The sequence below is a fragment of the Rhinopithecus bieti genome, unplaced genomic scaffold (genome assembly GCF_001698545.2).
Source record: "Rhinopithecus bieti isolate Rb0 unplaced genomic scaffold, ASM169854v2 scaffold_56474, whole genome shotgun sequence".
NCBI classification, from domain to species: domain Eukaryota; kingdom Metazoa; phylum Chordata; class Mammalia; order Primates; family Cercopithecidae; genus Rhinopithecus; species Rhinopithecus bieti.
The window spans coordinates 563740-675089 of NW_016822031.1; the positions used below are offsets into that span (position 1 = coordinate 563740).

A 111350-nucleotide genomic window follows, 5' to 3' on the forward strand; every position below is an offset into this window, starting at 1 on the left:
TGGCCTGACACCTGGCATTTTGAAGGAAATTTTAAATATTGGTTCTCCTTCATTATTATTTGTGTAGCATTTTGAAATATGTTATTACTTTATTTACTGCTCCTTTTTTCATCTTTGCTCATGATCTTTCTCCTTTTAGCCAGCAGTGCCTATTGCCTCAGAGAAGTTTAGTATCTTTATAGCTGGGATGCATGCAGAAGCTAAAAATCCATGTTCATTTCTAGACTTCCAAAATAGGCACTTGAAGTCCATCTCAGGAACAATAGTCCTGAAATCAGGGCTTTTGAATGTAACTACTTAGTCTTTGAGATAGAAAAGAATGTTCTAAATCCCAAAAGCTTCTTTTTAAATATCAGAGAACAAAGCTTGAAGGGCTGACCACATTGTTTTCACTATAAGTCATAGGCCAGAAAAGAGGAAGAATATATGGTACAAGTGCATGTCCTACAGTGAGGTGATTATAAGTTAAAACATACACATTTTGTATTCCAAGTAGTTTGCATATATGAACTCATTCATCCTTATAGCAATCTTTTGTACAGATAAGAAAACTGAAGCTCAGAGAGGTTAAGTGATTTACTCAAGATTATACAGCTTGTAATTGATGGTGCTGGTATTTGACCCCTTTGATTTATCTCCATTTTGTGCTCTTAAAAATTACACCACAGTGCTATAAAAGCTGGTCCTGAAGTTGGGAAGAGGTGCTTGGAGAGTGTTAGTAGGAATAAGATTGGTCTGCCTTCTGAGAGCCAAACACTTGGAGGGGGTAGATCAAGAAATTTCCAGACATGTTTAGCAATTGCAAAGCAAAGGAGGCTGGGTCAAGATGGCCTCACACTTATAAAATGTTCTATATGGTGCCAGTGTCTCTTTCTTGGTCATCATGATGTGATTACTTTGTTGTACTAAGGAAATGTTTCTGATTCTCACTGAGTCTGATTCCAGGGACAGAAACTAAGTGCACAAGCCGACTTCAGAGCAGGGGTCACTTTCTTCATTCGTTCAACTGCCCTCTCTGCTCTGGAATTCTATTTTATATACTTCTCACAAGTCTGACACCTCTGTTCAATGTGTCTTGTCATTCTTGGTTAATAAAATTGGTCTTATGCCAAGTCAAGCATTCTCTCAAAACCTAGTTGTCCCATCTCATCATGTCTTGCTTTCATCACTGAATAAAGTGCAGCCCTGTTTAACCAAAAAAATAGATGACTCCACAAAGGGTCTCTGGGCCCACCTGCACCCCCACCAAGCACACGTGCACGCACACATCCTGACACTGGTGAGTGCTCTGGCATGGAGTGTTTGTTCTGAAAGGGGCCTTGGAGTCGCATGCCCTCTGCTCCCCACGTTTCACATGCCCATGATGCCTGTGGGGCATCCTGAATGTCACTGAGGCATCCAGTGCTTCTGAAATTCAGAAATGGACAGAGGTGTGCTGAAATGCTCCTGCTCAGGGACCACTGACCAGGACATTTCTGGGGTCTGGACACTGAGAATGCAGAATGAGCTGCCTCAGGCTGGGGTCCAGGGCCCCTCGTGTCAGCACACAATGTTCACTGATCAAGGGACATAGAGAAGGCCAGGTCAGGTCCATACAGCCTGAAGTGTATAGAATTTTAGGAGCCCACTTTAAGAAAAAAGTATACAAAATGATCAATATCATTCTAAGAATGAAAGTGAATATTTATTTATTTATTTATTTTGAGATGGAGTCTCGCTCTGTTGCACAAGCTGGAGTGCAGTGGCACCATCTCAGCTCACTGCACCCATCACCTCCCAGGATCAAGCAATTCTCCTCCTGCCTCAGCCACCCGAGTAGCTGAGATTACAGGCATGTGCCACAATATCTGGCTAGTTTTTGTATTTTTAGTAAAGATAGGGTTTCACCATGTTGGCCAGACTGGCCTCGAACTCCTGGCATCAAGCACTTCTCCCACCTCAGCCTCTCCAAGTGCTGAGATTACAGGCCTGAGCCACTGTGCCTTGCCAAAAGTGAATTGTTTTTTAAATTGAGAAAAAAAAATGTAAGAAAGCTTACAAATACTACAAGTCTAACAAAATCTAGGTAACATTTTTATTAATTATTTGTTTATGCCTTAGTAAGACATTTTTCCTACATTTTGGACTGCATACTCTTTGATCACCTCGGCATAGGATAATTATTTTGTAATATTTTCTATAGAGAGGATAAAAAGGTAGATAATTCACATTTTCCTCAAGTATGCTAAACTTTTTTTATTATTGATAATTGGAAAGCATAAAACCCATGACTTCACGCATAGATATACCTCTGTCCTACAAACACAGAAATTCTGAGTTCCATTTTGCATGATTTCCATCAGAAAAAATATATGTATGCATGACATTTACAAGTATATATGCTACATTATTCAGTATATTCCTGGCCTGAGAAAACTTCTGTATATCCAGTTGTCAGTGAGAATTGAATCCTCTGTTACTATTTTACCCCTCAGATGACTGGAGGAAACTTCTATAGGCTTCTCCCAAGGCTTTTTCTCCTCCACTCCCAACACACTTCCGGTGCCAGGCATTCTAGGCAGTATATCCTGATACCACTCCAGCCCTGCACATTGTAAGTAGGTATAGCAAATGACAGGAATATTTCTGGAAGCCATTATTACCAAAGGTTGTCCAGCATATAACTTAACCATTTGTGGAAGTGACTCCAAACCATATAAATATATCACAGTAAATACAAACTGAGGGTATCCCCATGTCACCTTCCCCTTAAATGACCAACATTCCTACAGCCACTCGAAAGCCACTTTATACGGCGGACAGTTTTAGTGAAGGGGAAGTCAAGTGGTGGGCAACAGTGTCTCAATCAATTGCTGTTAAAGTGTTTTACTTTCATTAATGTGACAAAAACTATGACCATGTGAATCCATCATTAAGGCCCTTTCTAAGAGCCTGCAAATGAGAAGCTCTGTAGTTTGAGCTTCATTAACTACATAGCAAATTCAACCCTGGGCATGAGACACCTGAGGGAGTAGAAAGGGCAAGAGGACAGAGAGAGGACTAGGAGCCTCCCCCTGGCTTCTCCATCCAGGGTCTCGCTCTCATCCTGGGGAAGGGAAGGAAGCAGAAACACTGACTCACCCTGGAAAAGAAGAAGATTTAAACTGAAAATGACTGAGAAAACGTGGACGGGCAACTTCAACATTTTCCTCATTCTTGACCAGAATCGGAGGTCTTATGGGTAAGGTGAGTTCAGGTACAGAAAATAAAACTACATTTCTGGATTTCTAAGCAATAACTTTAAGTAACCACCCCACTACATATGAAAATAAAATGACTGAAACAGGAAAAGCTAAAGAATATAACCCTCTGTTTTAACAGAATTGTGAGTTAATATGAACACTTAAAAAAGGAACAGATAACAGCTTGGATAGCTTTAAATGACTTTCTGTGATAACTTCTAAATCCCCAAGTTTCTATGTAACTTTGACAAAGACATGGACCCAGAATGAACTGATCTTATCTTGGTTTCACTATGGCACTGACTAGTGATGGCAAGGTCTGGAAATAACACCTGGTGTCTGCAAGGAAGTTTACCCCTATGTTGACCCTTTTCTCTGGGTTTGCCGGAAGACAGACAGTTGCAGCAGGAACAAATTACTCCACCAAAAGATAATGTAAAACAGTAAATTTGGTTGATCACTGCTCTGGGCTAGATTGCGTCCCTGCAAAATTCATATGGTAAAGTCCTAACCCCCGGCATCTCAAAATGTGACTATATTTTGAGATGAGGTTTTAAAAGAGGCAAATAGTTTAAAATAAGGTCATGTGGGTGGGCCTTAGTCTAACATGACTGGTGTGAAGAGGAGATTAGGGATGCAGACAGGCACAGAGGGAAGACCAGGTGAAGGCACAAGGAGAAGACAGACCAAGGAGGAAGACCTAGAAAGAAACCAATCCTACTGTAACCTTGATCTCAGATTTCTAGCCTGTAGAAGTATAAGGAAACACATTTCTGTGTTTCACTACCCAGTCTGTACTACTTTGTTAGGGAAGTCTAGTAAACTAATACAACCCCTAACTGGGGTCTGGGTAAAATGGAAGATTCATTTTATGCCCGTAAATGACCATGATTTTATAAAAGTTTAAAAAATAATCTCTTGTTCATATCTACCAATTTTTTCTTCATATCAGACAATCCTTTCTGGGCATTAATAAGATCTTTTTTAAAAAAGGAAAATGTCCTAAATATTAACATGTCGCAATAGGACTCATACCCCTGTTGTTGTGTGTTGTAAGCACACACTGAGGATCCTGGGAACTGGTAACAACTTCTGCGCAAAAAATTATTCTTCCTCTGTGATGTTTCTTGGTTTCTCTTGTAAGGGGAATTTAATATTTTTGCTCTTGAATTAAATACCTGAGCCTATATTTGGGATGGGGTGTGGTTGGCTGAATGAGTAATGCCCTCCCACTAAAGATGCCCACATTGTAATCCCCAGAACCTGTGGATATGTTACCTAACGTGGTAAAGAGACTTTGCAGATGGGCTTAAATTAAGGATGTTGAGATGGGAGATTACCCTGGACCGTCATTATGATATTATCACAGGGGTCCTTGTAAGTGAAAGAAAGAGTCAGGAGAGTCTGAGTAGGAGATGTGATGATGGAAGCAGAACTCAAACAGAGAAAGGTATTTGAAGATGCAGATAAGGGGATGGAGTGGGCAGGAAGTGCTGTGGATGGAGTGGGCAGGAAGTGCTGTGGATGGAGTGGGCAGGAAGGGGCCACGGCCAATGAACACAGTTGGAAAAGGCAAGGAAATCAATTTTTCTCTTCGAGCCTCCAGAAGGAGCACAGCCTTGCCAACTCATTTTAGACTTCTGACTCCTGAACTGTGAGATAATAACTCTGTGTTGTTTTGAGCCACCAAATTTGTGAAAATTTGTTACAGTCATAGGAACTAACACTCAGTGTGTACTGCAGGCTGCCCGCAGCCCTGAGCCCTTTCTTGACCCTGAGAACATCAGGATAAGGAACAGGAAGTGTGTCAAGACCTTCAGTTCCACTCTCTACTGGAACATAAATTAAGTTGTGCCATTATCTGCCCAATAACTGGCCCCCTCGGGGAGAATCCTGAGCAAATCTCACAGCGCTTGAATCCATAGCACTTCTTGCCCACTCTGTCCCCTGCTCGGCGTGGGCCTAGTCGCCATGCACACAGACTCACATCTTGACACCCACTCCAGCAGCCTGCTGCCCAGAGCATGTCTCAGGCCTTAGCAATCTTACTTTTCAGTAGGAGAAACTATTCTGTAAGAACTGGAATTGAGAAGAGAGATATATAGTTTCAGAATCATATGCCTCTTGGTTGATAAAATAAAACTGGATTTTGATGAAGAGTAGCAGTGATAGAACACCTCAAAAGGATGTGAATTTCATGTCAGCAACATTGCCAGTCCAACTTCACTTTGCCTTTGATTTATGTGAAAGAAAAATTAACCTCAGTCAGCATTGCTCTGTTTAAGACTTCTGGGGTTTTCCTTAGAGCTGAATCAATAAAGAAAGGCCTAATGGCTTCAGAGCAAATTGATAGAAGTTTTATTTCAAGTCTGACAATTAAAGCAAAGCCATTATAAGTGGTTTATTTACCCTCAAGGAAAACTTAGATATAGACATGTGGTGAGTTCAGACTGTTCTTCAGGAATGAGAAAGGCTAAGATTCATTAAAATAGTAACCATAATGATAATGATAACTGCCATTCATCAGACATCAACTACAATGCCAGACACAGAAGTGCATTCCTTACAAGCATCATCTTGAGTCCTTGCAACAATTCCAAAAGGTAATTGATATTATCTTTACATATGAGAAACTTGAGATTAAATACTTTACTTAAAGTTGCACAGATAGAATATGTAAGGGTGTGTAATATTTACATGGCAGATAAAAGTCACTGTTTTATTCACATGAATAATTTATAATGTGCATTTTTCTAAAGACTACCTACTACTTCTGTTTTCTCTTACTTCTGCCACTTATATTTTCATCTTCAGATGTTACATGACTATGTGATGTTTCCCCAAAATCCCAAGAAGCAATGGTAGACATCTGTTGTTCTTGCCTATTTGGCATTCACACCCACTTCAGGTAATAAATAGCACCTCTGTGTACCCTCAATCCAGATGACTAAAGTGGGCCTACCCCATCTCCTGGCTCCAGAGCTGGGAATTTTAGTTAGGATTTTGGGTCTGGATTTTGACTGGGTCTAGCCAGTCAAAGAACTGTATTACCCTGGCACAAGGTGACTGTTTCCAAGATGATCCTATAACCTTGCAGGGTAAAATAATTGTTACCCAAACTTTTGATGGAATGCATAAGAAAAAGAATCTGTCTTTCCACTGGAGTTACGCAAATGATGAGGCAAAAGCGCCTACAGACAAAGAGATAACCTACCTGAATTTGTAATTAGCACAGAGAAAAGGAGCACCAAGTGATGAAAAGAGGCAGATTCCTGAAGATCTGTTTGAACCCCTGGATCCACCTGTGCCTAAAGTCACCTAGACTTCTTCATTTAATGTCCTAATAAATATCTATTTTTTCTTTATTTCAATATATTAATCAAAAAATTCTAACATGGAGTATACTTTCCCTTTGAAGATGAAGGAAGTGGGCCATGAGTCAAAGAACGTGTGTCCTCTAGAAGCTCAGAATGACTTTCAGCAGGCAGGAAGAAAATGAGAACCTCAGTCCTCCAACCACAAGGAACAGCCAACAACCTGAGAACCATATTCTCCCCTGGAGCCTCCAAAAAGAAACAGACTGCTGGCATCTTGATTTTAGTCTAATGAGACCCACACCAGGCTTCTGACCAGCAAAATATAAGATAACAAATTTGTGTTGTTTCAAGTCACTACATGTGTAGTGATTTGTTACAGAATAAATAAAAAATTAATATGGATTTTAATCACTATATTTGTCTTGGAGAGTCTGGAGACTCAGACAATACCACCCAGAGTTTTTTTGGAAAGATTATCTGGGCTTTGGGGAAGGAAACTTTGGTCCTGAACTTCAGGTTGATGATGTTAGCACACTCATACCAAAAGGGAGGCTAGGAGGAGAGGCTGCAGAAGTATAATATAGAGAAGGTAGGGGTCTTAGGCTATCAAAATATGGCAAACATGTGCCCATTTTGTGTTACTCAGCAATCACTGGCGAGGAATATGTTTGCTGTGTTACTCTTGGGCTTTGACAATTATGTTCGAAATTCCTAATGTGGTATTAGTAAAGAAAAAGCAGGACATTGGACCCTTAGAGGTCCAGAAAGCGTTCATTGGTAATGGAAATACTTCCCTCCGACACTGTTGGTACCAACAGCAGAAGTTCTGACGGCAAGTCAAAGTATTGATAGGGAGAGAGAGCACCAAGACTACTGAATGGAAGTAGCAGCAGCAGCAATAACAGTGACTGGGGTGGGGTGATCTAAGCTGAGTTGTAGCAGCCACTGAGAAAGAACATGGGGTCCCCAGGGCCCACTCAGTGAGAGAAGAAGAAAAGAGAGTGCTGGGATCCCAGTGAGAATTCTGGAGAAGGGACGGGGAAGGTCAAGGAAATAACTATTGCAATTATTGTAGAAATTCTAAGTGTTTCCAAGGGCCCCACAGTCTGGCAATATAAGGGTTACATGCACACTAGTTTATATCCACTGAGACTTCTCAGAATGTTCTAAATGAGCTTATGCCCCTTTCTTCAAGGATGTTGTTGCCCTCCGGATGATGCCTCAGAGGCCCTATCAAGGTCCCTCATTCAAGGCTCATGATAATGATTTTATACTACAATAGCCAAACACCAAGGTTTAAAACACACGACTCACTTGGCTGATTTGACACAATGCAGAGAAGGCCTAGGTACTTCTGGCAAGATATTCCTTCTACTTCTCCATTTACCTGGCTTCTGATGTCTTCTGAAGGGAATTAATCAGGGATTCTGAAGAGACTTAATCATAAATCTCTAAAGAAAGTACTTGAGAAAAAGAAATGGAGTTTATAAAGTGGAAATCTCCAGAAAGATATTCTTTTCTTCATTCAAGGAAAGTTACATTTATTACTAAAGCACCCAAGTCAGCTTTCTTTCTTAAGTAAATCACTGTTTCTTTTCTTTCTTTTTTTGTAATGAGCTAAGTTTATACTTTTAAAATAAAAGGTGATGTCTTTAGAAAGTTTGTATTTTTGAAATCCTAAGAATAATTGAATTATTGATTTAACTTTTTAAGAATACCAGAACCCTATTTAAAGGTACTTCTGGCCCTGGTATGTGATCAGAAGCCTGTCGGGGGATGGGGGCAAGAGGAGGGAGAGCTTTAGGACAAATACCTCATGCATGCGGGGCTTAAAACTTAGATGACGGGTTGATAGGTGCAGCAAACCACCATGGCACATGTATACCTATGTGACAAACCTGCACTTTCTGCATATGTATCCCAGACTTAAAGTAAAATAAATAAATAAAAAGAACTTACAAATGAAATGCTCCTGGTTTTTCCCTGTATCATCAGCTTTAGCGCTTATTTTATGTAATCGGTCTGTAAGCTCCATAAGGACAGTTTTATTCATTGCTGTTATCTTCTAGAATTGTCAAATGTGTGAAGGTGAAACAGATAAACATTAGTATCAAATATAGCAACTTGAACAGGGGTTGGCAAGAGGCTAAGTATATTGGATAAGCATATTGAATGGATGGCCCTTGTGTTAAGAAAATTTCCAAGAAAATAATTTAAAACCATCTTTCACCAAAGTGTTTAATAGGGGAAGCCTTTCCTATATCAACCTTCCTATCACTAATAATGACTATGAAGTTTCACTGGGTCCCTGGATGTGTTTTATGTACTTATAAACAGTAAAGCATTATCAAGAAAAAATAAAGACGCTTCTAGCTATTCATACTTTGATATTACATGTGTCAAGACAGAAACAACAGAGAAATTAATAATTGTGTTAGAAAAAAACAAGAATTCCTTGGGACCTAAACATACTGTATACTGAGGAATCATAAGGAATTCATAAGGATAAATACTATGGTTTTAAAAGTCATAGCTTATCTGTTTTATTCACACATTCTTTTTCTTATTCATACACAGCTACAACGCCTCTACCCATTAATGACTCAATTGAGCTGATTGCAGATAATCTATAAAATGGAAGCTAGTGGTCTCTTGATATACACAACTTGGAAGAAAGGATTCTAGTTCATATATCTTACAGCAGCCTGAGCTTGGGAAATTTTGAAGAAGACAACGAAAAGAGTTTTTTCTACAAAGCTATATTTAGTTTTATTTGGTTATCTTCCTTGCTACTTAATTGAAATGTGAACAGAAGATAATTCGATTCCTTATTTACCAATAGATGTCTACCAAACAGAAAACAATGACAGGTCCTTCCCAAGCCACAGGGTTCTCTGAGCTGAGAAGGGCAGTTAATTGCATTCGCATAAATTATCCAGTGGTAAATAGCAATGCACAACCTTTCTTTGATCCCTAAGATTAGTTGTTCTTTGTGATTCTGAGAAGTAGCAATCAATAAGGCTAATAACATACAGTAACCCAATATGGGTTTTTCTGCTCTTTGCTTTTCTTGACAAGTAAGGGCTAGAATTTAAAGTGACATTAAACAAATGTTGCTCATTAAACTCTTGCAGTAGAGACAGATAAGAAACAATTCTGCGGAGAAATTCTGTTGTGTGAATTGCTTTGATTCCTGGGTTTATAAGAAGTCCTTTTATATGATATCAGGAGATTGATTTTTAAAATATTTTAGGAGTCGTCATTTTCTTACCAGCCAGCCTTTCTTTCTACTTGTGAAGAGTTGCTAACAAAAACAATAAAACTACCACAGAACAATAAAAAAACAGGAATTTGGATTTCATGAAATCTCTAATTTCAGCTTTGGTTGCCTAATGGTGGAGAGAGTGTCTAAGATGACTCAGAGAATTCAAGAAGTGGAAAGGACATTGACATCATCTGCCCTGTGCTCTCCCCCCGACACCCCACAGGCCTACTCTCTGAGCAAAGAACTTGCCTTGTTTGCTCTTCACTGAACTTCATTACAAAAGACGAAGTCAAGGCCCAGAGAGTATGAGGTGACCATCATCACTCCACTGACTACTAAGACAACAGGACTTCTAGCTTCCAGTTCAATTTTCATTTCCTGCATCTACAGTCCCTGGAGGATGCGAAGGGTCAGATCAAGAATACAAATAATGATGTTGATATAATGTTAGGACTAGAAGGAATGTAGACATCTAGTCCAACTCCCATATTTTTGGGGTGAAAAATATGAGACTCAGAGAGACTGTGACTTGTCTGAGATCACATAACTTGTCAGAGGAAAAGCAGAACTCAGTGGTACTGTCCCCTGACCACCATCACCATCAGTGGTCAACAGGCTCTATGTAGTGTGACCTGAAAAAGTGAGGCCAGCTCCAGGGACCTCACTGTCTCTGTCACTTTCTTGTGTCTCATAGAGTTCTGTGTAGGTGACTTTCTGCAAATGGAGTAAGGCAAACTATTTCAAAGGTCCAAATAATGAAAATCTGCAAGACATTCCTAAATTCCTTAACTTAATAATGTCATACAATTGACCTTTGGAAAGAAACACAGTAACCCACCTGTCATGTCCCCCTGCCTATGGTACTTGAAGGAACAAAGCCATCTTCTGCCCTAACTTGGGGTTAAACCCCACAGTTACTTTGTAGATATCCCAACAGAAAATAGAAGTTATGATGTACCATTGGAGTACAACTCCAATAGGACACTTTTTAATTAAGATAGAAAACATGTCCCTGAGGAGAGGCAATTGTTTAATGGATCAAGAGAGGCAGACTGTTGCTTTTCGTTGTGAATTTTATTTAACATATAGTCTACATTTTCAATAGGAAGAACAGTGAAATACACATTACTAGACTCTCAAACTTGGCAGGGCATTTGGGAGCCTTGGTGAGAAAAATATTAAGTAGATTTAATAGGGATAGCTTTATAATTGGGTACTAAAGACTACCCTTGTCAGAGCCAAGCTCTTTAGGCTCCCTGCCACATTTACTTGATACCCCAGGATAAGTATATGTTTGCCACAATGCCTCTGGAAATTTTAATTCTTTCTTAATTCATTTACAAGCCCTGTTCTCTGCAAAGCAAATAATAATAACAATAACTGCTATTAAATGAGTTCCACCTATATGCTAGGCACTGGGCTGTGTGCTATTTCCAGTCTCACAAGAATAAGACCAGTCATAAGACCTACACAATAGGTCTTATGATGCACCCTTTATAGGTGATAAGTCTCAGAAGTCCAGAATTTGCCCAAAGTCACACAGGTAAGGTAAGGACAGAGATTACTTCTACTTGTGTCTCAGTTGATTCAGGATCTTTACAGATTTCTCCTCTCTTCTAATCCTATTTTGGCTTACAGTCCCCATCCTCTGGCTACATTACACCTAAATTGAAGGTTTGAAAATGACGTCCACCCTCAGAGAAATTGCTGTTGCTCTGGCCTTGGAGATAGCTTGCTTTCTTTTTATTGTTCAGGTTGAAATAACAAAGAGCTGGGGAAGTTGTGCGTTTCACTTAAGCTGCAGCCTACATTTTCAATAAGAAATACAGCAAAATCCACATTCCTAGACTCTCCAGCTCAGCAGGGCATATGGGGACCCTGATGAGATAAGCATTTGAGTGGGTTGAAGAAGATGTTTGAGCAAAGGAAAACTTAGAGATTGAAGCTTGACAATCCTTAATCAGAATAATATTCAAATCCAAAAAAAAAGTGGAGCAAAAATAAGTACTAACTTTGGGATAGAGTGGGAGAAGGAAACAATAAGATTAAAAAGGTTTTAGAAATACGAAGTAAGATAGAAGGAATGTAGGAGGTGATGAGGGTAATAGTGTGGTTGGCAGGGTGGAGTTTTGGTATAATTTTAAGTGTATACCTAATAAGATTTAAACATGAGCTGTCAGAGGAGTCATTTCTAGGTTAGAATAAGGTATATACAGAGACTCAGGATCAGAGATTTATTACTGTCTCTTAACTCCTTTTAAAATATTACATAATTATGTGGACTCCCTCTGCTATAGAAATTGACCTACCCTTCACAATAACATAGAAGTTAATCTTGTCCATGGTTATTCAACAATCTTGTAACATTGACACATTGCCCAAGAGAAATTAGGCCTTATGTTTTTAGTGAGATTAATCATTGAGTTGGTTCATATATTAAATCAGTGAAGAAATGGTATTTCTGAATCCAGTGCCTTTTCTCTCTGATTCTAGTGATGCATTAAACTGTTATCTTTACCCTTACAGGAGTGGGCCTATTGACTCTCAAAGGCAATTATAGATTGGAATGGACTAAAAGGTAAAGAGTACATGCATTGTAACCTATGAGTGAAAAACGTATAATGTGTTTCCTGGGTTTCAACTATTAAGCAACATATTAAAAAATATTGTTACTGTTCACTCTAACGTGTACAGGTTTCATTACTCTTGTAACCATAGATTTTTTTGTCTGTTGGTTTGTTTTGAGACAGGGTCTCATTTTGTCGCCCAGGCTGGAGTGCAGTGACACCACCACGGCTTACTGCAGCCTTGACCTCCCAGGCTCAAGGAATCCTTTCATCTCAGCCTCCTAAGTAGCTGGGACAACAGGCGTGTTCCACCACATCTGGCTATTTTTTTTAAACTTTTTTATTTCTTGTAGAGACAAGGTTTTACCATATTGCCCAGGCTGGTCTAGAAACCCTGGGCTCAAGCAATCCACCCGCCTCAGCCTCCCAAAGAGCTGGAATTACAGGTGTGAGCCACCGCATCCAGCCTGTAATTATAGTTTTTAAACTATGCATAGTTGTCAACAATGCTCTGAAATTGATATTTGCTATAGAGTGATAGATGATTAGATTAGATAGATAGATAGATAGATAGATAGATAGATAGATAGAAATGGATAGGCAGGCAAATACATGCATGCATTTGTGTAACTCTCTGTGATATGTGCATATTTTATTATTTTGATCAAATTTTGATTAACTAAGATATATCTAGATTTTAGAATTTTAAATACTCATCTCCAGGTTCATATCTGGCTATTTGTCATCTTTAGAAGTTTTTAGTATTAAAATCTCTTGCGAATTACAAAATTAGCCCATGTTGCAACAATCATGAAAAAAATATTCAAAAGAGAAAACAAATAAACACTCTTGCCCCTGTGTCCCTCCATGCCTACCTACCAACCATCCCTATCCTGAGACAACCTTTCCTGTCTTTTTACTTCTTTGCATAGTAATCAGCTCAGGTTTGGGAAAAGTCCATTTTTCTCAATGCCCTGATAATTTTAATGCTATTTTGTATCCATTTTTTGACAGAAACATGTTACCTCACAGGTCCCAAAGGTTTACATGTACTCTCATAAAGTTCTGAAATTGAACAGCAAAGAGGTCCCTTTACAGTCTAGGAAGCCCTATGAAGCTTCAATTTCTGTCACAAGAGCAATAGAATATAGGAGGAAATAGGTTCATCGGTTTTAAGTCTTCCTCCACTGACAATATAGAGGATGAGGAGACCAACTCTTCCCATGGTTAAAATCTGGAGAGGGTCCTGAAAGAGAAAAAATTTATAAATCCTTTGATCTCATGGATCTTAACCTCTGTGGGTTAATAATGTCATTCAACCAGTCTGGAATAAAACATGTATTTCTTAACACTGCGAAGTAAGTACTCTGCACTCATTTTTATATTAGCAGGGTTTTTTTTTTTAGATAAAAGTTGAAAAATACCGCTCCATGCCACATAGATTTTCCTTTCCTTCCTGTTATTGATTATTTAGTTGCTGGACAATACACATACAATCATTAAAAGTTCTACAGAAAATCAGTGTTATTTTACTCTTATCCCTTTGCATAATTTTCTCATTGTATTTTCCACAATGCCATTTCCAAGCTTTTTGCCCACTGTGAAGACTCTCCTTTAATAAGCCCTGAAGCATCTATTTGTACAGAGGCTTCTAAAAGTGCAGGTAAATATCTTTTAAAGAACTTTATGCTCTACATGAAATACCTGCAGGAAAGCCTAGAGATGACCACAGACAGTAAGATATTTGGCCAGATATTTAGAGAACGTACTTCACACAAGCAACAGTGACTGAGTTCAGTTGAGGATGCGAGGTAAATGTGACTGGATTCCTGTCATCAGGGGCTCACATCTATTGTTCTTGGCTTACGGAGAGTGCAACAATATAGCACTTGATATAAGTGGGGATTAAGGGTGAGTTGAGAAAGAATTAAGAAGACAAGAAGACGATTCATATTTAAGAAAGTAATATGAACAGGAGGTAACATGGCTGGGCATTATCGCATAAATTAGCAGTTGGAAAATATTTTCTATAGAGGGCAAGATAGAAAATATTTTAGCCTTTGCAGTCCCTGTCATAACTACTCAACTCTGGTGAGTTCTAATTAAACTTCACTGACAAAAACAGGTGGCAGCTGGAGTTGGCCTGAGGGCCATAGTCTATTGACCCCTGACATAAATTATCACAGTTTCAAATTAGATGTCTGTTTAGAGGGTGATGCCATTAATAAAGAAGAAAATGGAAAGTAAGATAGGTTTCCTGAGGAAAAAAAACAATGGGTTTGAAATTAATAAATGTTTTATTTAATATGAAAAAATATTTCCTGAGCTCTTCTAGGCATGAAATCCAGTGTCAAGGATAAGGAAGTAGACAAAATATGAGCTCCATTCTAACGGAACTTGCAATCTATCATACAATGTGGTAAGATTATAAGATTATATCATACTGCCATGGTTTTAAGGACATATTGTGTACTAGAGTAAGCAAGCCATGAACAGGGACTCAATGAAGCGCCTCCATTCAAATCGCTTTAGTCCACAAAGCCACTCATGATTCAGTGAGTTGGGGTGAGTAGGGCAGGTAGAAAAATATGGCAGTGAGTGCTGGCAAAGTGAGGATAGGAAGACTTGATGAGTTTTGAAGCATGCAGTTGGGAATGTGATGAGTAATCCAGGCAGATCAAGGCTAAATTGTTATCAGTGGTGAAAATCATACTTATCCCCTTCAGTGGAGTAGTGGAAGTTGGAACAGGGCATAAAACTTTAAATGCAACAATATCGTGGGGATATTGATGTTTTCGGTAAGCATATCATCTACTTTAAACAGGGTGTGTTCTGTGTTCCAAAATTTACCATTGTAGGAAGAGAAAAGGATGTGCCACCACGGTTTCCAGATATTAGTGTTGAATCAGAAGAGTTTCCCTACATGTCAATTTTGTGGTTTTGATGAAGGAAGGGAATATAACTATCCCATTCCTAGAGAAGTTGAAAGAAAAAGAGAAATGTCATTATAATTATCCAGTGCAATGATTTTAGTATTTGAAAAACATGTAGACTCAGAAAATATAATGAAAATAGAGATAATATTTCTCCCATGTTCACATATACGAACAAAATTGCATGTAAATCCAGAGAATCAAAATCTATTAAAACTATTAATTTCCTAGAAATTTGCATATGAGAGTTTGAGAAACTCCACCCACAGTATGTCAACTGGTTTTCATAGTTATCTCAGTTGATCTTCAGACAACAGACAACAGTTGACAGAGATACCATTATCACTGCTGTGGAAAGATGAAACCAAGGGCCACAGAGACTAAAGAATTTGCTGGAGATCACCAGACAACAGTGTATTAGAGCTGAATCTCTGAACACCCTGATCCATAGCATAATGGAACTCACACTTGCCTTCATGCTATAGCGGTCTACCTGCAATCTGTGAGAAAGATAATGGAATCATTCTTCTATAAAACAATTTGTATGACATTTTAACTGAAGCTTTCCCAAAAGAAAATACTTTCTTTGGTCTTAAATATTGAAAAAGTGTGGTAGCCTAAACAGCATGCTCCCTTTCCCCAAAAATATCTATATTCTAATCCTCAGAGCTTGTGAATATGTTATTTTCCATTGCAAAAGACACTTTGCAATGTGATTAAGTTAGTGATCTTGTGATGAGGTTATCTGGGATTATTCCAGTGAGCCTGAATAAAATCCCAAGGCTTCTTTATAAGAAGGACACAGGAAGGTCAGGCAGAAGAGAGGGTAATCTGATTATAGAAGCAGAGATTGGAGTGATGTAGTCACAAGCCAAGGAATACTAGCAGCCTCTAAAAGCTGGAAGAGACAAAGCACAGGTGCTTTCCTGGGGCCTCCTGAAGGAACCAGTCTTTCCAAACCCTCGATTTTAGTGCCATAGGCCTCTTTCCAGAACTGTAAGAGAATAAATTTGTGCTGTTTTTAGCCACTAAGCTTCTAACTATGGTAACTGGAAATTAATACAAAAAGTGAAACCAAACTAAGTCATATTATTTAATATAATCAAACGCCTTTTTTTTTTCTGAGCTCTGCAAGAGCAGGGAGTTTTGTATTCCAAGTACCTAGAAGACTGCCAGAAACAGAGTACATGCGCAATAAAAAATAAAATAAAGCACCCAATTCTTGGTAGTGACATGGCACTTCATTTTAAATTTGCCAAAGATGGCTGGGCGTGGTGGCTCATGCCTGTCATCCCAGCACTTTGGGAGGCCAAGGCGGGTGGGTCACCTGAGGTCAGGAGTTTGAGATCAGCCTGACCAACATGGAGAAACCCTGTGTCTACTAAAAATACAAAATTAGCCAAGCATGGTGGCACATGCCTGTAATTCCAGCTACTCAGGAGGCTGAGGCAGGAGAACTGCTTGAACCCGGGAGGCGGAGGTTGCAGTGAGCCGAGATCACACCGCTGCACTCCAGTCTGGGTAAAAGAGCAAAACTCTGGCTCCAAAAAAAAAAAAAAAAAAAAAAAATTCCCAAAAAAAGGAAATTTAAAATGCCGCTGGGGGACCATTTCCCACAGGGAGAAAAAAGAAATGTTTTAAAATATTGTTGGGAACCACAAAAATAACTGTCTTAGCCACAGGTCTGCACCAAAAGATGAAGAGGCAGGGAAAGCATTATGCAAATTTTAAGGTGAATTTATTAATTAATGAGCCAAATTCTTCCATACACAAGTACTTTCCTCATATGATCTTTTTTTACTTATAAAGGAGGTGATCCAACTTCAGTTCTAATAGATAACTATATTTTTCTTTTTCTGATTTGTTCTGATCATTCCTGCTATTCTTGTTGGAAGTGGTCAGGAAAAGAATCTCGTAGAGGCAGTTGTGGGCAGAGGCTGCAGCTGAGAACCCTCGCAACCTGGAAGTTGATGTCTGCACCTCTCCACATCACTAAAACAAAGTAGGATGACCATCCCTCTTCTCTTTAAAACAAAAACTTTCAAATTGATCTTCTGTGGCCACTTTGCTTCCCTAGGGTTGTCTAATCTAGGGGATATAGGATAAAGAATGAAAAAATAAAAAATAAACTCAAGGGTCAGCTTTATTAAACACTTCTTTTTAAACCGTAATTATTCCAAAGCTTTATTAGTGAGGGCCCCCACATTTTGGTGCCTTAGTATAATTAACTGTATTATGTGCTTATACAAAGTCCAATGTAAATATTCCTAGTTACGTGATCGGAGACCCAGGACTCCCCAGAGCCTTTAGGTCTTCTGTGGGATCCTGTGCATCTGGCAAGCAAACAGAAGAGAGAATCACACACAACATTTATATAAGTAAGTCTGAAAGTGATGCATTCCATTAGGCAGAAATATTTCATGTGTCTACATACCTAACTGCAAGGCATGCTGAGAAATACAGTATAGCTACCTAATTAGGAAGTAGAAAAAATAGCTTTGGAAATTCAAAGACTTTGCATAAGCTAGCCACTTCTGCCAACTCATTTCCTGTTATTCGTCTACTCATTTAGGTTGCTCCAGACACTCTGGCCTCTTTGCTGATCCTTAAGCATACCAAACCATGGTCCTGCCTCAGAGCTTTTGTACAGGCTGTTCCTAGTATCTGCAATGCTGTTCCTCATTAGACAGTCACATGGCTTGCCCCCAACTTCATTCAGGTCTCTGCTCAAAACCGCCTGTTTAGAGAGGATTTCCTTAACCTCTTATCCCTCAATTTAAAATAGCACCCTGTCACTTTCCAGGCCCTGACCCTGCTTTTTTTCTTTTATGACATTTATTATCTCTGACATTGTGGCATACATTTATTTGTATGTTCAGTTTTTATCTGTTTGCCACACTAGAGTTTAACTTCCAAAAGGTCAGAGATTTTTTATTGTTTCATTAATCATCATGTTTGCAGCACCTAGAACCTATTGCCCAGTACACAATAAAACACTCAGTAGGCATTTTATTTAATGAATTATGTTTCTTAACAAGCACTTCAAATATGTGCACATTGCAATGATTCTGTTTTCTGATGACCCAATCTTGAGCAGAGCCTGAATTACCCACTCTCTAAATTATCTCTGTTCATTTCACTTCCTCACCTCACTAACCCGTTTTTATCTTATATTTAAATCCTCATTTCAAGGATTCTCTCTTTTCCCAAAACTCTAGCTGCCCTGTACCCTATAGAGCCTCATGCATAACTCATGCTTGTTTGGAAATCTGCTACAAGACCAGGTTAAAGCTACATATTACTCAAATTTGTATCTTCATTGCCTAATATACTGTGCCTGGCATACTGTAGAATCTTATTAAATGTTTGCTAGTCAGAACTTTTCAATAATTTTTAAGGCTTCTTCTTGCTTCAGGAAATCAAGAAAAAAAAGTATGCAAAATTCCCTAAGCAGTTTCAGTGCAAATATAACAAAACATTATTTCCTCCATCATCTTCTGAATCACAAGAATACAAACAAAATTAATCCTTGAATCATGTGTAATTAAAATAATGGCTATTAGAGCTAGAATATTTGTTTTAAATAAGAAATGTGAGTGTGTGTTATAATTGTTAAGGGTTATATATGTACATCTTGGTACAATAAGTTTCCTTGAATAGTTGATGTACACAACTTATTTGTATTATTTTTATAGATTTTAGAACATAACCTTATTTTAAATGACTGCAGAGATTTTAGTATTTGTTTCTATTTGTTAGTTTTTAAACTCTGAATTATTTTATTATTGTATTTATGATCAGAGAAGACAGGCCTAATTACAACACTATTGCTATAGGGAAAAAGAACCCACTTCACACTGATATGCATTGTGATTCAACTTCTACAAACATGGGGATTTCCTATAGTAAATGGATAATTAGAGAGACAAGCCATTCCTTGAAATAACAAATTGAAATGATTTTCAATTAGATGATTAGAAAATTAAGTGTTTTGTTAACTAGACAAGGCTTTTTTGTATTTATCTTTCATGTGTATAAAAGATTTCCATAAAATCTGGTAGCATTTAGACAAATGTGTCAGAGACACCTTCAATCTATATAGAATAAAACATATTATTTTTGTATCTAGATTTATGGATCTATCTCTCTATCTATCTATCTATATATATATATATATATTCTGTGTAATAGGCAACAGAAAAAATAGGATATAGAGAACCATTTTTTTTTGAGGTTCCAAATTTCTTTGAGGTACCATTCTAGAAGATTTATTGGGTAAATCAGACTTCCCATCTTCTACAATCTAGAAGACACCACATTTGCAAAGAGCATAATTCAAGTCATACTAATTGAGTGGTCCAATTTCATTATAACCAGACAAACTTAACCAATCTGGGGCAAACTGAACACATTCATCAATCCATAAACATTATGCTTATGGCATGAGTTCATTCATTAACTCAGTCATTAGCTGATATAATGGTGGTGCTGAATGCCAAATCACTGTTTATTCTTGCTTTGTTCTCACATCCATTACAGAAAACAAAATCTAGAACTATATTTTAGTTTTAATTTATTTTGCTTTATTTTTCTCTTGTTATGTGATACCACATGTTTCCACCAGAAATATTTATAGTTCTGCATTGAAAAAATAATATCCAATTTAATATATGGCAGATTAGACTTGTCAAGAAGAAAGAACAAGAGGCCAACTGGTTGGTTCATGGGCTATTTTAAGTAGGGTTCCTTGGGGATGTAGTACCTGTGCGAGGTTAACACAGGCCAGGTGTTTAGTTGTGTGGTTTGCTAAAGTCAATTCTATCAGTTCACTCCAAGTGTGATCACACTCTGGGGAAATTATTTAGACTGGAAAAACCTGTAAGAGAAGAACATGAAAACCAGAGTATCCATTTATTTATATAAATTGACATTTTGGCAGGATAAGTGTCATTGATCAGGGTAATACAGCAGGGAAACTGAGTTAGAAATTAAAGGTTGCTCAGTGAGCTCAGCCTAAGTGTAATGGTAGTTAAGAATTCTTAAAAAGTATTCTGTCAGACTAAAATAGTTGTTCAAATATTTTTAAGCAGTTTTATTGAAATATAACTCACACACTATACAATTCACCTTTCTAATGTGTACAATTCAATGGTTTAGTTCATCCACAGGGTTGTGAAACCATTACCGTAATCTAATTTTAGAACATTTCATCTCCCCAACAAAAATCTCATACCCATTAGAAGTCAGTTCCCATTCCCTCTTTCCCTCAATCTTACTGCCCTAGGCAAACACCAATCTACTTTCTGTCCAATAGATCTGACCATTCTGGATATTTTATATTAATGGAATTCTGCAGTATGTGGTCTTTTGCGACTGGCTTTTTTTTTCTAACTTAGTGTAGTGATTTCAAGGTTCATCCATGCTATAGCATGTATTAATACTTTGTTTCTTTTAGTTCTGAACAAAATTCCATTTTATAAATATGCCACATTTTACTTATCCATTCATTCATCAGTTGGTAAATATTTGAGTTGGTTATTCTGTGTGGATATCAGTTATAATGTTGCTATGAACATTTATGTACAAGTTTTTGTATGGACATATGTTTTCATTTCTCGAGGGTATATACTCAGGATTGAATTGCTGGGTCATATGGTAACTGAAGTAGCTTCACCATTCTTCATGCCCATGAGTAATGTGTGGGTGCTCAGTTTCCCCATATCCTCACTGGCACTTGCTAGTTTCTGGTTTTTGATAATAGACATCTTAATGGGTATAAGGTGGTACTTTACACTTTATTATGGTTTTGATTTGCATTTCCCTGATGGCCAATGATGTTGAGCATTATTTTATGTGCTTATTGGCCATTTTTGTGTTTTCTTTACAGAAATGTCTGTTGTCTATTTTCAAACTGGAGCATATATTGATATCATTATTTCACTCTTTTGTTGACAAATTATATATATATACTGCATTTTATGTTTCCATTCATCAGTTGATGTCCTGAATAGAATGAAAAGGCGATGGAAAGACAAATGTGCTCTTGTCTTGAGCTGGGATATCCATCTTCTCCTCGCCTTGGACTTCGGCACTCCTGGTTCTTGGACCTTCGGGTTTGGATGGGAACAATGCCACCAGCTTTCCTGGGCCTCCAACTTACAGATGGCAGATCATGGGAGTGCCCAGCCTCCATATTCACGTGAGCCATCAACATCATACCTCTCTTTCATTATATCTCTTATCTCCTAGTGGTTCTGTTTTTCTGCAGAACCCTGAATAACAAAAGTACTATGAGGAAAGGGAATTTCAGGAGGAGATAGGGTGGAGCACAAATAACAAATTCATGTTGTTGTGAAACAATATATTAGTGTGTTATAAAAACTACTATTGCAGGAATGGAACATGTAAAATTAGGAGCTGCAAAAGGTGAGGCAGTAGGACAAGGAGCGATTCAAGTATCTATTATCCAATCAGTTGAACAAGTCTATGTTAAGAGTATTCCAGATGGAGACAATCTAAACACTCAACAATAGGGCATTGATTAAACGTACAATGGAATACTAAGTATAGACAAAAATTGATGCTGGAGAAGCCTTATTTAGTAACAAATAGAAAGGGGTGGAGAGAGAAGAAGGGGAGGAAGGAAAGAAAAAAGGGAATCAGAGGGGAAGGGAGGCAGGGAGAAAGTAAGGAGTGAGGGAGCGAGCGAAGGAGGGAGAAAGGAGGTAATAAACAGGAGCCTGAGTTATATGCTTACCATGATCTTCCAGAAATCTAGACACACTCAGGTAACATCAAAATGCACTTTAATGTGAGCCTTCAGTGTTTCTCCACTGATTTTCTGGGAAAGACACTGCTATGGGATGATCCTACAACCTGCCTTCCTTCTGCGTTACCAACACAAGCTCAGTTTTAATTGAGGTAGCAAGATGTCTAGCATAGGAAAAGCAAGGCAACACCATGGCTGCATGCTTGGTGCTTATTTCCACAGCCTACTTGAGTGATCTGGTGACCACCTTCTGGTCAATGGCTCGAGGGAAGGCAATGGGTTCTAGAAAATACATTTTCCTCCATGAAAGACAAATATATATAAATATATATATAAAAAATATATATATATAATATATATACACATATGTATACTGTTGTTTTCACTGAGATTCTATTTCTTCCAGCTTTGTGTGCAGTTTGTAAAGATACAATTTTTAGGAAGATGGCAGCCTTCTTATAGTCATTCAGTGACAAGTCTATTTTGAGTCCAGTATTGGGCAGAAGGCAGGGATATAAAAGAATTAGAAGTGATGGTCCCTGTGCCCAGAGAACCTGTAATACCAAGTGTCAAGATGTGCACACACAAATTAACTTGAAAAAATTACAAAGCAACTTACAGTATTGCTCAGTGCCAAATAACTCAGAACCAATGGCAGCCCTCCAGAATCCACTGTTGGTAACTCTGTCGTGCCAATTCTTCTTGCCAATCCAGTTAAACTGATGAAGTTTTTAGGAAAGATGTGACATTTAGAGAAGATTCTAGTCTCAAATTCTTATATTTTAAAAATTCATTGCTGCTGCTGTTTAAACATCACTAACACTTTCACTTGGAAAGGAAGCACATTGTCCAAAAAGCACTGGGCTGGACATTGGATTTTAGTCTTCGTAAAGTCACTGAATAGCTGTAGGACATTGTAAAGGTTCACTTAAATATCTGGGATTTTGGATCCCTAATTGGCAAACTGAGAGTAACAATTCAGTAACAAATATTACTGAGCATTTAATAAGTGTTGGACACTGTTTTAGGCAATAGAAATACAGCAATGAACTAAAGAGCCAAAGGTCTCTATCCCACTGAAGGTAGACGTATAATAAGCAAATGTATACCAATCAAGCTGTAGTACTAAGTTCAACAGAAAAACATAAAGCAGGGTAAGGAGGATAGAAAGTATGCCAGGTAAGTGTTGAGGGGAGCTGCTAATTTATATAGAACAGTCAAGAAAGTCTCTGATAAGAGGCTCGCATTTCCTTTCCCACATTGGGTGCGTGTGCGTGTGTGTGTGTGTGTGTGTGTGTGTGTATGCACTCCCACATGCACTGGTCTGCTTGTCTAGGGGGAGAGAAGATGAGGTTAAATGACTGAAAATACATAAAAAGCACTTTGTAAATTACTTGGCACTATGTGAACATAATGTATTATTACCATTGTTATCACTGTGGATTAAGTCTAAACTCCTTAGCTTGACATTTAAGATCCTTACAACACAACCTTCCAACCTACATTTCTAGTTTTGTCTCCATTCCCCTGGATAAACCTAACTTGCAAATGAAATGTTCACTTAATCTACCTCACTTGTCAATTAGCAACGTACCAGGTCAAGTCGCTTCTATTGTTTTTTCTGTTTAAATCCTTTATGATTTCATTTTTTATAAATTCTGTGTTCCCAATGAAATGACAAACTTCCATATATCAGTCTTTCTACAAATGCTTTGAGTACAAAAGGCATTCAATAGCATTTATTGATTTCGTTTGATGGACTGATTTAGTGTGTATCATCACTCTGAAAACTACGACCCTGTTTAGAATTTGGTGCTGTACTCAATTCTGCATGAGTTTTGAATCACCTTATTCATCATGGAACTGTGTACTGTTTGAGTTGCAGAATTTTTAAAACCTTTGTATTCCTAAAGAGGTCCTTTAATTGTATTCAGGATGTCCCTCAAGGATCATCTCAGAGTCAATCAGACCAAAAGCAGCTCTACATCTTATATGTCTTTTTCATGATCATAATCCTATGTATCCTTTTCATGATTTTTTCATGACTTTGGGGTATTTCTTGCCAATACTGATTTGTTATTGTTGTATCTTGGATAACTTTCCTGTGTATTTTTGAGGTGTAAAAACTTCCCAGCAGTCTGAGAAATGAAACAGCGGAGAAGGATGAATAAGGTCTAGTAGAAACTACAGTGTAAGTACTAAATGTGGTTTTGATAGGCAGAATAATGACCCTCCCTAGTGATATCTACACCCTGGGACCTATGAATATGTTACTGTACATAACAAAAGGACTTTGCAGATGTGATTAAGAACGTTGAAATGGGGAGATTACTCTGGGTTATCCAGGTGGACCCCATGTCATTACAAGGGTCCTTCCAGGAGGGGTGCAGGAGGATCAGAGTTAGAGGAGATGAGGCAAGAGAAGTAGAAGTTAGAGTTCTCCAACCAAGGAATGCAGGCAGCCTCTAGAAGCTGGAAAAGACAAGGAGGTAACAGGTGATCCCCTCAGTCTCCAGAAAGAGTGCACAGCCTCTGCGGGCCTTTGATTTCAACTCTAAAAGATCCATTTTCAGATGTCTGACTTCCAGAACTGTTAGCTAATGAATTTGTATTTTATTCAGTTAGTGGTACTTTGTTGGCAGCAACAGGAAATGAATACAGTAACATAGCAAAAACAGCCCTAGACAGAACTAGAGCTCGGTCACAATCTAGTACCTACAACACATATAATATATTCATTGTATAATCTCAGGAAAATCACCCTATCTCAGTTTCCTTTCCTGTAAAGTGAAATTATATCTGCCTTACAGTGTTGTATAAAGACAAATAAAATTATTCACATGAGCACTTCGTAAAGGGTTTCATCCTATACAAATGTTAGGACTAAAATTTTGGCTTAGTTTGCTTAATGAGGGGGAGAACTGGAATAAAGACATCTGTGCTTAGCATATTTATGATATGAATACGATGATGACATAGATATTATGCCACAACCACTCCTGTAATAAAGATGTCCTTTGAGAAGCAACCTAGTGTAGGGAAGATGACCCAGCTCCCTTCATCTTCAACCAAAATGAACATGGCTAGCCCGAGAACCCAGACGCAGCCTAAGAATCCTTCTTAACCCACCTTCAGGAAGCAGCTGTCAATTAACTACACCTGGCATAAAAGAAGAACCTTATTTAACATCCCTGATCTAGTGGCTTAGAAAGTTTGATCTTTTGGCCAGTAGCATGGGCATTACCTGGGCACTGCCTATCCTGAGCTGGGTGTGGCTCATGCCTGTAATTCCAGCACTTTGGGAGGCCGAGGCGGGGAGATCACCTGAGGTCAGGAGTTCCAGACCAGCCTGGCCAATGTGGAGAAACCCTGTCTCTACTAAAAATACAAAAAGTAGCCGGGCGTGATGGTGGGCGCCTGTAATCCCAGCTACTTGGGAGACTGAGGCAGGAGAATCGCTTGACCCCAGGAGGCAGATCTTGCAGTGAGCCGAGATCGCGCCACTGCACTCCAGCCTAGGAGACAGAGTGAGTCTCCGTCTCAAAAAAAAAAAAAAAAAAAAAAAAAAAAAAAAAAAAGAAAGAAACTAAAGAAGCGTTTCCTCAGTCCCTACCCTAGACCTATTGGATCACAATCAGCATTTTAACAAGACCCCCTAGGTGAGTGTTGTGTACTAGTTGAGAGGATATATTTTGGATTGGTTTGAATCCCAGCTGAGCAGGTTACTACTGTGTGACCTCAAGCAAAGTGTTTAGATCATCTAAGCCCGTTTCCTAGTCCACATAGTGAGGCACCTCAATGGGTTGTAGTAAGAACTAAAGAGGCTGAGGCTGTATGTAAGGCATTTTGCACAGAGCCTTCCAACAAATACCCAGTTAATAATGAAGTTCTTTTCATCATATCATTTCGCACCATCTACAGCTGCTAACCATACTACACATCCATTCAGAATTCTGGAGCTGCTCAACAGGGACGATTTCCAAAGCCCATAAAGCCCTCCAAGCCCATGGGGTAGGGGGAAAGGGGTGGGGACGGGAACACTCTCAGCAGTGCCTCTCGGAATACGCAGGATACTGTACATTTTGCAAAACATATTACTCATCGGATGATCTTGCTTTCAGATCTTCACTGCACGTGGCTTTATTGGAAACCTTCTGCTAGAGTCTAGACTCAGCCATGGAGTCTGGTGACCTGTGGGAGGGAGCAAGGGCCAGAATGCCTGTTAAATCGCTCTGGGCCCCCAGCCCTCTTCCTTAATCCCTTCTTAACTTTCCATCTGTCTCTGGTCTCCAGGGGTGCAGAACCGCAACCCACCAGCCCTTTCCCAGCTCTCCGGCCCGGCGCTCAGCAGCCCAGGCTGCAACACTTTCCCCCAGGACCGGGAAGGCGGGGGAGGGGGTTTGGAGGGGGCGGAGCTCGGCCTCCTGCTGCCGCCGCTGCTGCTGCTGCCGCCGCCGCCGCCGCCTGCAAAGCTGTCACCCCTCTCTCGGATGCTCAGGCTGGGCAGCGCTGGACAGATGGGTGCACCCCGGGCCTGACGGATGAACAGTCGGGCAAGTGAACTCTCACCTCCATACTGGCTCTGCGCCCGGCTGGGGCGGCGGCGGCGGCGTCTGCAGCCCCGCGGTGGGGGCAGCCCCCTCGGTCTCCGCCCGACTGCTACGCGCCTCCTCTGCTCTTGGCATAGTAATTTCAGTTCCTGAACGCACGGAGCTCGCTCCGGGACCGGGCTGAGAAGGACCTCAGCTCGCGGGCCCGCCGGAGCCATCGGTGTGGCGCCGAGAGACGGTGCTTGGGATATGCGACGGGGAGCCCCCGCCACAGCGCAGGCAGTGGCCCCGCCGCGCCGCGGAGCCGGGAAGACCAGGTAGGAGACCCGCGGCCGTGGGAGAAGACGCCCCCTGCGCACCTACGCCCGGCGGCCAGCGCCGGGTACCGGAGCCTGGTGGTGTGCTCTGTAGGGATGCGGAAGGGATTCGATCCCACATTTTGCCCAGGGATCCTTTGCCTGTTGCTCTTGTCTCCGTCCCATCCTGCGCTCTAGGAGGGGCAGTTGTTCTGGCAGGTGATGAATTTCTCTGCAAGGTCATTGCTCTCTTAGGCTCTGGCTTTGAAGGTAAATGGGAGAAGACGCCTGCTGATCGTGGGCAGGGGGATTTATAATCAATCCGGTCTGCACACTGCGAATATTCGAATATGGGGTGTGCGTGTGTGTGTGTGTGTGTGTGTGTGTGTGTGTGTGTAACATTTATCTCATTTTCCTATGCTTGTCCCCTTTAAGGTCAAAACACCATAGAAATATATATTAAATATGCATTTATGTATGTGTGTGTATACACATTCGTATGTATATAGGTTTTCTTGAGGTAGGCAAAAAGAAGAGGAAGGGCGGGCAGGGGTTGATAAAGGGAAATCGTTGTAGAGACCTGTTCACTAATAGAGGCGAACTTTGGAACCACATTAAATCAGGGTAGAGACTAGAGGCGATAAACAGTTCTTTCAAGATGGGCTTTAGAAGAGATCTAAAGGAGCCTGTCAGCCAACACACACAGAAGATCTTCATGCTCTCCAGGCAGATGGAGACGATGTAAGCAACATTTCAGACGCAACAATGGATAGTGAAAGAGGAAAAAAAGGAGAGGTACTTAATATGCCACTGGGAAGTGATTTTTGGGTGGTGGGAAGGCATCGAATCCAGACCAGGTTTCAAGGGCTTGCTGGAGGGGCGTTGGGAGAAATCACCGCTTGGGGTGTAGACAGTTCAAGGTTAAGATGATGTGAATGTCCACAAAGCAGCCGAGGAGGTGAGCAAAAGGCTTGGAGGGGGAGGGGAGAAACGGAGCTCTGAGCAGTCACTCAAGAAGCACCCACCTTTGAGTAAGGTGTCTTCTTCCTCTGGGTTAAAGCAGTACGTGGATATGCGCCATCTAAATATTTTCACAACACATTTGTTTAAAGATCCATTGGACTATGTTTTTATTTTGTTTTTGCAAGGTATCTGGGTCATGGTGGGACTGGAAGAAACTGAAGTGTTTACAACACCAGCAAGATTTGGGAGAGAGGGTTGATTAAGGCTTAGCTTCATGAAATATTTACACATCTCCTGCGTGGGCTTTTGTTTGCTCTTGTTGGTGCTGCTGCATATTTTACTTTGATAATGCTTTGAGTGTGCTTCTCCCGTATGTGCTTATTTTCCAGTTATAAACTATTCTTTCTTTTCCCATTGTGCTCACCATTGGCCTGCCCTGAGTAACAATTGTGGGAATAAAGGTACATGAGTCACAGCCCAAAGCAGAAAATCTCTGCTGCTATCTGCAAAAGACAGGAGTTTGCATTAGAGAATGTTCTTTTGAAATAGAAGCAGGAAGAACATTTTCGAGTTTTGTGTGTGTTTAACTTTTTAAGTTTTGTGTGTCTTTAATCAGGGGAATAGGTTATTGACTCAAAAGAGAAAAAAAATCCAGTAATTGCAATTGCAAGTCTGGATGTTATATGATTGAAATTTATTTTGGAAACAGCAGAGGAACTCATGGAGAGCTATGTACAGTGTATTGTGGTGTGGTGAGCCTTCACCTAATCACTAACTAGACTCCTACGAAAATGATTAGGACAAAATCACAAGTGCATCAGCTTCACATGGGAAGTAGAGGACTGAAGCGTTATATGAGTCAGATCAGTGTCAATTGGAGGGCAGGCTGGATTCCAGCAAGTTGTTTTGAAATTTGAGTGTTTTAATTGCCTCAAAAGAATTGCCCAATATGCTTAATTATTTGTTCCTGCAACATTTTCTTAATTATGCCTCAACATACTTAAAAGACTATATTTAGATCTAGCTATCCTTCACCGTTTGAATTTCCAGTGGCAAAATCTGCAGCCTGCAGGAAGCATGGAAATATTGGTCCTGGAATCACAAAATTATAAAATATTGGGCTCAGAGAAGCCACAGCTCATATTTGAGCTCTTTCATTGGCAGCTGCTCCTGCCATTTATGCACTCATTTATTCACTTTTTTGTGAATATAGGTTGATACATTCAACATATATTTAATCCTGGACTAAACATGGTCCTAGATTGTGGAACAGAAGAATAAACAAGACATAGTCTCAGCCTGCAAAACTTGGGAGGGACACTGCCAGTAACCGCTGGTGGAGTGCCGTGACGGGGTGCTGTGGAGGCCAGGGTAGAGGTGGAGAGAATAAGGAGAGTTTCCCATGGACCTGAAAGATGAGAGGACCTAGTCCAGTGAAGAGGAGAGGAAAGGACATTCTTGGCGTGGGAACCAAAATAAGCAGAGACCAAGGAAAATACGCAGCTCCAGGTGGTTGAAAAATAGTGTGAGTACGTAAAGATGGCAAGATGAGAATGGAAAGGGCAGCAGGATCCACCTACAAACTGAAGTCCAAAAGGCCTACCAACTCATCTGGTCAGTAAACCATTTTATCAGGGTGACTTAGGTGAATGCATTCATTTTAAGGATCTATGGTATTCAGATTACCCAAATTTATATTCTTCAAATATCTGAAAACTGTATTTACCTTAATTTACAATAGGCTGCTTAAACGGGGAAAAGTCTTAATTCTTTTTGGCTCAAATATTTCATCCACAAATGTCTACCACCTACTTTGCATATTGGAAAAATAAGAGAGAGAATGAGGGAGCAGAGGTTTGAATTTTATAGAAATGAGTTATAAAAACTCAAAGATTCTTACTTTTATGAGAATAGAGTTCAGGGGAAAAGAATTACAAATAATATATATTCTAAGTATTTACATGTCCTAGATGACTCCAAAAGGCAAACGTATGATAGTGTAAAAAACAGACTGAGCAAACAAGTAACTCAGAAACACACGCTAAAGAGACCCCAAAGGCCACATACATTTTTAAAAATTATTTTTTAAATGAGAGAAATAGTTACAGTAATCCCATGGTAATCGTTAAGTGCCCTTCAAGAATGGTGCTTTTCAAACCAACACACTGTGAAGTCAGTTTAGTGGGTCTGATCAGCATTTTATTTTGAAAATAAAAGAGTGAAACAGAAGAGTAAGTATTGTTCATGAAATTCCTTAAATATATATACATATATGTGAGTGTGTGTGCACACCTGCATAATGGACTGTGATGTAAAATTTATACCTCATTATACATTATGTTCCAAAAAGTCTGAAAGCTCCTGCTTTATGTGATACAAAGAAGAGATGCTCCCAGTTTGCGAGATGCCAAGAGCCGACCAAGAGATCTGACAGATCTGATAGACAAGCATTTTCCGCAATATTCTGAATAGCATAATTGCCTGATTGAGGAAGGCAAGACTTATGATTTACTGACTGCATGACAGTAAAGTCAAAGAGCAAGATCCTTGGGTACTGAATTAGTCTGGAAAGACTTTAAGGAGGAGGGGAACCTTGAGTTAGTTTATAAAAGACGGATGGATCTGGATGGGCAGTGAGGAAGGGGTGCTGATTTTGTGTCTATAGAAGGAGGAAGCAAAGAATGAGTGGAGTAATGGCAGTTATATCGAAGAATCATTAAGAAAAGAAAAAATAAGTATCAAGTTGGGGGAAGAGAATTGCAGTAGAATTTCTGATGGACTGAAATATTACGTGAGTTACTTTTTAAAAAAGTAAAATTCATTGTGTATATTTAAGGTATACAACATGTTATAAGAGATATACATTATGTGTGTGTGTATATATATAGTAAAATGGTGATGTGTCTGTAGTGGAACCAAATAACATATACATCATCTTTTATATCTACTACTTTGTATCCTTTGACCTGGATGTCCCCTTTTCCTCCCTGACCATTTTCACCCTGGTAATCACTGTTTTATTCTCTGTCTCTGTATATTTGATCTTTTTTGAGTTGTTAATTATTTTATGACTAAGATCTATTTTCCTAATACTGCTACTTTAAGAAAATCTAGCCAGAGTGGCCATAATATCATAAATCTGCCATTCCCTGCCATCTTTTTATTTATTTTGCAGTAATTTACTGGTTAGGCCTTGTTCAGTTGAATCTTGCTGTTGAACTATTGACATTACGCTATACACCACATTGTGGCGTGATTATTTCATTTCTCAGAATGCAACTACAATAGTTGGCACAGAAGGCTGAGGTGGTCATGTGAGGAACTGACAGGCTGTGAAGATGAACCAGATCGCTTGGTAGCCATGAGCTCCTGAAGGAAGGGCAGCATCTGCCATATTTTCTTTTCGTCAGTTGCTCTGTGACTTGTCCGTCTTCTTAGTTAGATATTTAAATATGTTTGTATGCATTTTTAGACATTTTATTCTTGTGTTTTGCTCTCCCCTAAAAGTTATTCTGAGGAAAACAGTTATTCTGAGGAAAAGTTAGAGAAGAAAACCTTTACTTGTGTTCCTGAACATTTTCTTGGTGGGCTTCATTCAGCTCTCACTGTCTTTTCTCTGGAATAGAACAATTTTGTGATATTGACACCCTTTTATATGAAGCTATACCTTTAAACAGAAGAACAGTGCCAGTTAAGTCAGAGATTTGTCTGCTTGAATTAGTTGGAGTGCAACCAAATATGGCACTTTGCTTTTAAAAAAAAAATTACTTGGACCTCTTTCTTGTCCATATCAGCGTGTTCAAATTAGTGATAAACTAACTTTTTTCACATAAGCATCAAGTCTGGAATAATAAAAACATTTAGAGTCTGCATTTGGATTGAAATTCTGAAATTACTGAATTTCAGGGAGAAAATGTATATACTCTTACAATTTAAGTCACGTACTGTCTTGAATGCCAGTGAGAAAAGTTTTCACAGCTTTTTAACTGGGCATATTGGAGTTGGCAACATAGTAACAGCTTTCTAATCGTTCATGTCGGTAATTAAATTATTGGCTTTATTTTGAAGCTAGCAGCATAATCTGGGACCCCAATTATTATTACCAGGCAGTTATAAATGATCTTAATCTGAATCTGAATCTGGAGGTGGGGCTTAGAAATCTGTATTTTTATAAAGGTCCCAAAAGGATTCCAGTACCCAGATTTGGAAACCACTGCCTTTATTTACAAAGAAATAAAATGATTACAGATAAGTCCCAAGGAAGTTAATAACTGTTTCTAGTCACTAATAGAGCTGAAGCTGAAAATCCAGAACTCCTCTTTCTAATTCCCCATTAATTCTTGGCTAAGGGGAAAATGACCAGGACCTGAAGACAACGTCCAAGAGTCCTCTCCATGGTGAGGGAGGAGAATCAGTTACTATGCACCCCTTCCTCCAAAATTGAGAGTCAATTCAGTAAGTCTGCCTAAATGACAATGCCATGATCTCATCTCTGTCCCAAGGGTCTAGTGTAGCAGAAATATCGTGGGGATCAGCTGGGTGATCTAAGACAAGACAATTTATTGGCCTTACACACCAGATTCCATTTAAAATTTTTAATTCTTGCATCCTAAATAGTGTGGATACCAAGCCACCTCTAAAAGATTGGTTTAGTCAGGATTCACAGCCTTGTGACCCTTACAGAAGCAAGAGAACCCTTAAAAAAATTCTGGAGGCTAGAGAGTAAAAACTCAGTGTCAGGCATCTCCGGGGACCTCAGCATTGTTGCTAATTAAGTAATGGACAGACGGAGATCTATCTCCAAAGCTCCTTTGACAATCACGTTTGCATCTGTTAATTTTCTGGAGGAAAAAAGAGTTACAGATAATTTTTTTAAAACTTGAATTGCAAATAGTCCATCCAAGTGGGAGATCTGGTTTATGAAGAATAATCAGATGCTTTATGTTAATAGATTCTTGATTGTTTTTCAGAAATCAGTTGTTAATGATTTCTAAATAGCGTAAAATTAAAATAACCATATTGTGTCTATGGGAGACTCCTCTCTTTCTTTATAATGTATAACTTTGGTTAAATGAAATGCCTGAGGGAGTAAAGTGTTTGTGTGAACTATATTTTCTGAGTAATCAGAGCATTTTTTGTTTCAATTCTTGTTGACAGTTTTTCTAAAATGTAACAGCCTGCAAATATTATCAAGATTTAAAATTTTGCATTGCCTCTGTGTCTTTATTCTGAATTATGACTGTATGGGACAGATATGCTGAATATAACATAGAAGTTTTCTTGTATTTCTTCCTTTTACTCTGTAATGTGAATGTGCTTTCTCAGCATACATTTTTTTTTTTAAATTGTTCAAAATGCAAAAGACATTTGACTCATTGTGAGTTCCACTTTCTTGGAGCTTGCTCTCTGCTTTTGCCATGACATCACTTTGAAATGCTCATTCCTTCACTCCAAATTAGTTTCTCAATCCACTCAAAGCATGGCTTACAGCTCCGTGATTGCAGCAAAACTTTCGTAATCCTTAAGACCTGTTTCTAATTTGTTTTATACGTAGCATGATTCTTAAATTTATACTTAGTCATATTGTTAATTAAGCATGCCTTTCTTTGAATTTTCTACAAGGTATTTCTTCTTGAAAATGCAGGTAAAATGAAGCAGCTAAAATTTTAATTGTTAATTAAAATTAAGAATTTTAAATTCCAGTAAAATTTTACTCGGGGCTAAAGTTAGTAAATGCATGTTTGTTTTCACCTGCATCCTTGGTTGAGTAAAAATTGCTTATGACAAGTGGGTATGGATGATTGTTCTTATTTTCATGTCGAACATGTTCTGAAAACAGTCAGAGAGCAGAAGTCTATCATTTTGTCAGGGTAAGGGGCTGAACTCTAATTAAGTGAGTGAAAATGCACTACAGTCTCCTTTCACATGAGGGATTGTCTACCCAAGTGGATTCTCAGAGTAGAAGAAAGCTTTGCTGTGAGCATCTGAGAGACCTGGTATACTTCACTTTACCTGTCTGGGCCTCAGATTTGGAGATGTACGTACCAAATCAGAATTGAAAATTGGCAGTCTGTGCGCCCAGCAGGAAAACTGTGACCTCCAGGTATTTATTTTTTAATTAAGCCAGTGTTTAAACATCAGATCTATTATATAAAAAGAAATGAAGCCCTCACCCACATTCTCTAGGCTGGAGCTGAACAGCAATATATATGCTACTTCATTATTTTGCTGTAGTCCCCACTTCTCAATGTCTCACTGACATTGAGCATTTATATAAGTCTCTTGTGCCTAACAGCTTCAATTCATTGTGTTACTACCTCAAACCTGTAGGTATTGAGTCTGTAAAGTCTGGACTACTTAGGTGTTCTCTAAGTACCATTGAGCTCCAAAATGCTATGACTATACTCGTGAAATTGATGTGTCTACAAAGCTGAAAGGTAATGGCACCAAATACAGTTAACCCCCGTGAACCATAGTGAGGGTCTCAAAATTCTACAATATCAAAATATGTAGAGTCTATGAAAGTTTAATAAATTAAAATTGAGTTAACGTAGTCTGTTAAAGAATAACAGAGTTTTTCATCTGTGTACTTGCTTGCTTTTTACTGTACCACAAGTGGTGAATAAAAAATATTAGCAGTTTTAACAATAATGTAATTTATTTTTTCTTTACCGTAAAGACCAGTGACTGAGATCTCACATTGGATTGCTTTATGTACTTTTAAATGCACCATATCTTTATCTTATGTATAATTTTTAACATATAGGCCAAACTTGCATAGCTTCCTGAAAGTCCAGAGTATATCTCAATCTTTCAAGTAATGCTGCATTTTATTTAGCAGGCCTGGCAGTTGAGATGAACTTTCAGGAGTAGTATCAACTCGTGTCCCAGCTTGTATTTCTGTATAGCCTAGAAATGTTCAGTTATTGATTGCAGTAGGCAGTGTTTGCAACCCCTCTCTGAGGCTAGGCAGATCACTGCACAGTCTGGCCACTTGTGCTATGTTAATATGGCTAAAAAATGAGATGACTGCATCAGGGTTGATTTATTCATGTTGCAAACAAAGACAAATGCCCTTTTGAGGCAACAAGATGGAAAACTCAGGCAGATCTCTTCCATAGGGAAAGCTGTCTTCATAGCGCTCTGAAATCTCTCATGCCTTCTCAACTTCTGCTGCCACTTTCCTTCCTCATGCACACTTCGCGGCATACCACCCCCACTTCGTGCCTCCTACTTTATTTCTAAAAACATCCCCTCATCTAATTATTAATCCTAAAGTGCTGGTGCTTCAGCAACTTCACTTAAAGACAGTGCCGAGAATAGTACCGATCGAAACTAACAGAGGACACAGTGCCACACTGACTCTACGCTTTCTTTGGAGAGAGTGGCATTTCCTTATAGAATGGTGACCGTGTTTAAGTATCAGGCATCCTGTCACCTAAAATGAATTGATAATATATAAAAGACCATAGGTGTTAAAAGTCTTTAGAGTTAAAGTTATTTTTCTGAAAGTGCCATTTAAAACACAAATTTAGTTCACTGAAATGTTTATGTTCTTTTATGAAGAAACTGTTCTGCTATTCCCCTGGTGGCTATTTTGATGTTTAGAACTACAATGATAGGTTTTTAAAAAATCCTCCCTGTGGGGTTTGTGGCTTTTGAGTGATGAAATCTGAGTCTCCGAGAGGGAGGGGAAACGATAATAACCTGAGCTGGACTGGATTGAGGGCATGTCAGCTCCTTTTACTTTGCAAATTGAATCAAAGCTTTCCTCCAACTGGAAATAGGAATTTATTTAGGAGGTGAGAGATAGAATGTGAAATGGGGTTGGCAGAAGGCCCTGGTTTAAGAAAGGTGAATTCTTTGGATCATTTAATATATATGTATCGAGCACTTTATGTGTGTGTGTGTGTGTGTGTGTGTGTGTGTATCCCTGTTCTGTGTGCTAGGGACTCAAAATTGAATAATACATAGTCTGAACTCTCAAATAATTCCCAGATGATGGGAATAAGCTTAGTAATAAATGTAGTCCAACAAAATTAGAATGAGCTGTTTTCCTGGTCATGATCTCAGAGAATTCCCCTGGTAGCCTAACAACCTGGGTCCCTCCTCTGTCCTAACCAAGAAGCCCTGTACCTCTTTCTTCCTTCCTGTATGCTGAGCAATTCAGCTTCATTTCCGTTCCTCTTCACAGCTTCACCACCTGCTTGCCACACCTGGGTTCCTTTCCTCCCTGCCAGGCTAACTTGAAAAGTATACGTCTTTCCCATACTCCACTTCCCTAATGTTGTAGAAAATAAAGTCACAGACATGTGCATTTTGACTTAATTCTGTTAAAACAACTAAGTAGCAGAGGGTAGCAGAAGTGACAAAATGGAACAGATATAAGATGTAGAATTCTTATTAAGAGTCTGCTGGTCTGTGTACTACAAGAAATTTCTTTCTCCTGAGGATACCAGAACCTCAGTGTAACTTCATTTCCATTTTTTTTCCTATTCAAGAAAATATCCACACATGCCAGTGAGATGAGTGAGAGTGACATTATTATAGAAATAACTTGATTTTTGAGGTTAATATAATTCATTAGAGAAAACGGCTCTAAATTATACTTTAATAATTTGCTGTCGTTGGTACTTTATCATTGCTCATAAACTCTTTGTGATACACGAGTGTATTTTAAGACTGTTTAAGGGCCACTGTTTTAGATAATTGCTTAGACTCTCAGGAAGCTCTTCCACCATTGGGGAATGATCTTGAGTCAGATCAGTATTGGAGAATGTACCCATTCCAATGGTACTGTAAATACCCAGCTGTTTACGTAGCTGCTCTGTGAAGTACCCCATGCCTTCTTGCTATCTTTTTATCCTGAGGAGGTGCTCACCACTCTCCATTGGTCTCCCTCTCCAGGGCTTCAACTTTGGAAGTTTAAGTGGCAATTCATGCCTCTGGAATGCCTAGTAAGTGATTCCATCTCTGTGTATTTTCCCCGACTGGGAGGAGAGCCTCCTTTGCTTTGGAGCACAGAGAATGGTGGTGTAGGGGAAATAAAATAAATGGAGCCTCCATTGTAGAATTAATGATGATGAGTGGAAAAGAATGAAACACCAGCTAAACACATGCAGGAAGAGGGTTTAAAATTCATTAAAGAAGGAACAAGAAACAAAACAAAACAAACAAAAAAACACTTGAGGCACTTTGCCATCTTGATTCTAGAGCATAAGAGAACCCTAACACGTGCATCCATATATATCCATCTACTTTCCAAAGGAAATGGGTGAGGGTTAGACTATAGATATGTAAAAATCCTTCAAAATTTTATTCTTCAGGCTTATCTGCCACTGGCGTCTTGCTAAAACTACTTCTCCTTTAAAGAAATCTCTGAGGTTTGTTATTACTATTAAATAATAGCACATTAATAATTCCCCATTCTAGAGATGAGGAAATAGATAACTTGCCCAAAGTCCCACAGATGGTAATGGAGCTGTGTGAATTCAGTTGTCCAACTTCAAAGGCCATGAGCCTCACCACTATGCTGCACCGCAGGACTCTGTTGGTGATGCAAATCACAGTGGGTCAAAATGTAAGGACTCAGTATGATTTTATGAACTTCTGTCTTCTATCTTGGATTTCATCTTGTATTGCTTAAAAAACAAATGTGAAACTTCTAAATCAGCAATAAGACATTAAAAAAAAAAAACAGGATGAGTTCAAGGACAGGTATTTTAGGTTAAAATTTTATAGAGCATCGCATAGGTGATAAAATTGGCAAACATAACTTTTTATCAAGATACCAGGTAACACATGTGTCCAGCAAACAACATTTCTTTGTTTCTCAAAAGAAAAACCAATTGCTTTTCTTATGACACATGTGCGTGCACACCCACACACATACATACACACACACACACACACAAACAAGAAAAAACAAACATGTGTCTTTGTTTAACTGCCTATGGACTTTGGACCTAGAAACTATTTATAGAACTAGTGTTTCCGTGATTGATGTTTTAATCATAGACATTCATTTACTTATGAAAGTTAAGCGATTCCTTATTATAGCTTACAGCTAAGTGTTCTCATTGCAAATGGAATGGAAAAAAAAAAAAAGGTAATCTACGCACAGGAGGCCCATTTGAGACAAATTCCTTCTTAAAACTATAGTTATAACGAATTAATGGTACTTGGTAGGAGGAGGACCTGTCTGTCCATTTGGAAGGTGAAAATCCAATAACTGAAAAAAGCCATGATTTCTGCCTTAGTTTTTTAGTTCCTTAATAAGCGATTGATTTTTTTTTTTCTAGTAAAAGAAAATGGACAGAAGTCACCTAGAGGCATTAGTCTTATAACTGGATCCTTTCAATCATTCTGGAATGTCTTTACCACCTCATGTCATTTCAGAATTCAAACCCTTTGTTTCCAGAGGTAACACAGTAGAGGGCACTGCTTTTCAAAGTGCAGATTTCCGGCAGCGACCTGTGAGAGGATCTCAGGTAGTATACAGACTTCCTTTTGATTTTAATACTTATGAATTTATTTAAATGTAGAAATATGTTCAGAACACATTTCAAAATATATTTTAAAAATTTTTGCTATGAAAAATAATATAACCAATACATCAAACCTGTAATTTCACATATATTATTTTTTAGGACAAGGCTAATGTTTTCAACCAGTGCACTAGTTAAAGTCAATTTAATGGAAAATTGAGTAAAAGAAAAAATGGTTTAGATAGGAAGCACATGAGGCTAAAATCATGAAATGGGTACACAAATGTCACAGTCCCTGAGAGTGGTACCTGAAGTCATCTCATTGCCCACGGCACCTCAGGTTCTCTCTAGAAATGAGAGGGCTGGTCCAGAAATCCCTAAGATCAATTCTAGCTCGGATGCCCCACCACTTGTTTTTTTTAAATCTTGCTTGTTTTCTTCTTCATTCATGGGTTTATTTTCTGAATTTTAGGCCCCTTCTGCCATTGTTGGAACCCAAACGGGCCCTTCTTATCTCCCCCTCTTCATCATCACCAAGCATGTATGCCTTCATTCATTTACGCATGTAGTCATTTAGCCCTATACCCTAGGGAGAGCTTATGGGCTAGGTAATGTGGGCATGCAAGAAAGCTACAGAGTTCTAGACCTCTGACTTCTGGGTAAAATGAGTATATTTGTCTATGTTTCACATTGAAGTTAAAGCCCTTGAATGAAAGGCCTGGACTTCTGCCATCATCTTGTCTTTGTAGTTCTTGGACAACTAAGAGATCTTCAATGGAAGGCCCCTTCATTGATAAAATGCATTATCAAGGCTCATGTTACAAATTTAAAATGTATGTTGAGGTACATATGAGTGCATAATGTGTGAGAATGGAAAAAAGGGGGTTCTACATTTCATAGCTAGAAATGTGTAATTTTTGGGTCATTTTGAATACAAAAGGAAAAAATTAGTACTTTCGTTATTTTGGAGTAGCTGTTAATACATCTTTGTTAGAAATCTTTATAAGTCTGAGTCATATGAGGAATTTTAACACTTGTCAGTTTTTTGGGCTTTTTGTAAACATCAGCTACATTGAGAGGGGAATCAAGTTTCAATAGTGCTTATTGCTTTTCATACAATTAAACTCCAAACACGTGGTTAAGGTACATAATTATTTTTCCTTGAGAATTTGTCCTTAAGAAACATTGTTAAGATGTTTTACAGCATTTGAGTGTGGTGAGTATAAATTGTCACAAACGTTTATGTGATGTCAATGGAACTGTTTTATGCTTGCCAGCAATTCATAAGATTTTGCTATAGAGGTGAAAAGGATATAGCAGTGGTTTCCTGCTGGAGTTTCTATATAATAGTGAGAAAAGCATCAGAGGATGTAGTTGGTTGTGGTTGTTTGCTCATACCCTGCTGCTCTTTTCTTTTTTGTAAAAAACAGGAAGCTGAAATGTGTTCTTTACTTAGTTCAATTGATGTTTAATAAGGACTTATCTGTGTGCCAGTATGGGAGGATGTAAAAATGAGAAGATGCATCTCTGCCTTTAAAGACCATAAAATCTTCAGAAATTATATAAAACATTAGGAATTTAAGTAAAAAGTTTGAAGTGCTTCATGGCAGTATTTGTTTATTCTCAATGCACATACATTATGATAAAAATTGATTAACTGAAATTGGTTTCAATTTTCTTTCTTAGAGGAGGTGGGTCTCATTTTGTTGGCAAGGCTGGTCTTAAACTCCTGGGTCAACTGATCCTCCCACCTTTGCCTCCCAAAGTGCTGAGATTACAAATGTGAGCCACCATGCCCAGCCTGTTATCAAAATGTTAATGTTTAGATTTCATCATGAGTGATATAACTTTCCAAGTGTCACATTAAAACATATTTCAAAGAAACAGCTAATTCACTCAGGTAGTTTTAACTCATTTTACACTGAAGTTCAAATTAATTGTTAGTTTTTCTGTATTCTCCGGTTATGGAGCAGACTCCGAATTCCTCAGCTTACCAGTTTCGAGAGGAATTGTGTGAAAGAGCATATTCCAAGTCCCTATTCCCAAAACAAGAGAGAATAAAATAACATACTTAGGCTCAGTACATTAGTACTATTTCATTTGACAGTATCATACATTTTAAAAAAAAGAAAGGCATGCACAAAAGAATATTTGTAACCCAGTACGTATTCTGAATAGAAATGATTTAATGGAATCCCTATCACTTAGAGAAGCAGAACCACTATGGTAATATGGAATAATGGATTTAGTTTCAGTTTTAGACCTTGCACAATTGTGGGAGCTTTGCAGTTGCTTTCACATCTGGTATGGAGCTAAAGTCATCATAGGTTAGCAGAGCTGGCAATTGGGAAGAAAAGCTGAATTTGAAGTAGAGCTGAGCAAGGGCAAACTAGAACCTGCAGGAGAAAATGAAACCCATAAAGATAAACTGGAACTTGTATTTGACTCATACTTCTCCATCCTCAATGACCCTGACTTGAACAGCCTGAAAGGGACTGGCACTCTTCACTGCAAAGCCATTCGTGCACCTGGCCCAGAAACCAAAAGAGGAGATCTGTGGGGAACCAAAGGTCCGGCAGCCTGGCTGCTGCCTGACATGGACAAGGTGAGCTGGGAGGTCAGTGAGCTGCACCTGTTGACTACACTGACCTTCAGGCAAGAATGCTGTTGTTTCACTTTTACCTTCCAAAGGTCACACAAATTTCCCTTGCAGCCAACTGGAATGAAGAACGATTTAGGAAAGGGAATTCTGGGAATGAGTTTCCATCAGATCTAGACAGTGATACAAAACCAACACAGAGGATGCTAGCCCATAAAAGGAGAAATGTTTGCAGTCAGGAAATCCCTTGCTTTTAGTTCTCCAAGAAACCTTCCAACTGAAGGATAACTAATCCATGCTGCTCATGAACTATGTTTAAGAAGTTTTCTTCTGTAGACTTCTATAGACTTATGCAAATTTTCTTCTATACACAACTAGAACTTGTTGGTTTACTTCCATTCAAAAACTGAAGTTTCAGAAGAAGTAGATATTAATGTAAAGAAATTCCAAGATTCGTGTCATTTACCACTGAACTCATCTCTCTAAAGTATGCATCATCCTGTGATATAAAAGTTAATGAGATTAACTCCCATGTGGCTGGTTGATGTAGTGACAAACTTATTTTCTGCCACAAGAGATTCTAATCTCCATTTTTAGATTTCTGTAGATGCTACAGAAAGTTTACATAATATAAGGTTACAGAAAAATGAAAGTTCAGTTAAGAAGTTGCCTCCCCCATGTTTCTTTTATTTATTGTTTTGTTTTGAGTCTCTTGCTTGTAAGGATGTATGAATTGGTGCTGTATGAAGTGGTGAGCTTACCAATGGTGGAAGCCAGATGCTATAGCCAGGATTCTTTCAATAAATGGGAGGTTGGCCTCTGTATCTTCTGAGAACCTTTCCATTTTCAAGATTCTTTGAGTCTTCATCAGTGACTCTCAACCTCTTTTTGGCCCCAACTCACTTGACAAATGGTAAGTACAGATCAGGTCCCCTCTGTAATTCCAATTCCTTCTCTCTCGCCTAAAAAACACATTGAAATATATGTGATCTAATTTGTGAAGTTAATTAATTAATAATTCTTAATTTCTTACTTAAGTATCAGTGAGAGCAATCTTGTCTTCTGTATAAGCACAAGAAATTTGTTACACAAATATTTCACAATCCCAAATATATTTTCCAATTTAGCCCTTGTTAAAGCAAGAAAACAGAAATCTGTTTTTTCAGACATATAAATGAAAATGGAAAATTCATGAAAAGGGAAGGAAGTAAACAGTTTTATTAAAATTCTTTTGGTGTTCCACAATTGACAAAATTAGCCAATGCTAGGTTAGCCTTTGGATGTATTAATTGTGTCACTGTATGTATTAAGCTAATCTGATCACACAGAAGCATTTATTTAAGTAGCATGTGTTATTTGCAAAACCCTGCACTTGGGATGGGGTGGCAGAGCTTCATGTATACAAAGATGACTTACCCACAAAGAAACCTTCAGTCTAGCGGGAGAGCTAATACAAATAACCAAATGAAGGGAGAGGAGGAAAAACTGAATGTGGGCTGAGTATCAAAGTAGAAATATTTTGGTTCTAAAAAGATGAAATGTTAAAATTCCATCCCACGCTATATACTAAGAATGGCAGAGAAAAAGCAAAAAAAGCCGGGCGTGATGGCTCATGCCTGTAATCCCAGCACTTTGGGAGGCTGAGACAGGCGGATTACCTGAGGTCAGGAGTTCGAGACCAGCCTGTAACAACATGGAGAAACCCCATCTCTACTAAAAATACAAAATTAGCTGGGCGTGGTGGCGCATGCCTGTAATCCCAGCTACTTGGAAGGCTGAGGCAGGAGAATCACTTGAACCTGGGAGGCAGAGGTTGAGGTGAGCCGAGATAGTGCCGCTGCACTCCAGCCTGGGCAACAGAGCGAAACTCTGTCTCAAATAAATAAATAAATAAACCATATACTAAAAAGAAAAAAAAAAGCCCTGACAGTACCAAGTGTTGGTAAGGATGTGAAGCAACTGGAATGCTACTATGTTACTAGTGAGAATACAAAATATGGTAGAGAAACCATGGAAGATATTTTGGCAGTTTCTTATAAAGTTAAACATTCACTTACTATATGACCACTCTTATTTAGCTAAGTGATGAGAAAACCTATGATAACATAAAAACCTCTTTATAGTGGCTTTATTCATAATCTCCAAAAATAGGAAATAACTCAAAAGTCCCTCAACTAGTAAATGAATAAACAAACAGTGGCACATTCATGCAGTGAAACAATGTCCAGAAATAAAAAGGAACAAAGTATTGATATGCACAATAACAGGGATGAATATCAAGTACATTATGCTAATTAAAGAAGCCAGACTGAAACAGCTAGGTGTTTTTATATTTATGTGACATTCTGGAGAAAACAAAACTATGCAGGTGGAGAAAGACGTCTGCATTAAAGGTGAGGAGAGTTTGACTACAAAGTATCATGAAGGGGAATTTTTTGGTGGGGGACAATGGAAATTATTCTGTCTTGATTGTGGTGGTGGTTACACAGAAGCGTTTGTCAAAACTCATAGACCTGTACACCAAAAAAGAGTAAATATAACCGAATGTAACTTGTGTTAATTATTAAAGAAAAAAAACCAGTCCCAAATCATGGTGAGGAATATAGCGAATTCCTAGTTCTGAGGTCAGAAAAGCAGGCATATGGAGGAGATGTTAATCCTGCTCTCTGTTTATTGACACAGAAAAGTGTACTCTCTGAACAGATTTGCACTCTGATATCCAGAAATCTTGGGTTAGTTTCTGTCTCAAACGTCTCTTTAAATGGATGGAGGCAAGTATCATGGGACCCTGGATGTCAGCTGACAGTTCTGTTGCCTAAAATAATGTTATGTTCACCATCTGGTGAGCGTGTGTGGGAGTAGTGTGTGCTCACTGTGTCCTCTGCTGTTTGTGTGTGAATGGAGCATGCGGCAGGCTCTCCCCAACCTCATACTCATAGAAGCTGAGAGAAATTATTTATTCCAATATTTGTTTATTGAGGTCTTGTTAAATGAGAAGTCCTGTACTACATGCTGTGAGGGATAAATAGGGAGATCCATAGAGTCGCTATCAAAAATGGAGCTTATAACACAGTATGAGAGATAAGACACATGCCTCAATAACTGTAATCCAATCAGATTATGGTAAATCCTATAATCGAGGTTTCCTCAGTGTTCTATGGCTGTTGAGAAGAGAAAGTCCTCACTTCCGGCCGAGGGTATCAGGAAAGGATTATTTTGTGGAGAGTATGGCATTTGTTCTGAAACTTAATGCTTCCAGCCCTTTGAGAAATGGATCCTTCCTGCCTTATTCACCGGCTTTTTTCTGTACCTAGCCCAGTCCCTGATACACTATTGCTCCATCAATGCTTTGGTGTTAATTAATGAATAAAAGAAAGAACAATCAGCATTTTCAAAGGCAGAGAAGACATTCCAGGGGGCATGGCCTAAGCAGAGGAATGCAGGCAAATGCTTCAAGCATATTTGAAAAACTAAGAGTAGGGCCAAGTGCAGTGGCTCACTCCTGTAATCCCAGCACTTTGGGAGGCCTACACAAGAGGATAGGTTGAGCCTCAGGGGTTTGAGGCCAGCCTGGGTAACATGGCAAAACTCCATCCCTACAAAAAAAATACAAAAATTAGCCAGGCATGGTGACACGCGCCTGTAGCCCAGGTCTCACTCTGTCCACCCAGGCTGGAGTCTAATGTGCGCCACTGCCCTCCAGCCTGGGTGTCAGGGTGAGACCCTGTCTCAAAAACAAAACAAAACAAAAACACCGAGAATAGTTCAGCCTGGCTGGTGTATGGGAGGATATGGGAAGCAATGTTTCAAAATGGTGTTGGAAACAAACTGGAGAGTGCCAGGTTAAGTGATTTGAACCTTTTTCAGTGTAAGAAGCTACTGACAGATTTTTGAACTGAGAGTGATGTGATCAGATCTGTGTTTTAAAAAAGATGTCATTTAACAATGATTATTAGACAGTCACTATTAGTGATTACGTAAGCTGCATTGGAGCAGTGGAAAAACTGTGTCTGAGGCAGCTGTACCTGCTGTACCTCACGCATGAAGGTACAGGCAGTTGTTGGACTATTACACCTGGAAACAGGAATCAGAAGACCTGGGATCAAGTCCTCACTTCGCTTCTACACTGAATAACAAAATTCATACGTTTCTGAAACCTCGGTTTTTGTATCTGTGAGGTTAGTGTGGAAATTATAAGAAATAGTATCTGTGGGAGCTTCTTTTATTTTAAAGAGCTATATAAACATAACAGTTATTGACATTTGAGTCTCAGATGTTGGAAAGATAGTTGCAAATGTTTCTGGAGAGATACCACAGGAGTCAGTGACTCTGTGACTCTAGGAGCTAAGGGACAGAAGCTGTCAAAATGACTTCAGGTTTTGACTCGGAGAACGCTGGTGCCATGAACAGAATTAGTGATCTCAAGAGGGAAAGTTTGTTTTGTCAGAATGATGTTGAATCTAGTGGTGGATGTTATTTGGGACCCTGGCAGAATATGCAGGTCAGATATCTGGTCCGCACTTATTATATAATAGAAGAGGACCAGGCATGTGAGGAAAGGGAGATGCCTGGATTGAGAGCAATTAAGGTCAGTACCGTTAGCTATCCTAAGATTAGACGAGATTATCAAGGACAAGAAACAAGAGGCCTAAAGGAGAGAATTTTCAGTAAAACCGACATTTCGGGTCCAAGAAGGGATTAGTTTGATCTAAGGCTACAAAGGGATGATCTGAAAGTGGAAAGAAAAGTCGACATAGGAAAATGTCAGAGAGGTAACCGGTGGTAAAAACAATGCCATGAGTTCAAGGTGGATGAAGAATAAAATTCTTTTATTTCTTGACTCTTAAAACTGAAAAAAGCTAAGTGGGCGCGCCTGGTTTCGTCGATCTTAGAGGAGACGAAAAACTGATATGCGGCTGGACCTGGAGAGTGGGCTGGATTGTGAGTAAATAAGGGACAGTGCTGAGTGCCATCTCTTATATACAAGAGGCCAAAAAGTAGAAGCTATTATTAGTACTGTTATTGAAATGTATTCTCATTTTTAACGTTACCCAGCTCTTGTGAGGGTTATATGTGATGATTCCTTTTTATTTTAAGATAAATCATAGGCTAAATTTGCTGCATAATAATATCTCCTGGCCTTAAAAGGGTAAAATGTAGTTCAGCCCCAGTTTTAGAAGAACTGCATTCTGTTCTGACAAGAGCATATTGTTTTTCGGAAACTCTCATGAAAGTGCCCTGCATGGAAAAACAAATTCCCCTCATCCAGGCCAAAGTTGAATCCTATCAAGGTACACAGAATAAGCACAACTTGCTCATCAGCTGCCTGCTGCCCTCATGTAGAATATATTAAACCTGAATTTCACTCTGAAGGTGGCAATGAGATGCATTTATGCAAACTTAATTGACCCAGAAAATCATTTGTGAAAAGGAAAAAAGTGAAAAGAATACACTTTCGACAATTTCTTATAAGTGAGTGACCAAGACAGCATGGAACAACCATCAAATCTATTTATGTCATATTGATTATATTTTATTCTTGATCTAGAAAGCCAAGCAAGAGCTAGTTGGCTTTGCAGAGAAAAAAATAAAAAACCTCTCTTTGGGATCACATGTGTTTTCTCAAATCGGCCACCTTAAAAATGTATGTAGTTAAGATGTCACAGAGAGAAAACAGACACGGCTCAGGGACAGCTGTTACTGCTCTGGGAAAAACTATCCAACACCAGGAGCAAGATTCTGTGATCTGCACGAGCCCTCGAGGCACCGAAATTAGATAGTACCTTATTCCACGTGTTCAAATGATCAGTCAAAACTCATGAGCACTCCCAAGAAAACTGATGAAAACAATTTTTTTTGTCATTATCTGGTATAAGTTTGCTGGCCTGATGCTGAAAATATGCAAATTTTCTTCCATATTTGCAGGGATCAGTAAAAATCAAGATTATCATGGCATCAGCCTATCAGTCTTTCTTAACTTTAGGATTTATTATGATTTTCCTGATATTCAATAATGCTTCTAAACACCCCCAATATTTCTGTCTTCTCTTTCATTCCACATTTTATTTAATGGAGTCATTCATGTTTTACTCATTTCAGGGTTAGAACTTTGAAACAGTTTCTGGAATTAAATCCATTTCCTTAACCTGGTATTGAAGTCTATTCATAACAGGCTTGTGTCTAGAACTGAATTTCCTAGTGAGTATCCCAAGCCCCAGCCCATTTTCTCCCCACCCCAGCTCTTCCTGCATATACTCTTAAGTTCCTGGTAACAGTGTACCACAGGGACCACAGTAAGTCTGTACCTCCCTGCCTTTGAATCTTTCCTTAGCGTCTTCCCTCTGCCCAAAGGCTCAGCTTTTAAAACCCAACTCAAATATTTATCCTGTGCTAGGAAATAGCACACAGTTCAATTTGGTCAGTTTCATTGTATTAACCACAGGTTGTAACATACAACCCCAAAATTTCAATAGCTTAAGGAAATAAAATTATATGCATTTTTAAAAAATCTCTGCCAGATACCTCCAAAATACCTTTTAAGTTCATCCTAATGTTAATTAACTATTTGCTTTCTTGCGCTTTCATGGCATTTTTCTCTACATGTCTAGTACAAGAGTTATTTTTCATGGTGTACCTTCTCTGAAATATTTAGTTTTGGAGGCCAGTTTTGTATATCTTGTATATATCTTTGTATAGCCCCCACAGAATTTAGCACAATGCCTTATACATAAGAAGCCTCAATAAATAGTTCTTGAATTCATTTCAGTTTTCCATTGAGTTCACTACTGAATTCCTCAAAATTCTGAGGCCAGAGTTTTTTAGAGACGGGGTCTCCTTATGTTACCCAGACTAAAGTGCAGTGGCTATTCTCAGGCATGATCATAGCTCACTATAGCCTCAAACTCCTGGGCTCAAGTGATCCTCCTGCCACATCCTCCCAAGTGCCTGGGAATACAGGCACATACCACTGGGTCCAGCTGGAGTAGTAGAATTCAAAAATAATTTGCTTTCTAAGTATTTTGGGGGTACTACCTTCTAAATCCTTGTAAGATTAATAGTTGTTTCTTTTTGTGTGTTTTAAGTGTCTTGGTGTCTTTATTATAATGGGAGAAAGAAAATATTTTCCCCATCAGTAATTGGTGACTTTTCTTCTTTGAGAGTATTGTTTTCTCAAAGGAAAAAGAGAAAATTAATGTATAAAAAGGTATGTATGTAAGAAACAAAAAAATTGAAATTGGAGTCACATTCTAAAAAACACAAAGAAAAAAGGCAAGAGAACTATAAACTTGTTTAAAGTAAGCTTTCTGAATATGATGAGGTAGATTCTCTGATGAAAAGAAATACCCGCTGTAATAAAGACACAGTGTAGGAAAACACCAGCGAAAGGCAAACTTGGCTGAACGGGAAATACCAAAGCTGTTCCGAAGCAGGTCCTAGACAAAGAACAAGCAATCAAAAAGTTGAGCACAAGATTTTGGGGACCATCATTACACCATAGTTGTAATGAACACCGTCCGCCTGATACCATCTGTACAACTTTAATAAGACCATCAGCAAAAAACATAGTTTAGTTGAAACATTCTCACATTTTGCAAGTTGTTGTTCCTGCTAACTCCTGCCTCCATTCACTACCATTGTTAAAACAGTCAGAGAATAACACAACTATTCAAACATTATTTTCTTCATTTTATTAACAAATTAATATGTCATCTTAGTTTACGTATATGTACATACACATGTAGTTGAGTAACCTCTGCAAAAAGGAAAATGTCTAAAATTTAAAGAAAAGGACATGTTCCACAAAAGAAAAAGTGAGAGAGCTGAGAATCTGTGCAACTGAGGAAGTCAAGCTAGAAAATGACTAATCCAAATGAAGAACTAGTGTATGCCTTCTCTTTCCCCTGAGGATAAATTAAGCAGTTGGAGGAGCAGAGTTGGAGATTCAGGCAAAAGAATGAACATTCTAACAAGCTACTTATCCATTGTAATTCCCTCCCAAACACCAGTTCATGAGCCAGTTCTTCTTGGATACACTGATTTACTTTACATGCCTTTTCCCCATCTCTCTCAGTTTCAGTTTGTTTACAGAAGAATATTTTAGGAATAATTATGGAGAAAGGAGATAGTAAAATTTGGGAAAAGTAAAAAGAATTGAACTGGGTGACAGAACAGGAAGTTGAGATACTTGTGATGCAGCCTGAGGCGTCCAACACATTTTCAGAATTAAAATGGCATGTTATAAAGCATGATCTTTGATCTTTTGGTTATTCTATATTGTGGGATCGATGAGGTTAAAACCACCAGAGGGTTCTTCCTGCCCACTGCACAAATAAAGACTATGGCACTGCAGTAAAGAAAGAGTTTAATTGATGCAAGGCTGGCCATGCCACATGGTAGACAAAGTTATTACTCAAATCAATCTCATAAAAGCTCATATGTTAGGGATTTCTCTTTTTTTTTATTATTATACTTTAAGTTCTAGGGTACATGTGCACAAGATGCAGGTTTGTTACATAGGTGTACATGTGCCATGTTGGTTTGCTGCACCCATCAACTTGTCATTTACATTAGGTATTTCTCCTAATACTATCCCTCCCCCGTCCCGGTGTATGATGTTCTGTGCCCTGTGTAGGTTAGGGATTTTTCAAAGGCAGTTTGGGGGAAGGGGTGGAAGTGGCTAGGAAATGGTGCTTGCTGCTGATTGGTTGGGGTGGAGATGAAATCATAGGGAGTCAAAGCCATCTGTCCTCTTGAGCTGAGTCACTGCTCTGTGGGGCCACAGGAGCAGTTTGGCAGGACCAGGTGGAGCCATCAGTGTCAGACATGCAAAAAACCTGAAAAGATATCTCAAAAGGCCAGTCTACATTGGTGATGTATTTGCAAGAGTAATTGGGGAAGCTGCATATCTTGTGACCAGCCTATTAGCAGAATTCAGGCTCTTCTCCTTCCCCTGGCCTGATGGTCTCATTATTCTCATTTAAACTATAACCTAAATGTCTTCCAAAGTTAGCTAGGCCTAGGCCTAAGTCCAGGAATAATTAAGGCAGCTTGAAAGCTAAAGGCAAGGAATGGGGAGTTGGGTTGGCTAGATCAGATCTCCCCCACTGCCATAATATTCTCACTGATGTAATTTTTGCAAAGACAATTTCAGGATGAGAAAAGGGAGCTAGGGAAGGGGCAGTGAACTTGGAAGGTAGGCCTGATGGTGAGTTCCTGTTAGTAAGAAAGCCCAAGTAATTCTACTACCATGATCACTAATATCGCTGTCACTGCTAGCTAATCTGTGTGCAAAGCTCTCTTCTAAGCGTTAACAATCCTAGAGGTAGGTGTTATTTTCACTGCTGGGTGGCCAGTGTAAACCTTAGGCACTGGGGAGTCAACTAATTTGCCTGAGGCTACACAGCTTGCAAGTGGCCAACCAGATGTGAACCTGAATAATCTGATCCTAGAGGCATTGTTAACCACCATGCCTCTCACACAGAGAAATGTTTCCAGGAGGTAAGGGACAGTAATTCTGAATGGCTGGCAGTCCTCCAGCATGTAGTCTTCAGCCTCCTGTCTCTGCTCATGCGTTCATTTGCTTTAGTGGCCTCTTCTACCCACCCATTCCTTCACCTGGCTAACTCCCCATCCTTCAGGGCTCATCCTGCCCAGCACACCTTTCCAGAATCCTGCTGAGGCTCTTACCTCACCAGCTTGTGGTGGGTACCCTGTGATTCCATCTGTCATAGCATTTACCTCAGCACAGTTGCTTTTCTGCCTTGTCTTAAAACCTTGGATCCTTCCATTCTTTCATCCTTCACATTCAATCAGAGGGCACAGCTGATTTGACCTCTTCAGTATTTCTAGGTCCATCCTTCCCTCGGTTCCTGCTGCCAGTGCCCTACTTCTCACAGTTCCACTTACAAAGCCCCCCGCAGTCTTACTTTGTCACTCCCTTTAATCCTATATCTTGCATCCGGAGCTGCAGCCATGCCAACTAAATATTGTTCCAGCCCCACCCCACCTTCAACCACTTCTCCAGCAGCTGCCTGTATATCTGTTCATGCTTTGTCCATATGCACCTGAAATGCCCTTTCCTCACCACTGGTGAAGTCTTGCTCAGTTTTCAAGGCAGCATTGCTGTTGCTTATACTCAGAGGCCTTGGGTGGGCCTTCTCTTAGATGTGCCAGCATTGTGCACTCATAACACCCTATGCCGAGCTCTACCGAAGGGTTCACCGTTATACTGTAGTCCAGTCTCCCTTTATGTTTCTGCCTCCCCCACTAGACAGGAAATTCCTGAAGGTGAGGACTGGCAGATTCCACCCACCTTGTGTGTACCATGATCTGTGTGATTACTTACTCTGTTCCTGGTATTTTTTTCCTTCCCTGTTTTACAGCAGATCTCCACTGGTTCCCCGGAAGCCTTCCCTGATTGCAAAAGTTGGGATGAGTCATTCTTCTCTTGTGTCACCATTGAAATCTGTGGCAATGAAATCACCTTTCTCCCCAGTAGATGTGAGCCTCTGAAGGCAGGGATTGAGTCTTTGTGGCTCTCTAGTACCTACCACAGGACTGGCACATTGTATATGTTAAACAATTTGGGATAGCCTAAAAAGTAATGTTTTATGTTTGTGCTACATAAGCCTGTTGTTTAGCTGCATGAGTTGAGTGAATAAGAAAAATACTCTGAAGGCCTGGCTTTACTTCATCTCATAGCCCTCAGTGAAGCAAGGGATTTTACAAACAAAACACTAAAGGCCTTGGCTATCTTTGTTAATATTAATAACAATTGGTCTTTTAGGCCCAAACATATGTGCATAATGTTCTTATCACTTTCAGAAAAACAGTCCTCCATTACCATCTGAGGGTAACATAATTGCATGTGTGGCAAGTCATCAAATTAGTGAATTCTTACAAGTCCAGCTTATTATATCTTTATTAGGCAAATTTCCACAGATTTGTGAGGTCTTCGATGTAAACTCTGAGACTGTGATTCATAGTTCCCGTGACAGCAAAGTGGGGACAGCTCACTGAGCCACCTCGGGCCACGAAGAGGTAGTTTTTACTGGGTAAAAATCCCATACTTCTGAGAAGTGATTTGTCAGACTGATATTCTACACCAGGGTTGTCCAGTCTTTTGGCTTCCCTGGGTCACACTGGAAGAAGAATTGTCTTGGGCAACACATAAAACACACTAACACTAACAATAGCTGATCAACTAAAAAAAAAAAAAAAAATCACATAAAATTTCAAGAAAGTTTACAGATTTGTGTTGGGCTATGTTCAAAGCTGTCCTGGGCTGCATAAGAACAAGCTTGTTCTACACACTTTGGATCCTTCCTTTCCTAATGAGCCTTATAAACCTGTGAGTTTATCCCAATAATAGATGCACACCGCTGAAGCAGGTGACAGATTATAACCCCTTGAGGGTCAAGGTAACAAGTCATGTTGGAAACATTCCTGACTCCCAGTATCTTATTGTTTACAAAGGATATTTCTGTTATTTAGATACTCATATGACATTGATTTTTGTTATAAACTACTATTCAAAGCAGTAAAATAAATTGGAAGCAAATAACTCATGATTTGAGATAGCATGAACATAATTCTGATCATTGCTAGTGAATATAATTAACTTCAGTCATAGAAACAGCTATTCTTTTATGTTACAGTAATTTTATTGGCAATGCATTACACTCATTGGCCTTACATGAGATTTTATTTTTCCTATTAACATGTCCACTCTACTTAATGATTTGTAATACTCCATTTGAATGAAATAAAAATGACACCTCTTTTGAGGCATGTTAACATTCACCGAACAGTAACTGTACTTCTTTTTCTTCTTGCCAGTGCCATGCAGGATACTGAGACTACCAGGTAGGCACCCACTCACTCTCTACAGTACTCTTACTAAAGAGACCAAAAACAAAAACAAAAAAAAGCTGACAGCATAGCAATGCATTATAACAAAGATCTTCAGAATGCAATGAGACAACAGAGGAAAGACTTGTAAATAAGGGGGAATAGTTTAGGGATGGGAAAGTGCAAGGAAGGCTTCCCATAGAAGAAAATGCTGAGTCGTGTTGAGATTATTAGCAATGCAAGAAAGAGTAGGGAGGGTACTTTAGTTTCCTAGAGCTGTCATAACAAAATACCACAAACTGGATGGCTTAAAACAACAGAAATGTGTTCTGTCCTTGTTCTGTGGGCTAATGATCTGAGATCAAGGTGTCAGCAGGGTTAGTTCCTTCCAGTGGCTCTAAGGGATAATTTGTTCCATGTCTGATGTAGATTGGATCTGTGTCCCCGCCTAAATCTCATGTTGAAATGTAATCCCCAGTGTTGGAGATGCGGTCTGGTGGGAGGTGATTGGATCATGCGGGCAGATTTCTATTGCATGGTTTAGTACCATCCTCTTAGTGCTGCCTTCACAACAGTGAGTGACTTCTCTGTGAGAAGTGAGATCTGACTGTTTAAAACTATGTGGCGGCTGGGTGCGGTGGCCACACCTGTAATCCCAGCACTTTGGGAGGCTGAAGTGGACAGATCACGAGGTCAGGAGTTCAACACCAGTCTGGCCAACATGGTGATAACCAGTCTCTACTAACAATACAAAAATTAACCACGTATGGTGGTAGGCACCTGTAATCCCAGCTACTTGGGAGGCTGAGGCAGGGGAATCGCTTGAACCCGGGAAGTGGAGGTTGCAGTGAGCCGAGTTCACACTATTGCACTCCAGCCTGGGTGACAAGAGTGAGACTCTGTCTCAAAAAAAATAAAAAATAAAAATAAAGGAACTATGTGGCACCTTGCTCTCTGTCTTGCTCCTATTCTGGCTATGTGATGTGCTTATCCCCGCCTTCACCTTCCAACATGATTGTAAGTTTCCTGAGGCCTCCCCAGAAACCTAGCAGATGCCAGCACCATGCTTCCCAATGCTTCCCATAAAGCCTGAAGAACTGGAGCAACTCAACCTCTTTCTTTTTTTTTTTTAATTTTTTATTTATTATACATAAGTTCTAGGTACATGTGGCATAACGTGCAGGTTTGTATACTATGTATATACTTGTGCCATGTTTGGTGTGCTGAACCCATCAACTCGTTCAGCACCCATCAAATTCATCATTTATATCAGATATAACTTCCCAATGCAATCCCTCCCCCCTCCCCTCCCCATGGATAGGCCCCAGGTTGTGATGTTCCCCTTCCCGAGTCCAAGTTGATCTCATTGTTCAGTTCCCACCTATGAGTTGAAACATGCGGTGTTTGGTTTCTCTCTTCTTGTGAATAGTTTGCTAAGAATGATGGTTTCCAGCTGGCATCCATGTCCCTACAAAGGACGCAAACTCACCTTTTTTATGGCTGCATAGTATTCATGGTGTATATGTGCCACATTTCTTAATCCAGTCTGTCACAGATGGACATTTTGGGGTTGATTCCAAGTCTTTGCTATTGTGAATAGTGGCCGCAATAAACATTACGTGGCATGGTCTTTATAGGCACATGATTTATAATCCTTTGGGTATATACCCAGTAGTGGGATGGCTGGGTCATATGGTACATCTAGTTCTAGATCCTTGAGGAATTGCCATACTGTTTTCCATAATGTGAACTAAGTTTACAATCCCACCAACAGTGCTAAAAGTGTTCCATTTTCCACATCCTCTCACACCTGTTGTTTCCTGATTTTTAATGATTGCCATTCTAAACTGGTGTGAGATGGATCTCATTGTTCAACCTCTTTTCTTTATAAATTATCCAGTCTCAGCTATTCCTTTATAGCAATGCAGGAATAGCCAAATATAATGCCCCTCTTCTAACTTCTGGTGGTTGCCAGCAATCCTTGGTATTTTTTGGTTAATAGATGCATCACTTCAATCTCTGTTGCAGTTTACATGGGACTTTCTTCCCTTCTTGCTTGTGTATCTGTGTCTGTGTCTGTGCCTATGTCAAATTTCTTTCTTATAAGGACACCCGTCATATTGGATTTAGGGCCCACCCTAACCCCGTATGACCTTGTCCTAACTTGATTATATCTACAAAAACCTATTTTCAAATAAAATCACGTTCACCCATTCTAGGTGGACCTGAATTTTAGGGGACAGTGTCCAACACACTAGAGAGCATTCAAGGAACAGGAAGCAGCATGGAAGAAGGCAGAGAGGCTGTGACATATTTGAGCAACCATTGATCCTTCCTTATGGTTGTATTGAAAGACTCTGGGGGACCTAACAAGAGGCATGAAGCTTAAGAGGCAACAGAAGCCTCATCTCACTTGTGTGCCAAACTCAAGAATTTGAACTTCATCTTGAAATATGTGGGTATCATAAAAGGATTTTAATTCTGGGACTTACATGATCATATTTGCATTTTAGAAAAATTTCTCTGGCAGCAATGTAGAGAATTGAAGAAGGTACAGATCGGAGGCAGAGAGATCACTTAAGAAGGCTTATTTCTGGCAAGAAATGATAGAGCCTACATTACATCAGTAGGAAGACTAGAGAGGAGGTGGGTAGATATAGGAAATACTACAAAGGAAGGGTCTATAAGACTTTGTGTTTAGTTGGATGTGAGGAATGAGAAGAGAGAGGCGAAAATGGCTTTGAAGTTTCCGGCTTGGATAGGAGAAGATGAAGATGACATTTGCTGAGATAATTAAGAAGGAAGAACATGCTTAGAGGTGAAAACGGATCAGTTTTGGACATACTTAATTTGAGATATCAATAGGACTTCTAAATGTGGAGTTGCTATTTTGGATATCGATAGGGAGCTCTGGCTGGAGATGAATTTTGAGATTTATGAACATGTAAGTAATTAGGTCCTCCAGGTTGAGTGTATAGAGTGAGAAGAACAGAAGGTCTGGAAAATGCCAACATTTAGGAAATGAACTGAGAAAAAAGAACTGAAGAATGGTGTTAAGGAGGAGACTTCTGTAGAGAAAAGAGGAAAACCAGGTAAAAGCCTAGCGCAGATAAGGGCTTCCAGAGGACAGAGTGGTCAGAATATCAAGTGCTGCAGAGAAGGCAACAAAAATAAGGAGAGAAACATGTTCATTTGTTTTGGCAAAGTCCAGTGATTGGTGGCTTGCACAAGGGCAGTTTCAGTGGAATGGCAGAAATGACGAAGAAACAACATGATAGTAGATTTTGGAGTGACTGTGCAAGAATTGGTGAGTTTGGGGATTGTAGACTGTCTTTTTAAGAAGTCGAGTTGTGAGGAAAGCAGAGCTGCATAGAAGTCAGTAGCTACATGGGCCAGGAAAGACTTTTCCCTGACGATAGAGGCTTGAGCACCCTGTCATCCAACTGAGGTGGGAACACATGGACTCTATGGAGTGACCATGTTGGCGGGGCACGGGTGGTGAGACAGGAAAAAGTTGGGACATCTCTTCCAAATAAAGGAGTCTACTGAGGACACATTTTAAAGGCAGTTGAGGAATGTCTCACACAGCTGTCATTGTAAGCTATTTGTTAATATGAAATAAAAATCTCCTTTCCTTCATGCTCCATGTAATGGGCAATGTTTTGCTGTCCAACCTCCCAAATTCATTGTTTTCTTTTTATAATCCTCCTGTCTTCTCTAGGGGAACCGGTTCTTCCCTCTGCGCTCAGCCTTTGGTGAAACTGCCAGTCAAGGTGCCCTGCCCTCTCCTCGTCAAGGCTGAATTGGGCCTCCCTCCCAGGACTTTGGATCTGGAGCCTTTAAATGGAATCAAGGGTTTGGGAGATGAGAGTGATTAAAGTTTCTTCCAGTGACAGGCCTCTACCATGACTTGGTTTCTACTGTCTTTGAACCTGCTTCCATAGGTTTCCCCTCAATTCTGTGACTGCCCCAGATCCTTGGACAAGATGTAGTGCCTAAAACTCTGGAGCTACACATCTTGGGTTCAGATCCATATTTAGCCATACCCTAACTGCACAACCTGGAGCAAGTTACTTAACTTCTTTGTGCCTTGATTTCCTCATCTGTAAAAGTGGGGCTAATAGCAGTACCTACTACACAGGCATTCATCTAGAAATTAATGAGTCCAGTGCTTAGAATGGTGCCTAATCAAAGAAAGTGCTATAGGTGCTGGTTATTGTTATTCTAATAAATTCTTCTTGTCTGTATGCTAGCCAGGATATTTTCTTCTGTGTGCTGCCAAAGAATCCTAATGGATGCCTCCTTTATTCCAAATTAGTAACATTTTATTGTACTGAACTTGAAAATGTAGACATAATTAATAATTTTGTAGAAACTGATTATTTTTGACAATTTGGAAAAAGAAGAAGAATTTAAATATGTCATTATAGCTGTGGCAAATGAACGAAAGCTCTCATTTAAGAATCAGATAAAGGCAGTTAACGAGAGACACTAATGGCATGTTTTTACAGAATTTTGGAGAACAAACATAAGAGAGAGATTTTTGAAAAATTTTTGAAATATGGTAGCTCATTAGCTGTTCATAGAAATGAGACAGATAATGATCGATCCTTTCTTTAAGTTCAGAACACAGTAGAAAATACAGTGAACTGGAAATCTGATTTAGAACACATGTCACTCATGTCCCCGAGAAGTTCATTTTTCTCACTGAGCCTCACTTTCCTCACTCAGAAAATGCCAACTTCTGTCTGACACTGAGTTTCAGGGTAGTTGGTTACATAGCAATATTGCAACAATAGCTAACTGATACATGGGGTTATAAAGCAGTGGGATTAGGAGAGAACACCCAGAGAAAATAGAGGGTAGTGAAAAACACCAAGGAACAGATCTAGCTGAGGAGCAGGAACTACCCAAGATGAACCAGGCAGAAAGACAGAAGAAAACAGATAGGCTGTGTGGGTCATGGAGGCCAACAGAAGCGCATATTTCAAAGAAGAAACATGCACATGTTGCTAAGAGGTCAGCTAAGATGAGGGCAGAAAGTCCTTTGGATCCCTCCACATGAAGGTCATCAGTGACCATAGCGTGAAACTAGATGGACTCCAGTGATGAAGGCTGGACTTTCTGAGTGAAACAATGGGCAAGTGGTGACAAGACAGTGAGCCCAGAAGGCTCAGACACCCAAAGGCAGAGGATGAAAAAGGAGTTTGGAATTACTAAGATGTTCACGTCAGGTGATTCAGCAGTCGGCTGACAGGGCAGACAGGGCAGTCTCCTTGTTGCAGACAAGCAGCCTGAAGGTCAGCGTTGTCCACTGACCCTATAAGGTCCTGTGACAAAAGAGGCAAAGCTAAGCTGTAGACCTGGTGGGTGGAATGAGGGTCAGCAGCCAGGGATAGTGAATAGGAAACATTCAGTCCTGCTTTCCCTGGGGGTCCTGGTCCCTTCCCTGGCATGCCGAGTCTGTGGACTGCAGACCTCTCCTTGGGGATGGACCTTCTGCTCCTGCACGTCACTCATGCCTCCCACCTGGACAAATTCTGTCAGTTTTCTTGTGAATTTAGCCCACAAATGAAGGGAATACTGGCCACTGTGGTTACCATTTGGGCCTGGATCTAAACTATTTTGAGCAGTCAGCCATGACCCCAAAAGCTACTACAATGGAAAATATATTGTTCTAAGACCACAGCACCCTCCAACTTTAATAGTTCTAGGAGAAAAATTCTTTGTTTGTACTGAAGACTCCTCCCAAGATGTGTATGAGAAGCTCATGTATCAGAATAAATAGTTGAAAAGTTAAAAAAGACATTAAAAATTATGTTTTTAATGTAAATTATTATACATAGGTCCACCTAAACCAGCATATTTGACACATATCTTTATGAGCTTTCATTTCATAGGACACATCCTCCTCCCACCCCCATATAGGAATATTAATTATGCGTTCTAACTAGAGCTGCAGGAGCTCATCTCATCCTGCTAGATTCTCAGCAGGTGAAGCACCACCCAGCCAACATGCCCCCTCCACAAATGAGAGTAGGAGAAACGATGCCATCAACTTTGAACTCCCATCATGGGGTAATAGGAAAGTGGCTGGGAAACACTGTACTGTGCTAATAGGCCTGACAAGAATAATAGTCTCTGACTTCTTCCTTCATTTCTTAATGGTTTGCAATGCACTCACATTATCTTCTTCTTTTACTTTTCAAGGCTTTCAGGTGAGGGGAGGCTATATGTCTCACGTGTAACAGATTACCTGTATTTTCTGCAGAGGAACACTAGAGAGATAGCTAGTTTTTCAAAAGAAATTGCTGATGGTGTCTTTTTCAACTAGTCTGTCTGTGCATATAAATGATAAGCAAAATTCAAAATCTAGGTGATAATTGAAGTGACTAGTGCAGTACTAACTAATAAAAGGGGTCTGTAATTATGAAAGATTCCATTAAAAGACGAATTAGAATATCATCAGCAAGAACTATAATAATCTTACTAAAATAAATATTTTAAAGACACCTAAAGAGCAGTGCCTAGACAAGTTGCAGAATAAATAAGAAGAGAAGTAAAAATTATATAAAATAAAATTGTACATGTTATCTGGTGCATAGTAGGTACTCCATAAGTATCTGTTAAAGAATGGCCGGTCTATTCAAAATTCATTGTTATCATCAAAAAATACTGTATATTATTTGCTGTGTGGCAAGGGACAAGATGGGCTCTGGGCTCAGAGAAAAGTACTGCTGTTTATCCTAATTCTACTAATTATAGCAAGAATTTCTTGGAATTCAGTTCTCTTGAGGCAGGTAAAACTCGCAGAACCTTTCCTTGAAATTAAATCGGCCTGGCCTAGGTTAATTGTAGACATTATTCATTATGGAACTGGGAGCTCCACATAAAACTGGCCCCGTTAAGGTGAGTTAGGCAGATTGGAGTTTTTTCTTTGCGAAATGTGTTGGCAAATATTAACCCATCTGATCAGTATCCCAGATTGCATTACCATGACGGCATTACAGTTCGTCATTGCTGGTGACGTGGACAAGGTGGCAAACAAAGGTCTACTTCATTAAATGAAGGAAAAAATAACAACTGAGTCAAAGGTTACACAACCATTTCTTGGGCAGCTCTGTGCAGGGCTGGTAGGAAATGGGTGAGAGGAGGAAGGAGAGCTGCATTGTGCTCCTCCAAGAGTGGATGCAATTATTATCTTGTTAGCCAGGGCACCGAACTGCCAGAGCAGATCTTACCCAACTGTCAGGGAGTCTGTTCTGAAGAAAGAAGAGGAAAACTATCCTTTTGTCTTTTATGTCTGTTTTGATTCTCTTTTTCTACTGATTCCAAGATACCCACATAACCTAAGGTCAAGGAATGTGCTAACTCAATCCAGCATTGACTGGCTGCTGGCTCTCGGCAGGGTACTATTATTTTAACATCGATTAGAATATCTTGACTAGCAAAATATAGACATTATTGGTAAAAATTTCAAATTAGATATGCAGCTTTTGTTCTATTACCCAAATCACAGGGCCAAACCTGTCTTGCAATTGAGCCTTCTTTGCAAACAAAGTCATTGCTTTACTCTTAGGGTAATTGCTTCCCACCCATACCCAATGTATGGGCTCACATACCATACACTGTGCACATGTGTGCGCTTGCACACACACACAGACACACACACACACAGAGTTACTTGGTCCATTACTGGAAAATATAGAAGCTACCAGAACACAGTGCTTGCCAAAGAGGCTGAAGCTCTTCTGGCCACATCCACAGCTCCTATACCCATCCTGCCTCAGTGTTCATATTTGGTGCCAAACACCAGTCATCCACCCCTCCTCGTTTACCTCATTTACCTGTCAATAATGAGTCTTTTCCAGAGTAGGACAGCAGCTACCTGTTGTCATTCCTCTACCTCAGTGCCAATCTTATTAGCTCTGAAAGGTTTTCAGGAAGGCAGGCAACACTGGAAAGACAAGGGGTTGGGAGAGAATTGCTGACAAATGCAGTCGTTTCTACCCTTTCCCACCCACAGCATCATCCCAGAAGGCCCAATCTCTGCCTCATCCTACAAGTTCCTGACACTTGTAATTTTTTTAAAGCCTTCCAGATCATTCTGCTGCACAACTAAGTTTGGGATCCACAATCTAGGCCAACCTTCTCATTTTCCAGATGAAGATACTAAGGCTCCAAAAACATCAAGTCTGTGTCTTCTAAATAACAGTGTTTTCCCCATTGCCCTGTGCTGCCTTGCTGCAAGTTTTCTTTTGGACATGCCTTCAGGGACACTGTGAAAATCAAGATGATTACTATCAAATAATTACCCTTTTGTCCAGTCAGTGCAAATATCAACATAGTCAAAAAGGCAAGTAACTTTTAGTACAATTATGAAAGAAATTTTGACCTCACAAACCCCCCGAAAAGAGACCCTGGAACCCAGAAAAGCCCAGGAACTGTACTTTGAGAACTTCCAAGTAGATAATCAGCTTCCTTGCTGTTATCCTACACCTTAGTAAGGATAGCAGCAACAGGCAAAAATAAACGTGTTTCATCTCAACAAGCACAATTAAACACAAACATACTTCACCTTGACAACAGCACAGTTAAGTAGCACTTCGGGGTTATTTTGTCTTCTATCACCAATCGTTTATTCAGTGTGTTGTTGTATGTGTTAGATTCTTTGTCATGAGAAAAATGACACCACTCATCGGGCAGAATCTTTGTCTTAGTCAAGCCCTCTTCCCCCATTTGTCTCATCCTCTCATTGTCTGCCTTTCCCACTCTGGAATTATCATTTGTTTAGACATCTGCCTTTCTGACTTCATAATACGCTTCCTGAGGGCAGAGTCTATGTTTACTCATGTCGTATCCTCAGTGCTCTTAGTATACAATTGCTTAATTAATTGGACTAAATTAAACTGGCATTGGATATAACAGTGAAGATGATCTACCATATGGAAGGAGGGACACACACCATAACATGGGTCATGGGTCATGGGTGTTTTACACACAGGTCATTTCTAGGGGGTTCGTGAGGTCATATCACAGAGATTTGCTTGCTGGAATAGAGCGCCTGTGAAAAAAGTGTTTCTGTAATCATGAGGCATGTTTTTGTTTGTTTGTTTGCTTGTTTGTTTTTTGAGATGGAGTGTCACTCTGTTGCCCAAGCTAGAGTGCAGTGGCCGGATCTCGGCTCACTGCAACCCCTGCCTCCCTGGTTCAAGCAATTCCCTGCCTCAGCCTCCCGAGTAGCTGGGATTACAGGTGCCCACCACCACGCCCAGCTAATTTTTGTATTTTTAGTAGGGACAGGGTTTCACCATCTTGGCCAGGTCTTGAACTGGTATTGAACTCCTGACTTCATGATCCACCTGCCTTGGCCTCCCAAAGTGCTGGGATTATAGGTGTGAGCCACCATGCCCGAACCAGGCACATTTTTTAACATTAGTATATGTTCTAGCAATTACCGAGGCAGGAATGGTGAGATTGTGTTGCCATACATATATTTGACTCCAGATTAACTACTTTTTGCAGCTTGTTGAAATTCTATATCAATTAATGTTATGTTCTAAATCGATGTAATATTCTGCTTTGTCATGAATATGACCTTCAGGAGATGTAAACCTCAATTTGTAGATTTAAGCTCCAATTTTTAGTGGTGATTGGATTCAAGTTATAACTGAGGTTATCAATTAACTTGAATTTGGGATTGGGAACAAATTTACTGAATTTTCAGATGGCATAAACTTAGTGAGATTGCTGTGTAATGTATTTACTGAATGTTTCTTAAATTAAGAAAAATAAATGATCTACAAAAAAAAATGTGGCTCACTCCTTCTTTCTTGTTTTCAACACTTCTAAAGCTCTTTGTGCCAGTTTCTGTGACAGCAGAGAGCCCAAGCTGAACACATGGTTGCCTACTTGGTTGGAGCTCTGAATTAAGCTTGCCATTTTCAATCTGTGGGTCACTTTGGATGTCAATTTGGAGAGTTTCAGTGAGCATTTTAAAATGGAATAGAATTGAGTAGAAAATATGAGAAGGTAAGTGTTGTTTTATTAACACTGGATTTTGGTAAAATAGGTAGGTGGTTGAATATGAATGTGTGTACTGGGTTGTTATATCATTTTTTTTTTACACTGGATGGTGTCAGAAAAGCATGAAATCCACTGGTATAGCTGATTAATGGAGAAAGTTTGTGATAGCCTAAATATTCCATTAAAGCAAAAGTTCTACTAACCACAGTCATTTTAAAACAATCAGAAACATACCATCAGAAAAGTACCAAACAAATTCAGGGGAAATGGAAGTTTGAGTTAAACGCTCAAAGAGTAATGGAGAATGTCAAAAGAAATTTCATTTTCATAAATTCTAAACTGATAAATGCAGTGATCATCGTGACTGCCACTCTGGTATGACTGATCATGAATCTTCAAAAGGAAATTGCTTATGGAGTCAGCAGAGATGTATGTGATATGGTAGGCATGATCCCACTCAGTACCCAACACCAGCAATCGCCATTTTGTGAGTCCATTGCCTTCCTCTTTCCACTCATTTCCTGCAGTCTTTTTCTAGAAACCCAACTTTTACAGCCTTCCCACTAAGATCCAGGCCCCGTCTCCAGGTTCTTGTTTCCTCCACCACCCTTCAAAACCTGTTAGTCTGTCTTAGTTCTTTCAGGCTGCTGTAACAGAATACCACAGACTGCATAGCTTACAAACAGCAGAAATTTATTTCTGGAGGCTGGAAAGTCCAAGGTCAAGGTGCCAGCAGTCAGGGTCTCGAGAAGGCTCCCTTTCTGGTTCATTGACAGCTGTCTTGTTGCTGCATCCTCACATGGCGGAAGGAGGTTTCTGAGGTCTCTTTTACAAAAACAATAATCTGAGAACTCATTAGGTCCCTGACCTCGTGACCTAATCACTTCCCAAAGGCCCCACCTCCAAATAACCATCACATTGGGTTTGAGGTTTCAACATGACTGTGGGGAGACACAAATATTCAGTCTGTAATAGAGAGCAAGTTCCGATCATTCTGGCTTCAAAACATGTATTGCACTCTTGTCTTTCTGTCTTTACTGCCCTTCTCATTGCTTGTCCAGGGACTATTGTTTTAACCGCTTGTCCATCTCCTTTACTCCACTATCCCCAATACAGCCAGCCCTCCCTATCCATGCATTTCACATCCATGGATTCCTCCAACTGTGGATCAAAAATATTACTCGAAAAATAAAAATAAAAAATAGCAATACAACAATAAAAAAATACAAGTTTTTAAAATACCATATAACAACTCTTTACATAGCATTTACATTGTATTTGGTATTATAAGTAATATAGAAAAAATGTAAAATACATGGAAGGATGTATGTAGGTTATATGCAAATACTATGTTTTGTTTAATGGGCTTGAGCATCCGTGGATTTTGGTGTCCGAAGGGGGTCCTGGATGATGGTATGTCTGTACCATGCACTGTCAATGGGTCTTTGATCCTGCCATTCCTATCATAGTACCATGTCAATAAGCTTACAAAGAATGCAGGCTCTAAAGTTAGTAGTATTTCTTACTAGCTATTTGACTTTGGGCAAGTTGGTTAAATTTTCTGAGCTTCAGTTTCATTGACGATAAAATATAAGTTAAATGAGTTCTACCTCCTAGGATTATTGTGAAGTTTCAATAAAGATAATGCTTATGAAATCTTTAGAACATAAAAGCACCTAGAGCATAGTAACTGTTCAACAAAATATGTTCCCACATCATAATATATTGCTAACCTCTAGGATGGGGTGTATACTCTTCAGGCCACTGATCAGCTTCCCATAGTCTGACACATTGTATTCAAAACACTAGTCAGATCCTTCCGCTTCACAGCCTGACCATGGTACCTATCCCTCAGCATTGTAGCCTTTGACATGTTTGTCTTCTCTTTCAGTCGCCACTTACGCAATGCATATTTATTCTTTTAGGCTGCACCAAGTTCCAATTTCTGCATAGCACTTTTTGTTTTCTGTCATTCACTTGGCCCTTAGCAATATGTCTAATTAGTTATTGTTACTCCTTTGTCTTCTGTCATTCACTTGGCCCTTAGCAATATGTCTAATTAGTTATTGTTTCCCCTATGTGTATCTTGATGCATGAAATTTATAGCAAACCAGCCTTGGCAACCTGGTGAAACCTCCTCTCTTCAAATATGAAAAAAATTAGCCAGGTGCAGTGATGTGCCCCTAAATTACCAGAGAGGTATACATTTGTCTGACAACTTTGATAAGTTACTTGATTTCAGTTAACTCACTTTTGTTTTTTTGACTTTTTTGTTTGTTTGTTTGTTTGCTTGTTTTGGCATAAAAGAGAATTGAAGAGAGACTGACTTCACCAGATTTTTTATACAGACCTTACAAGTCATGAACATTAACCTTGTAAGGTTAATGAAGATCTACCATCTTTATTTCTGAGAAGCTGTAGCACCACTAGACAAAGGGAAGCCTTTTTATCTTTATTTCTTCTGTTCCTTTTGCCCTTTTTATGGTGAATAAATTCATCATATCTCTCTTGTCACTTTCTTTATATTTTTTAATGTCACCATGTATTCTGTTTTGGTAACTTTAAAATGGTAATGAATTGACAAATCATGCTAAATATTTTCTCCTTAAATGAGAATTAAAGATACTCAAGCTAAGAGAATTAATACTCAAGATTTGCATATTATTCATTGAGTAAATTAATCCAACAGTTGAAAACATTATTTTAAGTTAAAAGGGCATTTATTCTCTTAGTTCCTCAAATATTTGATATAAAGCTTAGTGTAATGGAACCTTACTGTTACAGGAAAATATTCCAGTCTTTCCATAAACATTTTTGAGCACCAGTTATGTGCTCAAACCACACAGCAAGATATTGGATTACTTTGTAGCACCTAATCATCTTTCTTGAAGATGAAATGGAAATTCCTATTGCACAATCCTCACTTTTTTTCAACAGTTGGCTAGGCTTGAAGAACCATATTTTGTCTTGTATAGGAGAATATGTTTCTAAATCATGGTATCTTAACCTTAATCCAAGCAAAACATCAGTTAGATATAATCATCTCTTGTATCTTGCCTGCTCTAGTGAACAATTTCTGTAATAAATTTCACAGTTGAAGGATTAAGCCTTAGAAATGATTCATTATGAAAAGAGTGAGTACAAAATACACTAGCCTTTTGGAGGAGGTAGGAGAAAGACTGTGCAGATGGGGCTTGTAGAGGGGGCGGTGTGGACGTTGTAACACAGATCTAGTTCTGAAAAGATACCCTGAAAGAGAAGTTTAGTATTATACTACCATGGTGATTTGCTATCTCCTTCATAATTGCTTCCCACATTCAGCAGGCTAGCCTGCTGAAGAAATTCATTATTGCTCAATTTAAGTATTCATCTAATTTGTAAAGGAAACCCAGCAGGACCATTCTAACAGGAAGAATGAGAAGCAGGAACAACGGTCATCTTTGAAAAACATTATTTGTACCAGAGTATTAAACATTGTTTAAAAAATCAGAGGAAATTTTTTCCTCGAGGTACCAATGACCAACCTAGAAATATTTGGAGATCCCTTCTGCAAGGGAATAAATTTGCCATCCCACCTTTCATGAACTTTCATAGCCATGCATATCAATCATACCTCAAACACATGAGCTTCTCCTTTTTCTCCTTCCAGCTGATATTCTTAAAGTTTACCTTAAGAGTCATTCAAGGGTTATGTAATACTTCACTATTTTTCTTGCTTTCATAGCCAGTTCCTCAAGAGAGATATAAATATTTAGCAACTGGCTTTCTGGGGGAAAAGTGCCTGAATTTAGAGGGTTTGCCAATTTCTGGGGTGTGAATATTCCCACAGTGGCCCAGTTTCAGGCTACCTACAAGATGTCACTGATCATGGCGTTGGGAAGAGATGAACACAACCAGCTCTGTGAGCCAGCTCCACCACACAGTTGGTTGTGGGCCTGCTATTCCCATCTTTCCACACTTGTATACTTTAGCAGTGGCTTCGGAATTTTTACATAAAAGGGAATTTCAAGATCAACTCAGTTGGAAGGGGAGGCTTCATAGGAAGTACACTGCTTTTATTGGATTATGCATTTATTTGAAGTGAGTTGTGGGGGGATTCGGGAGGGGTAGCAGAGCTGCCCAGCCTGTGCTCTTTGCCTACCCTTGGCATAGCTACTTATAGACATCTTCTAGTCTAGCCTTGTTCCCTGAGCTTGAACCATCTTTGCAATCTCTCCAGCATTCTCCTAATCACTCTGCTCTGAAATCTTAGAATCATCCCTGATTCTTTTTCTAGCCTTGCTTCCTACATGCCACCAGTCATTAAATGCTGCCAATGCCACTTCTGTAATAATTTCTATATCTCTTCTCTTTGTATTCTTACTAACAACATTGATGGATTCTTTCCTATCTCTTGTATGGAAATAGCCTCATAGTTGATATCTCTACCTGTGTACTTTCCCCTGCTAATCAGTGCAACTTTAAATCTGCTTCCTTTGTAAGTTTTCTAATTGTTTCACTGGTCTGTTGGAAAACCTCTAGTAGCTTCTTATTGCCCACCACAAAAGCCCAAACTTGTTGAGGCTATTAAGGCTTTCCAATTTTACTCAATCTAAGATGTTTGTTATCTCCCAGTAATAGCCACTTTTGTGTAACTACATCCCAGTATTATGGTTTTACAAATATCACCCAATCTGATAAGTCAGGCACATCTAGGTGTATGCTAGATGATAAATGTTTCTAATGATACCTCTGCTTATGAATATACTATGCTGAAGCTTTCAGGACAACCCACCCTTTCCTGAATAAGTAGAATATTCCTCTAACATCTGCACCTTTCTTTGTGTAGGTTTCTCTGATGTTCTCCCTCCTGTACAGTTGAAATCTTCCCTATTCAAAGTCCAACTCAAATGCATGTAGTACTTATAGACATTAATAACAAAAGAAGAAAAAATAGATCCTAAAATCAGAAGTAAAAGAGACTGTGGCATCTATATGGCTTACACCAGAAGCCAGAGATGGACTGGGGCCTAGACAGGAAAGAATGTTAAGGACCAATGAGGAGCGGTGAAAAGCAACTCCTAGAAAAGGCATTTTAATGCTGTTGAACCAGGGGCATCATGTGCCTCCATTGTCAGGGTGACAGTGAACCTTCTAAAGCTGGCAGGTCTAATCCCAGATTTCTTCCCAGATATCTAGTAGAGCCTAATTATATACTTGATACCCGTGTGTAGAACTGGTTTAAACAAAGTAAGAACGGGTGTAATACTGGAAAACCCAGAGAGTGTGTTGAGATAAAACAAGATTCAAAAGTGCAATTGCAGAGAGGAACGCCCTTCTCAATTTTGCACCATGAATATTCTTAGCGGTGGTTAACTTGGAAGATTTAACAAGGATTGTAAAATGGGAAACCTCTTGGCTATGGGGTTCAACTTGGTAGGAATCTTGTTTTCCCAGTCTTACCCTTCTTTACATTTCGCTACATTTTACACAGTTGAAATAAGACTGTGTTTCCAGAGTTTTTCAAATACAAAAGAATAGTTTTAAAAGTCACCCATAACCCCACCATATGGTAACCAACTGACATTTAGTCTACTTCCTTCCAATATTTTTTCTACATATATATTTCTCTACGAGTTATGTTAGATATAAATTTCTTGCAGCCTGTAGCATCACAATTTATTGATATACTTTATCAAAATTAGTAAAATGAAGAATTATAAAATGATACATATATTCCTAAGGTTTTTCTTTCAACTTAAAACACTTGAATTTGTATCATTCACTAACGATTTAGTGAGTTTATATCATTCACTAATCATTTATAAGGCCAGATGTCTTCTTCAAGAATGGATCCATTGGTTGGAGTTTTGGTTCATCTTTCTTACAGAAACTCACTATGGAACTTCAGTATTTTTCTGCTTCCATTTTGTTACAATGGAGAGAGGCAATCATAATTAAGAGTAAGAATGTTAGGTGTTCACAACGATTTTCCTATCTTTTACAGCTGTCTCACTCACCCTTAATTCAATAGCAACTTGGTTTTAGCAGCCCACCTTTTTCAAGTTTTCCCAAACCATTCAACTTCATTTCAAAGGAGCAAGCACACTTTTTGAACCCATACTTCATCCTCTTTATATAATATAATTATAGTCAAATTATGTGGTGACAAGAACAAGAGTAAGTGGCATGCATAAGTTTATGAAGAGCCACTTACTCTTGGTCTCATGCAATATCGGTGACAGGTTCTGGGCCAGCCTGCCAGAGAGAGGTCCACCAGCTACCACGATTCCTTGAGTCATGGCCTCCTCAGGAAGTCCTACCTTGGGAACAGAAAGCTTGTCTGTCCGTTAGGGGCAGGTTATTGAGAAAGTTTCTTCTGTATAACCCTGTAATGAACTTGATTGTTCATAAACCCTAACCAGTTATTTCGTTAACTATCTTAAATTCAATTCCAAGGGGTAGAATTACTGGCTCAAAGGGTGTAAATATTGGTAATATTCTTAATCCGTTGGTTAATTTGTGTTCCTATAAGCAGTACTGAGAATACTTCACCCCACCCTTACAACAACTGAACATTATTCTTAATCTTTGACATTAAATATACAAAAATACAGAGCTTTGTGTTAATTTACCTGAGTATGGTATTACATAACATGGTGGAGCTCACCCATGCGTGCATTTCAACTTCTCCTAAGAAGTGGCTTAAAAATTGTCGTATCTTGTCATTTCAGTTACAAACTATATTACATTGTAACAAAGTAAGTAATGAAAAACAGCATATCGATTCTGTTATAAAATATTGGCAAATAAATTCTATTAGGCCTATGCCAAATAAAAAGGAGGGGCAAGGGAAGAAGGGAAAAAAGGAAGGAAGGAAGGGTGGAAGGAAGGAAGGAAGGAAAAGGCAGGCAAGCCCAATAATTCATAGTATAGTATAATAAATAAGCGTCAGCTGAAATTTTATTGGAAGGGAAACAGTATTTTAATGTTTAGCTTTGTTCTAAAGCATAGTAGTCTGCAAGGTCAACATATGTTCCTAGCCACTGCTACCCTAATGAGCTCATCACAAAGTTTTCAGTGTTCCAGAAAACGTCCAAGGAGCAAATATAGTTGTAATAAGTATTCCCTAGGTTAGAAAGACAAATTTGAAAGAATATTATTTAATTTGGGGTATTTTTCTGTAAATGTATTTATTATTACATTTTCCAAAGTATTTTAAACAAAAAGGGGTATTGTAATCAGTTGCTTACAAGTCCCCAAATAAGATGTACCCTATCTACAAATAGAATTAGAAAGTTCCTGTCTCCATAGCAGATGACTTTAGAGGAATAGAATTTATTATCTAAATTAGCCCCCCAAAACACTGATCTATATCCCTTTATATTAAAACCATATCTTAAGTGAAAATTGAAAGTAGTGTAAGAATACTTATGGTGGCAGTATTGCTTAGTGTTTGAACTATAATTATCCCCAAAACACCCAGAATGTATGATTACCTCACCTATATATGTCCTCAGAGAAAAATCTATCTTTGAGTGCAATTAGTAAAAGCTAACTGAAAACCATAAAAACTGTAGCGTACTACAAATGCAGGCTAAAACACAAAAGGCAGTATTTATTCATTTAACAAGTGTTTGCTGAGAGCTAATCATGGGCTGTTCCCTCATCTAGGCACTTAGGGTATCAATGAGCATAAAAGGACAAAATCTTGCCCCCTTGAAGCCTGCATTCCAGCAGGGGAAGATATTTCACATATAATATTCACAATAAATGGGTAAATGTTTTGGTATTTTAGGTGATTAATGTTATGGAAAAAAATAATAAGTTCAGCTGGGCTTCAGAAGTGGCAGAGTGAAAGTCAGTGGACTTGCAGTTTGAAATAGTTTGGTCTGCAGGAACCTCTTTGCAAATGGACGCATGCGCAAAGCCCTGCATAATCCTTCCACCTTGTGTCTCTAATCTTGCCCCTTATTCGCTCCTCACCTGGTTGGCTCCAGCTGCCATTCTGAACTCCTCACTCTTCCCCATGAGCCCCTGCACAGGGCCTTTGCACTAGCTGCACCCTCTGCCTAGAACTCTGGTTCCCAAGCATGCACGGAAGAGAAGGCAGCCAAAAAATAACCAAGTATAAGGCTTAGTTTGTTTGTGTTGTTGTAAAGGAATACCTGAGACTAGGTAACTTATAAAGAAAAGAGGTTTATTTCACTCACAGTTCTACAGGTTGCACAAAAAGCCTGGCACCAGTATCTGCTTCTGGAGAAGGCTTCAGGCTGCTTCCACTCATGGTAGAAGGCAAGAGGGAGCCAGTGTGTGTGGAGATGACATGGGGATAGAGGAAGGAAAAGAGGGACAGTAGGTGCCAGACTCTTTTTATCTATCAGCTCTCATGGGAACTAATGGAGAACTCATTCATCTTCAAGGGAGGACATTATTCACAAGGGATCCACCCCCATAACCTAAACACATCTCACTAGGCCCAACCTCCAACATTGGGGATTAAATTTCAACATGAGGTTTGGAAAGACAAACATCGAAACTACAGAAGAGGCAATATGTACAAAGTGTCCTGAGGGTTGGTAAAACAAAAAACTGATATAGAAGAAGAGAAATGGAACAATTGCTGCTGTTTGGTGTTATCAGAAAAGATCTTGGGGCGAAGTTACCTTTCAAAAATGCTTTTGAAATTTACCCCTTTTGTCTGTATTTTCTTTTATCCACATACATCATGAGTTCATGTTTATTTCCCATTCTGTACTCTTGGAGACACTAAACATGAGTTTAGGAGTCAGACTTGGTTTTGAATTTCAACTCTGCTACTTAGTAAATGCACACCTTAGATGAGCTGAAATTCTCTGGGCCTCAGTTTCCTAATCTGTAAAATGAAGACCATAATCCTTCTTTGAAGCTTGTTTTCAGATACGTAAATAACACACAGAGTCTGACAAATGACAATAATGCTGCAGGACTTTTTCCTTAGTTCAGCTAAAGATGGAGTTCTTTGTCCAACAGCCACGAAAATTCGGGCTCACAGACAATTTGAATGGTTAGTAAGACAGGGTTTTGTTGAGTGAAAAGGAAGAAAAGGGGGAAAAAGGGACTCTCCCAAGGCCGGAGTCCCTACTGAGCACTTCCTGCCTGGCGTTTGAATCCCAGGTTTCACACAGGAAGAGGAAGGGCCAGGCTCCTCCCTGCGGCAAATGGTGCAGACTTGCTGGGGCTCCACCCCAGTGCACGTTCCCTGCAGTGTACAGGCTGGTTGGAGATTCTCTGGAGACCCCCTTCCCATCTGGCTACCTCAATAAGAGAACATACCAATCAGAAAATGAAATGGATCATATAGTGAAGGACATTTTTTAAACTGTGCCGAAATATATACATCTTATTTTGTAGATGAACGGGGAACCATTAAACATTTTTTTTGTACAGACAAGTGGCATATTTGTTTGTTTTACAAAGGTAACATTAGCAGCAAGTGGAGGGTAAGTGTTTAGCATTGACTAAATGAGGCCAGTTAGTATAATATTGCGCTTTCATGAGATATGATAAATTCATTTAAGCCCAGTACTGACAGAAGAGGTGGATTTGATAACTGGCAATTAAAATATGTCTTTCTAAATTTTGTATGTTGACATTTAGTCAATTCCCAAAATACAGACTAGAGAAATAAAAATAAACGCATTTTTTTCTTAATCATTTTTATTGATGTTTTGACTTAATTTCGTAGTTGTTTGTCTAGGTCATCTTTGGATTTATTGTTTGAGGAATGTATGATTTGAAAACCAACTGCTAGAGCTACCAGGAATAGGAAAGTAGGCGGGTGGTGGAGAGTGGGCAGGGCAGAGAAATCAACTAATAAACAGGAGTCAGAAAGTCTGGGAAAAGTAACTTAAGTAAACTTTTATTTTGTGACCTAACAGACATTACTTTAAAAAGCATTTCTCAGCTGTTGACTTTGAAAACTACTCACATTGCCCAGCTTGGAGCTTTTAGATAACCAAGATGGATAAGAAAATTATGGTTTCCTTAGTTGCATGGCCAGGCTGACCTCCCCGCACAGCAAAGGGCAGACGGAAAGGGTGTTGAAGCATAGACCAGCACGAATCCATCATCACTGACAGAAACTTCGGAGTGCATGCTTGCTCAGTTTTGCCTAGGTGAGGAGCACCAGATCTTAAATTTTTTATTATTTTTGAGTAGGTAATAAGTTCATATAGTTTAACATTCCAAAAATACAAAAGGATGTTAAGTGAAAACTGTTCCATCCGTTCTGTCCCCCAGGCACCATTTTCCTTCTCGATAGCAATTTTTTATTAATCCTTGCAGCAATATTTTATATATCTACAAGCAAATATACTCATTTTTCTCTTCTTAATACAAATGGCAGCATACAAAATATGCCTGTATCTTGAAATTTTGTTATTATTTTGGATTTTGTTTTGTTTTAGCTGCTGTTTTACTTAAAATGTATTTTGGAGATTTTTTTTTTTTTTTTTTTTGGAGACGGGGTCTCACTCTATCATCTAGGCTGGAATGCAGTGGCACCATCTTAGCTCACTGCAACCTCTGCCTCCCATGCTCAAACAGTTCTGCCACCTCAGCCTCCCAGCCAAGTAGCTGAGACCACAGGTGTGTACCACCATGCCAGGCTCATTTTTTTTTTTTTTTTGCATTTTTAGTAGAGACGGAGTTTCACCATGTTGCCCAGGCTGGTCTTGAACTCCTAAGCTCAGGCGATCCACCCCCTCACAGCCTCCCAAAGTCCTAGGATTACAGCTGGAGCCACCTCACCCAGCCCTGTATCAATTCTTAAAGAGCTTCCTCATTATTGAATATGGCTACTTAGTATTCATTACATAAAAATAGTATAATTTTTATAACTAACTCTTATTAATAGACATTTAAATTGCTTCTAATCTTTTGTTATTTCATGCAGTGAAAAACTTTGTGCATATATCAATTAGCACATTTATTTATTTTACTCACAACATTAGTACCTAAGGTGAAATTGCAGAGTCAGTGTGTATACAACCTGGTATTTTTGATAAACATTGTCGAGTTGTTCTTTATAGGAATTATACTAATTTGCATTCTCACAGGTCAAGTATGAGAAGTGCTCTCTTTGACTGGAGAGCCGAAAACTATATCATTAAGTCATATCCAGCTGGAATAAGTTCTCTTACATCAACTCACAGGCATTCATTCTAAGGACGTTTCTGTCTATCAAAGGTGAATATGCTCACCTCCTGGATCTGTGGTTCTCTCAATCAGGGACAATTATGTCCTACCAGAAATGCCTGGAGACATTTTTGATTGTCACAGCTGGAAGTGGGGGCACTACTGGGATCTAGGGAGAGGTCAGGGATGGGCTGCTAAACATCCTACGGTGCATAGGACAATCCTCCTTTCTTCCTTTCCCCGCCACAAGCTATCTGGTCCAAAATGTCAATAGTTCCAGGGTGAGAAACTCTACCCCAGATTAACATCTAGCTCCTCTTGCATATTAAATACATCTCACAAAGCTTAGGATTCTCCACTCTAATTTAAGATCTATGCTGAATAAAACGACAAATCCTCTGTACTTCTATAGTACATTTAGGGGGATTGTGTTCTGTTTCTTTTATAACAGTTTAATTCTGTTTAATGCAGGAAATGTGAGCTCCTCATAGACATAAGTGTATTTTAGTTATATTTGTATACTGAATATCTGGCACAAAAAGGCAGTCAGCTTCTTAAGTGAATGAATGGATGTCAACAGTATTTCTTAATTGTCTTTGTGTGATTTAAAGGGTTATTTTATCTTTAATCAAAGACCATTCTTTTCACCCTTACTTAATTCACCTTTCTCTTATTTCAAATGTTCACTTTTCTTTAGACTTACATAGGGGCAACTTTTTCTAGCCTACAGAATAGCTATACAAGAAACATCAATTGAATTAGAAATATTGGCCTTTTCCCTGATTTGAACATCTCTAAAGTAGTTTATTACTACCGCATTAAGTCACTTAATTATATACATTCTTGCTCACTTATAGCTTCTGACTGAATTTGTCTTGTCTCCTCAAAAAGATTGATATCTCCTTAAGGGCAAAAAGCAAAACCTTTATGTACTCGCGATGCCTCACTTAATGTTTTACAGACTGTAAAGCAAGAGAGTGACGGGTTCTTTCCTTCTCTCCCTTGCTTTTTTAATCACAACTGACAGACCAAACCTGAAGATTGTGGCCCCAGCAAAGAAGCTGTTCATTCTCAAGAGCAGAGCACCCCAAATTCTCTCAGGCAGCCTGGTTCTCCTTGCAAACAGCAAATGGGGAGCACAGAGCAGGTATAGACCACAAGACCCTGAGTAATCCGCTTCACAACTTTGCCTATTCCTGGGTTTCTCCGTATTCTCTAAGAGTGGAAGAGCCCCAAGGCACCATCTCAGTGAACAGCTCCCTTTCCACCTCGATTCCTCACTGCATATATATTGCCACCAGACATTTTTCCATCCTCCAATGTGATTAAAGACCCAAGTAGGGCCAGGCGCAGTGGCTTACGCCTGGAATCCCAGCCCTTTGGGAGGCTGAAGCGGATGGATTACCTGAGGTCAGGAGTTCTAGACCAGCCTGGCCAGCATGACAAAACCCCGTCTCTATTAAAAATACAAAAAAATTAACAGATGTGGTGGCACATGCCTGTAATCCCAGCTACTCAGGAGGCTGAGGCAAGAGAATTGCTTGAACCCGGGAGGTGGAGGTTGCAGCGAGTTGAGATCACCCCACTGCACTCCAGCCTGGGCGACATAGCGAGACTCCATCTCAATTGAAAAAAAAAAAAAAACCCAAGTTGGGGAACTAGAGGAAAGACTTGGTGGTATCTGATGTGAGCTAAAAGCAGAAATCACATATAAGTTCTCAGCCTGTTACAGCATAGCAGGGGTCTCCCACTTAGGTGTCCACCTCTGCATTTGGAAGACGCCTTTGCCAAAAGGCAAGCAAGTGGAGTGGAAGACTTGTTTCAATGAGTACCTGGAATAGTTGGGGTGGTAGAAGGGGCAGTGTGGCAGCCAGGGAAAAAGGCAGCAAGATCAGTAAGGTCAAGAATGCAGCAAGGACAAGAATACTTGTTCTTAAGGCTGAATGGCACTTTACTGGTGCTAAATATATCCTGTAGAAAATTGGGATGCAGAGCAGCTTTGATCATATCTAACACAATGCAAATACAAAAACATGCAAATGGAGGCTGCCTAGTTTACTTCTATTAGCGTGTTGTTTAACCACCACTTAGCCCTGAGATCCTGTTGCATTCTCTTTGCAATTAAAATAAGCTTGCAATTGAAGTCCTTCAAAGCTGAGCTGCAAAAGAAGAAAATATTCAGATTTGAATATTCGTCAGGCAAACCAAGTGGATGATAAGATCCAGCTTGATTAGAGAAGGTAAGAATAACAAACCTAAATGTTTTAATCACCTCTTCTGGAGAAGAGTTCAAGTTTTTAAAAAAAATGTTTCTGTTGAAAACGGAGCAAAAAAGTCTATTCCTCTCACCTGATTGAAAAAGAATAAAGCCCATTGTGGGTTAATTTTCAAGTTAGCTAAATGTTAGCTCTTCAAGTGATAGTCTTTAGATTGGGGTTTGGGGGAACATGTAGTACACTTATTTAAATGTTGGACCATGTAAGATGGACTCTGCAAAATATATTGCATAATTCCTGCCTCCATAGATAAATTATGCCAAAATACTAATTTTTAGGAATAATAACTCATGATTGTTTATTATATTCTAAGCAGCATGCTAAGTGTTTAACTTATTTCATTTGAGCTCACAACAGGTCTTTGAAGCAGGTCCATTTTATTTTGTGACATTTTCCAGTGCCACAGAGAAAAGGATACTAATGTACAACAGTGGAAAGGCTGCCAGTGGCAGGACTCAGAACACACTACCCCGAAATAGGGCGCCTTGGCAGAGTGACTATTTTAAGCTGAAGAAATTTGAGAAATGCCAAGTACAGGAAGGACTCTCACGCCCCTTTCTCTCCAAAGCGGGTCATGAGACCCTCATGTGAGGGGCACCCTCCCCATAGCCAGAGGGAATCCAAGTGAAGGAACAGGCCTTGCTAAGCTTCCTGCAGTTTACTACTCTTAGCTTCTGCCCATTTGTCTTATCACATTTTTCCATGATTTTCCATTCTTCATCAACCCTACTATAAAAATGTGCAGGTTTGGCCGGGCGCGGTGGCTCACGCCTGTAATCCCAGCACTTTGGGAGGCCGAGGGGGCAGATCACGAGATCAGGAGATGGAGACCATCCTGGCTAACATGGTGAAACCCCATCTCTACTAAAAATACAAAAATTATCTGGGTGTGGTGGCGTGCGCCTGTAGTCCCAGCTACTCGGAAGGCTGAGGCACGATAATCGCTTGAACCCAGGAAGTGGAGGTTGCAGGATGGCGCCACTGCACTCCAGCCTGGTGACAGAGCAAGACTCTGTCTCAAAAAAAAAAAAAAAATGCTCAGACTTAACGATTTCTGCAAGTCTTCATTTCCTTATGAAGGCATCTATGTCACATAAAGCTTATATTAAATACAGTCATATGCTTTTCTTTTGATAATCTGGCTTTTGTCTGGAAGTTCTTTTTCCTACTACCTTCCTGCATTCTCAGGGCTCCAGCCAGAGAACCCAGGAAGGCAAGAGGAAAAAGAATTTTCCCTCCCCTACAACACCAAGCGTAAACCTTCTAAAATGATCTGCAAATATGTGTGTGTGCACACGTACATGCATGTGATTCTAGAGAGTTCATGGTTTTCATCAACTTCTCAGAAGAGTCTATGGTTCTTAAAATGTCCAAATTGGATTAATCGTTATGAAGAGCAGGAATTTCTGTATTGCCTAATTTACCTTTATTAGCTTGGGTTAGTAATGGGTTTAAAGGAGTGTTCCTCTACCGCTATGCTTCTTGAGTTTTCTGTTACTGTTCCTATTGTCTGATGATGCTGCTTGCCCAAGTCATTGAGCTTGCCTCCACAAAAAAATAAAAATAAAAAAGATCTCTCTTCCCTGTGTAAAACTGGTGGACAACATGGACTCAGGAGCCAGCTAGTCTGGATTTAAATTCGGTCTGCACAACTCACTAGTGGTGTGACCTTGCCTCAGATTCCAGATCTGCAAAGCAGGGCACGCAGTAAGACCATCCTTATAGAGTTGTTCTGAGGAATAAATGAGTTCACATACAGAATAGTGTCTGCAATAGAGAAAGCAAGAAATAAGTGCTTGCTGTCCCATGATTCTAATCTGTTGTGAATTTAGAAGCCATCTGTTCAAATTGTATTTGACAAAAGAGGGGGGATATTTAGGGTCATCATGCTTCTTAAAGCCCTTTTTTTTTAACCTCTTAGTTTTTATCCAGTCCTGCTTACAGTGGAATTCAGTAAGATAACAGGTCATGCACTCGTTTTTCTAGAACAATGTTGAAAAGACCAACTGGATGGGGAGAAGGGATGCAGCTTGTTTCTCTTGAGCCTTTTGTTAAAGTAAACATTATAATTGAAAGTCTACATGACACTGTTAGTAGCACTAAGCAAAGCAGCCTTCCTTTCTCTTCAGCCATTCTGACTTGCTTTAGCCACAGTCTGAAGGGACAAAACAATTTTCAGCTAGTGTCTTCAAAAGTGCATTTTAGGCAGCTGTTAGTGCCAGGGTATGATGTTTTTAAAGAAAAAAGAAGGGACTGCTCTTCCCAGCCTGTGTTTCCTGAGATTGAATCACCTCTCCTTGAAACTCTGCACTGCCACAATCTGCTGGGTTCAGAATGCAAATGACCCAGGCAAAAGCTCCCAATTAAAGGGAGCAATTAGATCAGATTGAATAGGATGCCAGATGATGCTTTTTCTTTCCTCTTTTCTTGAGGATTAGTAATCTCTTACTTTTGCCTTGCTGTTCTCTGGGGGTCTTTGCATGAGCTATCTGATTACTAAAAACGGCTATCTAATGGCTGGAAAGAAAGGTGCTCAGTGAGGTCCCTGTAACTCTTATTTAATATCAGTAAAGAGGCTTGATGACATCCCGGAGCCCTTGTTCTAGCAGTGCAGTGGTTCCGAAGTGGGCTAAGGTAATTGCTGCCCACAGGATTATCATCATGACCTGCACTGCATCAGCCTCCTGTCAGTCCAGGGCCACCACGCCTCTCCCCATCCTTTCTGCTTAATGCTCTTCCCATCAGCGTGGCTTTGGGGGAAGTCACAAAGGGTTCAGATTCCCTGCTGCCTCTCTTATTAAGTGCAGGTGTCTGTTATGAAAATAGGCAGTGTGGCATAGTAGCGGAACTCATTATTTTCAGAATGGGCAGTGGCAGTGTCAGCTTTCAACAAGCTGGCTGGACTTTTCCTAAGGTGACCAGTTATGAATGTCACTGTAGTGGATGTTAATGCCATCTAGGCTGCCCCTGGATTGCAACTAACTTGCAAATAAAAGGTTCCCTCTCCTCTAAGGAGATATGTATAGATATATAGATATCTATAAAAATTAAAAAAATTTTTCTTTCTTTCCATTTTCTTCTCAGAGTTACAGTTAATAAGGAAGCAGCATAGGAAGGGCCCAGGCATTAGCATCCATTAGAATTCAGTTCAACAAGAATTACAGGTATTCCACCTTGAGTGGGTTACTTAGCCTCTGGGCCTCAGTTTCCCTCCCTGTAAAAGGTGGATAATGTTTACCCTGCAGTCTCGCTGTATTACCAGAACAAGGCTTTAAGTCTTTGCTCATGATTTTAAGGATAGGTGCCAAAAGAGTCTGCTGTTAAGGAGACGGTGCCCATTAAACAAAGATAAACTCACTTAGCGTACCATTAGCTTCTGTGTGATTTCTGCTCAATTCAGGAAGAATTTATAATGTTACAGCGAGTCTTTTAAGAAAATCCTTATTTGCTGAGCCCTCTTCTCAACCAGGTCTTGACCTTAGGCATCTTTGTTCATCTTTTGCAGAGTCCAGTTTTAACAAGAATCTTGTTAAGCCAGTTTAGAGAGAATTCCCCATCCCTGACATCTGATCACTTTGGTCAACCATGCTTTCAACAAGAATTTGTTAAGTGGTTTAGTAAAAATCCCCCTTCACTTGATGTCTCCTCTTAGTAATTTTAAATCCACTGACACACCTGCCCCCCACCACAACCCTCTCCTTGGCTACATATCTCTACTTGTTCTTGTTGTATTTGAATTTGAGGCCCATCTCTCTACCCTATTGCAATATTCTTGATACCCATCACAAAAGTCCTGAATAAAGTATTCTTACCATTTTAACAAGTGTCAGAATAACTTTTTCTTTAACACAGATAAAAGCTTAAATCACCAAGGTTTCAAAAGAGGCTAACACTTATATGGTGCTTAATATGTGCCAAGATGCTGTTTGTTCTAAAGGCCAAATCTATTCCTCATGACAACCCAGTGAGGCAGTACTATTATTATCCTCAGTTTATAGATTAAACTGGGGCCCTGAGAGGTTGAGTTACTTGTCCAAGCACACAGAGCTAAAGCTAGGTAGTGAAACTGATATTCTAATCCAAGGAGTCTTCCCCAGAGTCCATGTTCTTAAACACAATGTCAGACTGCCCTCAGAGGCCTGAAAATTAGAGTGGAAAGTCTACTTTGTCAGTACTCTTAGCACAAGGTCTTCAAACCCAGCTGCACACACAACCCCAGCTAAGTAATGTTAACAAGTGTAGCAGGACCCCTGGGGAATGGGTCACTTGGAGAGTCCCCGCCCATCAAGAGGGACAGTTCTTCTCAGTGCCACCTAGTTGTTGCCATCTGGAAATGCAAACCTTACAATAAATAGAAGCAAGGGAGAAATCTGGATTTGTATGAAAGATCTCTTCAATTCAAAAGAAAAAGAAGGAAAAGAAAGGGAAGGGAATAGGGAAAGAGCTCCATCACTGTGGAAAACAGTGTGGCGATTCCTCAAAGACCTAAAAAGAGAACTACCATTCAACCTAGCACTTCCATTATTGTGTCTATTCCAAAGGATTATAAATCATTCTGTCATAAAGACACATGCATGTGGATGTTCATTGCAGCACTATTCACAATAGCAAAGACATGGAATCAACCTAAATGCCCAACAATGATAGACTGGATAAAGAACATGTGATACATATACACCATGGAATACTATGCAGCCATAAAAAAAAGAATGAGATCATGTCTTTTGCAGAAACATGGATGGAGCTGGAGGCCATCATCCTTAGCAAACTAATGCAGGAACAGAAAATCAAATACTGCATGTTCTCACTTTTCAGTGGGAGCTAAATGATGAGAACACATGAACATATACAGGAGAACAACAGACACTAGGGCCTATCAGAGGGTGGAGAGTGGGAGGGGGGAGAGGATCAGAAAAAACTAACTAATGAGTACTAGGCTTAATATCTGGATGATGAAATAATCTGTGCAGCAAACCCCTGTGACATGCGTTTACCCATATAACAGACCTACCCATTTACCCCTGAACTTAAAAAAAAGTTTAAAAAAAGAGAAAGAAGGAAAAAGAAAGGGAAGGGGAAGGGGAAAGGAAAGAGGAAGAGAAAGCCATGCAGCACACACACTCCACACACACACACACACACACACACACGCACACTGATGCAACACACCCTTCTGTAGAAGGGACTCATTCAGTCTGGGAGCCACCTGTTTGCATCTTATTTTTAGTGCAAGTTATTAAATCATACCATAATGGACTCTGGTTGATGATAAAGACATATACTCCCCACTCTAAACCAACAAGTAGTTATACTTTTTAAATGTCCGATTTGTCTGACCTACTGGAGCCCATAGATTTCTGACATTCAGTGAGGGAGGGAAGGAGGGTTGGTTCAGAGCTTGGGTGAGTCTCTTCTGGGCTCGGGGAGATGCTGTGACAATTCCATTAGCAGACAGATTGGGGAGTAGTATTGATTTGTTATCTATGCATAAATACAGAGATTTCGAGTGTCAGGTGTTAGCCAAGCAATTTGGGCTTTTTTTCTTGATCTTCAACTGATGGACAATTAAACCTCTATTACCAAAGCAAATGAAATAAAACACACTTTCAAAGTTAAACTAACAGCTGTGTGTTAGAAATGGAAGTGAACACAATGGACTTCTGAGAGTTTTGTGAAGTCATCTTCATCTAAATCTTTTAACTTTCAGTTGCTGAACTTTGAGCTGCTCATGTTTTATAGTCCTCTTTGGCGAACAAGCTTCCTTGACACCAGCCTTACAACACAGGAGATATTCTGTGTCCCTGGCTTTATGAGACCTTCCAACTTTTCATAGCAGGTGTTCAGTGTTCTTGGTTTTAGTTATCTAAACCTGGATTACAGATACATAAAGTTTAATAAGTAAGATAACACCATTTTCTCACTTCCAAAAGCACTCTTTTACATTGTGTTTTTATTAACATTTCATGCCATGGATCAAATTTTCCTGTAAGTTTGACATTTGGCAGAGCTTCTATAATGGCCATTTTGGAGGGTAACAGGATCAATTAACAACGTTTTATACACAAGACCCTGCACTGTGTCCTGTAGAGTCAACAGAAAAGAATCAAAATGCTTCTTTCTTTTCCTTCTGGGGCTTGCAGTGTTTTTGGAAAAATGAGGCATTTATGTAAATAACAATGGTGCAAAAACAGTGCATGAAAAGAACAATGCGGAGGACACAGATGACCAACCAACCTGGAGGAGTTTTTTTTTTTTTAAGAAAAGAGAGACTTCATAACTTGAAGGCTTTAGAGGGCTTCAGAAAAAAATGGGATTTAAGTGGGGCCTTGAAGAATGGGTAGGTTTTTTGAGGATGAGGAGGGCAGACAGTGGGAGGAAAAGTATAAAAAATGCAAATGCAAAAGAGAGTGAAAGACTTGGCTGAGGCAGGGCAAATGATTTTGCAACAGAATACTGGGGTAAGGAAGAAACAGAAGAGAAACCTAGAGAAATGGTTTGAGCAGAAAGCAGTTAAGACCAGGGATGGGAAAATATTGAACCTATTCATATAAAGAATGAAGTTAGAAGGAAGAGCTTGTGTAGAGGAGAAAATACATTCTATTATTGTTAGGTCTTATGTGATAGTAGGTCTGCTAGATTACATTGAGCTAAAAGATAAAATTATGTATTTTCAAAATCTGGGCCCAACCGGATTTGATTTTGCCTTACTTTGACACTTTGTAGCCTGAGTGAAGATCATACAGTTTGATGTATTATTCATCATGTGCAAAGAACTGGAATCCATGAATTTTGGAGCTGGAATGATCCTCAGAAATCATTTAATTGATTTTGCCAGTGAGTCAGTTTGGGGTTCAGAAAGATTAAGTGATTAGCCTGAGGTAATATGGCTTATTAATAATAAATATTAAAGGAGTCATCCACTAATTTCTGATCCATTGCTTTATCCACATGACCTAGTGTATAGTTACCTTTCTAAAAAATGTTTATAGGTCAGGTCCATGGGCTTACACCTATAATCCTAGCACTTTCAGAGGCTGAGGCAGGAGGATCACTTGAGTCCAGGAGTTGAAGACTACCCTGGGCAACATGGAGAGACCCTGTGTCTACAAAAAACTTAAAAATTAGTTGAGCATGGTGGCATTTACCTGTAGTCCCAGCTACTTGGAGGCCGAGGTGGGAAGATAGCTTGAGCCTGGGAGGTAGAGGCTGCAGTGAGCCATGACTGCATCCCTGAACTCCAGCCTAAGTGACAGAGCAAGACTCTGTCTCAAAAAAAGAACAAAAGTTTATACATAAACACACACATATAATTTTACATAATCCTATGCCCTAAATCATTTCAGATTTTTTTAATTCAGCATTTTTCCACCTTTAGGTACTTTCATCTCCCCTCTCTGTCCACAGCTTATCACTTCCCCTCTGTTTAATAAAACCTAATATGTCTCATTCCAATGTTTTTAGAATTTATGTTACCATACACAAACATATCTCTGTGTGTGCCTGTTTGTGTGCACACATATGCATTGTTTTAGGTCATTGTTTTACAAAAATGAAAATGTATATGCTGTTTTCTGGACCTTGTTTTTCTCATTCAGTCATACCTTGAGGAAATCTCTTCCATGTGAAAAGTTATAGCTGAATTATTTACTTTACTGGTTGCCTAATACTCCGTAGTAGAAATATGTCATGACTTATCCTATCATTCCCCCTATTTATAAAGACCAGTCTGCTTTTCTTCTATAAATAGTACGTCAGGAAACATCCCCATATTCATATATGTTGGCGTTTTTATTTCTGTTGATAGAGTTGGTATCACTGAGTCAAGGAAATGTGTATTTTTAGTTTTAAAAGTTAAACTGCCTCCATAAGAAAGCTGTAACAATACATATTTATTTGCACCTACAATTAATAAAAACACTTCCTTTTGCTAGGTCTCCCTAGGGCTTACTATTAAAAGTCTATTGTTTTTTAAGTTTTTGCAGATGCAACTTGTGTGAAGTAAAATTGCATTGTTACTTTATTTGCATTATTTGACTACAAATGAATTTGATCGTCTTTTCATAAGCTTGATGGTTATTTAAATTTCGTATCTTGTAAACTATGTTCTTATATTTGTTATCCATTTTTTCAATGGATTATTTGGTCTCCTTGTAAATGTTCAAGATCTCCTGCTATATTATAGGTATTTTTGCCTGCCCTCTAGGGTTATACACTTTTTATTTCCCCCAAACATCTTTTATTTTTTATGGCATCTTTTGTCATGCCATAAAATTCAGGTTTTGAATATTATTTAGTCACCTATGTTTATGTTTTCTCTTACAGTGTGTCTACCTTCTCAGAAAAAGCCTTGCTCACCTGTCTCTAGATTACATTTATAATTCCTAGGTTTTCTTATATGAGTTTATTTATTTATTTTATATTTTAACCTTTAATCCACTGCATCCACCTAGGATTTATTTTTGGAATTGGTATAATATAAAGATCTACTTTTCTTTTCTTCCAGATGAATAAACAGTTTGCCAGCTCCTTCTACGAAATAGCTCAGCCTTTCACCACCAAATTGTAATGCCTCTTTTGTCATAGATTAAGTCCCCATTTGTATTTGAATCTGTTCCTAGATTTCCTATTTCACATATCTGTTTATGCCTATTTCAATACTTACTTATTGATTTAATTAGAGTGGCTTTACAGGATTTTCTGATATCTGCTAAATCAGATTACACAAGTAACTTTTGAGGTAGTTAGCAAACTTAGGTAGATACAAGAAAAACCAATTTGCTAGACATTAGTGGGATGCGAGCAGAAACTAATATATCAGAATAATATTTTGTAATTATAAATTTTTTCAAAATCTTTTCTCAAGTCTATTTTATTTAGTTTTTTCTTCTCCCTCCCCACAAGGCCTATTTTATATCAACAGATATAGGAAGAAAAGTTTTAATGTGCTCTTATAAAATGACAGTTTGGTTTATTTTTCAATCCTTAAGCGATGTGCTGAATTAATGATGCTCTTTCCTTGATTCACAGACTGGTTCTTCGGAGGAATCACCCCTGACTGTGTCATCACTCTGAGCTTTGACTGCACTCCCCCTCCCCTACCAGTGGGAACACTACCCGAGAGAGCTCTGGAGTGCTCCTGAAGAGAAATTCCATGGGGACTGTACCTGACCCTCTCAGATCAGCTAAAACTTCCCTGATTGCAGTTTCTGGAAAAGAAGAGGATCTAGGAGAGCCACAGGCTGCCTCACCTCGGCATCAACCAGCTCTCCTGTGTAAGAATGCCAATGGCTTCTCAAGTGCCCTTGCAGAACCAGACCTCAGCCCCAGGGCAGCTGCCGAAGCCCTGATGCAGGTTTGTGAGCATGAGACCACCCAGCCAGGTATGTCTTCTCCTGGTGTCTTCAATGAAGTCGAGAAAGCACCTGTCACATTCAACCCTCCCGGCAATTCCCAGCTGCCAGGGAGCAGCCAGCCCGCAGCGCCAGCCCCGAGTTCTGCAGCAGGAAGGGATCTTATACACACACCATTGACAATGCCTGCCAATCAGTACACCTGCCAGTCCATCCCAGGTGATCAGCCCAATGCCATCACCTCATCCGCACCTGAAGATTCCCTGATGAGATCACAGAGAGCCTCAAATAGAGAGCAACCTGAGAAACCAAGTTGTCCTGTGGGAGACATCCTCAGTAGCAGCAAAGATCAGGTGTCCTGTGAGTTTCCTTCCCCAGAAACAATCCAGGGAACAGTGCAGACTCCAGTGACAGCAACCAGGGTGGTCAGTCACTCATCCTCTCCTGTAGGTGGACCTGAAGGGGAAAGGCAAGGAGCCATCTGTGACTCTGAAATGAGGTCCTGTAAACCTCTAACTAGAGAATCTGGATGTTCAGAGAACAAGCAACCCTCTGTCACTGCCTCAGGCCCCCAAGGCACAACTTCTGTGACACCTCAACCAGCCCCCCTCACTAGCGAACCTTCGGCATGTCCCCCAGGTCCAGAGAAGGTGCTGCTGCCAGCACAGCATCCGATGTCAAGGTTCAAAGAAGCCAGTACGATGACCAGCCAAGCTGAAGGTGAAATCAAGGAAGTTCCCAGCAGGGCTTGGCAAGATGCGGAGGTGCAGGCAGTGGCGAGTGTGGAGAGCAGATCCGTCTCCACCAGCCCCAGTATCCTCACTGCATTTCTGAAGGAAAGCCCTGCTCCTGAGCATTTTGAACAAGAGCAGCTGCGTGTCATTTGCCACAGCAGTGGGAGCCACACACTGGAGCTCTCTGACAGCACGCTAGCCCCCCAGGAGTCCAGCCAGTGCCCTGGCATCATGCCACAGGTGCACATTCAGGCAGCTGCAGCTGTGCCCACCGCTTTCCAAAGGGAAAATAAACTAGTGAGCCTACCAGGTGGGGTCCTTAAAACCTCGTCAATCAATTTGGCCTCCAGTAATGCCCAGCATACGTGTAAAGAAGATGGGAGGTTAGCAGGAATGATGCCAACAGGGGAAGAATCAACTGCTAAAAAGCTCGCAGGTACTAATTCTAGCTCCCTGAAAGCTACCGCCATTGACCAGATTTCTATCAGTGCACGCAGTCAAGCTGAAACAAGTTATGGATTGGGGAAATCTGAAACCAGGCCATCTGAGTTTGCAGAGAAAACCACAAACGGCCACAAAACAGACCCAGGTTGCAAACTATCTGACTCTTGTGGCTCTATCAGCAAAGCTGACCATTCTGGGAGCTTGGATCCCACTAATAAAGGAGATGCAAGGGAAAAGAAGCCTGCATCTCCTCAGGTAGTAAAAGAAAAAGAGTCTGCTGGCACTGATACCTCGGATACCAAAACCCTACTGCTCAATCCTAAATCTCAAGAAAGTGGAGGCACAGAATCAACTGCTAATCCTACACCCTCCCCAATTAGGAAGAACCAGGAGAGCACCTTAGAAGAAAGCAGACAGACCAAGACAGCCACCAGCCTGAGCCTGCCACCTGATTCCATGGGTGACTCCAGCCCAGGTTCCGGCAAGAAGACCCCATCTCGCTCCGTCAAAGCCAGCCCACGCAGGCCCAGCCGCGTCAGCGAGTTCCTCAAGGAGCAAAAGTTAAATGTGACAGCAGCTGCTGCTCAGGTAGGACTCACTCCGGGAGATAAGAAAAAGCAGCTCGGTGCAGACTCCAAGCTCCAGCTGAAACAGTCCAAGCGTGTCAGGGACGTCGTATGGGATGAGCAGGGAATGACCTGGGAAGTGTATGGTGCGTCCTTGGACGCAGAGTCCCTGGGAATTGCGATCCAGAACCATTTACAAAGACAAATCAGAGAACATGAGAAATTAGTCAAAACTCAAAATAGCCAGACCCGGAGATCCATTTCCTCAGATTCTTCTTCAAATAAGAAGCTCAAAGGAAGGCAGCACAGTGTTTTCCAGTCCATGCTGCAGAACTTCCGACGCCCCAACTGCTGCGTCCGCCCTGCCCCTTCTTCTGTGTTAGATTGAAAGGGAGTATTTATGGGAGTTTGTGTATAAATTTACGGTATTCACATGTGTCCCTCTATGTCAAAGCTTGCTTAGTTTTTTGCTGCAAGACTAGGAAGAAAAAGCAAGTATTCGCTATAGGAAATTGCTATTAAAAATTGTTAGATCCTTTGACCTGGAGCTCTATAAACAAAAATGTCATTTCAATTTGAAAGAAGGAACAAGACAAGAGAAACAAGCTTCACTGAAGGTTTGCAACCTTAATAAATTGAAAATAATACTCACTGGGTTTAAAAAAATATGATGTTGTTCATAGAAATAGCATTATTATTATATCATTATACATGTATTATTTTGTATTACTGCCTCAATTTAACACACAATAGTATTCCCATTAAAATCCCTGCTTCATATTGAAAGTAGCAAAACACTATTGGTAAAACATTGTTATAATTTCTAGTCCTATTGCAGTAAGAGTGCTGTAACCACACAAATTTTAAATAGGTGATAAGAACCAGAATGAAAAAAAATGAGAACAAATTTGACTCATTCCTAGGCCAGACAACATTAAATAAAAGCAGTTAAATGTGTAAAATATGAAATCTGAATTGATGTTTGTAAACATCTGCAGACAACTCTTTTTATAAACCTTCTTATAGCTGTTAATAAATATAAGAAAGTTATATTAGGAACATTAGCTAAGCTTTTGACTATGAAAACTGCCTACATTAAACATGGATTTATATAGACACATTTTCCTGCACTGAAGGCAAGGCGCCTGTCTGTGATTCTGACCAAATATATTCATATTTTCTTACCCTAGAGGAAGTACATGGGACTGAATTCTTGAAAAGCATCATCAAATTAGGGATAATACTAAATTGATATTGTGCAGGTGTTCTCCATTCTACTGAGAATGCTAAGGTTCTGGTAAGAAACTATAAATAGCAGATTACCAAACACTGCTTTTTCTGTGATGATAAAAGCCTCATAAGTAACAACAACAATGTTTAATTTAGACTCCTGTAAACAGGATGCAATTTGTGATTTTTTTTAATTGGTTCAGTAACCTCCAGTAACAAATGTGATCAACACCAAATTAGAATGTGAGCTTCTTTACAATTTTTGTACATAGACTACTATCATCTAATTGCTTAAGTGTATACTCTGGAGTAAAAAGGTAACTTCTGCAAACTTACTGATTTTAAGAGAAATACCCATAATATCCTTCAAACCCAATGAAAGAAGAGGCCTGTACGAAAACATGGCTTGTGATTTGGGTGGATTATACTTCCCGGGACCCCGGCCCTACCATGTCTCCAAAAGAGATGCGTGTCCCAAGACACATGAGTGTCCTCCAAGGCACTGGCCTGGATGAGCAGCATTGGCTTGAGAACTGGGGTAGTGTGGAAAGGAAAAATGAACAACAGCCCTGGGAAGGCTTCCCTTCCTGCAGACATTGTTGGGGGAGTGCTGGTTTTAGAAAACCAGACTTAGATGCTGGAGGGGCACCGTTGCCCTCTTTGAACTCATTCCCCGTAATGAACTAGAAAAGAGTATCTAACCATAGGTATTCTCACTAGAGACTCATGTGTCCCATGGGTACAGTCAATTCACAGTATCTGTTCTGGCTTTTTTCACTTTAATTCTGTTTTGCACATTCTGAACATACGCAGGAAAAAAATCATTCCTGAACTTTAACAGCACAACCTACACTCGGCACAACCTAAAAAGCCTTTGATTTATTCTGAAGCAGTTTAACTGTAGACAAAGCTTGCATACGTGGACCAGTATTCCTCAGAGCCTGAGAGTTGTTACAGTTGTTATATTTGGAAATTAGAAGGAATTTTTTAATAAGGCACATTTTTCAGTTTCTTACTCATTGGTGTCTATTAACAATACTATGTAATGCAAAATTTCCATCAAATTACCAAGCAAATTACTATTAATGATTAGAGATTCAGCCTAAAACTCTTTCTTTGGGCCTTAAATACCCATTTGTAGTTGTGTTCGTGTCACTTCTGTCTCAGATGCCTCTGCCAGGACATAACCTCTCTGCTAGTTCTCGCTAGCTGGCTTCTCCCTCCCACATGGGCATACATGCTGTGTATACACAGAGTACAGCCTGTGTACACAGTAGCAGCTGTCAACAGTGCCTACTCCAGATGGGTGGCCCCAGGTAATCCTCTGCTGTGAAGTGGCTAGAACAGGCTGTCCCTGCATTAAAATAGGCGAGAATAAGGAATTTCGCATCTAGTAATAATATTTATTTTCATGACTTTAGAGTAACCACATGATTTGTAAACAGTTAAATGAAGCAGAGGCCTGAGAGAGTTGTAGGCATTTGTCTCACATTAAATACATTAAAATTGCTAGCTTTGCTATTGTGGTTATGCCTCTCAAAACTTTAAGAAAATTTGTTTAATGTACTAAGTTTAACTGGTTTTCTTCGGTGCTAGAACTAAATTATTCACTTGTACAACACTCAAGAGATTGTCACAAAATATTACAAAAATATTGTTTGTTTTGTTGCTCATTAAGTCCTATAGAACTAACAGCTTTTAAGGACAATAACAGAAATATATCTTCAGATGGATAAATAAGATAGGGACCTACTCAAGACAGCAGCATTTTTATATTGTGATACCTCCCCTAAGTTACTCTCACAATAAAACCTTATTTGAGAATTTTCCTTCACTTCAATCTAGGACATAGCATTAGGCATTTAGTGTACCTTATTTGTAAAACCTAAGGTTCATTCAACAGATGAAGTTGCAAAACAGTTTTCGTGGCAGACTCTTTGAACTTGCTCAGTTTTTTCCTTACTTTACCTGCATGACACACATTGGGTTGAAAGTTGTCTGGTTTTACCCTTCATTTCTCTTATATATGATTTGGTTCTTTTCATGCATTTTGTTTTGAAATATATGGAGGAAATATTTTATTGAATCAAGAAATAGAAAATATTCCTTAAACCAGTAGTAAAAAGATGAGTTAGAACTCCATGTCTGGAAGACAATTCAACATTTAAAATATTAAGATGCTCTGCCACTTAACAAGTGAATACTAAAATTTTAATTTAAAGATTGATTGTTCTATTTTATGACCATGAGAAAAATGTGACAGCTTTAGCTGTCATTTGTTTATCTTCAATGCTTTTCTAATTATGTATTTCTGGATTATTGACTTTGAATGCCACAGACCAACTACTTTACATAGAGTAAAATATTGATTAACCTTTGTGCTTTGGGTCACTGGCAAAAGTTGAACGGATTGATAAGTCAAAGTTAACCAGAAACCTTTTTGTTCATGTCTGAAATGAAATATTTATAAAATGTGTTAGTATGTTTCCTGCCTTGATAAGTTCATCTATATTGAATGTAATTTGATCTTTGATGATTTTTTTAATCTTGAGAATTCTCTGATACTGTTTGAATACCAGTGTTCACCGTGTTATACGGTTAAACATAAAAATTGAAATAAATTGAACTAAATATGCACGTGTAACATATACCTTAGAGGCTGGATTTCAGAACCAAATTCATAATAGGAGCTTACTGTCTTAAAGTAGAAAGCAGAAGAGGAAAATAGCATTTGTTTGTATTATAGCGTATTGAGGTTTCACTGTTCCTAGCTTATACTAATGTTTTTCCTCTCATTTCTGGGAATGCCTGTCATTCTGGGAATCCCTATATATAGCATACCAAGAACAGAGTAAGATGTTACTTTAAAATGTGTTTACAGAGGATATATGGAAGTGTGCTGTTAATATAAATTGTTTGGCCTTTTCTGCATCCACTTTGTTACTGTTTTGCTGCCAAAATGTGAGAAATGTGTGTCTCCTCTTCCTCCTACATATTGTGCCAAGTGTTTAAAATTTTGTTTACTCCTAGTAACACATAATTCACCACATCCCTTGTCTACTTTTATGAATCAGTATAAAGAAAAAGAATACATTAGGATAAGGTTTGCATATATGTATATATGTTTTTATTGAAAACTGGGCACTTGTAGCCTTGTGTAGACCTCTCCCTGCCTGATTTACTAATTATCTGTAATGCTGCCATGGAGATGATGCTGTTTACTTTCTCCTGCTTTGTTCTAAGTGGTGTTTGAGAAATGAGGCCTGTGAATTTCCCTTTGTGACAGAACAGTGAACTCAGCAGTATCTTGGATAAGTGAGCCAACTACCTTATTCCCACACTGTTTTTGTCTACATGGTGAAATCAGAAGTCAAACATCCTCTTCAGTGTTTGTTATTTTACATATGTATCTGAGCATTTTGTTTTCTGTTAGCAATGCTTCTTGATGTTGTGCGTGGCCCTTTTTGGTTGATTCTCTCCAAATTCGGGTCAGCTGCTGCCACCTGGCAAATAACAGGGGATATGCTGAATCTCCTGTCCATCCTTGTAACAATATCCTTCTTAATGAAATTCTTCAACTGGCTGAGCAATTGCAAATGTCATCTGTTCAGATACATGGGCTTAAGGATGTCTATAAAATTTTAGACATTTTTGCAAATGGGAAAAAATAGTCTTGTAAATACTGAAACAGATTTTCATGAACTTTATTCTACTCTTGGAAAGAAAACAATTCTCCTTGGCTGCAGAAATCAAATAAGCTGGGTTTGCAATGTCCAAGGACATAAATGAAGATGGATTGAAATGGAAAAATTCTGTCTCCCAAGTGATCAGTGACATCTGCCAGAGGTCATTACAGCTACTTTTAACTGTGAACAGTCACCAGCTAAACTACTCACTTGCCACAACCAAATAACCTCTCTCAAAGTAAATCCAGTACATCTGTATATATGTGTAGAAAGCAGCAACAAACAATCCTGAAACATTACTTTTGGCTGTTAGGCAAGTAAAAGCGATGATAATTATAAACAACATTCAAATAACCATGGACCTTGGTTGAAATGACTTGTGGTGGCCAGAATGGTGCAACAAGATGTTATTTACAAGTTTTTTTAAGACACAAATATCTCAGATACTAATAATGAGAATAAAGACTGTTGAATATGAAATTAAAGTCAAGCAATAATGTGCCAAAAAGAGGCAGTTATACCAGCAAATGCTTCTATTATGGGCACACCATTATATAATGATGGTTTGCTTTATGACGACTGACTGTAACCCACAGGATAAAATAAGCAAAGGCATAGTTTCTGCTTTCTTCCTGGAAAAACTTGTTTAGAAGCTTCATAAAGAGGTACAGCACTAATGATCATTAGTAAGGATACAGTTGGCATCTATGTTTTTATGCGAGCCCAGAGTGAAGAGGAGCCACTCAAAGTCTTGCTGGCTTAAAACTCAAGACAGCTGCAACCAGAAGTTTTGTTGAAATGGAGACTTTAAACTTATGGTAATTACTCTTTCTGGACACTAGCATGTAGAAAGCAATTCAATTAACTCTGCCCAGAGGATTACCAGCTTTAGCTGTGAAAAAATGGGCTCCCGGATGTAAAATCACTAAAACATGAGTACTTGTATCCAAAGAGGCTTCAAATGATGCCTTACAGAAAATGATGCTCCAGATGGGCACTTCTAATGCTAACTCTTCATCAAGTGTCTTTCTGGATTCAAGCTCAAAATTAATTGGCTGCAAAACAGTAGGAATAAAAAATTTTACACTTTAGAAAAAGATACTGATGATCAACCTGCATGGTAATAATTATAATGAGATACCCCAGTGATTTAATGATGTTAGAAAGAATTAAATGGGAGAGAAATGCTAACAACTTTCTTTATCTCTTAACTATGGAGATGTCATTCATTTATTTCTGGGGCGAAAATTATAGCTTGCTTTTTGACATCGCTGCTAGTATCGTTCTTTGTTGCTTTAAAAATTGTCTTTCTTTAGAAAAATTCTTGAACAGTTAAACAATTTTTTTCTGATTCATATCATTGCTTTCAATAACATGTAAAGGCTGTGTGTAGAGCAAACTATATAAAATGAGTAGAAAGGGCTTACTCATGTTAATGGCATCCTTAATGATTTTAGTTTAGATTCCTTAACATTTATTTTAGATCACATCTTTAAGTAACTTATTTTTCCTAATGTTTTCCATCGTGTCTTAAAATGATGCTGATATATCCGGAGATTGCAGTATTATAGTCATACTCACCAATCCCTAGAGGAGAGGAGAGACTAATTCTTGTTTTAAGGGCCCCTGGAGATTCCTTTTATTAAGGTTGAAAAAGGTCAACACAGCCTGAAAACAAGAAAAATATATACTAGCAATTACTAAATTTCTAAATGTGTGTATCTCTGCTTTACTAATGTGTGAACAATATGTCATGCCTAATACTGTACCTGGTCGTGGTATGTCAATACATTCTGTGAGTTGTACAGTCTGAGTGATCAGTTTTCTATTTTTATGTGTAGAAAAAAATCACTTGTCATATCCCATTTAAAGGCCAATTTCTGTATTCAGGCAGGCACATGTAAATACATGAATAAAGCCAACAAAAGTGTGCACATGTATTCAGTAACAGAATTTGTCCTTTTTTTTTTGAAGGTCAGAAAGGGCTGTTTGATGTTTTTTTTTTTTTAATTGTCTCCTTGAGTAGGTAACATAATTATCACAAAGTCTGAATATAGTAATCAGTACATTGGCATGTTATTAAATATGCCAGGGCTAATTAACCATGCCATTAGTCACAGGTAAGGTCAGTTCTTTGACCACTGGGATAATTTACATTCCTCACACATCCTCTCTGTGTTAAGTGTGTGACTAGGATGTACATACTATGGGTGTGATTGTGTACATACCTTGTATGAATTATCTAAATCCTCAAAGCAGTTGCAGGAAAGAAGGAAGATGAAACAGTTGTTCAAAAGCCTCAAAAGGGCTAATCAATATATATTTTCATTTTCTACACATAAAAATGTAAATAGCTTATTCACATATATATGCACACATAATACATTTTATTTATACTAGTATATTCAAATAAATCACAAATTAAAACCACTAATTGAAAGCTACATATTTCCATGACTGCTCTGTTTTACAAATATTATTATTGGATCAGATGCCCCCCATTTAATGGTGTTACTCCCTGGTAGCAGATTTTGTGCTTAGAAAAGTCCAGCCTCTGAAGCACAGACTGGTAACTGAGTAGCTACAGAGAATTAATGCTGTTCCTTAAGCACCTAATTTTATATCTGGAAATGGCAAACAGTGATGAAAACCAATTATGTTTTGGAGACTCCTTTTGGACATGTATCAATGTGTTGATTTGCACAAACCAATAAAAACCCCACATTTTTTGGAAATGGATCCCTAGATTTCAAGCACGTATAATCACTCGAAGTGAATATGATCACAGGCATTTTTCTCTTGAGCTCAGCAAAACTATGCACTATGCTTACCAACACCAAAGAGAAGTCAAAGATTTAAATGGAGAAAAATAGCAGATGATGTTGGTGAGATAATAGGATATGAGCAATGAACCCATGGGTGGGGTTCCAGGGCACTTAAATTGCCTCATGTCTTGAGTTCCTTAAGATGGACTCAAATAAAAAATTAGTATTATCAGTAACAGGTGATACTGTGTGGACTAGGTAACAATGTTAGAATCATTAGCTGGCAAGTGTCAACTCTGGACAAGATTTGTCAGCTTATCACAATTCCAACCAGTTAATTGATATTGTTCGAATTTATCTCATTTCTTCTGAAAGGAAGTGCTCGATTAGGGATCAAAAATTCTGACCTGGTTCTTAAAACCTAACACAATTTGACCTTGAATCCTTGACACTAAAAATTACGTTGGCTGGGTATCAGATTGAAAATATGCATGGACGCTGGGCGCAGTGGTTCACGCCTGCAATCCCAGCACTTTGGGAGGACAAGGTGGGCGGATCACCTGAGGTCAGGAGTTCAAGACCAGCCTGGTCAACATGGCAAAACCCCGTCTCTACTAAAAATACAAAAGTTAGCTGGGCATGGTGGTGTGTGCCTGTGATCCCAGCTACTTGGGAGGCTGAGGTGGGAAAATCACTTGAACCTGGGAGGCAGAGATTGCAGTGAGCCAAGATCATGCCATGCCACTCCAGCCTGGACGACAGGGCAAGACTCCATCTCAAAAAAAAAAAAAGAAAGAAAATATGAATGGAAATACCAGAATCACCCCTGATAGAGAATTCCATTCGGCAAAGTACAAACAACCACTTCTCAGTAGAAAGTTAAGAATGACATTTAAAAACATAGTCATGTTTTAGAGAATGAATGTGCCATCTTTGTATATTAAATAAAAATAAAAGATTAACCAGATATAAGAACACTACAATTACAACTAGAGTGGCAGTGTTTTTTAACTAATAGAAGTATAGATGTTTATAAGTGCAGCATACCTGAAATCTTGATGTTTGTCAATACTTATGGTTGCTTAAATGATAAATTTATGTGATTGTTTTTGGAAGATGTGTATTAATTTAAATAATACCAAGAAAATATGACTTTAAAATTACAGTTTTCAATATGAGAATCATTTATGTGTGTAAATATTCAACTAAGAAAGATCAAAAGTGTGGTATAATATTAAATCACTGAAGAAAAAATATTCAAAATGGAAAGTCCATTTATGAATGTATTAATATTAAAATCTAAAGTTATGTTATTTTATAATGTCTATATACAAAGATCATAAAATCATTTCAGAAAGTTCTCATCCTCCAGATATTGACCAATAAAACTTATTTCCTAGAAAAAAGAAGAAATGTTATAATTTATACAAAGATGAAATAAGATTTTAGAATGGCATATACTTACACCTTCATTTTGGATTTGATCTTTGAATGGATGCTTAAAATTGTGAAATTCAACTAATGACTTAGTTTTACCCTCAAAAAATTTAGAATGTGATTTTTTTGCATCTCACTTTTCATAATAAATGTAATGTAGATACAATTTATTCTGGGTTCTGTTGATGTTATTGGTGTTTCCATTGCTATTGAAATCGTTCTTTTAACCATGGATGCGCAGAATCAGTTGATTTTCCACGTGACACACTTCTGCTAGGAATCTGCAGTGGAATTGGAATTACTTGCAATGAAAGAACATTTTTCTTTAATTAAAATAGAATTCCCATAGAATCAACAATGCCTCCTGGTCATCAAAAGCAAGGTTTTTCCTGTACTTGGCAGAGCAGAGTGTGTGTGTGTGTGTGTGTTGTGTGTGTGTTGTTTGGTGAGCATCATGAGAGCTGAGCATTGTGAAAATACAGGTGGGGGTGGGGTAACAGGGCTGGGTAGGGGTCCAGGGCACTTAGATTGCCTTATTGTCCAGGCTTAGATGCCTCTTACCCAGAGCCATCAGGTGTCCGCTGTGTAGTTCCAGCCTTTCTGCTTACTCCTGAGAAGATAAATTGGGATCCTGCAGTCTGGATTCCTAGAAGGAGATGGAAAGCCCAGCCATATGCCCCAGTTTGACTTGACCAGTAGTAAAACTAGCACTATAATTTGATCCCTTTTTACCTCCTTGAATGTCTTCAATTCATCAAGGGTCTACAAAGAAGGAGAGGTACAAGATATATGAAACCCAAATCTCAAAACAATGATTTAGTGAATTTTCCATGAACTTTAAATAGTGATTGCTTCAAAATTTTCAAGAACCATATTCTCCCTCCAACTGCTGTGTGTGTGTATAAATGCACACTATTTTAACCTAAAATGGTGCCCTGTGGCTGCCATTCTCTAACTCTTGCATACTTAGACATTTATTCTTGGCCAAATTAAACCTCATCATTTCCAATGATATAAATGCCATGCATGAAGAAGTTAGATCCTGCAAGTCTCAGGAGGGCTGAGATAGTTTGTCTTATGCATATAGCTGTATATGTCCCACCAGCGGGTGTTTATTTCATTAGGTGCCATTTCCAGCCAAATGTTCTCATTCTTCACATCTTCAATGTTGAGTAGCAAACAGAAGAACATCCTTCTTAGCATAATCTTGCTTCACTGGACTGATGGTGAACTCAAAATACCTCTTGTTTCTTGTGAAAGGTTTGCCTTTTGTAAACAATATAAGATCACTTTCGGTCAACCACCCTATCTGAGTTTATAGCACCCTGGGCTGCTATAGTAAAGGATCATAAACTGGGAGGCTTGTAAATAAATTTATTTCTTATAGTTTTGGAAGCTGGGAACTCCAAAATCAAGGCTAATTTGGTGTCTGGTGAGGGCCTACTTGCTGGCTCACATGCGGTGCCTGTTTGCTGTGTGCTCACACGGTAAGAGGGATGAACGGTCCCTCCCGGGCCACTTTCAAAAGGACACTAATCTCACTCATGAGGGCTCTGTGACCACCATCTAATCACCACCCAAAGCCCCCACTTTCTAACACCATGGGAGTTCAGATTTCAACAGGAGTTTTGGAGGGATGTAGACATTTAGACCATAGCACACACATTCTTAATGAACTTCTGAATGCCAACATTATTAAATTTTCTTCAACACCATTCTACACAACCACTGAGCTAATTTACAGAGTTCTGAAATGTTTAGACCCTTGTAACTACCTTAACAATGTTCTGAAGCTGGTTTTTCTAAATATATCACAGAGGTCTAACATAGTTGAAATTCAGATTGTCTGGATGGAAGCTGAAAGTGCTTGCAGAGATTTCTGGTTGGGAGTACTGGCATCTCAAGAATGGTATTTCTCTACACCTTTTTTAGTCCTGCTTGACACCTCTCAATCAAACTACAAAAGAGCCTTGACCTGCCATTAAAAGTAATAATAAGCAGAATATCATTGCCAAAGATATTATAGGTGTTTAAAAGCAAGATAAGACTTCTTAAAGGGCTCAAAAGCATTTGCTTGTAATCTATGTTTTTTTAGCCCAAAGCCAAAACAAAAAATAATGCCTTTGTGTCAAATGGTTTTCTGGGCACTTCCACCTATGTCTCAACCTTTGGAGATATAATGTATACATGCATGGTTTCTCAGTTTTTCAGTGGCACAGATACTTGAGACATATAAATTGGATGATCACCGAGATATTGTGGTAAATATCTGGGCTTAGAATCAAAGGACCCTGGGTTCAAACCTCAGCTTCAAATCGAACAAGCTAAATTCTTTGGCTGAGTAAACCAAAACACCTCCATCCAGACCCCACGTCCAAATTTCAACATGAAATTTGGAGAGGATAAATATCCAAATTATTTCAGTGCATTCATCTGGAAACTAAGAATAATAATGCTCACTTTGCAAATTGGTGGGAAGTAAATGGCACAGGCAAAATATTGTTCTTTTCTTCTCTTACTCCTCTGAGTTTTGCTTTCTTCCACTTGAACTTTACCACTCTACTGTTAAAAGCCTTGAATTTTGCCATTTTATTCTATTTAATAAACTTAATAAATCTAGATAATACTAAGGATTTTTTTCCCCCTTCAGAGTCTCACTCTGTCGTCCAGGCTGGAGTGTGCAGTGGTGTGATCTCAGCTCGCTACAAGCTCCACCTCCTGGGTTCACACCATTCTCCTGCCTCAACCTCCTGAGTAGCCGGGACTACAGATGCCCACCACCACACCTGGCTAATTTTTTGTATTTTTGGTAGAGACAGGGTTTCACCATGTTAGGCAGGATGGTCTCGATCTCATGACCTCGTAATCCACCCGCTTTGGCCTCCCAAAGTGCTGGGATTATAGGCGTGAGCCACCACACCCAGCCTAAGAATGGTTTTAATGTATGACTGTGAGACATAAAATGTGACTTTAAAATTATTTTCTCTTTCGTTTAAAACATGAGGGCAATACATTGAAACATGTAAAATTGTCAGACCTTTAAGAATTAGGAAAACATTTTAATTAAATTTAACTAGGTCACATTAAATGTGATTTCTAAAATATAAAGTTAAATATTAATAAAATATTACCAATTCAAAAGGGAGGAAAGGGGACCAAAATTGGTAAATTTACCTACATTAACATTTAAAACTTTGATAAAAAGTCTTCATAGACAAATTGAAAGAGAAGTCATGTACTGGAATCTAGAAAATAGAACACCTACAAATTAGTTTAAAAAGATGAACAATAAAATAGATTACTCAAACTATATAAGCAAGCATCATAAACATATGAAAATATGCTAAACTTCACTAACAAATCTCTAATTCCCACAGTTTAATGTTGCTGGGGGAAACTGTCCAGATTCATGGGAGTTGAATTAAGAGCTTTATGTGCAAGAGTTAGAAGACAGTCCTTCACCTGTATTAAGAGATCTTCCAGTTGGAGATACCTGGTGATGTGGGAGTGTGTGTATTAGTCTGTTTTCATATGCTATAAAGAACTACCCAAGACTGAGTAATTTGTAAAGGAAAAAGACTTAACTGATTCACAATTCAGCATGTGGGCTCAGGAAACTTACAATCATGGCAGAAGCCTAAGGGGAAGCAAAATACCTTCTTCACAAGGTGGCAGGAAGGAGAAGTGCCCAGCAAGGGGGAAGAGCCCCTCATAAAACCATCAGATCGTGTGACAACTCACTCATTATCACAAGAACAGCATGGGGGAAACCACCCTCATGATTCGATTACCTCCACCTGCTCTCTCCCTGGACACGGGGTTATGGAGATTACAATTCAAGATGAGATTTGGGTGGGGACACAAAGCTTAACCATATCAGTGTCTGAGTGAGGCTGTAGGGGGAAAGTTCTCCAAAGAGAACCTGGAAGCCCATGAGAAGAGTTCAATGTAAACATCTGCCACAGGCAGAGTACAGCACTCAGGAAAGTGTGACCTTTCCAGACCCTCCTTCTTCCTCTCCCTCCCTGGTCTCCAACCAGATTATTTGGCAGAAATGGAATCTCTAGGGATGGAAAGAGAAAAGAATCAAAATCACAACCCTCTCCCCAGTGTAGGTCTATAGGGCTGGTAAGGAGGGAACCCTAAATTATAAGCAAGTATTACAGTATTACTTACATGATTATTACATGAGAGTTGGCATTTTAAATTTGAATTGAGACTATATTTGCAATTTTGAATGACCTGTGGCTGAATCAAGAAGTGTATTCAAAACTGAAATAGATGTTGTCATTAATGATGACCTTACCATGATTATGAGATCTACTTAGCCCCTAAAGGCATCTACATTTGTGGCTCCTGCTAGTCTAGAGACCCCAAAGTTACCGTAGGTTTTAGAGGTCAGCAGCAACATCAGATCCTCCACAAGGAGTGGAAAGGAAGAGTGCTGCAATGTTTTTAAGGTCCACTGTGGTAGGCAAAACCTGAAGATGCTCCCTAAGATTCCCAGCCTCTGGTGTACACACACCTTTTCCCAGTTATTCAGTCACTGCTGGATGTAATACAAGTTGTAACTGGGGAGATTATCTGGGTGGGCCTGACATAATCGCATGAGCCCTTTAAAAGACAGAGTATTCTCCCACTGGTTCCAGAAGAGGAAGTCAGCGAGATGCTTCAGCTGGCCTAGGAGAAAGCAAATATCCTTGTGAACTGCCTACAGAGGCCACATTTGCAGGAATTGCAGACCACCTCTAGGAGCTGAGAGTGATCTTGGCTAATAGCTAGAAGGGAAACAGGAATGCAATTATACAATTGCAAGGAAATCAATTCTGCCAACAACCATCTTGGAAGAGGACACCCAAGCTCAGATGAAGACTGCAGCCCTGACGGTCACCTTGATTTCAGCCAGACAAAACCCTAACCAGAGAATCAAGCTAGCCTGTGCCTAGACTACGGAAATTGTGAGATAATGAATTTATAGTATGTTAAGTTGCTAAGTTTGCAGTAGTTAATTGTGTGGTCACAGAAAACTAATACAACACCATTCAACTCAATTAGGGATTCAAAATTGCCAAAGATCAATTTTGTAGTAAAGGACTTGCTTATATCTATGCTACCCAAACCAGGACACACAAACCCTTCTATCCTGATGCATCAATTTTACTGAAAAATGTGATGGTAGTTTTAATGGGTAAATGCTGAAGTCATTTTAATATTGTAGCAAACATAAATTTATTGTACTGGATATCTTTCATTTGTTCTTCTCTATCCATTCTTCACCCTTATTCATCTTGTCCTATGCACTTGGAGGCTGACTTGCATAGGCAGATTCAACAGGCTCCCTTGCCATCCTGCTATCTATTGCATTCAACCATTCAGAAGTGCTGACTAGAGATGGTGGCAGGGAGAAGAGTAAGGTTGGAGCATTTGTTTCCTGAATCACCCCCACCCCTAATAGGATGCCTCATGTCGGCCATGTCAAGCTCAACAAAATCAGAACCCCTGCCAGGCAGACCTATACATTAGGCTGGGTCCTGGCAACTCCTCCTTCCCCTTGATTCGTCAGACCTAAGAGTGATGTGCCTGACTCCAGTGTGTTGCTAGACAGTACTGTGCTATCACTTTGTGATTGCCCTAAAACCTACCTATACCTTTATAAATAATCTCTTTTATAACATTCTCCTCAATTACCCAGTTTCAAAATGACAGCTGTCTCCTGCCAGAAGTTGACTGATACAGGCGTCAAAGGACAAATTCACAGCCTTCAAATGATAAAACATGAGATTTTAGACAGATTTTTCTTTGACTGTCTTTTTTCATCAATTCCTCTTTACCCTCCAGTTTTATTAGTTTACTATTCTCACCCACCTTTAGGGATAATACTATATAAAATTTGAAAAGCATTTCTCTGTGTAAATAGTGTAGATCATATGTACATATGATTTTCGTTACTATATAATAAAGTGTCATTTTCAGTAAAAGAGAAGCTACTGATGTAAAGTAGGTACTAACTTGTCACAGATGTCTTCATGTATAAATATTTCATGAAATTGTATGCCTCATTTTCCCCATTCACAAAAATAGGACAGTAAGTATTATTTGTCTCTGGTCACAACTAAATTTATGTATAAATTGTATCAGTCTGTTTTCCCACTGCTAATAAAGACATACCTGAGACTGAGTAATTTATAAAGGAAAGAGGATTAATGGACTCACACTTCCACATGGCTAGGGAGGCCTCACAATCATGGCGGGAGGCAAATGAGGAGCAAAGTCATGTCTTACAAGGAGGCAGGCAAGGAAGAGAGCATGTGCAGAGGAATTTTCCTTTATAAAACCATCATATATCATGAGACTTATTCACTGAGAAAAGCACCAGAAAGACCCACCCTCATGATTCAATTACCTCTTACTGGGTCCCTCCCATGACACATGGGAATTATGGGGGCTACAATTCAAGATTTGGGTGGGGACACAGTCAAACCATATCATAAGTGATTATGCTTTGATATTTTGTCCAGACTGTTTCAATTATTACTAATAATGGCCCAGGCATATTAAGTATTTATTACACGCTAGACATTATTCTATGTTTCTCAGACATAGAATGCTGGGAGGGGCTGCTGTGAAGGTCACTGACATGCCTGTGCCCTGGAGACATTTTCCTCATAGTCTTGGTGATTAATATTTGGCTCCTCATTACTTATGCAAATTTCTGCACCCAGCTTGAATTTCTCCCCAGAAATGGGTTTTTCTTTTCTATTGGATTGTCAGGCTGCAAACTTTCCAAACTTTTACGCTCTGTCACTTTTGAATGCTTTGTTGCTTAAAAATTTTTTCCACCAGATACTCTAAACCATCTTTCTCAAATTCATAGTTACACAGATCTCTAGGGAAAGGGCAAAATGCCACCAGTCTCTTTGGTAAAGCACAGCAAGAGTAACGTTTACTCCAGTTCCCAGCAAGTTCCTCATTTCCATTTGAGACCAATTCAGCCTGGATTTTGTTGTTCACATCACTATCAGCATTTTGGTCAAAACCATTTAACAAGTCTCTAACAAGTTCCAGACTTTCTCACATCTTTCTCTCTTCTTCTGACCCCTCCAAACTCTTCTACCCTCTACTACCCGGCACTGGATAATTTATAAAGGAAAGGACTCACAGTTCCACACGGCTGGGTAGGCCTCAGGAAACTTACAATTGTGGCTTAGGTGAAGGGGAAGCAAGAACCTTCTTCACATGGCAGCAGGGGAGAGAAGTATAAGGAGAGGAAATGCCAGATGCTTATAAGATCATCAGATCTCATCAGAACTCACTCACTATCACAAGAACAGCATGGGAAAACTGTCCCCATGATCCAATCACCTCCCTCCCTCAACATATGGGGATTATAGGTCACTCCCTTGAAACATGGGGATTACAATTTGAGATGAGATTTGGGTGGGGACACAGAGCCAAATCATATCAATTATCTTATTATGATTCACAATAACCTACAATGCAAACACTATTATTCTTCTTATTATTATTGTGCCTATTTTATAGATGTCAAGCCAAAATGCAGAGAGGAGCATATAGTGAGTAAATGGTGGCACCAAGACTCAAACCACTTGAGCTTGGTGTTATCATCCAGGCACCTAACTAGACACTGCATTATTGTGTATTGACATGCTGATTAAAAACAAAAGTAATTATCAGGATGTTAAATACTACCTGAATAAAACCTAATGGTTTTCTCCTTGTGATCTACCTGATACGTTCTCCTATCAACCATTACAATGTTTTAGTAACTCAATGTTTTATTAACTCAGAGAATTATTTGATGTCACAAATATAGTAACAACTTTCCCTAAATCAAGGTCAGAATATAAGAAGGGGAATAATTACTTTTAGAAAGTAAATAAGGATCACTCAAATATAGTTCCTCTAAAAAAGTGGCAGAAAAGAAAAAAAAGCAGATTAAGCCATCAAAATATCCACTTATACTCTATGTAAACCTTATATTCACATTAACAACAATTTTATGTCATGACTGCATAAAACATAGGAAAACACTAAGAAATGATGTAAAGATATAGAGAGAAAGGCTATAAAATTACTTGTCCTTTTCTTGGGAAAAGAAAACAACATATGAGTGTATGAAGGGATTTTATGTTCAATCTGAGTACAATTGTACAAATTAACTAAAGGCTATGTATTGTCTCATGTAGCAAATAAGATTGTGGCAAATGGGATTACTTTCTACCCTCACTAGTGTTTTGATAATTAAGTTAAATTTTTATAAACTTTATACATGCAACCTATAAAATATATGAACAAGCCTTGAGCATATTTGAAAATAATTAATTAAATTATTGGAAGGTATAAAGAAATTTTTAATTTTACCACTAGGCTCCCTGATGAAAGAACCAAGACCTAATATAATTTCCTTTTTCCCTCAAAGGTGAACCACTCATTTAAAGATACTAATCTTAGTAACATTGGCCAAAGGTAGGGCTTTAAAGTAATTATGAATTTATAGGTGATGCAATCATTTCATTTTGTGACAATTTTTTATCTATTTTCAAAGGCGGCACATTGCAACAAAACAGGAGCCAGCAACACATCTGACACACGTGAAGAAGGAAGGTTTGATTGCAGTCATCACATCACAATGCATATGTATCTCAAAACATGGTGTGCACCCTTAAGATATAAAATTTTTATTTGTTAATTATATCTCAATAAAGCTAGGGAGAAATTTTTTAAAATAAATGGTTTTATAAAGGAAGGAAAGGAAGTCACAAACACAATGCATTAATATTCTTTGGGAAAAGTATCAGAAACACTAAAGAAATAAGCACTGACACAGATGACTTGCTAGATAACTGGTCAATTTAGAAAAAACAAGAACAGATCATATCTCCTTCTGAAAACTTTCCAGGGCATAATAACCAGCTCTGCCTATATTTGGGAGAATTTTTCTACACTAGATCAAATGTCAACCTGAATCTGAATTCTAGAACCCAAAATGGACTCAAACAAAATGAAATCAGAAGAACCACGCTTTTACTCAATAGACATATATTAAGCACCTGCACTGAACATGTGTTAGGAATTTGAATGACCCTCAGCTCTTACCCTTCTGAGGCTCCCAGATACATAAACCACTAAACACAGCAATATGAGAAAGGCGATGGCAGAGCCATTATCAGTTACTTTAGGAGCCCAGAAGATGAGCACTGGCCCTGCCTATAGAGTTTAATCATGAAAATAAAGAATGGAAATAGAAGAACACAGTACATACTGTCTGTGTGTATATTTGCACCCCTATATATTTATAGTTTATTGTATTATAATGTCATAAATTATTTGTCACTGGACACATAATACCCACCACATAGATAAATTTTTACTAATGTAATTTTTTTAGGTCACACAATTGATTAGATGTGATACTTTTAAGTGGACTGTAATGTGAAAAATCATTGCATGAATGAACACTGAAAAGAAAAAAAGTATGTATTATATAATATATATATAATATGAGGAGATGATACAGTATGATATATGACATGAAGAGATGAACCTTTGTTATTCAGAATCCCTAACTCATATTTGGAGCCAGTAGTTGAGGAAGGTGCTTTTTTTTTTCCTACAAAATGTATAAGGCTCATTGTTTCCTTTTGCTTTCACCTATTGTGTTTGTGATCTATGGAACATACACATAACAAAGAATGCCAGATGTCAGTGCAGAAAAGAAAATGGTCTCCCAGTGTTCAATATTTCCTAATACAAAAACAATAAATCACATTATATTCTTGAGTGGAGAAGTCATGTGAATCAACACAAAATTGGTCTAATACAGGAATCTACTTCTCATCATGCTCACCTTGGGGGTCCTCTAACTTGGTTCGCCTTGAAGTGCTCTGTATCCTCACACCCCCACACTAGGAACTACAGTGTAGGAGTGTTCTCACACAGCCATCAGGAATTTGGTATGTCAGGATTTGAGGCAGACACAATTTAGTGACCGTACTCTTGTGACAGCAGATACCAATGCATCAGCAGCCCTGTTCAGACAACAGGGCTCCTCACTGTCCATGTCTTGCCCGGTTATTGATGAACATTAAAGAAGCAACAGGAATGAATAAGAAATTATGCCATTGGTCTAAATCTATCTAACACATCCTTTCGAGTTCTCAAGAGACAACACGTTTATTTTTCCAACCTTGTCCTACATGGTCAAAGGTTGTACAGTTCTTTTTCATAATGCTTATCTGTGTTTAGTGCATATCTTAGTGATGGAAAGAGGCAAGGTTATGGTGGCCTGGGTTTTCTTTTTTAGTCTCTACTATTCTCTTGGGATATTGAAGAATCTTCAAAATCAAAATTATCCCAGTTTAATTTAAAAGAGCCAGAGAGAAATCCTCTTTTCACAATTTGACTATTCAATCTATAGATTTCAGACGGTTTCTATCCCTGTAACATGAATAGCAGTAATGTTAAAATCTTCTAAGCCCACATGCTGCCTATAATATAAGCTGACACCTTAAAAGTGTTAGCATTTGTAGCTGTCAACACCACTCCTTGATGTCCCCCGCACCTGGCACACCACTCCACTCCTATAGGTCCCTATAGGATAGTAGAGACAGGCAGAAACTACATCCCATTTATGAACTAGCACTAGAAATTGTATAGCATCCCTTCTGAGATACTCCATTAGTCAAGGCAGTTACAAGCCCTGCCCAAACTCAAGGGGAGAAAACAAACCCCACTCTGAGGTGTGTTAATTGCCTTGTAAGGAAAGCATGCAAGTTTGATAACTATATTGGTGCCGCCATCTTTAGTACATAAAATCTATGCTGTGATGCCCTTCCTCCAAAGGTAAGGCGGGCCCAGTTCTTAGAAATATAATGACCTTTCTCTACTGGTTCAATTGGAACCAAAGACTTACTTTACTCAGCTGTAGTATCAGTAACTAATAACTTTACATCATTCATGAAAGTTCAGCTAGAAATGAATAATATTTAAATTAAGAATGCACTATGTAAGACTGCCTGCTTGGCAGTTTATTGTGAGGTTAAGTCTCTCGAACTAACTTCCCTAATGAAACGGAAAAATTTTTTTTTAATAATTTGGCAAAAATAAATATTGAATCCTAAATTTAAATAAGAGAAGAGAAGGAAACAGTAATTAACTGAAATCATTTATACCACATCGTTATCTAAAACCTAGTTGTTGATAAGAATGGCATAACATTCCATTTTAATTTTCAAATATAAATTTAATTAACAGAGATTTCTGGACTATGGACTTTAATAAATTATCAGTAATCACTAACAAAATAAGTGTTTGAATATAAGTGCCTTCTAGGTGTTTGAAGTTCCTCAAGCCGGTGGAGGGGTAAAGGAGTGTCCTCATATATTTCTTAAGTGTCTTAAAATTTTCCACCCTCAAATGTCTAAATTTTTTCTCTTTTACAATAAACTTTCAATTAAGCAACCGTAACTTCAAGCCTTTGTCTAAATCATATTAAATTCTGAACAGACACGTTCCAACATGATCATTGATCAAACTTGAGAGCAGAGAAGCAAAAAGAAAATCTACGTGGATATATCTTCATTTCTGTACCCTGCATGAAAATATATATATATATCACCAAGGTCTTCTCTGGAATTTGAGACCTCAATAAAAGCCTTTTCCGTATCCATGGATTAGAGAAAAAGAGAGGGAACTGCCCTACCCTAAGCGTTGGAACCTGGAGTTAGCCTTGCCCAGACAGTGAAACCCAAGGAACGAAGCCACGGGTTGCCTGAGAAAAACCAAGCTGTGACTGCCCTCTGCTGGAGAGGTGTGGATGACCTGTCTCTGAAACCCCTTTGTAGGCCCTAGAGGTAGTTTCCTTCCACGCTCGCTCCTGCCAACTGTGAACAAAAGTTCTCTGAAAAGGAATTTGAAGGAAAGAGACTTTATTCCAGTGAACAGTTTGCAAACTGTTGAGACACAGCCTTAGGTGTAAAACAAAGGTGGTTCCAGAGAACAAAGAAAGAGTGTGAGTTTTGTAGCAAAAGTTTCAGCCCAGCTTCCGGAGCAGGTCCTTTATGCAAACAAAGGATTCAAACCTTCTTATTTCTGATTGGCTGGCACAGCTGAGTTCTGATTGACTGATAAGAGCCAGGCTCTGACTGGTTGGTTCAGGTGAGTTCTGAAAGTCCCAAAGTTAAAAAAAAAAAGTGTGGCTTTTTGTGCAACTCAGAATATGTGTGTGACCTTTAGTCAGCAAATAGCTCCTTGGCTCTATTTTAAATTTAGGCCCAGTTAGCCACTTGGGATTCATTTTGAAGGATTGACTCTTTCAAGTTCACATTTGTTCACACAACTAAGCCCATAAATGCCCCATCGGCTAGTTGCTACAGCCTCCACCCTGTCTGCTCCAGCCTGCCACCATGCTAAATCTTTCTTCTCCTTAGGTCTGTGCTGTGACTTCTTAATTAGTGGTAAGTAAGCCATAGATCTTTGCTTTCCCTATTAATTGCCAAGGTGACATTCTGCCACAAGCCTGAGACATCTGTCTCTTCACCAATTCCACCCAAAACACTAAAGTATTTTATCTGTAGAGATGAGATGGGCAAAATAGGCTACAAGCATAGCTAATCACTGTACAATCCACTCATGCCTCTGAGTTATCTTCTTTAACACACAGCTATTCTAGAATGGAATAGAAAATGACCACAAAACAGTAAAATTGTATTCTTCCCCTCCTAGCTTTTAGATGGTTTCTGCTGTCTGCATATCCATCATAAATACCATTACCACAGCTCCAGGTACTTTCTGGGAATTGTCTGCCAAGTCCATGAAGTTGTCTCCCTGACTTTCCAATGCTGCAAAACCCTTGAGCTAATGAACCCTATAGTTTCACTGCACTTAAGTTAAACTCAATTCAGCACATAAGGAAAAACAAGGGTGTCTCTATGTAAGGCTCAGAGAAAGCCCATAAACCTTGGCCAAACTCAGAGCTAAAAGTCCACCTCCTCTTAACCTCTCTATCTTATGGTCTCTGCTGCCCCAAACTCATCCTCTCTTTATTATCTGGAGAGGAAAAGGAGAAAAAATCTCTCCCCCTCCAAATTCTGTTCTCTCATGCACATTACTTATTAATTCACTGATAGATCAACTCTCTTGGTCAACCGATTTATTCAATGGAGTAGATGGAGGAAAAAGTAATAAAAGAAAGTCTTGCTGGTGATCAAATTTGAGAACCCTGAGCTATGTTATGCTTAAGCCCCCCTACAGGACTTTTTTTTCTTGATGATACAACTTCTGACAACAACTTGCTCACCAGGAATGTGGAAGTTTTTCTTATCTAACTTTCCTGGAGTACTTCCTCCCTATCACCATTCCTACCACTACCACTTCCAACCAATCCAATACTTATTCTCAATTTTTCCTCCCTTGTCCTGTCTAATAAGCATTACATATCTTATCTATGAAGTACAGTTTGTCTCTAGGTAGTTCTATATTGCAGGGATTTTTTTTTCAGCTTGCGAGACTAATTTTTGTATTTTATTGTCTAAACTCTTCTTATTTTTCCTACCCTCAGATGTCACCAAATAGCAATTTAAGAGTTTGATGTTGATAAGCCTCTTTATGTATCAAAAACATAATATTTATAACTTACTGAGTGTTGCAGGAAGTCAGGGACCCTGAATGGAGGTACTGGCTGAAGCCACGGCAGAAGAACATAAATTGTGAAGATTTCATGGGCATTTATTAGTTCCCCAAATTAATACTTTTATAATTTCTTATGCCTGTCTTTACTGCAATCTCTGAACATAAATTTTGAAGATTTCATGGACACTTATCACTTCCCCTGTCAATACCTTTGTGATTTTCTATGCCTGTCTTTACTTTAATCTCTTAATCCGTCATCTTCGTAAGCTGAGGAGGATGTATATCACCTCAGGACCCTGTGATGATTGCATTAACTGCATAAATTGTTTGCAGAGCATGTGTGCTTGAACAATATGAAATCTGGGCGCCTTGACAAAAGGAACAGGATAACAGCAATGTTCAGGGATCAAGGGAGATGGCCTTGGACTCTGATTGCCGGTGAGCCAGATGGAACAGAGCCATATTTCTCTTCTTTCAAAAGCAAATAGGGGAAATATTGCTGAATTCTTTTTCTCAGCAAGGAACATCCCTGAGAGAGAGAATACGCCCTGAGGGTAGGTCCGTGGGTGGCCCCCTGGGGGCGGCCATCTTTTACAGTAGAAGCCGAAAGGATGAAATAAGCCCCAGTCTCCTGTAGCACTCCCAGGCTTATCAGGAAATTCCTACCTAATAAATTTCGGTCAGACAGGTTGTCTGCTCTCAAACCCTGTCTCCTGATAAGATGTTATCAATGACAATGCGTACCCAAAACTTCATTAGCAATTTTAATTTCACCCCATCCCGTGTTCCTGTGATCTCGCCCGGCCTCCACTTGCTTTGTGATATTTTATTACTTTGTGAAGTATGTGATCTCTGTGACCCACACCCTATTCGTGCACTCCCTCCCCTTTTGAAAATCACTAATAAAAACTTGCTGGTTTTACGGCTCAAAGAGCATCACGGAACCTACCGACATGTGATGTCTCCCCTGGACACCCAGCTTTAAAATTTCTCTCTTTGTACTCTTTCCCTCTATTTCTCAGACCAGCCGAGACACTTAGGGAAATAGAAAAGAACCCACGTTAAATATTGGGGGTGGGGTTTTCCCTGATAATTGAGTGCTTTAAAGATATCATCTGCCGGGTGCGGTGGCTCAAGCCTGTAATCCCAGCACTTTGGGAGGCCGAGACAGGTGGATCACGAGGTCAGGAGATCGAGACCATCCTGGCTAAT

The 111350-nt window shown here is 39.2% G+C and overlaps 1 protein-coding gene across 1 annotated transcript; it reads left to right on the plus strand.

Annotated features, from left to right (window-relative positions):
• The first annotated feature begins 26540 nt into the window (after positions 1-26540).
• GPRIN3 (GPRIN family member 3) lies at positions 26541-94226 on the plus strand. Its single transcript, XM_017860718.1, has 2 exons — positions 26541-26939; positions 85304-94226. Exon 2 carries the CDS (start codon positions 85428-85430, stop codon positions 87756-87758), a length of 2331 nt encoding a protein of 776 aa, XP_017716207.1. The 5' UTR covers positions 26541-26939; positions 85304-85427; the 3' UTR covers positions 87759-94226.
• The last annotated feature ends 17124 nt before the right edge of the window (positions 94227-111350 follow it).

Excerpts from the sequence above, each read along its gene's own strand:
- GPRIN3 (XM_017860718.1), top strand. The coding sequence starts at position 85,428 with ATGGGGACTGTACCTGACCCTCTCAGATCAGCTAAAACTTCCCTGATT.